The sequence below is a fragment of the Coregonus clupeaformis genome, chromosome 7 (genome assembly GCF_020615455.1).
Source record: "Coregonus clupeaformis isolate EN_2021a chromosome 7, ASM2061545v1, whole genome shotgun sequence".
NCBI classification, from domain to species: Eukaryota; Metazoa; Chordata; class Actinopteri; order Salmoniformes; family Salmonidae; genus Coregonus; species Coregonus clupeaformis.
The window spans coordinates 33,662,747-33,805,867 of record NC_059198.1 but is presented as its reverse complement, the minus strand read 5'-3'; the positions used below and the strand labels follow the sequence as shown (position 1 = coordinate 33,805,867).

At 43.8% G+C, this 143,121-nt stretch overlaps 6 protein-coding genes across 9 annotated transcripts in view; all 6 read right to left on the bottom strand.

Moving 5' to 3' along the window:
- Positions 1 to 19,509, bottom strand: part of LOC121569783 (major vault protein) — a 23,345-nt gene extending 3,836 nt beyond the window's left edge. Inside the window, exons 1-13 of the mRNA XM_041880967.2 lie at positions 19,341 to 19,509; positions 12,039 to 12,208; positions 11,496 to 11,691; positions 11,044 to 11,167; positions 10,475 to 10,606; positions 10,218 to 10,312; positions 9,026 to 9,262; positions 8,720 to 8,845; positions 8,271 to 8,489; positions 1,083 to 1,318; positions 691 to 888; positions 388 to 532; positions 1 to 194 (exon numbers count right to left, since the gene is read on the bottom strand). The exon at positions 1 to 194 is cut by the window's left edge and continues 18 nt beyond it. Coding sequence (XP_041736901.1) covers positions 1 to 194; positions 388 to 532; positions 691 to 888; positions 1,083 to 1,318; positions 8,271 to 8,489; positions 8,720 to 8,845; positions 9,026 to 9,262; positions 10,218 to 10,312; positions 10,475 to 10,606; positions 11,044 to 11,167; positions 11,496 to 11,691; positions 12,039 to 12,208 — 2,072 coding nt within the window. The 5' untranslated portion in view covers positions 19,341 to 19,509. The remainder of the gene's footprint in view (positions 195 to 387; positions 533 to 690; positions 889 to 1,082; positions 1,319 to 8,270; positions 8,490 to 8,719; positions 8,846 to 9,025; positions 9,263 to 10,217; positions 10,313 to 10,474; positions 10,607 to 11,043; positions 11,168 to 11,495; positions 11,692 to 12,038; positions 12,209 to 19,340) is intronic.
- A 5,445-nt stretch (positions 19,510 to 24,954) lies between these two features.
- Positions 24,955 to 38,903, bottom strand: LOC121569782 (ceramide synthase-like). 3 transcript variants are annotated; one of them, XM_041880963.2, is made up of 7 exons: positions 38,244 to 38,903; positions 35,869 to 36,476; positions 35,553 to 35,636; positions 33,425 to 33,650; positions 32,879 to 32,974; positions 31,659 to 31,768; positions 24,955 to 27,842 (listed from the first exon to the last, which is right to left on the bottom strand). In XM_041880963.2, the coding sequence occupies exons 2-7, from the start codon at positions 35,991 to 35,993 to the stop codon at positions 27,566 to 27,568; spliced, it is 918 nt and encodes a 305-aa protein (XP_041736897.1). In that variant the 5' UTR covers positions 35,994 to 36,476; positions 38,244 to 38,903; the 3' UTR covers positions 24,955 to 27,565. The 3 variants fall into 3 exon arrangements, with proteins under 3 accessions (XP_041736897.1, XP_041736899.1, XP_041736900.1); XM_041880965.2 differs by having other exon boundaries at positions 35,869 to 36,473; XM_041880966.2 differs by having other exon boundaries at positions 35,869 to 36,043.
- Positions 38,904 to 41,374: 2,471 nt separating this feature from the next.
- LOC121569781 (serine/threonine-protein kinase NLK2) lies at positions 41,375 to 54,566 on the bottom strand. The gene is made up of 11 exons (XM_041880962.2): positions 52,971 to 54,566; positions 52,653 to 52,782; positions 52,069 to 52,124; positions 51,658 to 51,764; positions 51,293 to 51,378; positions 50,315 to 50,524; positions 49,928 to 50,029; positions 44,762 to 44,848; positions 44,363 to 44,561; positions 44,147 to 44,240; positions 41,375 to 44,027 (listed from the first exon to the last, which is right to left on the bottom strand). Exons 1-11 carry the CDS (start codon positions 53,282 to 53,284, stop codon positions 43,979 to 43,981), a joined length of 1,434 nt encoding a protein of 477 aa, XP_041736896.1. The 5' UTR covers positions 53,285 to 54,566; the 3' UTR covers positions 41,375 to 43,978.
- Positions 54,567 to 57,569: 3,003 nt separating this feature from the next.
- LOC121569778 (myc-associated zinc finger protein-like) lies at positions 57,570 to 68,645 on the bottom strand. The gene is made up of 7 exons (XM_041880960.2): positions 67,610 to 68,645; positions 67,135 to 67,285; positions 61,709 to 62,076; positions 61,277 to 61,545; positions 61,065 to 61,128; positions 59,199 to 59,370; positions 57,570 to 58,812 (listed from the first exon to the last, which is right to left on the bottom strand). The coding sequence occupies exons 1-7, from the start codon at positions 67,640 to 67,642 to the stop codon at positions 58,481 to 58,483; spliced, it is 1,389 nt and encodes a 462-aa protein (XP_041736894.1). The 5' UTR covers positions 67,643 to 68,645; the 3' UTR covers positions 57,570 to 58,480.
- Positions 68,646 to 75,456: 6,811 nt separating this feature from the next.
- LOC121569780 (CDP-diacylglycerol--inositol 3-phosphatidyltransferase) lies at positions 75,457 to 91,631 on the bottom strand. The gene is made up of 6 exons (XM_041880961.2): positions 91,426 to 91,631; positions 90,471 to 90,605; positions 81,169 to 81,322; positions 80,340 to 80,421; positions 77,882 to 77,963; positions 75,457 to 77,578 (listed from the first exon to the last, which is right to left on the bottom strand). Exons 1-6 carry the CDS (start codon positions 91,466 to 91,468, stop codon positions 77,433 to 77,435), a joined length of 642 nt encoding a protein of 213 aa, XP_041736895.1. The 5' UTR covers positions 91,469 to 91,631; the 3' UTR covers positions 75,457 to 77,432.
- Positions 91,632 to 97,999: 6,368 nt separating this feature from the next.
- LOC121569777 (serine/threonine-protein kinase TAO2) lies at positions 98,000 to 128,690 on the bottom strand. Of its 2 annotated transcripts, none has more exons than XM_041880958.2 (20): positions 128,232 to 128,690; positions 122,813 to 122,953; positions 122,543 to 122,614; positions 122,227 to 122,328; positions 122,101 to 122,146; positions 121,851 to 121,947; positions 119,167 to 119,280; positions 118,907 to 118,998; positions 118,337 to 118,430; positions 117,976 to 118,057; positions 117,663 to 117,830; positions 116,556 to 116,762; positions 116,244 to 116,372; positions 115,329 to 115,565; positions 115,035 to 115,163; positions 112,452 to 112,655; positions 104,638 to 104,877; positions 103,813 to 104,034; positions 103,281 to 103,463; positions 98,000 to 101,660 (listed from the first exon to the last, which is right to left on the bottom strand). In XM_041880958.2, the coding sequence occupies exons 2-20, from the start codon at positions 122,942 to 122,944 to the stop codon at positions 100,734 to 100,736; spliced, it is 3,477 nt and encodes a 1,158-aa protein (XP_041736892.2). In that variant the 5' UTR covers positions 122,945 to 122,953; positions 128,232 to 128,690; the 3' UTR covers positions 98,000 to 100,733. The 2 variants fall into 2 exon arrangements, with proteins under 2 accessions (XP_041736892.2, XP_041736893.2); XM_041880959.2 differs by having other exon boundaries at positions 103,822 to 104,034.
- Between the last annotated feature and the right edge of the window lie 14,431 nt (positions 128,691 to 143,121).

The window sequence follows — 143,121 nt, the reverse complement described above, 5'->3', positions numbered from 1 at the left end:
GAGTTGGTGGTGATCTCGATGGCCAGCTGGACACTCTTCTGCAGGGCGTCCCTGGTCCTCTGGTCCACCGGCTCTACTGACTGGATGTCCACACTGCTGATGACCAGACTGTTCTGGTGGAAGCGCAGGCTGGAACGCACTGCCAGCTTGTCATCAAAGCCAAACACAGAGGAGCAGATGATCCGGTTGGAGTTCTGTAGAGTGGAAGGGAGGGGGTTAAAGAGGTTAAATCATGGGGTGTTATTGAATCAATTGGCATACGCTTTCCAAAGCGGCGTATAGGCCTACCTAAACTACGGAAGCTAAGGGCTGGAGGCCGTGTAGAATTAAAAAGTATTTTAAAAAGCCATCAAAGTGCAGATTTAGATGATTGACGTGTGGACGGACCTTGTGAAAGTCGTCAAACTGCACAGAGGCGACGGCTCCTCTGACGCGGGAGGCGATGGCTTTACAGGCATCCCCCACAAAGTCAGGCACCGAGAACAGAGCCGCAGCCTGGGATGGGTCCGCAGGAGACTTCAGGTCAAAGTGCCTGAGAGGGAGAGCGAGAGATGAGGGAAGCGAGGTAGAGATATATTAAATACATCAGCTGGCCAACAGACACAGAGCACAGTGAGACAGACCAAATCGCAGAGGATCCTCAAACACACAAAACACACACACAGACCCCGCCCCCCCGTCCCACCCCACCAGTTGTAGCTGAGCTGCAGCTGCAGGCGTGCGTGGTCGGCCGTCTCTATGGTGATGATGTCAGTGAAGAAGTCCGGCCCCAGCAGCAGACACACGGCCTTGATGACGTTGGCCCTCTTAGGCTTGTCCCCCGACAGGGACAGCACGGTGAACTGCTCATCAGGACCCAACATTACCATCTCTGGCCCAAACACCACCCTGAGAGAAGGGGAGGGAGGGCGAAAGGGAAAAGTTAACACTAGGGGCCCAATGTTGCTCTGGTCAAAAGTAGTGCACTATATAGGGAATAGGGTGCCATTTGGGCTTCAGCCCTGGGCTAGTATAGGGGTTGTTTATGGACAGGGCCAGTGTCATTGTCCCTCCACGTCCGTCTGTCTGTCAGCCATGTTTACCTGGCCTTCTTCTCCCTATAGTCATAGACCTGCACGGCAGCGTTGTGGGGCACCCTGTAGGACACCACCTTGGTCTTGTCCCGGTCCTTCATCTCCGCTTCCTTGCTGCGGTCCGAGCGGTCAGCTAGGGGGTCCTTTGTGGAGGCCAGGAGGGTCTCAACGTTCTGAGGCAGATTCTTCGGCCACAGCTCCTCGTCCTGCGTCAGCATGTAGCTGTGGCCAATCACAGCACGGACCTAGAGCCAGGCAGCCAATAGGGGAGAGGGATGGTGAGAGATGGGTGGGGATTTAAGGCTGCTAAATAACAGGTGGATGGATTCCCTAGATCATTTGAATCAGGTGTTTTAGTGTACTTCCCAAATGGCCCCCCTACAGTACATGGTGCACTACTTTTGAGCAGAGTCCTGTGGGCCTTGGTCAATAGTGCACTATATCATAGGTGCCTGAGCAATGGAGCAGGTGCAATCCCACTTTTTTACCAAAAAAGTATCAGGATCCATTGGTAATGTCATTTTCAATGATTAGTAATGTTTTGAGCTAGTCTATATTAAAATACATATGCCTATTTTATATATAATAACTAAAGCTGCAATATGTAACTTTTTGGGCGACCCGACCAAATTCACATAGTAGTGGCATTTATCGATAGATCTGTCATTCTCACTGAAAGGAAGTCTAAGAAGCACTAGATCTGTTCTATGTGCGCTATTTCTACGCTTCCTGTTAAGTTTTTTTTTTGTGTGTCTTTGACTTTTGGTTTTGTACAACAGCTTCAAACAGATAAAAATATTTTTGGTTACTGAAAATATATTTCACAGTGGTTTAGGTGGTACAATAATGCTTGTTGTCACAAACAAAAATTAGGCGACCTATTAGAATTTTAGCAACCAGGAAATGGCGGACATATTTTTACATATTGCACTTTTAACATATTATTACATTTTGCACCCCCTCTCCCATCACCACGCAATTGTTTTGATTCAGTGCCATTAGAAAGCACTAGTTGCACCACTGGTGTTTAAAATTAAAATGGCACCTGCAAAATAAAATGATGTATCCATTTCTTTGTGCTGTTACATTTCTATTATTGTTTCATGTCCGATGCACTCAGGGTGTTATACATATCATTTGAGAGGTGTGCACTATTTCACTTTGCCTGTAAGAACCATGGTGAGCACGGGCATGTCTGATTAGGCTTCGCTGTATCGCAGCATCTGGGAGAATCTCAATCTCAGAGGGGAGGGACCTTTCACTTTCTCATCCAATGGGTTTTGAGAAGGAGAGAGGACGCGAGGAGTATGCAATTGAGATTCTCCCACTGACTCAAAGTAGCCTTCCATCAGCCTAGAAAAGATTGCACCTTTGCAGAAAACTGCATCTCCGGTAGCTCGCAATGAGTAGTTCGCAAGAAGATACTGAGAAATAATCAGTAGGCCTAATATTACATGATTAAATCTGTGAAAAGATTTCTCCCCAAGCTGTTTTGAGGCATTTAACACCATTGTGCATTTGCACCATATATTTTCCCAACATCAAAATTGGTTAAAATGTTAAAATGTTTTCATTCAGTTACAAAAGTAACAGTCCTGACTGAGCCCCATATGCGAGCGGACCGTGGCCGTTTCGCGGTTACAATTTAGCCAAGCTGTGTCTGTATGCGCAAAATGAGAAAGCACAGGATATTTGTACCTCGATAAAACAGCTCTGCTTGGTAAGTAATAATCGTCCAAATAAGCCATTTCTACCCTCGTTGCATCAAATACACTACATGACCAAAAGTATGTGGACACATGCTCGTCGAACATCTCATTCCAAAATCATGGGCATTAATATGGAGTTGGTCCCCCCCTTTGCTGCTATAACAGCCTCCACTTTTCTGGGAAGGCTTTCCACTAGATGTTGGAACATTGCTGCAGGGACTTGCTTCCATTCAGCCACAAGAGCATTAGTGAGGTTGGGCACTGATGTTCGGCGATTAGGCCTGGCTCGCAGTCGGCGTTCCAATTCATCCCAAAGGTGTTCGATGGGTTTGAGGTCAGTAAAGTTCTTCCACACCGATCTCGACAAACCATTTCTGTATGGACTTTCTTTGTGCACGGGGGCATTGTCATGCTGAAACAGGAAAGTGCCTTCCCCAAACTGTTGCCATAAAAGTTGGAAGCACAGAATAGTCTAGAATGACATTGTATGCTGTAGCGTTAAGATTTCCCTTTATGGCCTCCTGAGTGGCACAGCAGTCTAAGGCACTTCATCGCAGTGCTAGAGGCGTCACTACAGACCCGGGTTCGATCCCGAGCTGTATTACAACCGGCCATGATCGGAAGTCCCGTAGGGCGGCGCACAATTGGCCCAGCGTCGTCCGGGTTAGGGGAGGGTTTGGCTGGGGGGGCTTTACTTGGCTCATCGTGCTCTAGCGACTCCTTGTGGCGGGCCGGGCTCCTGCAGGCTGACCTCGTCAGTTGAACAGTGTTTCCTCCGACACATTGGTGCGGCTGGCTTCCAGGTTAAGCGGGCAGGTGTTAAGAAGTGCATTTTGGCGGGTCATGTCTCGGAGTACGCATGACTCGATCTTCGCCTCCCAAGCACGTTGGGGAGTTGCAGCGATGAGACAAGATCGAAATTGGGGAGAAAAAGTAACAAAAAATAAAGTAATAATAATAAATAAAAACTTCACTGGAACTAAGGGGCCTAGACCGAACCATGAAAAACAGCAGCAGACCATTATTCCTCCTCCACCAAACTTTACAGTTGGCACTATGCATTGGGGCAGGTAGTATTCTCCTGGCATCTGCCAAACCCAGATTTGTCCGTCGGACTGCCAGATGGTTAAGCGTGATTCATCACCCCAGAGAACACGTTTCCACTGCTCCAGAGTCTAATGGCGACGATGTTTACACCACTCCAGCCGACGCTTGGCATTGCGCATGGTGATCTTAGGCTTGTGTGCGGCTGCTCGGCCATGGAAACCCATTTCATGAAGCTCCCGACGAACAGCTCTTATGCTGACGGTGCCACGTTGAAAGTCACTTAGCTCTTCAGTAAGGCCATTCTACTGCCAATGTTTGTCTATGGGGAGATTGCATGGCGGTGTGCTCGATTTTATACACCTGTCAGCAACGGGTGTGGCTGAAATAGCCGAATCCACTCATTTGAAGGGGTGTCCACATACTTTTGTATATATGGTGTATGTATGCTGCCGAGACAAGTTTGAAACATTTTCATCGTGACACAGTGCTTCAAAAAAACAAAACAATGTCGGAGGTAGGGATGGGCAGACGTCTAAACTCGATCTTTAACCAGAGATAAAATATACATACACTACCGTTCAAAAGTTTGGGGTCACTAAGAAATGTCCTTGTTTTCAAAAGAAAACCATTTTTTGTAAATGGCTATTGTAGCTGGAAACGGCTACATGGAATATCTACATAGGCGTACAGAGGCCCATTATCAGCAACCATCAGTCCTGTGTTCCAATGGCACGTACAACTGGCCTTCTTGAGACTAGTTGAGTATCTGGAGCATCAGCAATTGTGGGTTCGATTACAGGCTCAAAATGGCCAGAAACAAATAACTTTCTTCTGAAACTCGTCAGTCTATTCTTGTTCTGAAAAATGAAGGCTATTCCATGTGAGAAATTGCCAAGAAACTGAAGATCTCGTACAACGCTGTATACTACTCCCTTCACAGAACAGCGCAAACTGGCTCTAACCAGAATAGAAAGAGGAGTCGGAGGCCCCGGTGCACAACTGAGCAAGAGGACAAATACATTAGAGTGTCTAGTTTGAGAAACAGGCGCCTCACAGGTCCTCAACTGGCAGCTTCATTAAATATTACCCGCAAAACACCAGACTCAACGTCAACAGTGAAGAGGCGACTCCGGGATGCTGATCTTCTAGGCAGAGTTGCAAAGAAAAAGCCATATCTCAGACTGCCCATCTTAATCTTTTATTTTTATTGGCCAGTCTGAGATATGGCTTTTTCTTTGCAACTCTGCCTAGAAGGTCAGCATCCCGGAGTCACCTCTTCACTGTTGACGTTGAGACTGGTGTTTGCTATTTAATGACACAACTGCTGAGGTTACTGCCTTTTTGAAGATTGTGTTCCACGATATAATATAACCAGTTGATATTACGGTTTCAATAAATTAATCTTAAAATTGCTGTTTTTGTATATATTTAATTGATTGAATATACTGTATATGGGGCAATTTAGCAATTAGGATTCGTTACCTGTAATGGTTATGATAAATTAGGCATTGTTGCGCACTGTTGCCATATACAGTGGGGAGAACAAGTATTTGATACACTGCCGATTCTGCAGGTTTTCCTACTTACAAAGCATGTATAGGTCTGTAATTTTTATCATAGGTACACTTCAACTGTGAGAGACGGAATCTAAAACAAAAATCCAGAAAATCACATTGTATGATTTTTAAGTAATTAATTAGCATTTTATTGCATCACATAAGTATTTGATCACCTACCAACCAGTAAGAATTCCGGCTCTCATAGACCTGTTCGTTTTTCTTTAAGAAGCCCTCCTGTTCTCCACTCATTACCTGTATTAACTGCACCTGTTTGAACTCGTTACCTGTATAAAAGGCACCTGTCCCGCTACAGCCCCGAAACCTGAAGGATCTGGAGAAGGTCTGTATGGAGGAGTGGGCCAAAATCCCTGCTGCAGTGTGTGCAAACCTGGTCAAGACCTACAGGAAATGTATGACCTCTGAAATTGCAAACAAAGGTTTCTGTACCAAATATTAAGTTCTGCTTTTCTGATGTGTCAAATGCTTATGTCATGAAATAAAATGCAAATTAATTACTTAAAAATCATACAATGTGATTTTCTGGATTTTTGTTTTAGATTCCGTCTCTCACAGTTGAAGTGTACCTATGATAAAAATTACAGACCTCTACATGCTTTGTAAGTAGGAAAACCTGCAAAATTGCCAGCGTATCAAATACTTGTTCTGCCCACTGTAGATATATGCACACATTTTTTCTGGCCTTGTGTTTAGAAATAAATACAAATAATTTGAGTACTCTGATATAATTTAATTGTGGCAGAACCTACAAAAAAATAAAAATAAATCTTAAGAAATGTAATTGAACCCTCACTTTTAGACAGTCAGGTGCCCATGCACTATATAGAGAATCAGCCAGCTCACACCAGATCCACCGCAATATTAGACGTTTCTCCAGAGGCCTCATTTATAATACATTTCTGCGTGCGCCATTTCTGAAAAATCTGCGCACATACAAAAATATTGAGATTTATAAACTTGACGTATACCATACTGTAAATATGCATGTTTCTCGTTATAAAATCAGACCTGTCGTAAAACTGTGAACAAGCATTAAAACTCTGCCTGGAAAACAACCTCCATTCAACCTTTGATGATGAAAATAACGCCCTTTATTTACTGTATAAATTGGAGCTATTGGAATTAGGCCACGGCAGTTTCTAAAAGAGCAATGGCAATTTTGATCACATTTCTGTAGCGGTGTGGGCAGAATGTTTTGATATTTTGCAGTGACTTTATCAAACTAAACATGCATTCTGCCTATAGCAAGTGCCTGTCTGTACATTCAGCAAGATGTATTGTATATTCGAAACAATTTAAAAGTAGGCTAAATGCAAAATAATAATTGTTGTTCAATATTTAGTTTATCAATAGATTATTAGGTTTCTAGGTCCTGCCATGGTATAGGCTCTGAGATGAATAGGCAATGATGCCGTGCTCCTATCGCACAACAATAGCCTATTCATAGGCCTACTGTCAAATATTTTACATAAGTTACCGGTATATTTACTGTGTTGGCAGAATGTTTCAATCTTTTGCAGTAATTTATTTAGGTTGGCATTTATTGAGATGGCTCATGTACTGGAAGCAGTTCTGCAGAATGGTCACTAGCTGGCAAAACCACAAAGTCATAACATCTGATTTTAAACCTAAATCTAACCTTAACCACACTGCTAACCCCTAATACCTTAAATTAATGAATTTTAAAGATATAGACAATTTAGACTATGTAGCTGACCCATTTAGCGGAAACCACTCAGTTCTGCTTCCAGGGCAAGACTCATGACCAAATGTCAACATGCATTAATTTATGCTGTATCTGACAGTGTCAAAATTGTTGTGGACCTGCCAGCAGAACGTTTGAATTCAACAATGTTTTGCATCGACTTTTCCCCAACATAAACATGGATTGCCCGCGAATTCTGAAACATTGTCTACGGCTGGCTACTCAAAAAAAATGCAATTACAGTAGCATACAGTAGGCCTACTTCAATGCAAAAGATAAACTGTTTACCTCTCAAATTTGACTGTATATTATAAACCGCGGTGCCCATGGGATTGCAACACTTGATAGCCTATATCTATTTGCTAGGTCCAATTAAGTGAGAGATGCGCATGGTAATTTGTTGTATGGCTACTTCGGGAATATGAACTCATGGCCAGAAAAGGTGAGGAATTTATTCTGCAATGGTTATGAAAATAAAATAAAATAGGAAAAAGATTCCTATGTCTTAATTATTTTAGATTTTATAAAATTTAAAAAAGGATTTTCGCTCTTCTCACCAACAGCAAATGGCTGAATTCTTGTTTACGTTTTCCTGCTTTTAATTTATCATATCCCCCATTTGCACAAAATAGCCTACTTACTTGTCAGCTTGCAATACAATAATTCAACCACTAGCAGATGTGCATACGCATGGTCTAAAGTTTGCAGGGAGGTGAGCACATTCTCAAGTCATGATTTTTTAAATAGAAATGCCAACTTTTGTGTGAAAACTGGAGCACGCACGTCGGGGTATATTTTGTATGTACGCACAGTTTAGAAATGAGGCCCCTGGTCCCCAAGACGTGGGGAGATACTGTCCACTAGGGGCAACGTGAGCGCCTATTACCATCAAGTTAATAGAGACCTACGCATGTGATCATAAACAAATGTAAGCAGATTTGAAATGATTATGTTTCAGTCAAATATTATATATATGTTTGGGCTTCTTGCGGCCAATTTGCAGTCTACTAATTATTTGTAATTATGTTCCGGCCTCCCCACCATCCGCACAAGAAAAAAAGAAATTGTCCCGCAGCTGAATCTAGTTGATTATCCTTGGAATAGGGTGCCATTTGGGACGTAGCCCCTGTGTTCAAACATTCAGCGGGGTAAAACTCACCTTTCCTGTCTTGATGTCTCGGACATAGATTCCTTCGTTCTCGTCCAATGGGATGGCCTGTCGCCGTAGCATCACCTCCACGGCAGCCGGGGGGACGTAGTCAATTGGTCCGCGCAGCATCCAGCGGTCACCGGGGCGACGTTGGACTCCACCCCTCCGGGAGCGCTTGGCCCTCTCCTCCTCCCCCCCCTCCTCCTCCTCCTCCTCCTCATCCTCCTGCTGGCAGAGAGGAGAGAAGGAGGGAGAGAGAGAAGGGACAGAGAGAGAATGAGGTAGAAAGTGAAGGGGAGAGAGAAGGAGAGGGAGGGAAAGAAAGAGTGAGAGAGTGTGAAAGGACAGAGAATTGAATGGATTTGTACAGTCCTGTTTAGGATCGTTGTATTTGTTTCCTCTCCCATCTGCATTTAAATTCTTCCACCCTTCCCTCTCCCTCCCACCTCTTTCCTCACCTCTTGTGTATCGTTGAAGGCCTCTACGGCCCTCAGCACCAGGCCCTCCTCCTCAGAGAGAATATAGACGTCCTGGATGTCCTCCTCTAAATGCTCCCCTGGCTGCAGAAAGAACGAACGCTCACCCTGGGAGGAGGAGAGGAGAGAGAGCAGTGTTAAATTAAAGCTAATTGGGGAAGTGACTAAAAGCTACAAAAACAATGAAGTCACTGAACTTCCTCACCAGTGTGTTAAACGGCAATGAGTGACTAAACAAACAATTGACCAAACAAAGGAGTGAAAGACAGAGCTCTCTTTCAGTCTCACCTTGACCACCCTCTTCTGACCCAGCTGTGGTTTACCGTCTGGTCCTACCGGGTCCAGGATCACACAGTACTGACGGCTGCTCAGCGTGGTCACGTTGACCACTCCCACCACTTCCTCGGCAACCGATGGAATGTGTGCCTCCCGCTCTGCCATAGTAACAAGCCACTCTTCCCCAGTGCGCCGGTCCCGCCCCACAGCGTCACGGAATGGCCGTAGTGCTCGCACGTGCAGTGCTTTCTGAGAGTGAGAGAGTGAGAGACCGCTTTCACATAGGATTTACTGTATTTTGCCTATAAAATAAAATGTTTATATGACCCTTACAAACAGGGCCATTTTTACCACATTCTTGCCTGCATACGTCTTTTATCCCTCCCGTGCGCATGCATGTGGTAGTAGTGGTGTGCAGTTGTGGGTGGGCATCTATTTTAATAGATCCATTGAGATTTTTATTTTTTATAAATAAATAAATAAATATATATATATATATATATACACAAAATATATTTTTTTAAATAAAATGTATTTTCAAAAGAATAGAAGAGCATTAATTAGGCCTATGTTACAGGTCAGTGCAGCCATGGCTGCGCCATTCAAATGAAATCAACAGTTTGTTATTTTGTTTATTAAAACAGACAAGACACCTATGCGATCAGTCAGACATATTTTATAGTAAGAATATAATGGAATACAATGCCTTCGGAAAGTATTCAGACCAATTGACTTTTTCCACATTTTGTTACGTTACAGCCTTATTCTAAAATTGATTAAATAAAAATAAACGTAGCATTGCGGCTACGTTTCATACTAAGCCACAGGCAGAACTTTACCGAAATTATTACTAGCAATACCTTTCAGATATAAAGAAAAGACGGGAAAATGTTGGAGGTATGGTAAAGCTGGCAGAAAAATGTCTTAGTATGAAAGGTAAAGTGAGGGAGAGAGAGAGAGGAGGGAGGGGGAGTGATAGATAAAGTGAGGGATAGAGAGGGGGGGAGAGAGAGAGGAGGGAGGGGGAGTGATAGATAAAGTGAGGGATAGAGAGGGGGGAGAGTGAGGGAGAGAGAGAGGAGGGAGGGGGAGTGATAGGTAAAGTGAGGGGGAGGGGGGGAGTGATAGGTAAAGCGAGGGTGGGAGAGAAGGAAGGAGGGGACGTGATCGATAAAGCGAGGGAGAGAGAGGAGGGAGGTGTTACCTTGTCAGTGAGGATGAAAGCGTTGACGATGTCGAGGACCTCCTCATGAGCCCCAGGTAGATACGCCCCCACCTTTCTCACCTGCCACTCCTCACCTGGAGACACACACACACACACACAGGGAATCACTCAGCTAAGTAGGCGTGTGTGCGCACCGAGTGCTGTATGTCTGTGTGTGTGATAGCGATACAACATCTGCTACTTATGTGTACATACATTATATGTACATTCAAAACAGTAAATACAGTTTGTCTCACCAGTGACCCTGCGGACTCCGCTCCTGTCCACTCCCTCTTTGCGTGCTCGGAGGCGGATGGCCTGGTTCTCTCTGATCACCGTGGCCTTGATGGTCTCCAGCACTGCCACCTCCTTCCTGGGGATGTATGTCCCTATGGGGGGGGGCAGAGGTTAGGGGTCGGGGGTTAGAGAAGCATTATTAGGTGATCAGGCTGTGTTTGAAATTGGTACTACATACTGTTTGGAATGTACTATGTTTCTTGCATACTACTTTCTTCTACTACTTGTTATTTTTTTATTTGACTTTAATTATATTGATATTTGTACTGCACTGTTGAGGGAGCTTGCAAGAAAGTATTTCACTGCACCTTTTATACCTGCTGTAAACTGTGTACGTGATGAATAAAATTGGATTTGACTTCAGCAAGTCAAATTAGAAACAAATTGAAAGAGCACTAGCCATCTTGTTAAAACAATGCTCTGATTTGGTCAAAAAATATATACACATTTATCAATATCAATATGACCCCTGTAAGGACCCAAGGAAAGTTGTAATGGATGTGTTAGGAGTTGGACCCAGAGAACTCACCTGGCCCTTCGAACAGCCACTCATCACCAGCCACCCTCTTCTCTCCTCCCACCTCCTCAAAGTCCAGCAGAGCCTGTAGGCGCAGAGCGGTGTCTGGGTAGACGATCTGCAGCGCTGTCACGTGCTGGGAGGGGGTGGGGAGAGAGAAAAAAAGAAGAAAAAAAAGAGAATTGCTTTAACTCTCCAAACGTCTAATGCTTAGGCTTTAACTCCGCAGGCTAACACAGTTGTGGCATGCAGGAGAACCGGGTAAGCACCCAGGTCCCAGACAGTTATATTATCTCTCCAAGTGAATGCCTGCGCTTTAGCTCAACGTGATTGTAATGGAGGTGGTTCAGTGAACCACACTTGTGTGCTGAGCAACCTCTGCTCTGAGACCTGAAGACTTGCATTAGCTCCCTGCACTGCTAATACCTAGGCTTTAGCGCTGACGCCTAACAGACAGACAGTACCTGCTGGATCTCCTCTCCGGGGTAGAGGGGGAAGGGGTCCTGGGTGAGCCGGATCTCCTGGTCGGCATGGCGAAGCTTAGCCTGTCCTGATTGGTCGAAGAGCACCTGTCCGTTGTCGTCGCGAGCGACGGGGTTGAGCACCACGCAGTAGTGGCGAGGAGGGACCATGGTCATTCGCACGGGGGAGAACAGCACTCTGGGAAGGAGGGTACAATACAGTCACCTAATGACTGACATACTAGTCTACACAGATACTGTACATACACACATACTGAGTGTAAACGTGTTTGTACAAGGCATATGTTGACTAACCTAAACCTGTAAAGAAACACCTAAAAGGTGCCATTAAAAACGTGATATTTGGCAACGTTCAAAGTGTGCTGTCAAACAGTGTGTGATGCTGTAACCACAGAGATAAAACGGCTTGTTTGGCATCAGGAGGCTTAGAAGAAACTGAAAACAACCAATCGCACCTGGAATTAGGAAATTACATGCAGACCTTATCAGATAAATGACCGATAACACACCACACACACTCCTCACCTCTCATTGTCCTGTCTGATGTAGGTGAGTGGTCCTATCTCCACACGGGCGATATTGGTGTTTTGGTCCAGGACATGGATGTAGTGGTGGGGTGGGATACGGATGATTGACGCATCCAACTGCCCCTCAAATTCCATCCCTCCTCTGCTCCCGCTATTCCTGGATATCATCTGGAACGGCCGGAGTGGAAAGGGTTAACAGTGATGTGAAACGTACCGAAATACAATGAATAGAGCTGACACAATTTCCTATTCTATCTGACAGATAATCATATTTCTATTCTACACGATACTTGTCTTTTTTTTTTTTTTTAAGTATTTATTTTATTTATAGGGGACAATGCACATTAATCAACATCAATTTTACAATAATGCAACATCCATGTAAATGTGCCGGGGTTTGCCAAAAGCTAATTTGCACCCGTAGTTAGGGCAGGTAAAGGCAATTACACAGCCACAATACAAAATACAAATACATTACATCCAATAATACAGGGGTGTCAAACTCATTTTAGCTCAGGGGCCACATGGAGGAAAATCTATTCCCAAGTGGGCCGGACCGGAAAAATCATGGTATATATAACTTAAAAACAACAACTTCAGATTGTTTTCTTTGTTTTAATACGATCAACATAAAACATAAAGCTGGAGCCTGAGGACAGTGTGTCCAAAATAGTACAAGCACAACATCACTTTTAATCATAAAACACGTCAAGTTTATTTGAAAATTCTAAAGAAAAAGAACACACAAACACACAATGCCTCAGTGATTAACAGAACTGTTTCACAGATCACAGAACTATATCAGGGTGTCATTTCTCAGGCAGAAATGTAGATAAAAATAATGAAATCCTGTTCCCCAAACAAGTGCAAGAACCACAGAGTCAAGAATAGGTTAAATATACAAATAAAATAAAAACAATTAAAAACAATAGCACATCAACATAAAAACATATAAACATAAAGCTGGAGCCTGAGGACAGTGTGTCCAAAAGCACAACATCACTATTAATCATAAAACACCTCAAGTTATTTGAAAGTTCTGAGGACAAAGAACACACAAACACACAATGCCTCAGTGATTGACAGAAGTATATCACAGATCACAGAACTATATCAGGGTGTCTCATGCAGCACTTTAAGTGGGGTTGCATAGTTTATTTGACTCCTGATACCTGGCATCTTTAGCTTTCACCAGCGCATCAATATCAGGCGTCACATCCTGAGTGGCAGCCAACTTCAGGATGTGATTCAAGTGCTTGTACGTGAGCCTTGAGCGCAGCTTTGTTTTATTCATGCTCATTACAGAGAAAACTTGCTCACAAAGATATGTGGTTCCAAACATGCACAACAGTTTTGCAGCGAGGGCTGTCAAGTTGGGGTAACCTGGCAAGAGATTCTGATAAAATATGTCCAAGCCAGCTGCGGCAAATTCGCCCTTCAAATCCGAGTCACACTGCAAGTCTATTATTTCAAGTTGGATGCTGACGGGCAGATCAGAGGGATTCACGGTGAATGGCGAGCAAAAAACGTTGAAGTCTTTCTCCAGTTCACCAAAAATCTGAAAGCGTTGCTCAAACTCCCGTAACAGTCCCGTTATTTTATCTTTGAACCGCTTCATGTCTGCCACATGTTGGGTCGCGCACACATTTTTCAGACAGGGGAAGTGAGCTGCATCACCACCGGCGAGTTGCGTCTCCCACAATGACAGCTTCAACTTGAAAGAACGTATGCTGTCATAATACTGCGTGACAACTTTGTTGCGCCCTTGCAGCTGTTTGTTCAAGTTATTCAGGTGCTCTGTAACATCCACCATAAATGCAAGGTCCTGCATCCATTCTGCGGAATAAAATTCTGACACTGGTTTGCCCTTTTCTTCCATGAACTGTTCAATTTCTTCTCGTAAATCAAAGAAACGCCTCAGCACAGCACCTCGGCTTAACCATCTTACCTCAGTGTGGTATGGCAGGCCATAGATGTGGTCTTTCTCTCTGAGAAGGCTGTCAAACTGATGGTGATTCAGGCTTTTGGATCGGATGAAATTAACAGTTTGGATGACCACCTTCATGACGTTATCCATCTTTAATGACTTGCAACACAAAGCCTCCTGGTGCAAAATACAGTGAAAAGTCAAAAAATCACGTCCTCCATTTGCAGATTGCACTTTCTCTCTGAACTTTGTCACAACGCCTGCTTTTTTCCCGATCATTGAGGGCGCACCATCTGTAGCCAGGCTGACAGCGCGGGACCAGTCCACTCCGACCCTGTCCAGCGCGCCGACGAATGCGGTAAAAATATCAGCTGCTGTCGTTGTATCTGTCATCGGCACCAACTCCACAAACTCCTCGGTGACGGTCAATGTGTCATCAACTCCGCGGATGAAAATGGCCAGTTGTGCAACATCTGTAATGTCCGTGCTTTCATCAATTGCAACCGAAAACGCAATAAATGACTTTACTTTTTGCTTCAACTGGCTGTCCAAATCCACTGAAAGATCAGAAATCCTGTCTGCAACTGTGTTTCTTGTCAGGCTGATATTTACAAAAGCCTGACGCTTTTCAGGGCACACAATCTCCGCTGCCTTCATCATGCATGTTTTTACAAATTCACCCTCACTAAATGGTTTTGAAGCCACTGCGATTTCATTAGCAATGAGGTAGCTAGCTTTCACTGCAGCGTCACTGATGTCTCGGCTGTGAGTAAACACAGACTGCTGTTTCTTCAGACCAGCCAACAGTTCATTCACCTTCTCTCTTCTCCGCTGTCCTTGAAAGTTGTCATATATGTCGGCATGAAGACTCACATAGTGGCGACGAAGGTTATATTCTTTCAGCACTGCAACATGCTGTGAACACACCAAACATACAGCTTTCCCATTCAATTCCGTGAATAAATAGGAGGATGACCATTTTTCTTGGAACACTCTGCACTCTGCGTCCACTTTTCTATTTTTTGACAGACATATTGGGGCAATGAGGGTGCCAAAGCACATAATGTTAAAAGTAGAAGCCGTAATAAATATCGCGGGCAAAACAAAGTAGCTCATCCGGACTGGCTGCACGTGCTTGACCTACTTGCTCTGCCCCGGTATAAACAGTTTGCTTGCTTAACACAATTGCTATTGCGCCATCCAGTGGATGCAATTGGAACAGCAGTTTATTTTATTGAAAAATTGCAGCACATTTTTATACTTTACAAAATCATCTCGCGGGCCGGATTAAACCCGTTTGCGGGCCTGATCCGTCCCGCGGGCCGGACGTTTGACACCCCTGGTCTAACCAGACACCTAGGTATTTGTAGTTGTCGACATATTCTAAGTCAGACCCGCCGAGAGTAGTGATTCTAGTCGGGCGTGCGGGTGCAAGCAGCGTTCGATTGAAGAGCATGCATTTAGTTTTACTAGCGTTTAAGAGCAGTTGGAGGCTACGGAAGGAGTGTTGTATGGCATTGAAGCTCGTTTGGAGGTTTGTTAACACAGTGTCCAATGAAGGGCCAGATGTATACAAAATGGTGTCGTCTGTGGATCAGAGTCACCAGCAGCAAGAGCGACATCATTGATATACACAGAGAATAGAGTCGGCCCGAGAATTGAACCCTGTGGCACCCCCATAGAGACTGCCAGAGGTCCAGACAACAGGCCCTCCGATTTGACACATTGAACTCTATCTGAGAAGTAGTTGGTGAACCAGGCGAGGCAGTCATTTGAGAAACAAGGCTATTTAGTCTGCCAATAGGAATGCGGTGATTGACAGAGTCGAAAGCCTTGGCCAGGTCGATGAAGATGGCTGCACAGTACTGTCTTTTATCGATCGTGGTTATAATATCATGGCAGAGAGGTGTTTCGTCTTGGCTTACGTTGAAATGTCCTGGTAAAAGAGGTATCCACTTTATCAATAGCTGACAGAAACGTTCTGTATCCAGACTCTAGATCTTCATTGCTTAACAGATCAGACCAGTCAATTTGACTTATAGCTGTATCGTAGTTACACTGCTCACTTTTCGGTCTTTTTTTTAATCATACTGTTGCACATTAATATGGTTCTTAAATCTCTTTTTAGTGAGCTTTCTAACCACCAATGCAATATTGTGGTCAGATATGCCAGTTAGTAAGTTGATGGACTTAGTTATTTGATCAGGTCGGTTAGTAAACACCAGATCAATTTGAGTCTGGGTTATCTGAAAAGTTCTGTAATGTTATGTCCTTCAGAACAGGCCCCTGAAGTAGCCTGCCCTACTGCCTAAAGGTGACACTGGCCATGTTCGAGAGCAACAAAACCGTGATGTATCATAAATCAATTGTGACGGACTGACCTACAAATAATATTGAGCAGTTATTTATGATGCAAGGTGATTTGTAGATCAGTCCGTCTCGACCCACCTTTAAAGTCGGCTGCAATGTCGAACATGCCCACTGACTGCACACTGACCTCCTGACTCATTGGGTGGATCTCAAGCTCATCCTCCTCCCCTGACTGTAGCCATCTTACCATAAGTGGAATGCACTGACTGCAAGTCCCTTTGGATGAGTCTGTTAAATATGTCCAAAATGTAAAATGTTTCTCCCATTGTTGCCTCTTTTCTTTCGGTGGTTCTGATCTGAAGGAGCTGTCCAGGTGAAAGCTGATCCCCCATTAGGACTCCATTATCTAGCTCTCCTCTCAAGCAGCTTCTCTCTCTGCCATTTTGTATTTTGAAACACTGGTGTAAGAAAATGAGCCAATAATCCTTTTGGCTTCAAGCCTACTCCTGGACTAAAAAGATGTCCAATAGAGAAGTGCCTTTCAGTCCAGGACTAGGTTTACTGTCATCTCTGCTCAGTGGTGTAAAGTACTTAAGTAAGAATACTTTAAAGTACTACTTAAGTCATTTTTGGGGGGGTATCTTTACTTTTACTTCACTACATTCCTATTGAAAATAATGTACTTTTTACACCATACATTTTCCCTGACACCCAAAAGTACATTTTGAATGCTTAGCATGACAGGAAAATTGTCCAATTCACGCACTTATGAAGAGAACATCCCTGGTCATCCCTACAGCCTCTGATCTGGCGGACTCACTAAACACACATGCTTTGTTTGTAAATGATGTCTGAGTGTGCCCCTAGCTATCCAAAAAATTAAATTAAATGGTGCCGTCTGGTTTGCTTAAGATACAGAATTTGAAATAATTTATACTTTTACACTTAAGTATATTTGAGCAATTACATTTACTTTTGATACTTAAGTATATTTAAAACCAAATACTTTTAGACTTTTACTCAAGTAGTATTTTACTGGTTGACTTTCACTTTTACATTAGTAATTTTTTATGAAGGTATCATTATTTTTACTCAAGTATGACAATTGGGTACTTTGTCCACCACTGTCTGCGTTAAGGGAACTATTCTTTATACTATCCTAGAGTGTACACTATAACTCAAGAGAAAAGATTCCCATTCGACAGTGTCCTTTAACAGACATCCTCAGTCATTTGTGGGAGAGCTCCTGAATGGTGAGAGTAAATACACCTGACAATGACACTACAGAACGACTGACGCAAACTGGTTGGACCAGGTAATAGGTATACAGGTGGGCTTGAGAGAACAAAAGTAATTACAACATGCCTCTCTATCCAAAGACACAACTATGGACACTCCCACCATGTACACACACACACACACACATCTGTCATTCACACAAATCTGAGCCAAACACATGACAAATCAGTCATACAGACACCTTTCGCAAACTAGCACACCCAATTCTATTGCTATTTCACTGTACATTCCAGTGCCTCCACCCACTCAAGAACTATTAAGCAAGAGGGACAGTACACATACCTCACTTACTATAGCTTGTATATTGAGCTCACGGATTTATAAGGTGTGCGCTGTGTCCTGTACTAGATGTGAAGGTACAGTACAGTAACCATTGTCACCCACACCATCTCACAGCAACAATCCCATCCATGACACCAATAGCACATATGGTACACAACAAAATGTCAAGCGCAAGTGTTGGTTCAGGAAAGGGGGGGACAGCAGTGGACGCATAAATTCTGGCCTAATGTCAATGGCCAAATTAAATCTACTTTCACCCGATTGTGTAAAACTGTGTGCTGCTATTTTGGCCAGGTCTTTCTTGTTAAAGGGATTTTTAATCCCAATGAGACTAACCTGGTAAAATAAAGGTAAAATAAATATGTCCTAGCTTAGGGGGATGTGGTTAAGTTAAGGAGGGTAAGATTTGTTTGTGCATTCTTGAGCGTAAGAGGTAGTGCTTTCTGTTGAAGTGGCTTTTAAAATCTGTTTCTAGAAAGGTGTGACATAAATTGCAATGATCAGTTTGCTCGCTTATGCTCTTAAACTCTCATCTGGTATGTGTGCAAAGTTTGTTGTCTCCACATCTACATGTTTTGCATTGATAATGCTGTGCTCGAGGCAGAAATGCAGATGTAAGTGTGCGTGTGTCTACAAAATATATCTCCCTTTTAAAAATCTATGCCTGCCATTCAACTTCCAAACTGCAGAAAGGTTTACACTTAGCCTGCCCTGTCGTACATTGAACACCACAGTGGAAATTAAAATGTTCCAGAAAGAGTCAAAGAGCATGACGTTAATCTCTGCTGTTTAGAGGGAGGGATGGAGACACCCTATTGATACAGCACTTACAATCAGTGGTGTAGGAGATATGTACATAGTATCGTTTCTTTATGGGGGGCAAAGTGCATCCGTTTTGCATTGAGTTCAGTGCCAGGTGATATGGGTGTTTCCCTTATAGAATTAGGAAATAGCACACAAAGCATTCTCGTAAGGCCTAGTTCCAATACTTTAACAGTACATTATTCAGTTCTCACTGATCTGAGCCCGGTTTCCCAAAAGCATCTTAACTTAGCCTTAAGATGCTTTTGGGAAATCGGGCCCTGTATATTATGTTTCCTGTTATTGCTTTGACCAGGAGGGATGACGAACTTTCATTTGGAAGTTAAGTTCTGTTCTAGGCTTTTTCTTAGCAACTTTTGAAATGTCTTGAGAGCAGGTTACAAAAGTAAAGGAACGTAAATGTAGGCCTAATGCATTGAACCAAGTTGATGTGTAAATGTTGTTGTTTTTTAAGTTGAAAGACAAATATGTGAACAATCTGTTTCACATCCACAAACAACCAACAGCCATACAAACGTTGCAATTTTTTGCAAGTAGAAGTTTTCTTATCCACTACCAGAGCTTTAAGGTAATCTACATGTATTAGGACTACTTTGTTACCACTATTGCACATGAGAATAGGCTACTAACTAGTCTAGAGTAGCTATGAGAGTTTCTTACCTTTGTTGAATAATTGAGCAGATCCTTCACTTCTCCTAGCTTGACAAAAGTCGGTGGTCAATGCGCTTCTTTTATTTTGCTTTTATATCGCCTCTGTGTTTTTATTGAGTTGGTGGGCGTACCTGGTTTGTCTATGCAGAAGAGTCGTCACTAGTTACCATAGCCACCAAGTCATAAACCTAGCCTATTTCTACAATTTGTTTTCTTTAAAATATTATTTTAAACCTAAACCTAATCCTAACCCTAACCTTAACCTTAACCACACTTCAAACCTTATGACCAATCCTAACCTTAAATTAAGACCAAAAAGCCAATTTTAACTTTGTGGCTGAGCTATCTAGTGGAAACCATGCGGAAGCAATCCCGGAAAAACGATTACAAGTCACGTGGTTTACTGGACGCCCGCTGTTATGTTGATATTCATAAATATAATATGCCATTTAGCAGACGCTTTTATCCAAAGCGACTTACAGTCATGTGTTCATACATTTTTACGTATGCATGGTCCCGGGGATCGAACCCACTACCCTGGCGTTACAAGCGCCATGCTCTACCAATTGAGCTACAGAGGACCACATAATATTCATAAATGTACTATATACGATTGACAGACAGTACGAACACCATTGTAGTATCTAGTTTATTTGCTCTAGGAGCCCATTGCCGCAGTACAACCAAAGATTTGTATAACTATTGGTGCGTTCAAGACAACTGGGAACTCAGAAAAATATTAAGTCAAATCATGACGTCATTGATCTTCAGGTCGGAGCTATAGAAAGAGGCCCGAGTTCCCGAGTTGGAATTCCGAGTTGAATGACCGTTCAAAAGATTATTCCCATTCGGAGCTCGTTTTGATCCGAGTTTCCAGTTGTTTTGAACGCAGCATAACCCCGTGGTAACTGCTGCATGGTTTACTACGTCTCAGTGAGGGATTTCCCCTAACGCACCACCCTTTTTAAATGCACCACAATCAACTCGAAATTTGCTGCAACTTCGAAATGGTTTGTTTTGTTTGATTTTGTTTGATTTAGGCTATTCGTTTTTATTTTTTTTCTCAAAACGTCTTAACCTTTCAGTCAATCTGCAAATCCGTGGCTCAAATGCACCAGATATACAGGTAAAAGTCAGTAAATTAGAATATTTTGAAAAACTTGATTTATTTCAGTAATTGCATTCAAAAGGTGTAACTTGTACATTATATTTATTCATTGCACACAGACTGATGCATTCAAATGTTTATTTCATTTAATTTTGATGATTTGAAGTGGCAACAAATGAAAATCCAAAATTCCGTGTGTCACAAAATTAGAATATTGTGTAATTTTTGAAGACACCTGGTGCCACAAACTAATCAGCTGATTAACTCAAAACACCTGCAAAGGGCTTTAAATGGTCTCTCAGTCCAGTTCTGAAGCCTACACAAACATGGGGAAGACTTCAGATTTGACAGCTGTCCAAAAGGCGACCATCGACACATTGCACAAGGAGGGAAAGACACAAAAGGTTATTGCAGAAGAGGCTGGCTGTTCTCAGAGCTCTGTGTCCAAACACATTAATAGAGAGGCAAAGGGAAGGAAAAACTGTGGTCAGAAAAAGTGTACAAGCGATAGGGATCACCGCGCCCTAGTCAAGATTGTGAAAAAAACCCATTCAAAAATGTGGGGGAGAATCACAAGGAGTGGACAGCTGCTGGAGTCAGGGCTTCAAGATCCACCACCAAGAGACGCTTGAAAGACATGGGTTTCAACTGCCGCATACCTCGTGTCAAGCCACTGTTGACCAAGAAACAGCGCGAAAAAGCGTCTCACCTGGGCTAAGGAAAAAAAGAGCTGGACTGCTGCTGAGTGGTCTAAAGTCATGTTTTCTGACGAAAGCAAATTTTGCATTTCCTTTGGAAATCGAGGTCCCAGAGTCTGGAGGAAGACAGGAGAGGCACAGGATCCACGTTGCCTGAAGTCTAGTGTAAAGTTTCCACCATCAGTGATGGTTTGGGGTGCCATGTCATCTGCTGGTGTCGGTCCACTCTGTTTCCCTGAGATCCAGGGTCAACTGCAGCCGTCTACCAGCAAGTTTTAGAGCACTTCATGCTTCCTGCTGCTGACCTGCTCTATGGAGATGGAGATTTCAGGTTCCAACAGGACTTGGCGCCTGCACACAGCGCAAAATCTACCCGTGCCTGGTTTACGGACCATGGTATTTCTGTTCTAAATTGGCCAGCCAACTCCCTGACCTTAGCCCCATAGAAAATCTGTGGGGTATTGTGAAAAGGAAGATGCAGAATGCCAGACCCAACAACGCAGAAGAGTTGAAGGCCACTATCAGAGCAACCTGGGCTCTCATAACACCTGAGCAGTGCCAGAAACTCATCGACTCCATGCCACGCCGCATTAATGCAGTAATTGAGGCAAAAGGAGCTCCAACCAAGTATTGAGTATTGTACATGCTCATATTTTTCATTTTCATACTTTTCAGTTGGCCAACATTTCTAAAAATCCCTTTTTTGTATTAGCCTTAAGTAATATTCTAATTTTGTGACACACGGAATTTTGGATTTTCATTTGTTGCCACTTCAAATCATCAAAATTAAATGAAATAAACATTTGAATGCATCAGTCTGTGTGCAATGAATAAATATAATGTACAAGTTACACCTTTTGAATGCAATTACTGAAATAAATCAAGTTTTTCAAAATATTCTAATTTACTGACTTTTACCTGTATATGCAATAAAAAGTAAATGTTATCAAAAAAGAAAGAGCTGATTAAAATTTTTTTTTTTGAAAAAAACTACAAATAACTAAATATGTACAAATTTACAGGACCTCTATGCTTAGGCTGCTACTAGGGCGCCACGGCAACTATAAAATGGTGTAATGATACCAATGATGTATATAAACCCTGGATTGTTTACGCTATGTTTTGGCCAATGAGAGCCTTTGAAGCTACCGGTCGGCCATATTGGCACTCAGAAAAGCAGTCCTCCATAGGAATAAATGGAATTATACAGTATTTTATGTAAGTGTTTCAAGGACAAAATCACATGTAGTTAAGTATTTTTGTTGTAGTGGGGACAGTAACATATATTTAAAAAAATTATACATACATTTTTTCAATTTTGTATTTGTATATTTAGCTCACATAATATAATGTAGAAGTACGCATGAAGTTGTCTGTAATATAATACACGTGACAAAAACAAATGTAGACATTAGTAAATGCATTTCTATAGCTTCCAAAATATTGTTTTACAACAATGGGATGGAGGTGCGGTAGCTTCAAAACAGCGCCCCCTGTCAGTCATCTAGTGTATATATAAACCATTGGATGATACATGTGTGATAATGGTGACTCATATCGTTTGTCCAGTGGATGTCTCCCCTAGCAAAGGGACACATTTCAAGGCCCACAATCCAGTTTGTTTAAATATCTGGCCTTTTCAGCAGCTTTCAGACTATTTATATAAGAAGCCAAGTATTGTGGTGGCAGCATCATGTTATGGGTATGCTTGTCATCGGCAGGGACTGGGGAGTTTGTCAGGATCAAAATAAATATGAAAGGAGCAAAGCCCAGGTAAAAGTTAGATGAAAACCTACCTCAGTCTTCTGAAAACCTAACCCAGGGATAGAGTTTTATTTTTCAGCGAGACAATTACAAAAATTGTAATGCCAAAGACACACCAAAATGGCTTTCCAAGAGGTGTTGAGCGTTCCTGAGTGGTCTAGTCTCAGTCCTGACTTAAGTCTGCTTAACAAATCTGAGACAAGGTTTAAATATCGCTGTCCATTAATGATCCCCAACCAAATTTACTGAGCCTGAGCAATTTTAACAAAAACGCTGGATATAAAATGCCCTAAAAGTTGTGCAAAGTTGTTAGAATCTTAATGAAAATAACTCACAGCTGTAATGGCTGCCAAAGGTTCTTCCACCAAGTACACAATTATGATATTTCATTTTTTTCTTCTTAATTTGGAAAATGTTTTATAACTTTCTTTCACTTTGGAAATGTGGAGTATGTTGTGTAGATCTGTAGGGGGGGGAAATATAATTTAATTGCTTATTAGATAGATTTTTAAGGCAGCAAAATTTGAAAAAAAGTTCAAGGGGGTGTACACTTTCTATAGGCACTCTACGCAATTCTCTATAAACTAATATACTGTATGTTATCATATTTCCATCTGCTAAAATGAATTAGTCTATGTTCAACTAAAATATATTATAAATATAATACAGTTTGCCTATAATATTTTTCATTTATAGAATTCCAGTCAAGTTTGGCAGTGTTTCACAACCAGCAGTAGTCCTACTTTGACCCTTGAGAAACAGAATTGCAGAGCCCTGGGTACCTATTCATTAAGCATCTCAGAGAAGGAGTGCTGAACTAAGATCAGTTTAGCTTTTTAGATAATAATGAATAAGATTCCATGGACGGGGGGGGGACTGATCCTAGATCAGCACTCCTACTCTAAGAAGCTTTATGAATGTGGGCCATGGACTGTAGGAAGGATACTCAAACAGCAGTCTTGAGAGAATTGATCAATGAATACCATTTAAAGTGAGATCATTGTTCAAAGTATAGTGAGTCTTGAATGAAATAAACAGACTCAACCAGGAATCATCTTTATGCACAAACAATGGGGAGGATTTTATTGGTCAATCTGTTGCATTTAAAACAAAACTTCACTCCAAGTTCTTCACCACGATGAGACTGGTGCTTGTTGTCAAAAGCAATTCAGTGGTGCTAGAATGGTAGAATTATGATGTCATGTTGGTAGTCAGAGCAGGAGAGGAGAGTATATGTCTGCCAACAGAACAGGTCTGCGTCCGAAATGGCACCCTAGTGTTCCCTACATACTGTAGTGTACTACTTTAACCAGGCCCTGGTCAAAAGTAGTGCACTATGTAGGGAACAGTGTGCCATTTCAGACACAGACAGGAGTTTACACAGTAGAGCCCACGGTTAGTCAGGCAGCAGTCAACAGACAGAACACAAGCCCATACGTACAGGATATATATCATCTATATATGTATTCATATGTACATTCAAACCTCTTCAATAAATAAAAGAGACACATTAAAATAAATTAATAAAAGAAACAAACAAACAATATGGAAGATGCAGTCAATTTTTAAAAATACTTTCCATGACAGAGGACACTTACTGAACTGTAGGAACTGGTAAAATGGATGATGTTTTCTTTTGGGAGTTAACACTTGTGAGCAAAATTGGTTGAAATACATTTTTTTTTTTGCTCATAGGGTTTAACATGAAGGCATCATTTATAATGGACTAGAGGGGGTCAGTTGCAACAGTAGTCACTAGAAGGAGATTACATTACAGTTTTGGCTTAAATCATCACCAACTTGTCTTTTAACTCCAACAACTATCTCACTCACTCAAAGCATATCTTCTGGAACTAAACTTTGCAATCGAGTGCAAGTGATATTTAGTGGCAGTTTCAGCGACCTCTTTCAGTCAGATGAGGAACAGAAAAAAAACAGCTCTGGTGTTGAAGACGCCTAAAAATAATAATTGGGCTCTATTCAATCTGTAAAGCTGAAGCATTACAGATTCCGCAATAGAAATGTAAAGGCAATTTCCGATTGAGCCGTCATATGCAGCGTTTACCGTGAATGCAGTCTCCGCTAAAGCGGGAACATTGCCTTTACATTTCAATCACGCTGTAAAGCTGACCTTCCGCGATGCGTATTGACTAGATACCCTAATCTTTGTTACAACTGACATTTGTGAACATATCATTCATTTTTGAGGAATGACATTTGATTTGTACGATCAACTCTACACTTTATATCCCTTGTCGGACGCTTAGGACTAATTTTTGGTATGCAAAAGAATGTTGATCATACAATTTCCCAATCAATGTACCTTTAATCAGTGCCTTTAAATCAGTTATAAAGCATGAATGAAAATAAAAAAATATCTATCGTAACAAAACATTTCAAAATGTTAAAATCGAGTAGCTGATTTGGTTCTGGGTGCGGAGATTAACAAGTCCTCAATAAGCCATTTTAAACAGTACCATAACTGACATTGTAAATAGTAAGTAAGTTAAGTGTTACAGTGTTCCCAGGTTAATATTGGCCAATGGTCAAAAAGCCATTCTCTCATTCCTATCATGCAGCTATACAGAAGAAAACAGCCTGATGCAATAAGTATAGTCCATTATACAGTAGTCCCTCTATCTGTTCACTTTTCTTCCATGTACCAGTAGAGATCTGGGACCAGGCTAGTAGAGTCCCACTGTCGACCTGCTCCAAGTCACAACCCATGGCAGTGGTCAAGTGTTCAAGGTCCGCTCACCTTGGGGTTGAGTTTCAAGGAGCACATTTCAACCCTCTTGACTTGCAGTTATGACACAACCTTAGATAGCTACATTGGCACCAAAACAAACACAAGTAAAAGAAACAAAAAAAAACAAAATAGTGGTTGAAATAGTGGCAACAAATTAGAACTTGGAGCCTGTGTTTGGCTGCATGTTACTACCCCCCATCATTCCCTTCTCTCAGTGCATTGTCAATGTGTTTCTTCTTCGGTCCTATCACACAAATCCCTCAGTGCATAAAGAGACTAGAGTACCTCAGTTGCCAGTACAGTGCAGTAATAGCACTAGTCAGCCAGTGCAATCCCTTTCAAATACCACCCATACGGTTGAACACACTGCAACAACTTACTCTCTCTAAATCCTTCATAATACTGCTTTAGATCATCTAGGAATCCCTTACATCATCAGACTCTAGAACGCCTGTACAACGCCTCTAGAATGCATCTAGATTCTAAGATGTGGTTACCCTGTTTAGTCTGCAGGAGACCATATTCCACAACAGCCTTCCCTAACATTTCAGTACCATGGTGATAATAGCAGTGTTCCTGATACACAGGTTCTGTGCACATTATCAGAGCGTTATATCATGTTGATGGGGTTTCTGAGACATTAAACACCTCTCCAGGCATTGTAAAGATCTGGTAAGCTGCACAGACCCACCCAGTGGTGTATTGAAGACTGCCTGCCAGCGTTACTCAACTTGGGTGGGTGACTGGGACAGCGTGGCTGCATTATTGTCCCATTTGAGTCTACTACTTCCCCCTTCTCTCCCTCCCTCTATTAATTAATCTCTCCAACATTCCATCTCTCTCTCCATCTCTGTCTACCCATACTAAGAAATCACAATACATAAATAAATAAAAAACTATCAACATGAATAAATAAATAAATGCTTTGAATGAGAACAATATAAAAACCTAAAATGACATTTACTCATCTACTATTATAAACTTGTCACATTTTGGGGTAAACCCCCTTCCCCTCCTCCCACATTAGTTCTCTCAAAGGAGAAAAGGGAGAGAAAGAGAGAATTTCAGAGGGGAGAGAAGGCAGAACAAAGCGATACCAGAGGCGCCGGTGCGTGTCCCTCTGTCCTTTCCCAAGACAAGACCCACTCAATTGATCCAGAGTGGATCATCTTGATGGACAAATAATACAGTACCAGATCACAAGTTGAAATACTGGTATTGTCTTTGTCCCCCTTTCTGCAGTCACCAAAATCAACTGTTCACCAAATACTAATTGACTACATATTTCTATACATTATGATATATTCATTTTGTATCCTTCCCTAAACTAGAACAGCAGTTGAATTTCTCTTTCAAGAGATGACAACTTTTTATCTATCCCTTTAACTCAGTCAAATAAGATCTATCGCTCTTGCTTAATCAGTCTGTATCCTTCTGTGCATCCCTCTATCACTATTGCTCTTCAATGTGTTATCTCTCATCCTTTCATTGTTTCGCTTTTCAATCCATACATTTTTTTTCCCATTCAGTTTGAAATCAGTGTGTACAACCACGTAATATTTAAATACTTGCCATTTCACAAGTCTTTCTCCTGTCTATGCTTTTATCTGTCTCTCTCCCTTATTCATTTCTTTCTTTCTTTCTTCACCCTCTCCTCTTTCCATCTGTCTCTCTCTTCTTCCAGAGGTCCATGTAACTCTAAAGGGGCGATGGAGGGAGGGAGAGAGTGGTAGAGGATGAGAAACAATTTTTCTCTCTCCCTCTCTTCTCTCTCCTAGGTTACAGTGTCATTGCAATACAGTACAATACATTCCCTTGACAGACCTCCGTCTTCCCTCCCCCGGCCTGGTCTGGCTGGCCCCATCCCCACAGTGATCTCTCTTCCTCTCTCTCCCTCCCTATTTCTTTCTCTTTCTCAGTGCGTGTCGGTCTCTCTGTCTGCCTGGTAGGGGACGGGACTGTAGCCGTTGGCTGGAGGAGGTAAAGGGTCTCCCTGGCCGGGGCAGCAGCCCCCATCAGGCTTGTTGAGGGGGGCCGGGGGTCGGGAGTCCGAGGCCCCGGTGAAGAGGCGGAAGGCGCCCCTGCAGATGAGGGTGAACCAGTAGACCTGTGGGGCCATGAGGCAGAAGGCCCCCACGTTGCACTGCCAGGGAGCCCCCAGGGGCACTGTGTAGAGGGGGATGGAGGCATACCTGCAACACAATGAGGAGGAGGGTGAGGAGTAAGGGGGAATGAGGGTTTATGTTCGCTTAATGATGCTAGCTAACAAGCTTACCCAGATGTTTTAAAACTTACTTAGCGCAAACTTGTTCATTTGAACAAGTTCTAAAACAAAACACCTTGGCTCAAGCTAGCTATCAGCAAGGATGTTGGTTTATGGCTAAAGACTTTAAACTGAACAATCTGATTTAATACAAATAATCAAGGAAGAATGCTTCCCTTACGGAAAAAACACATGAATTTCACATTGCGATCACGTCATTTTATGTTAATGTGATAACATGTAACAACATGTGATAACATGAAACTACACGAAACATGTGAAAATGTGTTTTTTTGGAACATTACCGTGACATTTCACATGTGAAAATGTGTCAAAACATGTATAAGTGAAATTTCACATGTGAAATCACTTGCAAACATGTTTTTGGAACACTTCACATGAGATCATGTTTTGACGTGCTCATGTTGTAACGTGTAGTTTCATGTTATCACATGTTGCTTTACATGTTGTCACATTACCTTCGCATAAGATCACAAGATCACATGTGAAACATGTGATCACGTGAAATTCAAGTTGTTTTTCCGTAAGGGACCATGTTAAGATGTTTGTAAGGCATTTGTTTTACCAGTCGTCAGGACGTCACGTGATGGTCCCAGATTGTCCCAAACCATCACACACCATTATAAGTAAAGAAATGGTATGGTGTATTTTAGTGGCTGACCCCATTTAGTCAACTAGTCGATAAGCTGCTGGTCGACCGAGATTTAATTAGTTGAGCAGTAGCTAAAAAATATATATATCATGGTGTACAAGGCACCTGTCTGATTCGCGCCTGTCTGAGTAGACTAATCCATTGTGGAGGCCTTAAAGACGATCACGCTAGACATGAGATCATGTTTTGACATGTGCTCACATGTTGTAACATGTCCATCACTCTAAGACATGTGCTACTGAAATTGTATATGGTTATATTACATAAGAACAATGGTGCAACACTAATACAAATTATATTATTTTATAACAAATACGCTTTCTCCCACGTTGGATAGTGGTCGCTGTCCACGGTTCTGAAACACATCAGTGCTGACTCCCGAGTGGCGCAGTGGTCTAAGGCACTGCATCGCAGTGCTAGCTGTGCCACAAGAGATCCTGGTTTGAGTCCAGGCTCTGTCGCAGCCGGCCGCAACCGGGAGACCCATGGGCGGCGCACAATTGGTCCAGCGTCATCCAAGGTAGGGGAGGGTTTGGCCTGCAGGGATGTGGGTTCGTTTCCCACGGGGGGCCAGTATGAAAAAAAATATATAAAAAAAATACGTATGCATTCACTAACTGTAAGTCACTCTGGATAAGAGTGTCTGCTAAATGACTAAAATGTAAAAATGTTGTTGAATTGGCACCTTTTCCTAGACCATGTTGCTATGCGCATAATAGCAAAGTTAACCAGCATATTGGTGTTCAGAACAATGCGGTGGAGGCAGCAGCAGAGTTAGGACATGAGAACAGCCCTTGCCTTAATTGTCTAAGAAAAGTGAGGAGAGAGGAAACTCCAACTTAATTAGGTCTATAATCAATAGCCTAACTGTTAAATGTGCCTTATAAATCATCAATATTCAGTACTCTCCGTCTTGGTCAAATAGCCCTTACACAGCCTGGAGGTGTGTTGGGTCATTGTCCTGTTAAAACAAGAAATTATAGTCCCACTTAGCCCAAACCAGATGGGATGGCGTATAGCTGCAGAATGCTGTGGTAGCCATGCTGGTTAAGTGTGCCTTGAATTCTAAATAAATCACAGACAGTGTCACCAGCAAAGCACCCCCACACCATAACACCTCCTCCTCCATGCTTTACGGTGGGAACTACACATGCAGAGATCATCCGTTCACCCACACTGCGTCTCACAAAGAAACAGAGGTTGGAACCAAAAATCTCAAATTTGGACTACAAACCAAAGGACAAATTTCCACCAGTCTAATGTCCATTGCTCATGTTTCAGATTGTCCCAAACCATCACACACCATTATAAGTAAAGAAATGGTATGGTGTATTTTAGTGGCTGACCCCATTTAGTCAACTAGTCGATAAGCTGTTGGTCGACCGAGATTTCATTAGTCATTGATGTCCAAAGTGTAGAAATATAGGTGAAATCAGTTATTGACACCGACGTAATGACGTAGCAGAAAAATTGGAATGCCATGAACCAAGAGGTTGTGAGTTCAAATCCCAGGTGAGGACACGTTGAATAATAATTACTGTATCAATAAACATACACAATGTAGTCCTGTACACTGAGTGTCCAAAACAGTAGGAACATCTGCTCTTTCCATGACAGACTGACCAGGGTGAATCAGGTGAAAGCTATGATCTCTTATTGATGTCACTTGTTAAATCCACTTCAATCACTATAGATGAAGGGGAGGATACAGGTTAAAGAAGGATTTTTAAGCCTTGAGATAGAGACATGGATTGTGTATGTGTGCCATTCAGAGGGTGAATGGGCAATAAACTGCAATGCTGCTGGGTTTTTCATGCATAACAGTTTCCTGTGTGTATCAAGAATGGTCCACCACCCAAAGGGAAGCATTGGAGTCAACATGGAACAGCATCCCTGTAGAACGCTTTCGACACCTTGTAGAGTCCATGCCCCAACACATTTAGTCTGTTCTGAGGACAAAAGGGGGTGCAACTTAATATTAGGAAGGTGTTCCTACTATTTTGTACACTCAGAGTATGTCAAAATGTGTCAAATATGTAAGTTGAAAACACTGTGTGTTAACAGCACTGTGTGTGTATCATAAGGACTCATGTTCCAAAAGTGCACGTTTTCATATGTGAAATGTCACGTGAAGTGTGGTCCTCTGTAGCTCAGCTGGTAGAGCACGGCGCTTGTAACGCCAAGGTAGTGGGTTCGATCCCCGGGACCACCCATACACAAAAATGTATGCACGCATGACTGTAAGTCGCTTTGGATAAAAGCGTCTGCTAAATGGCATATTATTATTATTATAAGTGTTCCAAATAACATGTTGTTACATGATTTCACGTGTCATTTTCCATGTGAAATCATGTGGTTTTCCCTAAGGTTTGATAGAACTAGATAACAAAAAAAATGGTGACGAGTAGCTAGATAGCTACATGCAAGCAAGGAAGATATTTTCAATCATTTTTTACATTTACATTTTAGTCATTTAGCAGACGCTCTTATCCAGAGCGACTTACAGGAGCAATTAGGGTTAAGTGCCTTGCTTAAGGGCACATCGACAGATTTTTCACCTAGTTGGCTCGGGGGTAGAACCAGCGACCTTTCAGTTACTGGCACAACGCTCTTACCCACTAAGCTACCTGCCGCCAATCAAAAAATGAGAAAGAATGTTGCTTATTTATGAATGATATTATCTGCTAGCTAAGTAGCAAGGTCAGAAGCCTGCAAACTTAAACGTGTAGCCTACCATCGTAGATCTTAAGAACGTGAGATAAAAAATGCATGGATGAAGTTGGGGACAGACAGACAGACAGACAGACTGATATAGACAGATAGACAGACAGACAGACAGACAAGCACACAGACAGACAGACTGATATAGACAGATAGACAGACAGACAGACAAGCACACAGACAGAAAGACACAGCTAGACAGAGACAGACAGACAAGCAGACAGACAGATAGAGACAGACAGACAGGCAGAGACAGACAGACAGAGACAAGTAGACAGACAAGTAGACAGACAGGCAGACAGACTGAGACAGACAGCCAGGCAGACAGACAGACAGTGTTCAGTATGTTACCTGCTGTAGGCGTAGTAGAGGTAGGGGAAGAGCAGAACTCGACAGATGAAGAAAATGACCAGCATGAGGGCGCCATTCACTTTATGAAGAAGAGTGTGCTGCTTCTTGTACTGAGGGGGACAAAGGGAGATCGAAAGAGAGAGAGGGCAGGAGCAAGGGAGGGAAAAAAACGAGAGCAGGGTGAAGGACAGAGAAGGAAAGCTTGGGTAAATGTTAACCCAAAATCACAGGAGACAAGAATGTTAACATGAAAGCTGGTAAGTGAGCACTTCAGAATCAGAAAGACTCAAGTTCTTAGACTGCTGCAAGGAGAGTAAGAGACTGAGGAAGAAAGGAAGGAAGAAGAGGTGCAGAGAGAGAAAGCAGGAGAAAAAAGAAAGAAAGAGCGAGAGGAGAGAGATGAGAGAAAAAGCAAGAGAAAGAGAGGGAAAGAGAGGGAAAGAGAGAGCAAGAGAGGGAAAGAGAGGGAAAGAGAGGGAAAGAGAGAGCGAGATAGAGAGAGAGAGAGGGAAAGAGAGAGCAAGAGAGGGAAAGAGAGAGAGAGCTAGAGAGAGAGAGGGAAAGAGAGAGAGAGATAGAGAGAGAGAGGGAAAGAGAGAGCAAGAGAGGGAAAGAGAGGGAAAGAGAGGGAAAGAAAGGGAAAGAGAGGGAAAGAGAGAGAGATAGCGAGAGAGAGGGAAAGAGAGAGCAAGAGAGAGAAAGAGAGAGAGAGATAGCGAGAGAGAGGGAAAGAGAGAGTGAGATAGAGAGAGAGAGGGAAAGAGAGAGCAAGAGAGGGAAAGAGAGGGAAAGAGAGGGAAAGAAAGGGAAAGAGAGAGAGATAGAGAGAGAGAGGGAAAGAGAGAGCAAGAGAGGGAAAGACAGAGAGAGATAGCGAGAGAGAGGGAAAGAGAGAGAGAGATAGAGAGAGAGAGGGAAAGAGAGAGCAAGAGAGGGAAAGAGAGGGAAAGAGAGGGAAAGAGAGGGAAAGAGGGAGAGAGAGATAGAGAGAGAGGGGAAAGAGAGAGCAAGAGAGGGAAAGAGAGAGAGATAGAGAGAGAGGGAAAGAGAGAGAGAGAGAGAGAGAGAAAAGAGAGAGCAAGAGAGGGAAAGAGAGAGAGATAGAGAGAGAGAGGGAAAGAGAGAGCAAGAGAGGGAAAGAGAGAAGAAAAATAGGAAGAGAGGGAGAGCGAGAGGGCCATGATAGGAGGAGAAGAGGTAAAGGAGTGAGTGAGTATTACTTGGATGAGGATTTTCCCCAGGCAGACGGACGGAGTGCTGAGTTCAGCCATGAACATGACACCCTGGAAGTAATCCCCCTTTCCCTGCCTCCAGAACTAACAGAAAGAGTGAGAGAGAGAGAGAGAGAGAGAGAGAGAGAGAGAGAGAGAGAGAGAGAGAGAGAGAGAGAGAGAGAGAGAGAGAGAGAGAGAGAGAGAGAGAGAGAGAGAGAGAGAGAGAGAGAGAGAGAGAGAGAGAAGAAAAATAGGAAGAGAGGGAGAGCGAGAGGGCCATGATATGGCCGATAAAGTATATAGACAGGCCACTGAAAGAAAAGCTCACAAACACGCACACCTTATCTCTCCTTAAAAACAAGTGTCCATAGAAGGGATGTTAACCAAACCAAATCACCATCTGATCATCTCTTTCTGTCAAGACTTTAAGGGTGTGTGTGTATCATTTATAATTTGTAATTTTTTCCTTTTTAGACATAAGACAGACCATAGCACAGTAGACTAACAAAATAGTTCGCTGGCACCACCCTAGTTACAGCGATAGATAGTTACCACGGAGACGGGGAAGCAGATGGTCACCATGACGACGTGGTGCAGCACCATGAGGAACTCTCGTCGCAGGTAGCTGGCCACTGCCGAGCCCATTGGCTTAGGCCTGCCGCCCTCCTCCTCGTGCCCTTTGACCTGCAGCTTGTGCCAGTAGCACAGGAACATGGCGTAGATGTCATACGCAAAGTAGGGCACCGCAAACAGGATATAGGTACTGGTAAGCCAATGTCTGGAGAGATGTGGGGCGCAAGAGGGGGGGAAGAGAGGGGGGGGTGAGCAACAGAGAAAGTGAGAAAGGTGAGAGCGTGAGAGAAAGCAAGAAAGAGTGAAAGAGAAGGGAAGGTGTAATAGTTTAAGTTCTATGTAACAATGTGTACCTACACTGTAACTACATGTACACTGTACCTGCCTATGTGACTACGATGTAAATACACGATTGCCTATTTCAGTGCGATGCATCCTGTGAGGCTCCAGCCTAGATGTCAGGGGGTTAAGTGACTGGCCAGGATGCACTGCTCTGGGGCACGAGCGTGATTTGGACGGGTTCGTGATTTGGTAGTCAAATAAGCCGGCACTCACACGAGCGCCTCCCGACTTTGACTGGCAAATGAGGGCAAGGGGAGGGAGGGCAGTATCTCTCTCTCTAGCTCCATCTCTCTCCCCCTCTCCTCTCCTCTCCCTTTCTCCTCTCCCTCTCTCTCCCCCCCCCCCCCTCTCTCCCCCCTCCTCCTAATTGATGGAGGGATGAGGGGGAAGAGGAGAGAGGGAGGGGGTTAAGAGGAGCACCTGTGTCACATTGTGAGTTATCTTAGGACGAGAATCACAGAGAATCACAGCATCTCGCTAGTCTAAAGTGTCTTCCTTTCTTCCTCCTCTCCTTTTCCTCTCCTCCTCTTCCTCCAACCAAAAACATGACACTTTCAGTGTGCATTGTATATAGTTTTGCTGTAGTCCACTGTTAACAAAGTTGCAGTTGTAAAACCAGTGGAGACATGTTTGAGTAGCTACTCCTACATTTCCATAGCAGCATGCTGCAGTCTAGGTTTATGGCTTCTGTGTGACTGCATTACAGATACTAAAATAGTGCTGCTGGCTTGGGGACAGACAGAGGTTAATTAGGTTGAAATACTAATTAGGTTAACAGGGACAAGGTGAGCAGGGAGATAATGACAGATTCTTACGTACACACATGCACACACACACACACACACTTTCATACTTTCTTTGGATTGAAAGTTAAACATACACAGCAAATTGGCCAGTGTTAACTTGTGTTGATTTTTCAATGTCACATTTTGAGTGTTGATTCAGGAGTTAAATTAACTCTGTAAGAGTGAAATTAACACTCATTGGTGTAAAATAACCCCAGTGTTGGGGTTAATAACCAGTGTTGAGTGTGATTGTGTCAATTTTACTCTGTGGAGAGTAAAACCTTCCCATTAAAATCAAGCCCATCATTATCAGATTTCCCAGCATGCTCTACTGCAGGTAGACATTTTTAGGATTGTTTTTAATATCTGTGTTTTTGCATGTACATTGACTGATTAATCTTATGCTACATAAGGATAAATAACATACATTATTCTAAACTAATCCAATCAGTTAGATTTATTGCACCATTTACTGAAATGGTTGTTCCAGTTAAAAATGGTCGCGAGAGAAACTCTGGGGGGGAAAATGCGCTTGATTCATAGAACCAGGGTTACGTGAGTAACCTCCGGTAGCTGCTAACTGCGGTTGTAATAAACAGAGCGGTTTCTGTTTTCTTCCTAGAAATGTTGCTCTAACTTTTAAACGGTTGAAGCTACCCCTGAAAACATAAGACTTTCAGAAACACATATGTGTCTTCTGTTTCCTTCAGAACAGAGTGGACAGGACCAGGCAGTAAATCAGACTGGTGAAAAAATAACATGATCAATGATGGTTATTTTCTACACAGAAGATCATACACAATTATTGCCTGATGTTTTCCTCAATGCAAATAGTCCGAGTGGCCATTTCATTAATTGTTCAGCAGACTTATGGCTTGGGGGTAGAAGCTGTTAAGGAGCCTCACTAAACACACACACACACACCTGAAACACAAAACTTTACAGCAACTACTACTGCATTATAATTATGTTGTACTTACTGATCCTCGATGATGTCCTCACAGGAGGATGCAATGATGTAGCCAGCTGAGGAAGCCATGATTGCTTGGATGGATGACACCAGCCTAGTGGGGAGAGAGGGGCCAGAGAGTGGGGTTTCAATTGATATATTCATACCCATAACAACTCCATAGAAAAATGTATTGACATTCAACAATGTAAGCCATAGCAGAATAGTATAAAATGTCAAGCAAAGCAGAATAGCATAGGTAAAGGTATGATAGGTAGGTATAGTCCTCACATTGACTCATGTATCTGACTTGTAAGTGTGTGTGTGTTTATGTGTTGTGTGTGTACCTGGCAGACACGATGGCGGCGTCTCCCTCGCTCAAGCCCAGGCCTGGGGCATGTTTCAGGCATCTCTTAGACAGTAGGAACAGGCCCGGGAAGAAGATGGAGCCAGCAGCCAGGATGCTCAGCATGGTCCCAGAGTGTGTGTCTCAACAGGTGCCTCACCACTGCCCTCAAACCACTTGACAAGTGGGAAAGGTTGAATGACTGATCTATGCAGGGTACTCTCAAAGCTATGGTAGCAGAGTTTGGAATTATCATTTACTGCTAGATGTTTGAAGGTATTGATAGGTATATCATTAGAATGTGTGTCAGCGTATAAGTATTGTCAATAGAACACTGGTACAGAATTGTTGTAATGTTATGCTAGTTATACTAATAGTAATGTTATGCTAGTGTTATGCTATGTTATGCTAATGCAATATGGGTGAAATGTTGTATTTGTTTTTAGTAGGCTAGTTTTGGGGATATTTTGGGTGGTAACAGTTCATGTTAATAAAATAGACACCCGAGGAAAGAGAGGGCTACGATAAAGCTGTGGGTGGTATGTTTGTTAACTCCCCAAACCTCCCTCCCAACCCCCTGCTCATAACCAGCAGATGCCTGGATGGCTTCTGGGTCCACACACACACACACACACACACACACACACACACACACACAGACAGACAGAACAAACAGAAGATGGGGTGGATGGGGAACAGAGGGAGAAAAAAATACAGAAAATCCATCAAATCAGTTTCACACACCTTGATTAAGAGCGCAGTAAATGTACAATAAATTATAGTTATCTGCACATATAAAACTGTTCAACTGTCAATGTATAGTTTCTACGAATGTCACATTTATTCAGTGTCATCATGCTGCCTTTAAAACATGATCAAAATCATATCCACTCAAGTAATTACCTTGTGTGTAGACAGACCCTACACTACACTCTAATCTCACAAATGCTGACAAATCCATTGACTACACTGTAGGCGTCATGTATTGTTGGCTGTCCCAGCTGTGCTACCTAACGCCATTGGGGAATGAATTAATTTAGGTTTTCCACTGTCATTGCGCTCTAGGTAAATGCATGTACTCACAGAGGGACTGGAGAGAGACAGGATGAATAGGTGGAGAGAGAGAGAGAAAGGTGGCTGAAACCAAAATAGATTTAGAAAGGGATTAGAAAAAGCAGGAGATTTAGACAGATTACAGCTGGGAGAGAAGGAATTAGTGAGAGAGAGAGAGGAAATGGGGTGACAGCTGACAAAGGGGAGTACCTACAGTACAGATGGGATATGATGAGGGGTATGAGGGGTGGTGGAGGGGGATGTTGTTGGGGAGGGGCCTATTGTTCCATCCTAGGCTATGTTGGACAATATGGGAAGGTGATGCACCATCACAACGTAACAGGTTCATCCCATAACCAACAAATGGGTGCACCTGCATGCGATTTTGATTGACGGGCTAAAGGCCTATCTGGACATAATATAAATACTTTTAAGATTTATCTTGGCTAGCTGTGTTTTTTTTGTTCAGCACAGCAGTGCATACGCTACACCTCCTGACTGTAGGCTACCAGCAATTTACAGGGGGGGATAAAAACCACTGGTCCCCTCCATAACCCCGTCCCATATGATGCCAAGCATATCTTGACGTTGCTATATCGTTAACTTAGCAGAAAACAAAGGCAACAACGTGGCTCAGACTCAATTGTCAAATACGCAATGCGCGTAAATAGCCTAAGTAACACGGTCCTCCTCTATTAAAAAATAACGGGACAAGTCTGTTTTGCACTAAATAGGAGTTATCACGACCCATTAAGTCAACTCAACAACAAAAAGCAACACATTATTTTGAAAATGGCAGACTTGTGCCGGTCTTGGCACGGCTCCAAATCTGTATAGGCTAACCTTTGTCATATGTTTGCTTGCTAGCTACTGTAGCCAACTGTAGGCCAGTGTAGACTACAAGCAGGACAAATCAATGTAACTATTTGAGTATGACTGCGAGCTCGCTATATTTGTATTCGATACATTTTTACCTGCAGTCGTTTCATGCACAAGAGTGATTGAAGCTTGTAACAGGTTGTGTGGCACGCGGTTTGTCTAGTAATAACACACGCAAGAGATAAATTGTATAGCCTGGTTTCAGTTTTTACAGACAATGCATGCTTGCTAACCACTCAACATGCGATGGGTGACAGATTATTCAGGCCTGTATAGGCTAAAGCGTGACTGTTTACGACACACACACAACATTTATTATAGACACATGGCGTATCTTGCCTAACCTCGGAGCAGGGATGGTGAGAATGAAGAAGAGTTGGGAGGTTTGGTGTTGGGGTATTAAAGGGAGAGTAAAAGAAGAAGATATGGATAGGCTAAATTTACAGTTGGGTGGTGCGGCGTCCCGTTCTGCGGCCCAGTCGGTCAGATCAAGGGGAAATCAGTGTGTTGGGTCCTGGTGGTAGCCTACACGTCGAGAATTGGTCCACATTATCTTTGTGTTTTGTCGTCTTATTCCGTATTCGGGATATCTGCAAGAAATCAGATTACTCGCGTCAAGCAAGACAAATGGATGTGTCTGTATGTCCTCCCGCTTCTGACGTGTGGTCTCGGTCTTGGTCCGAATCAGAATATGACTCCCGCCCCGATGTGCTGCGGTCCGATCGTTGCTTCAGCAATATTATTTCTGAGCGGCGAAATGCTGTTGAAGTCGATGGCTCGCTCGAGAGTGTTGTTTTGACTCATATTGCGAGGGCACTTCTCTTCTCGTCTTTGGCGGCCGTACTAGCCTACTGATATCTGAACCGTTATGCCATATCGACCGACCGACCCTATTGCTTGCCCGATAATATTCGATACATTCACTGTGAAGTCTTTAGCTGCATATTGTTTTAGGACCTGTCGCACTGGATCCGTTGTCGTATAACTAATTTCAGCAAACGTTAGTCTATCAAAAAAATCATAGTGTATCCATGACACAGTCCCGCTGTGGCTAAAGTGTAGCCATTAAGCCGGCTACATAGCCAGTTCGCTGCCACCTCTATCTCCGCCCCCTTGGTCCCCAGGTATGGTAGGCTAATATCCAAGTATAATGGACTGTGGCGGATGAGGTCGCCTCATAGGCTATTACTCCTAGGACTAGCTGTGCTGTGACAGCCTACAGCTGTCCCTGGACAATGTATTTTTTGTTTTTCAAGAAGGGCAACGGACTTTAATAATTGCCAGTCATTTTCAGATCAAGCTGGATAGGAAAAAGTCCTTCAGTTTTATTAGACATCAAACTGCAAGTTGTTAAACCCAAACCATGTGTTGAATTATTAACTTGACTATTTTGAGAATGAATGTAGCTATGCTCAAACTCAGATAAGACTGTAAAAGTTCCACACACAGTGGGGTCCGCTAAACAAGCCAGCTTAGAGTGCTTAAATAGGTATATAGGCCTACAGCTCACTAAACATGTCTGATCTTGGAAATTATTATGTTTAGCACATGGATAGAAAATATAGAAGCAATCTAATTTGCACAACCTCTGCAGTGTGGTCAACCTGAACCTGATAAGCTGTACAATAATGTGTGATAAATTGGGTAACACTTTACTGGAGGATAATACAGCTTGTCATGTGTATAAACGGATTATAATATCTCAGTATCATACAGCTGTGGAAACCACTGCACATTTTTCTTAAATCAGCATCTCTACATGTATGACAGCCATTCCATTCCAGTGTCTGTTGAATTCCAACACAGGCACACCTTATTCTACTGAATTAGATACTGATTAGGTGATCACATGAACCAAATCTTATTTAACGAGGAAAAGTATAAAAACCACTGCTGTGGTCATCACTATCCTCTTGCAATAGGACCAGCTGGATGGCAAAAAGAGTGCTAATAGCACCTCAAAAGTAATATTAATCAAAAAATAACTATTGACCATGCCAAAAGAGTTGAAAAAGAAAGTTTTGAGTGAGGAAAATAAGGGTTCAATTCTGGCTTTAATGGCATAGGGATACAGTGAGTGTCAGGTTGCTTCCATCCTTAACATTTCTAAGACAGCGGTTCATAAGAACAAGGTCAAGCAGCAGACATTGGGGACAACAAAGCTACAGACCGGCAGAGGGCGAAAACGACTCTCTACTGACCGGGATGACCGCTAACTCATTCAAATGTCACTCAACAACCGTAGGATGACATCAAGTGACCTACAAAAAGAATGGCAAACGGCAGCTGGGGTGAAGTGCACGGCGAGGACAGTTTGAAACAGGCTCCTAGGGGCAGGGCTGAAGTCGTGCAAAGCTAGAAAAAAGCCCTTCATCAATGATAAGCAAAGAAGAGCCAGGCTGAGGTTTGCAAAAGACCATAAGGATTGGACCGTAGAGGACTGGAGTAAGGTCATCTTCTCTGATGAGTCCCATTTTCAGCTTTGCCCAACACCTGGTCGTCTAATGGTTAGACAGAGACCTGGTGAGGCCTAGAAGCCACAGTGTCTTGCACCCACTGTGAAATTTGGTGGAGGATCGGTGATGATCTGGGGGTGCTTCAGCAAGGCTGGAATCGGGCAGATTGTGAAGGACGCATGAATCATGCCACGGTTGTCCTGGAAGAAAACTTGCTTCCTTTTGCGCTGACATTGTTCCCCGACTCTGAGGATTGGTTTTTCCAGCAGGACAATGCGCCATGCCACACAGCCAGGTCAATCAAGGTGTGGATGGAGGACCACCAGATCAAGACCCTGTCATGGCCAGCCCAATCTCCAGACCTGAACCCCATTGAAAACTTCTGGAATGTGATCAAGAGGAAGATGGATGGTCACAAGCCATCAAACAAAGCCGAGCTGCTTGAATTTTTGCACCAGGAGTGGCATAAAGTCACCCAACATCAATGTAAAAGACTGGTGGAGAGCATGCCAAGATGCATGAAAGCCGTGATTGAAAATCAGGGTTATTCCACCAAATATTGATTTCTGAACTCTTCCTAAGTTAAAACATTAGTATTGTGTTGTTTAAAAATGAACATGAACTTATTTTCTTTGCATTATTCGAGGTCTGACAACACTGCATCTTTTTTGTTATTTTGACCAGTTGTCATTTTCTGCAAATATATGCTCTAAATGACAATATTTTTATTTGGAATTTGGGACAAATGTTGTCAGTAGTTTATAGAATAAAACAAAAATGTTATTTTAACCCAAACACATACCTATAAATCGTAAAACCAGAGAAACTGATAATTTTGCAGTGGTCTCTTAATTTCTTTTCCGCAGCTGTATATAGGCTATAATGCAATAGGCATAATAACCAGTTATTGTCAGACACGTTGAAATTGCCATAGAGAAAGCTAACATTACAACCAAACTTTCTGAAAGCGAGAAAAAGTATACAACCAAAAAACAAAACATGGGGCAAAAATAACTAGTAATTTGAGGCAGCAGCCCTTAAGTCAACAACCTGATACAGTACAATGTAACTTCTCCCTTTGAGACCCCTCCCCATTGATAAGCAGACACCACACAGGAATATTATCCAGTGACTATCCATTTATTCATTCATTCACTCACTACTTTACTCTAGTCGTTTTCTTAAGAAATTCAAGTATTTGTTGGGAACACAAGTCAAAAGACTTTTCCTAAAACATGACAAAACAAAAACAAAAAAAACAGAATATTAACTTTTTCAAAACAGCAGTATTCAACATCGGTTTCATATTCAGAATATACAAAAACACAAGTATCACTTTTTTTCCCTCTTATCATCAGAAACATTTCTAACATCTACATGCCCAGGTGCAGTCTTCTCTCCCATGCCTATTGAGCTCATGAACAAAGGATACAGACTTGCTTCCTTTCCTGCAGTAGGGTTGCGTCCCAAATGGCACCCTATTCCCTATATAGTGCACTACTTTTGACCAGACCCTCAAAAGTAGTGCCCTACAAAGGGCATAGGGTGCCATTTGGGATGGATCCTAGATCTGAAGAGAACTGGACATGTGAAAGCAAATCCCCAACTGGGCTTCTCTCTACTACATTGCTTTAACCCGTCTTCTCTTCTCCTATCAGTGCCAATGAAGGAAAGAAGAGGAGGATGTCCTTATGGACAGTTTTAGTCTGTTTTCTTACTTATGGTGCCTTTGAGAATATGACCCTTCTATAAAGGCGAACATTGACGAAAGGACAGTGTGAAGGGGATAGAGAGGGTGTAAGGGAGAGAGACGGACCCTGGTGATCCCTTCTAAAACTCAGCCTGCTTGGGCTCTCTACTAATGACAATAGCAAAGTTGGGAAACCAAAAAATAACTTTTTAAATGAATCACATCACAAAACAGAGCTAAATAAAAACATAAAAATAATATTAATATTTCCTAAAATCTAATTAATTAACGTCATCACAAGGATTCAAATTGCACTGCATTCAAATCCAAAATCCGCTTCCTTTTTTTATCATAAATACACACATGCAGGTTTAAGTGAAACATTCTGGCAATCCCCATCACCCCCAAGCTTACACTTCCAATAGCACCATCAGATGGCAGGACAAGGGCCTGACCACTGCCATGACCGCAATGCCAACAAGCACAGTACAGCGTCTTCAGGAGCCTCATTTTAGTTAGTACTAGCTCCAGTCAGAGCTTCAGCGCACAGAGCTTTGCGATTCTTCTTTGTGGGAAAAAAAGTTGAGGCACACTGTTAATGGTGAATAATATCTGTGTGTATTTGTGTGGTCGGGTCCACAGTCTTTGCAATGGAACACCTGAACCGTGAACTAAATTGGAAATAAACCAACAACCAATAAAGGAAAACCAAAACAAGAAAACAAAATACAGCAGCATTTCACCAATACATTTCAACAAGCTGTTCTTCCTGTCATCTGTCCCTCTTCCTCCATCCCTCTCTCTCTCCAAGAGGGAGAAAGGAGGGAGGGAGTGACAGAGAGAGGTTAAGAAGGACAGTGTGATTTAGTACAAATGAACGACATCACGTTCCAGTACATAGTAGTTGAGTTGGGTCTATGTACACTTTACCCAGTAGACTCTCTCTGGGGTTCCCTTTTTGACTCCAACAGTTTGAGGTAATGAGATCATTGAAGCAGAAAACTGCACTTTCCCCTAAACTCTACACACAGACACACGTGAGCACACACACTGAAATGGCCGACTACAACTCAGTACATGGGCACAACACGTGCTTAAGCTCGAACCGCCACTCACAGAAAAGCTCAAAACACACAATAAATTAAAATATAAAATAATACGATTTTAAAAACATGGGCGAGGATCCATCTGCCTCGAGTCCCAGAAGCTCCTTCCCTGCCGTGGCCCCACCCAATCAAAGAACGCAGTTAATTTGTTGTCTTGGAAATGGTTTAGTGTTATGGACGAGGGCAGATTAGGAGGGAAAATTCAAGAGTAGCGTAGAGCAACGCTCAAGGCCAGAGCTTGCCTCGTAGCGCAGATCTAAGATCTGTCCAGTGAAACTATCAAACCAAATCAATAGAGTAAATGATAAAAGGTAGAGTCATCAATGTGACATTAACATGACTAAGTCACTGAGAGCACAGGTAAGAGAGTATGGTATTGCCAGGAGCACGTTGCTTAGACGCTTTTCATCATATTGCACGAGGCTGGAATGACTTCAAAATTAACAGAGCAGAACAATTTAACATAAATTAATAAAACAGCTATTCCTTTGTCTCCACCATCAACCAAGTTGGAGCACAACACAACCAACTTCAACTCTTCTAGTAATAAATGTTTCCAATAATTTCTCTTCTACCACTCTTCCTCTTTCTTTGTTCTTTTTTTGAATTCAGCAGCACGTTTTAGTTTTCAGCATTGGGGAAATGCCTATAGCTTTGGTGTCGTCAACTCTTCACCAGTGTCAATAGTCGTTTTCATAGTTGGAAATGTAGTTTTCATTGAAGGGAAATGTAGTCTTTGGTCAAATTGAGCATTTCCTCTGACAGACACTGTTCTTCTCTCAGAGGCTGGCGTACTGTTTCATTCACACCTCCCCTCCATCCAGAGAAACACAAACCTATCTCTATTATATTGACCAAAGCAAGTCTTGTTCTTTTTATCAAACTGAATTTCCCATGATTCCTCTTGTACATGAACTATACTCCCCTTCATCTCTCCTCCTTCCTGGAGACTTTGGAGGAATGCCATGCAGTAGACCTGAAAGATCGAGAAAGAGAGACAAAGAAAGAGAGATGTAGATAGTACATGGCAAAATAGTATTTTAAGCTGCATGTATGTTAGTTGTGTTCTTCCCTCCCTCCCTTGGTGTTCCTCACCTGATGAAGGTCTTGAAGGCGGCACTCTGGGGGTTGATGCACAGCGGCACTCGCTTCCCCTGCTGGTGCTCTGTTATGAAGCGATGGATGAGCTCTGAGAAAGCAGAGATTGCGAGATCGCAACAGGCCATCAATTTCAATAGCAAGCTGGGTTGGAAAAGAGAAGAGAATTGAAGAGAAAGAGGAGTTGAGGGAAGAGCACCAGATAGCTCCTACCTTTGCCCTGCCAGACAGAGAGCAGGCTGTTATCGTAGCTGTGGCTGAAGTTCCGGTCGGCGGGCGGTTCAAAGTCCCGCGTGTACACACGCCCGCTGGGCACCGAGTAGCAGCACTGGCACATGCACGTGTGGTAGCGCAGACGGCCCTCGTCCAGGTAGGGGTGGGAAAGGGCGTCGCTGCCCGAGATCCGTTTGGCCTGAGGTAGTCACACACACGGAGAGAAAGTTGGTCCCTCTCTAATCTTGTTTTTTCTCCCTTACTGTAGCTAGCTATGCATTTTCCTTCTCAGCGGTAGGTAGCTACATTTTCAGCTCTTGTTGCTTTAAACTACAACTTCCCTATACAAGAGAAAGCCGTTAGAATGACAATTCCCTATAGACTTCTGTCTGTACTCACCGGATCAAACACCAGCATACGACACAACAGGTGCACGGCCTCGTGGGTCGCCCCGTCCGACAGCATGTATAACACAGAGAGCGACGGCTGAGAGAGAAGGGGCGGGGGGGGAGAGACAGAGATTTTACATCATGAACTGCTGCACCTGGTTTTAGATAAGGATGGTGGGTGGGGTCTAGATTAGATAATAAAAAAATGTGGGGGTGTTCACGTTTTTTTTTAAAATCTTTTTTATTATTAACATAAACACAAACAATCACATTTGGCAACTCCTGGCTTCCACGCATAGCCTACTATCCAAGTACAAAAAAGCATAAGAAATTAATTTAATTAGCTTACACCATCACAATAAATCCATTATTTATTTTAGACAGGTCTAAAGAAACATGATATGAAGAAAATGTAGCCTATTTCAGAAGAACAGAATAGCATATTCTGAGTTGTCCTTACAGTTGAAGTCGGAAGTTTACATACACTTAGGTTGGAGTCATTAAAACTCGTTTTTCAACCACTCCACAAATTTATTTTTAACACACTATAGTTTTGGCAAGTCGGTTAGGACATCTACTTTGTGCATGACAAGTAATTTTTCCAACAATTGTTTACAGACAGATTATTTCACTGTATCACAATTCCAGTGTGTCAGAAGTTTACATACACTAAGCTGACTGTGCCTGTAAACAGCTTGGAAAATTCCAGAAAATGATGTCATGGCTTTAGAAGCTTCTGATAGGCTAATTGACATCATTTGAGTCAATTGGAGGTGTACCTGTGGATGTATTTCAAGGCCTACCTTCAAACTCAGTGCCTCTTTGCTTGACATCATGGGAAAATCTAAAGAAATCAGCCAAGACCTCAGACAAATAATTGTAGACCTCCACAAGTCTGGTTCATCCTTGGGAGCAATTTACAAACGCCTGAAAGTACCATGTTCATCTGTACAAACAATAGTACGCAAGTATAAACACCATGGGACCACGCAGCCGTCATACCGCTCAAGGAGACGCATTCTGTCTCCTAGAGATGAACGTACTCTGGTGCGAAAAGTGCAAATCAATCCCAGTACAGCAGCAAAGGACCTTGTGAAAATGCTGGAGGAAACAGGTACAAAAGTATCTATATCCACAGTAAAACGAGTCCTATATCGACATAACCTGAAAGGCCACTCAGCAAGGAAGAAGCCACTGCTCCAAAACCGCCATAAAAAAGCCAGACTACGGTTTGCAACTGCACATGGGGACAAAGATCTTACTTTTTGGAGAAATGTCCTCTGGTCTGATGAAACAAAAATAGAACTGTTTGGCCATAATGACCATCGTTATGTTTGGAGGAAAAAGGGGGTGCCTTGCAAGCCGAAGAACACCATCCCAACCGTAAAGCACGGGGTGGCAGCATCATGCTGTGGGGGTGCTTTGCTGCAGGGGGGACTGGTGCACTTCACAAAATAGATGGCATCATGAGGAAGGAAAATTATGTGGATATATTGAAGCAACATCTCAAGACATCAGTCAGGAAGTTAAAGCTTGGTCGCAAATGGGTCTTCCAAATGGACAATAACCCCAAGCATTCTTCCAAAGTTGTGGCAAAATGGCTTAAGGACAACAAAGTCAAGGTATTGGAGTGGCCATCACAAAGCCCTGACCTCAATCCTATAGAAAATGTGTGGGCAGAACTGAAAAAGCGTGTGCGAGCAAGGAGGCCTACAAACCTGACTCCGTTACACCAGCTCTGTCAGGAGGAATGGGCCAAAATTCACCCAACTTATTGTGGGAAGCTTGTGGAAGGCTACCCGAAACGTTTGACCCAAGTTAAACAATTTAAAGGCAATGCTACCAAATACTAATTGAGTGTATGTAAACTTCTGACCCACTGGGGATGTGATGAAAGAAATAAAAGCTGAAATAAAATCACTCTACTATTATTCTGACATATCACATTCTTAAAATAAAGTGGATGGTCCTAACTGACATAAGACAGGGAATTTTTACTAGGATTAAATGTCAGGAATAGTGAAAAACTGAGTTTAAATGTATTTGGCTAAGGTGTATGTAAACTTCTGACTTCAACTGTACCTACTCTAGGTTATACGTGCTCAGCCATGCATTGAACGGTCTTTTTTGCGAACAGTGATTGAGTTATATTATTAGCCTAAATTATGACACTTCAATCTACTCATCACATTACAAATAGTAGGCAATCTTACACAAGCCTGCAAATGCGATGAAGCAGCAGGTAGCTTAGTGGTTAAGAGCGTTGTGCCAGTAACCGAAAGGTCGCTTGTTCTAATCCCCGTGCCGACAAGGTGAAAAATCTGTCGATGTGCCCTTGAGCAAGGCACTTAACCCTAATTGCTCCTGTAAGTCGCTCTGGATAAGAGCGTCTGCTAAATGACACAAAAAAAAAAATTAGAAAAAAATACAGTGAGGGAAAAAAGTATTTGATCCCCTGCTGATTTTGTACGTTTGCCCACTGACAAAGACATGATCAGTCTATAATTTTAAATGGTAGGTTTATTTGAACAGTGAGAGACAGAATAACAACAAAAAAATCCAGAAAAATGCATGTTAAAAATGTTCTAAATTGATTTACATTTTAATGAGGGAAATAAGTATTTGACCCCTCTGCAAAACATGACTTAGTACTTTGTGATTGCCAACAAGGGTTTTTCCACCGATGTCAGACGTTTCTTGTAGTTGGCCACCAGGTTTGCACACATCTCAGGAGGGATTTTGTCCCACTCCGCTTTGCAGATCTTCTCCAAGTCATTAAGGTTTCGAGCCTGACGTTTGGCAACTCGAACCTTCAGCTCCCTCCACAGATTTTCTATGGGATTCAGGTCTGGAGACTGGCTAGGCCACTCCAGGACCTTAATGTGCTTCTTCTTGAGCCACTCCTTTGTTGCCTTGGCCGTGTGTTTTGGGTCATTGTCATGCTGGAATACCCATCCACGACCCATTTTCAATGCCCTGGCTGAGGGAAGGAGGTTCTCACCCAAGATTTGACGGTACATGGCCCCATCCATCGTCCCTTTGATGCGGTGAAGTTGTCCTGTCCCCTTAGCAGAAAAACACCCCAAAAGCATAATGTTTCCACTTCCATGTTTGACGGTGGGGATGGTGTTCTTGGGGTCATAGGCAGCATTCCTCCTCCTCCAAACACGGCGAGTTGAGGCCAAATTTTGGTCTCATCTGACCACAACACTTTCACCCAGTTCTCCTCTGAATCATTCAGATGTTCATTGGCAAACTTCAGACGGGCCTGTATATGTGCTTTCTTGAGCAGGGGGACCTTGCGGGCGCTGCAGGATTTCAGTCCTTCACGGCGTAGTGTGTTACCAATTGTTTTCTTGGTGACTATGGTCCCAGCTGCCTTGAGATCATTGACAAGATCCTCCCGTGTAGTTCTGGGCTGATTCCTCACCGTTCTCATGATCATTGCAACTCCGAGGTGAGATCTTGCATGGAGCCCCAGGCCGAGGGAGATTGACAGTTCTTTTGTGTTTCTTCCATTTGCGAATAATAGCACCAACTGTTGTCACCTTCTCACCAAGCTGCTTGGCGATGGTCTTGTAGCCTATTCCAGCCTTGTGTAGGTCTACAATAATGTACCTGACATCCTTGGAGAGCTCTTTGGTCTTGGCCATGGTGGAGAGTTTGGAATCTGATTGATTGATTGCGTCTGTGGACAGGTGTCTTTTATACAGGTAACAAACTGAGATTAGGAGCACTCCCTTTAAGAGTGTGCTCCTAATCTCAGCTCATTACCTGTATAAAAGACACCTGGGAGCCAGTAATCTTTCTGATTGAGAGGGGGTCAAATACTTATTTCCCTCATTAAAATGCAAATCAATTTATAACATTTTTGACATGTGTTTTTCTGGATTTTTTTGTTGTTATTCTGTCTCTCACTGTTCAAATAAACCTACCATTAAAATTATAGACTGATCATGTCTTTGTCAGTGGGCAAACGTACAAAATCAGCAGGGGATCAAATACAGTGAGGGGAAAAAAGTATATATTCATAAAGGTGCATATTTATGGTGAAAAGTATCTCCCCAAAGTTGAAACTCACACACCGTCTATGTATGCCTGGTAGGCTACACTGGTTGTAAAGTGGATTAATGTGCTTAACTTTAACAAGTGAGCAAGAAATATAGCAGCACAAGAAAGCTGGGATCCTCTTTTAAATAGTGGCCAGTCAAAACTGTTTACACACGCGACTGCGCAATGACTGGGCTTATAAGAACACGTTTCACTAGGCTATGTGCTCTCCAACCCTGTTCCAGGGGTCCTATGCCTAGGCTATAGGCTGCATTTGGAGTTATTTGGCCACTTTAGTTGTGATACAAACCTTATTAAACATATAGCCCTATGGACTAGGCTACATGGTTTGTGACTATGATGATCATGTACCTGTCAGAACAGGGGCAGAAAAAATTAATAATATGTCATCTTATGCACAAATAACGAATGGAGGACACTTTTCCTGCGGTTCATTTTCATACCAGCCAGGTAGGCTACTCCTTTTGTAAAGTGATGCAATGGGCTTAATATTAGGAAAGTTGAGAAATAAATAGTAGGCCTAGACTACAGAAATCTGATGGGATCCTCCCTCCTCGTTTTAACAGAGGCCTTCAAAAACTCTCACGCAATTGCATAGCCTATAAAAATGTCACGGGTTCTCATGAAGTGCTCGATTTGATTTTCAATTGCATTTGCATTGAGTGATTAAAGGGACAATAAGTACCAGGCCATTAGTGACTGGCAGTTAGCAAGTTTGGCAGCAAGTTTAACCATCAGCGGCATCAGAGCACAGTTTTGGAGAAGCCTAGTTACCGCGACTAAACGGTCACATGGAATTTGATTGCGGTCATGACTCGTGACCGCCGGTGTGGTGGTAACACGGTCACCGTAACAACCCTAGATGGAAGTAAGGTGTTTTTCATTTGTCTCATTTTATATCTCACCTGTGGTAAGTTGAAGGTGCCTACAGGGTAAAAATAGCCATTCAACCAGTTTTGAAAAGAGAAAACAGAACATTCTGCTCTATTGCACTCCATTGTAAAGTGCAAGGGTGTCAATATTTGACCACATCTGTCTCATAGTAATACAAAGGAAGGTCAGATCAGTTAGTGGGTAGTTCAGAGGTTCAGTGAGGAGGAAGTACCGGTTTGTGAGGTCCTCTCAGGATGTGAGCTCTGGCCCCCTCACAGGCAGATGCCATGGCAGAGAGAGGAGGGGTACCCAGCAGATCAGTGATCAGATCCAACTGAGGGAGAATATAGAGAGTGAGGAGATGGAGTGAGGGTGGAAGAGAGAGGATATTTAATTTTACAACAAACCTAAATAAATAAAAACCGACCATCCACAAGTGCCAAAAGTGTATGGAGCACAGATCTAGGATCAGTTAAGTTCAATAAATTATTTGATTATTAATTGTTAGATAAAATTACATTATTGCCCAGACAGATTACACCTTTAGATGGCTTTCCCTGCTTCTTCCTTCCTCCCTCCCAACCTGTTGAATATGGTTCTGTGCCTCCCGCCCGTCTACCTGTTGTATGGGGCTCTGGGCCTGGAACAGGATGCGTCGACCCAGTAGTTCAGCGAAGATGCAGCCCACCGACCAGACGTCTATGGCAGAGCCGTAATGGCGGCTGCCCATCAGCACCTCAGGAGCCCGGTAGTACTGAGTCACCACCTCCTGGGTCATGTGACGAGACGGGTCCGGCTCCTCCACACGTGCCAGCCCAAAGTCACAGATCTGAGAGCGAGGGGAGTGGAAGTGGGGGAATTTAGTTACATGATAATAACATACACTGAGTATACAAAACATTAAGAACACCTGCTCTTTCCATGACATAGAGTGACCAGGTGAATCCAGGTGAAACCTATGATCCTTTTTGATGTCACTTGTTAAATCCACTTCAATCAGTGTAGATGAAGGGGAGGATTTTTAAGCCTCGAGACAATTGAGACATGGATTGTGTATGTGTGCCATTCAGAGGTTGAATAATGGGCAAGACAAAATACTTAAGTGCCTTTGAACGGGGTATGGTAGTAAATGCCAGGCGCACCAGTTTGAGTGTGCCAATAACTGCAATCCGGATGGATTTTTCACGCTCAACAGTTTTCTGTGTGTATCAAGAATGGTCCACCACCCAAAGGACATCCAGCCAACTAGACAACTGGGAAGCATTGGAGTCAACATGGTCCAGCATCCCTGTGGAATGCTTTCGTCCATGCCCCGACAAATTGAGAAGGTTCTGAGGACAAAAGGTGGGGGTTGCAACTCAATATTAGGAAGGAGTTTGTAATGTTTGGTATACTCCGCGTAGGTTGATACGTGTAATTTTAGCATAATACACGTGTATGTTTGTCAAAAGGTGTATAGATTAAATTCTTCAGCCCATACTGACCTCTACTAAATTATTATTTTCTTTGTCAGCATCATGCTTTCTTGTCATGTCTTTTGAGGAAGTTCACACACAGATTCACACATGCGGACACAAACGTGTACACAGACAGTTACCTTGAGCAGGCAGTTGCTGTTGACTAACAGGTTCCCAGGTTTGATGTCCCTGTGCAGGATGCCAGCAGAATGCAAGTACTTCAGCCCTGAGAGAAGGAGAATCACTGTTACTCATAACAGTCCAAATACAGCCCCTAGCCAATTCCCCTTCAGTGTTTGAGTCAATGACAACATGAATCCGTCAATATGGCTCCATCACATGAAACAAGCTGGCTCCTTTAAACCTGCAAACCCAGAAAGGTTAGGGGGCAAACTCACAAATGGGTTGTTTTTGGGCTCAGGAGTCAACCTTTAACCTTGACTTCCAACTTCTTTTCAACCTTGAACTTTGCCCCTTTCCCTACTCCTCCCTCCGTCCCACTTACCTCTGAGGATCTGGTACAGGAACACCTTGATGTGGTCGGTGGTGAGGGGCTGGGGAGACACAATTACTTTGTGGAGGTCACTCTGCATCAGCTCAGTGATCACGTAGCTACGGTCAGGCATGGCCCGCGGTCAAGGAAACAACAGACGTCTATAGGATGTGGATGGACCACATAGAAGAAAGCATAATACATTTAACTTTAATAAAGATAGATGGAGTATCTATCTATCATAACACAAGACTATCACTAATGGTATCATCTCTGTTGAGGTTTATCTTGATTTAGATTGTACTATGTAGATTCAGACTACTTTGAAACTGGGACAGAGAAAGTGCAGGAGTGAACAATAGCTGACACAACTGTCATGTGTGCAAGTGTGTGTGTGCACATGAATGCGCATGTGAAGGATACATTTCCTCGAAGCAGTCGATCTGTGGAGGCTGCAGAATGTCCAGCGCTGACAACACCTGTAAACACACATCATCATCACCACCCTTCTCATTGTTTTAATGATTAGAGATCTAAAGGACAAAACAGACAGGCGAACGGTTAAAAGCAGTGAGTGGCCATCCTATCGCTTCTGACTTCAGAATATTGGCCGTCATTTGTGTTCATTTCCTGACGATTGTACATGTTGAATCGCCACCATTCGTCAACACTCAGCAAGTGATCTACCGTTCACAGTCAACGTTTGTTATGGCGCTTCTTGTCCTTAAGTGTCTAAACTATAACAAACCTCTAACTTCACAGTGATATTTGTAGAGCTAGCCTCTGTATGGAAGCATATCAATGAGCAGAGTGAAGATGCATTACTATGTCTTATGTTATGCCTATATTATGGATGTAATACTGTATGAAAACGTCTCAAATGGCACCCTACTCCTAGAGTAAGTCTACTATTTTTTACCAGAGTATAGGGAATAGGGTGCCATTTAGGACGCATCCTCTGTGTGTTGTGCAGTGCCATGTATAGATGTATTGCTATCCATTCTTACGTTGTCATGTTTGAAGAAGCAGAGCATCCTCAGTTCTCTGAAGACCCTCTTACAGGAGACCAGGTTCTGGAAGACATTGGGCATCTTCTTCAGGGCTACCTTACGCCCGTCACGAGGGTCTGTCACCGACCTGAAGGGACAAGATGAAGAGAGGGGTCTGTTAGCACTGGTCACCAATTGGGAGGGCACTTGCACCCACACACACAGTATGTCTATCTCATTCGCTTGTCAGATTCACACCCTTTTTGGAAAGGGAAAACACCATGCAAAAACTCATGGAAATCAGTCTTAATTCTTATTTGAAATGGCACAACTTACCAGACCACACCAAATGCGCCATAACCGATAGGTCGATCAGGCTCCATCTCAGCAGGGCTTGGCACTTCACTGGCAGGATTACTATGAGGCTGTGGTACAGCGGCTGCGCCACCGGTGCTTCCCCCAAGAGATGTCGGGTGTCGAGGCGTCCCCACCGGGGCAGTGGGTCCAGTTAGACTCGGTGTTGCAATGAGGCCCGTGGAAGTGGCTCCAGTTGAGGCGTTGACGCAAAAATACTTGTTATGGCCTAACTCAGATCCGGGGAACAGGTTACCACATACTGTCTGCTGCCGGCCTGTACCATGGAATGCCATTCTATTTCAAACCCCTATCAGAAGAGTTCGTTTGGGAGCTATGTCTAATACTGTATTCGCTTTGAGCGTTGCATGCATTACATATCCATGAACCGAGAGCTTGACTTCAATGTTCTATGCAGGCATGATTGTGACTATGTTCCTCGCTTGTAGAACATGCAACGGAGAATGTAAACAATGTCTGAATTGGCTAGCAGCTATCTTGCTAGCTATATAATAACAGGAGCAGTGTTGTTTAGCTTGCTATTAGACTCTTGTCGTGGAATCACCAGTATTGGCTTTAGTGAGGTAGGTCACGACAGAAAACTATAAGTATAGTTAGCAATGTGTTCAAAAACACTGTCGGGTCCAGAAATTCCTGAGTTATAGAGACACAAACGCTATCCAATTGCCCAGAGATCATATAATCAATACAAGTCTGGATGGGGAAAACAATGCCGGTCACTGTCAATACATTTGTACTTAATGTTATGTGGCCTAATTTTACGATGAGAAAGAGGTCTCCCCTTAGCTAACAATGCTATGTTACATTACCTGACTACCAGCTCGCGCTTACATTAGTTTGTTGCCCGGGCATAGCTAGCTACCTTTGTCTGGTTGATGTTAACTAACGAGCTAGCTAAACCGAAAAGAACACACAACTGTGTTTGCATATAGTTAGCTTAGTAATTACACTCGCTTATTATATAGCTAACCAGTTTCACTCTGTTGCAGAGGTAGCTAAATAAGGGTAGCAAACACCTGGTTCTTCCAGCTCGAGATGTCGGTCAATGAAATTCAGATTCGTAGAACGTTAGCTAGCTAGCATTAGCCCGAATGCTAACCAGCTGTTCCATGGCCCATATAGAAAGCCGGGTATTTAGCTAGCAGACTATCGTGACCTATATATTTGCTTTGAGCAAAAACACTTTCAGTAGACGAAACGATTCCTGGAAAATGAAACAAAAACCAACCAGCTCCCAACGTGGTTCGCAGCGCGAGGAAGTCCTCTTTTGATTTTACACAACGAAAGTCAGTTTTGCATCGCTAGCTACATAACGTTAGCCGGGGGTTGCCAGCTAGCTAAGTTGCTAACAAGCTAGCAATATCATACCCAATGCTTAAAAGGAAAAGTGCCAAGAGAGATTAAACCAGCTGCTATGTGATATATTCCATCGCTCTTCTCTATATCATCTGCTAAACATGTCTTCCGAATTATCCCTTTCTTTCTTGTAAATCAGCTGTTTGAAATAGTGGGATAGTGCGTGAGTAGGAGGAGTTGGGGGATGGATAGCAAAGCAGAGGAGAAAATGTGGGGGAGGGTTAGACCACTGGTGTAAACTATGCCATGGACAATAGATCAACGGCTCATATAATCTATATTTAGATTATCATAACTACATCTATATAGGAGGGGTCATTGAAATAATAATTTTAAAAAATTCCATTCAGAGAAATACTCATTTTCTATTCTACTGCATCTCCGATATCAGATGCTGTTCATATTCACAGATAAAGTGCATATACAGTTGAAGTCGTTTTTCAACAAACTATAGTTTTGGCAAGTCGGTTAGGACGTCTACTTTGTGCATGACACAAGTAATTTTTCCAACAATTGTTTACAGACAGATTATTTCACTTATAATTTCACTGTATCACAATTCCAGTGGGTCACAAGTTTACATACACTAAGTTGACTGTGCCTTTAAACAGCTTGGAGAATTCCAGAAAATGATGTCATGGCTTTAGAAGCTTCTGATAGGCTAATTGACATCATTTGAGTCAATTGGAGGTGTACCTGTGGATGTATTTCAAGGCCTACCTTCAAACTCAGTGCCTCTTTGCTTGACATCATGGGAAAATCAAAAGAAATCAGCCAAGACCTCAGAAAAAAAGTGTAGACCTCCACAAGTCTGGTTCAACCTTGGGAGCAGTTTCCAAATGCCTGAAGGTACCACGTTGATCTGTACAAACAATAGTACGCTGGAGGAGGGGGGTTCCACCTCTACGCAGACGACACCATTTTGTATACATCTGGCCCTTCATTGGACACTGTGTTAACAAACCTCCAAACGAGCTTCAATGCCATACAACACTCCTTCCGTAGCCTCCAACTGCTCTTAAACGCTAGTAAAACTAAATTCATGCTCTTCAATCGAACACTGCTTCCGCCCGCCCGACTAGAATCACTACTCTCGGCGGGTCTGACTTAGAATATGTGGACAACTACAAATACCTAGGTGTCTGGTTAGACCGTAAACTCTCCTTCCAGACTCACATTAAGCATCGCCAATCCAAAGTTAAATCTAGAATCGGCTTCCTATTTCGCAAAACAAAGCCTCCTTCACTCATGCTGCCAAACATGCCCTCGTAAAACTGACTATCCTACCGATCCTAGACTCCTGTGATGTCATTTACAAAATAGCCTCCAACCCTCTACTCAGCAAATTGGATGTAGTCTATCACAGTGCCATCCGTTTTGTTACCAAAGTCACCATACTACCCACCATTGTGACCTGTACGTTCTTGTTGGCTGGCCCTCACTACATATTCTTCGCCAATCCCACTGGCTCCAGGTCATCTATAAATCTCTGCTAGGCAAATCCCCGCCTTATCTTAGCTCATTGGTCACCATAGCAACACCCACCCGTAGTATGCGCTCCAGCAGGTGTATCTCACTGGTCATCCCCAAAGCCAACACCTCCTTTGGCCGCCATTCCTTCCAGTTCTCTGCTGCTAATGACTGGAATGAACTACAAACATCTCTGAAGCTGGAGACTCTTATCTCCCTCACGAACTTTAAGCATCAGTTGTCAGAGCAGCTTACCGATCACTGCACCTGTACACAGCCCATCTGTAATTAGCCCACCCAACTACCTTATCCCCATATTGTTATTTATTTTGCTGATTTGCACCCCAGTATCTCTATTTGCACATCATCTTCTGCACATCTATCACTCCAGTGTTAATACTAAATTGTAATTATTTTGCACTATGGCCTATTTATTGCCTTACCTCCATAACTTACTACATTTGCACACACTGTATATAGATTTTCTATTGTGTTATTGACTGTACGTTTTGTTTATCCCATGTGTAACTCTGTTGTTGTTGTTTTTAATCGCACTGCTTTGCTTTATCTTGGCCAGGTCGCAGTTGTAAATGAGAACTTGTTCTCAACTGGCCTACCTGGTTAAATAAAGGTTAAATAAAAAACAAATAAAAGTATAAACACCATGGGACCACGCAGCCGTCATACCGCTCAGGAAGGAGACGCGTTCTGTCTCCTAGAGATGAACATACTTTGGTGCGAAAAGTGCAAATCAATCCCAGAACAACAGCAAAGGACCTTGTGAAGATGCTGGAGGAAACAGGTACAAAAGTATCTATATCCACAGTAAAGCGAGTCCTATATCGACATAACCTGAAAGGCCGCTCAGCAAGGAAGAAGCCACTGCTCCACAACCGCCATAAAAAAGCCAGACTACAGTTTGCAACTGCACATGGGGACAAAGATCATACTTTTTGGAGAAATGTCCTCTGGTCTGATGAAACTAAAATAGAACTGTTTGGCCATAATGACCATCGTTATGCTTGGAGGAAAAAGGGGGATGCTTGCAAGCCGAAGAACACCATCCCAACTGTGAAGCACGGGGGTGGCAGCATCATGCTGTGGGGATGCTTTGCTGCAGGAGGGACTGGTGCACTTCACAAAATAGATGGCATCATGAGGAAGGAAAATTATGTGGATATATTGAAACAACATCTCAAGACATCAGTCAGGAAGTTAAAGCTTGGTCGCAAATGGCTCTTCCAAATGGACACTGACCCCAAGCATACTTCCAAAGTTGTGGCCCTGACCTCAATCCTATAGGAAATTTGTGGGCAGAACTGAAAAAGTGTGTGCGAGCAAGGAGGCCTACAAACCTGACTCAGTTACACCAGCTCTGTCAGGAGGAATGGGCCAAAATTCACCCAACTTATTGTGGGAAGCTTGTGGAAGGCTACCCGAAACGTTTGACCCAAGTTAAACCATTTAAAGGCAATGCTACCAAATACTAATTGAGTGTATGTAAACTTCTGACCCACTGGGAATGTGATGAAAGAAATAAAAGCTGAAATAAATAATTCTCTCTACTATTATTCTGACATTTCACATTCTTAAAATAAAGTGGTGATCCTAACTGACCTAAGACAGGGAATTGTTACTAGGATTAAATGTCAGGAATTGTGAAAAACTGAGTTTAAATGTATTTGGCTAAGGTGTATGTAAACTTCTGACTTCAACTGTAGGTTATACATACTACAGCTTTAATACAGTGACATTAACATAGGAGATTTTACACCAACAGATGAACAGTCAAGAATGCAGTCTCACAAAAATGTGTCACAAAAGTACAAATACTTTTCAGACCAATTCAACTTTGAGAGAATTTTAAAATCAGAGCATCCAGAATAATAACAACGAGATAATAGACAAAGAAAGACTAGCATTCAGTGTCCAAATATACAGACAAATAAATACCCATTTGATGCCATCTGTCTATAAGTCATAGGGTAAAGTTACATGGTGATGACATGTTTCTGGCAACAGTCCTTTCTTGGAGACAGTTCATCTTAAAAAGCTAAAAGCCAATGTAGGACCATAGCTCATACTGCGTCTGGGTGATCATATACTGAATAATTAATATTTCCAAGGAAAATAAATGGTGATACATTTGTAAAATCCCAAACATTGTTATGGGAGTTTGTGTTCTGTGTGAATGGAAATGTGGCATATTGCACTGGAAAACGTTCTCTTTCGTTCAGTAGGATTTAATACAAAAAAACAGGAGGATTCCATGGTCTCTCCTTTCCTTCTGTGTCCACCAATGGCAGTTGATAAAGTGACTGTTGCGTAAACAACAGCAACATGTTAAATAGGATCGAATACAAACGGGACCTGGTTTGCAGCATACTTGGCCTTCATAACATACAGACATCCACCAGAGGGTGAATGCCCCTATATGCTGATCCTGGGTCAGTTTTTCATTTTCCCCACTAATGGTTAAGGTTAGGATTGGGGGAGGGGAAGCTGATCCTACATCTGTACTTAGGGGAAACTTCACCAAAGAGCCAAATCCACTCCTCTCTCAACTGCTATGACTGCAGTCTCCACAGCCCCCCACTACCTCCATCCCCTCTCCCCCTTCCCCCTCCCTCCAATGGGCCTGGCTGCTAGCTGAGAGGCTGGGGGGCAATGCTGGAGCAGTCAGTGACCAGCAGGCCCACGGTTGAGCTGCCTGACAGAGACACGGCCACAGCCATGGTACCGGACCCCGCGGGGCTACTGCTGGGGCTGGGGGCGCCCTGGACCTGGAGGGCGGCATGGGTGCCCATGTGGCCCTGGAGCTGGGTGGGTGTCTTGCACTGCACCCCACACAGCTGGCACAGCAGCACCCCGCCGGCACCGGCCCCACCGAACATGCCCCGCATCCCGCCGCTCTCCTTCCACTCCTGGCCGTGGTGTTTCTGAGCGTGGACACGCAGGTAGGTGAGGGTGGTGAAGCCTGGAGGGAGACAAGGGAGAGAGGGAGGAGGAGAGAGGGAGGGAGAGCATTGAGAAATAAGAAAAGGTGAGGAACAAAAGATTAGGAACAAAAGAGAAGGACATATGAGTGATGAGGAAAGGGGAGGAATATCGGGGCCTCCTGTAGCTCAGTTGGTAGAGCATGGCGCTTGCAATGCCAGGGTTGTGGGTTCGATTCCCATGGGGGGCCAGTATGAAAAATGTATGCACTCACAAACTGTAAGTCGCTCTGGATAAGAGCGTCTGCTAAATGACTAAAATGTAAAACATGTAAATGAGAGAAGGATACCTGTGTAACCACCTCCGTTACACATGTATTCTCCTCTGCTGTCACAAACTTAAAAAAGCACACAGATGTCCACTCACTGCGGTTGCACAGGTGGCAGGCGTGGTGCTGTGATTGGTTGTGGACCCTCATGTGATCGGTGATGTAGGCGGCAGAGAGGAGCTTGCCACAGATGTGGCACGGCACTTTCTCCTCATGGCGAATCAGGTGGGCACGGAGACGGTCCCGCGTGGCGAAAGCAGACGTGCAGGTCTGTGTAGCACACGCGTGCACACACACAAAACCATTGTTGTATCTTGGACATTTTGACATTTTCTTCATCATTATATTTTAGTAGCTAGGCAGGTCAATGTCATTAAATTGCCTTTAAAACAATTTATACAGTGTATACAGAGAAGCAAGGGACATATGACAGAAAACAAGGTTGAAAATAGGGAGAAAAAACAAGGCAAGAGTTAATATGTTGTCTCCCACGAATGATGCAGTTTCGTGCAGATCGGTCATTAGGTGCCAGAGGAGTAAGTGTTTTTCACAAAATCCAAAATGGCAGAAAATCCATCATGGCTGACCTTATGGGTCCCTGAGGCAAATCTGTTCCTTGTGAGGAGGGACCTACAGTACCAGTCAAAAGTTTGGACACACCTACTCATTCAAGGGTTTTTCTTAATTTTTTACTATTTTCTACATTGTAGAATAATAGTGAAGACATCAAAACTATGAAATAACACATATGGAAACATGTATTAACCAAAAAAGTGTTAAACAAATCAAAATATATTTTAGATTTTAGATTCTTAAAAGTAGCCACCCTTTGCCTTGATGACAGCTTTGCACATTCTTGGCATTCTCTCAACCAGCTTCACCTGGAATGCTTCTTGAAGGAGTTCCCACATATGCTGAGCACTTGTTGGTTGCTTTTTCTTCACTCTGCGGTCCAACTCATCCCAAACCATCTCAATTGTTGATGTTGAGATGTGTCTGTTACTTGAACTCTGTGAAGCATTTATTTGGGCTGCAATTTCTGAGGCTGGTAACTCTAATGAACTTATCCTCTGCAGCAGAGGTAACTCTGGGTCTACCTTTCCTGTGGCGGTCCTCATGAGAGCCAGTTTCATCATAACGCTTGATGGTTTTTGCGACTGCGCTTGAAGAAACTTTCAAAGTTCTTGAAATGTTCCGTATTGACTGACCTTCATGTCTTAAAGTAATGATGGACTGTCGTTTCTCTTTGCTGATTTGAGCTGTTCTTGCCATAATATGGACTTGGTCTTTTACCAAATAGGGCTATCTTCTGTATACCAACCCTACCTTGTCACAACACAACTGATTGGCTCAAACGCATTAAGGAAAGAAATTCCACAAATTAACTTTTAACAAGGCACACCTGTTAATTGAAATGCATTCCAGGTGACTACATCATGAAGCTGGTTGAGAGAATGTCAAGAGTGTGCAAAGCTGTCATCAAGGCAAAGGGTGGCTACTTTGAAGAATCTCAAATATAAAATATATGTTGATTTGTTTAACACTTTTTTGGTTACTACCTATTTCCATATGTGTTATTTCATAGTTTTGATGTCTTCACTATTATTCTACAATGTAGAAAATAGTAAAAATAAAGAAAACCCCTGGAATGAGTAGGTGTGTCCAAACTTTTGACTGGTACTGTATGTACCGAACTTCATGACTTCAGGTCAAACGGGTTGAGGGGCGTGACCTTTCAAAGTTAGCATTTTAATCGCTTGTTATAGTGCCACCATCTGGCCAATCAGTGTAATTGTGTAAATCACTGATCTTTATGGCAAGACCCATCTGAGATATTGCATGTGACTTATTAACTAACAGACGAATGGACCGAGACAGATTCATCGTGGGGGTCAAAAAGACATGCAGAGAGTAGAAAAAGAGAGAGCGAAAGAGTTAAAGTGAGTTAGAAAGAAGAGGATTACCGGGCACTTGAAGGGTCTCTCAGTTGAGTGCACCTGTCTGACGTGACTGTTGAGGTGGTCGGGTCTGGAACAGACAGGAGAAGGGATTAAGACCCTGCGCGTGTCATATTGGTCATTTCTCGTCGATAGTGCTACCCTTGCACTACAGAGATCATGTGTGCATGTACATATATGTGCATGTGTGTATACCCCCCAGTCATCCCCCTTCTCACCGTGAGAAGCCCTTGGCGCAGTGGGGGCAGACGTAAGGTTTCTCCACCCCTCCCTGGTGTGAGCGTACATGGTAGCTCATGCGGTCTTTCCTCTTGAAGCGCTGCTGGCAGATGGGGCAGTGGTAGGGCTTCTCGTCCGAGTGGGAAAGCCGGTGGCGGTTCAGGTGGTACACGTCTCGGAAGGCCTTCCCACAGGCCTCACACGCATGGTTCTTCCTCACCTGGTTGGGACTCGGGTTGGGGTTGGGTTGAGGCCCCGGGTTCTGGCTCTAGGTTTGATGAGAAGGAAGGGACAGTTGGCTGGTGCTGGCTGTGGAGTCAGTATAGCTACTCTGGCTACATTGCGAAATAATGTAGGCGAGGAGAGAGAGAACGGCAAAGGGAGCAGCAAATGATTCTTCAATAATAATGACAAAACAGGCACCAACCAACCTGTACCATTGTCCCGGAAACCACAACTGCAGCTTGGAGCACCTGGGGCACAGCCATGGTGACGGTCGCTGGGGCGATGGACACCGCAACAGGTTGGCCCTCCTGGTTTCCAAGTGGGGAGGGTTGGGGGAGGGATTCTGCGGGAGGAGGATGAAAGGGCAGAGAGAAGTGGAGGAGGGAGAGAGGGATTGTTTGCCGTCCTCCTCCTCCTCCCTTGCTCCCATCCTCCCTCTCTCTGGTTGCTCTGTCCTTCATTTTGATGCCAGTGTGCACCGACTGATGGCGCCGGAGGTTGTAGTTGTTCTTAAACTGCTTGTTACATGTGTCGCAGATGTGTGTCGGCCGGCCAGGCTTGGAGACGGCCTTCACTAAAGGAGAAAGGGAAAAGAAAGAGAGAGGAAAGAGAGAGGGGAAAGGGAAAGAAGAAAAACAAAAGTGTGCGATAAGGTAACTCCTGAAAGGGAACTAAGGGTAGAGTTTGTGGGTTGGATTCCTACATGGGCCCCACATACTGAATAAGTAACCTATTGGGCCCCTCTACATTTGTATACAGTAAGTTGTTTAGGATGAAAGCGTCTGATGAATGACCACTCAGCTAGCACATTTGATTCCTTGGAAGTTGTGGGAACATAGGTTTTTGGTTTCCCATTGGTTCTGGGAATGAAGACATACGTTTCCTGACATTCAAAATGGAAAGCTTTTTTAAATGTTCTGAGAACAGAAGTGAAAATGTACATTGCAAGGAGGTTCTGAGAACATTTTACTATGGTTACCTGAAGGTTTTCCTGGAAGGTTTTATTAACGTTCTGAGAAGGGAAATTATAGGTAATTTGATGGTAATTAAATAACGTTCTGAGAACATGTTTTAATAAAACTTTTAATAACACTGCTAACTTAGTTTGGGTTAACTGTTTTGAAATCGAAGCACAGATAGGACAAATGGAAGTAAAGTTGCTTAGGCAATAATTACGCAAACACATTTATTTTTGATTGTGGCACAGTGTCAGTGAGGTTCGAACCTATGATCTTCTGTTCTTTATCTATAGAATTAGTCTACTGCGCCACCAGGATGGACCTAAAATGCCAATTTTTCTACACATTTTTAGTCTACTCAAACAGACCTCATTTAAAAGGAAACAAGTACTCATTAAGATCAGGTGTGGCCAATTGGTGGGTGCAGCCAACACACCTAGAACACATTTAATAAGATTGAGGATAGAGAGAGTTTTATTGATGCTGAGAACGGAATGTATATGTTTTTAAATAACATTCTTAGAACGTTCTCTGAACGTTACTAAAGTTTTCTTATGTTTTTTATGGAAAGTTTTCTTAACATTCTAGGAACAATTTGAGAAAATGACTTTAAATAGAACCATAAGGAAACCTGTAGGAAACGTTATGCAGAAGTACTGAAGTACTAAAAAATGGTCAATGTCAAACCAGTTGGAGAACGTTCCTAGAACATTACCAAATTTGTAATTAAATGTAACTATGTTGGAACTTTTAGTAAACGTTCTGTTAAAGTCAGGGGCATGACCCCCCCCCACATTCTGAAATTGCATTTTTGTCCCCCCCCAGTTTTATCGTTGCACTGTGATACCAAAAACGGCGTTGGTGTAGTTTAGGACCATGCGGACGCCTTAGAGTGGTCAGTTAGGCTGTTTGGAGTTTTCAGACAGCTGGATTTAGGACCACGCGGACACCAGAGAGCGGGCAGACAGGCTGTGTGAAGGCAAAGCTTCTGAAAGGCTGGCAGGACCAGCACAGGAGAGTTGAACAGAGGCAGCTGCTCTCAGTGTGTATGTGTTGAGTTCTTTCTCCGAGTTGTAAAAGCAAGCAGAGCAGAAACTGGCTACTCTTTAGTTGACTGATATAGCTTTTCAAAGTAACTGCTGTTTGACTTAACAGAAAAAAATCTAAACTAGTGTTTATTCCCAGTGCTGAGCTAGTAGTGTAACTGACATATAACGTTAGCTAATGTTTTATCCCCTCTAGACTGAGGTGAGCGAATTAGCTAGCTAGTTGCTACCACAGTCAGTTCAGCTCTAGCCTGTAGCTATCTGTCAGATAGCGATATGAGGTGGCTATTATTACTATCTAACAGCTGATTGTATGGAAATGTTTGTAGCCTTTTTGTCCTGTTTCAACAGAAGTAAATGAACTTAGCTAGCTTTCGCCAGTTGATGTACCATCAGAGAGAGAGAGCTGGCCAAAAGTAGGTATTATTTATGCCTCATTCACATAAGACCTGAATCAAACGATGAAACCAGCGGCCAAATGTTTGAAGACCGATAATTCTGACGTTTTATTTGTGGAATGTGAGTTTTTATTTGAGTCAGTACAGCAATGTAATGTTATTGATTTGTCAGTTTCCCTAGCTAATTCTCTACTTTTAAAACTGACAGAGTAATAAAGAGCTCTACAGGCTTCACTATCATGGTGCACCATCAGTACACAACACTATGATCATCATGTCTTAGCAGGATCAGATGGTGACAGGTGTCCCAGTAGGGTCAGACAGCCAGGGAAGACCAGTCTACGGAGCTCCGGTGAATTTTGCAGTATATTAGCAATATCAGTGAATTATACAAAGTTCCATCTTGAGTTGATAGGTAGACCTACAGTAGCTACTGGACAGCATCTTATGATTAAGGTTACAGTCTGGGATCTGGGAATAATGGTCATTTCAATTATTGAACCATTGATTCTATTCTTGGATAATATAATGTATAAATATACACCAAGGTAATTCTTTGTCATGCCTCATCTTAGGAGGATCAGATAGTGGGAAGGGAAGACCAGTCTGTGACGGAGCCGAGGTGAATTTATCTCTGTGCAGCAAACACTGGACAAGCCCGATGCTTCAAAGATTGAAACTATTTTAAGGCAGTCTGACAAACCTCCAAAGTTGATTTCCAAACTGTAACAAGGGTTGATAGAGGCTTTTCCCGATGACACAAAGCATGTAAAACAAAAATGTGAGGAAGACCTGGTAGAAGATATTGATTATGATGAATGGATACAGATCTGTTTGAATGCCCATACATGTTAATTTAATTTTAGACATAAATTACTGCAGTTTAAGACCACCCATAGAACATACTATATGCCAGTGTAACTGAATAACATGCACTCAGAAATGTTATTCCTTTGCTGAATGTGTAAAATACAAAAGGGGACATATTTGAATATGTTATGGTCTTGTGGCTGAACTCTGGCAGAGTATGTCTTTTATCTCAGCATGTGTACAGATTATCCCTTCTCCTTGTTTTTATTTGCTTGTAAATGTTGATACTGGAGACTGTTATCAAATGAAACTGTGTAGCTCAGTTGGTAGAGCATGGCGCTTACAACGCCAGGGTTGTGGGTTCGTTTTCCACGGGGGGCCAGTATGAAAAATGTATGCACTCACTAACTGTAAGTCGCTCTGGATAAGAGCGTCTGCTAAATGACTAAAATGTCAAATGTAACTAAGCATCTAAGAAATGCATTGCCATTAATTGGAAGGTTGGTTATCATTTAGCAGACGCTCTTATCCAGAGTGACTTAAAAATTGGTGCATTCAACTTATGATAGCACTTTTTTATTTTTATGGGGGGTGGGGGAAGAAGGATTACTTTATACTATTCCAGGTATTCCTTAAAGTGGTAGGGTTTCAAGTGTCTCCGGAAGGTGGTCAGTGACTCCGCTGTCCTGGCGTCATGGGGGCGCTTGTTCCACCATTGGGCTGCCAGAGCACAATCGATGGCAGTTATGTATCACTAGATTTAATTTATTACAAGATTAAGGGAATACTGGACAACTTTCATAAGGTCTGCATGCCTTATATGGAATGCAGTATGACAAAAGGAGTCTGTATTTAAAACATAGATACCTATTTAGGCAATCCCTAGCTGCTGGGCTGCTCAGTCCTGGCCCTGGGGGTCTACCGTCCTGTGGGTTGTCAATCTGGCCTTGGCATAACACACCCAAAACCAATAATGAATGTTTCACTAAGATCCTAAAGCTGAGTGGGGTGTGTTGGGTTGGGGCGCTGCAGGGTGGTGGACCTCTAGGGACAGGACAGGGTGACCCAGCTATATTGTGTGCAAGTAAAAAAAGCTCTACAGTATTATTAGGCCTATGAGATGAATTATATGGATGATGTGCTGTTTTTGTGTGTTAATGTGTAGTTGTATGTGTGTTTTTTGTTGTTGTTTTTTCCAAACCTTTCCCTTGGGAAGAAAAAGAAAAGTGGGGAAAAAATTGTTTTGGGAGAGAGTTGAGGTATTGACTACACTGGTGGGGGTCAGGCGTGCAGGTGGCTCGGGCTGGCTGGGCGGTCTGGCTGAAATTTGATATAGAGGATGTCTTAATAAAGACAATCAAAAGTCTTTGTACTTGTTGATTAAAGGTGCAACACAATATTGATTATTTAATTACCTTTGATCTAGTTCACTTAAACATATTTAACAATGATCTCTTACCTAGCTTGATGACTGGGGGCATTTTTGCTTACTTTTTGTTGTTCTAAATAGAGACGTCTAGAAGCGCCATGGGTCATATTGGAGTGTGTTGAAATGCAGCAAATTAGCTTTAGATGCCCCCCCAAAATATGGGGGAGGACCCCCAGACCCCCCGCCAGGTTATGTGCTAGCTGGGCAGAAACTATGATGTAGCATTGTTGCACAGCTCTCACCATCACAGATGTAGACGATTCACTCATTATTTTTCAATTACATTTTTTTGTCTTTTTATCTCTCTCACAACCTCTCTTTAGTCCTCCTCTCCCTCTCTCTCCACCCCTCTCTCCCTCTCTGTCTGTCACAAACATATGCAACAGACACAGGGAGTGTGAAAAGGACATTGTTTCCTGAGGTAAGAAATCCCATGGTTCAGGGTGGGGCTGAAGAGATATTGGATTGTGTGTGTGTGTTTTCAGCTTTGATATGTAAAGAGAGGACATCAAGGTGCTTCCACTTAGTCTGCAGCAGCTGTTACTCTTGACAACAAGAAAACTTCTCTCTGCCCCTCCACCCCCCTCCTATCCAGTAGTTTATTTGGGATTCCATATGTGTTTATTGAATTTGAATAATATTGAATAAACATAGTGGTCCTCTGTGGCTCAGTCAGTAGAGCATGGCGCTTGCAATGCCAGGATTCGATTTCCGCTGGGACCACGCATACAAAAATGTATTTATGTCATTTTGGTTAAAAGTGTCTTATAAATGGCATATATTATTATTCTAATATTATTATTATAGACTATTTAGAATTGATCAATTGAGTAAATTGTACCTGATCCTGGCTGCGTCTCAAATGGCACCCGTCACCCTATTCCATACTCAGTGCACTACTTTTGACCAGAGCTGTATGGCTGCTGGTCAAAAGTAGTGTACTATATAAGGAAAAGGGTACCTTTTGGGACATAAGACCTGCATGCTCACCAGGTAAAGGCTCTTCATTCAGGGCAGCTGTGTCCACTGTGGATGGGGGCGGGGCTATGTGCTCTGTAGGGGGGCTCTGGGCGGAGCCAGTCATGTCCGGAAGCAGCTCTGATTGGAGGGCTGTCTCAGACTGGTTCTGTGAGGGCGGAGTCTGGGGAAATGAAAGCAAGAATTAGCTGCTGAGGACTTGAAATACACATCAATGGGGGATCATGCCACCTTTGACCCCAGTCACCACACACACAAGCTCTCACTCTTGTCCTCATAAGCAGTACTACAACAAATCTGTAAGGGGCATAGTTGGCAAACTGTCAGCTTAAGACTTATATGACATCACAAACATAAGAAGCATGTGTATGATCCCAGGATCCCAAGTGCATTCACTTCAGCATCCATAGCACTCTGATGAGTGAGACACTAAACACCATTTGTATCTTTATTTCTCTGACAAACACACACACACACACAAACTTACCTGAAACAGAAAATTACTCCAAGAAGAATCCATTTTGAAGCAAGATGATGTCAGATACTTTTAGGCCAGGAGTCAAAACTGTAGAAATATATATCCGCCTGAGACTCTGGGGGCCAACCAACCATAGGCTGGGGCCAACTGATGAATCACTCCACCTGCTGTAATGTCTGTAGCATACCTAGTTCCTCTCTGCAGTTTAAAATATCAAAGGTGAATATTTCTGTGTGAAAGTTTAAATCGTGGTGCATTCAATAACATAAATTATTATTGAAGATGAATGATCAATTTTGAAAGGCTATCAGTTATATGACAATAATATATGACAGTAATGATAATGTTAGACTAAAATGTTGTTATATGGTGTGGGACGAAAGGATGCAACATTATATTATAACTAAAATGCGACAAAATGGTTGATGCATGCTTCTAATGATGCATTTACAATGCAATTTACATTGTATATTTATATTATAGCCTAAGAAAAAAACCTATTCTCAAATTCATGCAAAATTAGGTTATTACAAATAACGAAAAAATATAAAAAGTAATAATAATAAGTCAGCAGTTGTTTATGAATGCGTGTAGGAAGAGTAATTTATTTCGATAGCTTCGAGAGGCCAAAGCGGTGGTGGATTCCAAAGCCTCGGTGTTGCGTAAAATCGTGTCCCTAGCTAGAGAGTCCCTGATCCGCCGCAATCCAAAGCTTCGCCTCGGCTTTTCAAACGAGAGGATGACATCTTTTTTTTTTTTCTATTTCTCTCTCTCCCTCCCACCCTCGCTGTCTTTCTTCCTTTTATTTTTTTAAAAATATCTTCTCTTCTCCCCTCTCTATCTATCCCCCGCCGCCGTGTCCCCTGTTTAAAGGGAAAGTATTTTGTGTAGCCTCCTCTCTGTTCCCGTCTTCTCCGTGGCGTGCATCCGACTTCTTGCCCCCGCCAGTTCGGCCGACAGAAATACCTATTTATCAAAAGCTAGTAATGCAATAAAATTGCGTAACATTGCCCAACTCCAAACATATATCACAACATCCTTATAGTGAGATAATATTGAGAATACCCAACTGGCTGACATCAATAGAAACGCATGAGAGCAATAAAACAATATCACACTTCTTAAAGGTAAATATACACGCTGCAGGTGCAACAGCTTCATAGCAATAGGAATATACATCCAAATGACAACAATGTTTTGTTTTCAATAGATTGTTAAGGCTAGAATGCAGCACAGTGAGGTAGGCTAATGCTCCAGAGATACTGGACTCCTTACTCCTATCTGCATCTCTGTCTGTAAAATAATGTTGCTGCTAAAACTGACTATTGTAGGAGAGTTACAATGGTTATTCCATCAAACTTCAAATTATTAGAACAGTACACAACGCAGAACAGAACATCCAGGTTAATGGTCAGTGGCCCAAACCCGCGAACAGGAATATGCCAAGTTCAGACAGAAGTGGGAATCAGAACGCTATGATCGCCAGGAACTTTACTTTTGGTTTATATTTTCATTTGTTGCGCTACTAGTACTACCGATTGATGTTTAGGAGGCAGCTACAGTAGCTGGAAGATATTATCTTCTGTTTTTATTTAATTGAATGTATTTTATTTCATCTGGGTGCTTACATCACCTGCTAGCAAGCACCCTGTTACTGCTCGTAGCTCCTGTCCTTGAAAACACAGAGAGAAAGAACAACTTGTCAGATGGTGCATTGAAGACTGATGTGTTCCTGTCTTGTATTTTCATAATTTCATTGCAGAGCTACAGAAAAGCCCTAAAAGACAGCCATGGTGTCGCTCTTCATTTCTTGGTGGTTCTGTGATAAATACACTGAGTGTACAAAACATTATGAACAGACTGACCAGGTGAAAGCTATGATCCCTTATTGATGTCACTTATTCAATCGAGTTCAATCAGTGGATTTTTAAGCCTTGAGACAATTGAGACATGGATTGTGTATGGGTGCCATTCAGAGGTTGAATAATGGGCAAGACAAAATATTTAAGTGCCTTTGAACGGTGTATGGTAGTAAGTGCCAGGCGCACCAGTTTGTGTCAAGAACTGCAACGCTGCTGGGTTTTTCATGCTCAACAGTTTCCAGTGTGTATCAAGAATGGTCCACCATCCAAAGGACATCCAGCCAACTTGACACAACTGTAGGAAGCATTGGAGTCTCCTGTAAGTCGCTCTGGATAAGAGCGTCTGCTAAATGACTAAAATGTAAATGTAAAATGAGTCAACATGGGCCAGCATCCCTGTGGAACGCTGTCCTACACGTCGACCCAGAGCATCCCAAACGTGCTCAATTGGTAAGAAGTCTGGTGAGTATGCAGGCCATGAAAGAACTGGGATGATTTCAGCTTCCAGGAATTGTGTACAGATCCTAGCGACATGGGGCCGTGCATTATCATGCTGAAACATGAGGTGATGGCGGTGGATGAATGGCACGACAATGGGCCTCAGGATCTCGTCACGGTATCTCTGTGCATTCAAATTACAATTGTGTTCTTTTTCCGTAGTTTATGCCTGCCCATACCATAACCCCACCGCCACCATGGGGAACTCAGCATACCGCTTGCCCACACGACGACATACACGTGTTCTGCGGTTGTGAGGCCGGTTGGACATACTGCCAAATTCTCAAAAACAACGTTGGAGGCGACTTGTTGTAGAGAAATTAACATTACATTCTCTGGTAACAGCTCTGGTGGGCCTTCCTGCAGTCAGCATGCCAATTGCACACTCCCTCAAAACTTGAGACATCTGTGGCATTGTGTTGTGTGACAAAACTGCACATTTTAAAGTGGCCTTTTATTGTCCCCAGCACAAGGTGCATTGGTGTAATGATCATGCTGTTTAATCAGCTTCATGATATGCCACACCTGTCAGGTGGGTGGATTATTTTAGCAAAGGAGAAATGCTCACTAACAGGGATGTAAACAAATTTGTGCAAAATTTGAGACAAATACGCTTTTTGTGCATATAGAACATTTCTGGGATTTTTTATTTCAACTCATGAAACACGGGACCAACACTTTACATGTTGTGTTTGTATTTTTGTTCAGTGTAGTTAGCTAGCCAAAGCCTGAACCAGTATCTTGGTAGAGGAGATGCCCATAAAGCTACCATTTACTGCCGTTATGCCCGGTATGTACAGTGGGGGAAAAAAGTATTTAGTCAGCCACCAATTGTGCAAGTTCTCCCACTTAAAAAGATGAGAGAGGCCTGTAATTTTCATCATAGGTACACGTCAACTATGACAGACAAATTGAGATTTTTTTTCTCCAGAAAATCACTTTGTAGGATTTTTTATGAATTTATTTGCAAATTATGGTGTAAATTAAGTATTTGGTCACCTACAAACAAGCAAGATTTCTGGCTCTCACAGACCTGTAACTTCTTCTTTAAGAGGCTCCTCTGTCCTCCACTCGTTACCTGTATTAATGGCACCTGTTTGAACTTGTTATCAGTATAAAAGACACCTGTCCACAACTTCAAACAGTCACACTCCAAACTCCACTATGGCCAAGACCAAAGAGCTGTCAAAGGACACCAGAAACAAAATTGTAGACCTGCACCAGGCTGTGAAGACTGAATCTGCAATAGGTAAGCAGCTTGGTTTGAATAAATCAACTGTGGGAGCAATTATTAGGAAATGGAAGACATACAAGACCACTGATAATCTCCCTCGATCTGGGGCTCCACGCAAGATCTCACCCCGTGGGGTCAAAATGATCACAAGAACAGTGAGCAAAAATCCCAGAACCACACAGGGGGACCTAGTGAATGACCTGCAGAGAGCTGGGACCAAAGTAACAAAGCCTACCATCAGTAACACACTACGCCGCCAGGGACTCAAATCCTGCAGTGCCAGACGTGTCCCCCTGCTTAAGCCAGTACATGTCCAGGCCCGTCTGAAGTTTGCTAGAGTGCATTTGGATGATCCAGAAGAGGATTGGGAGAATGTCATATGGTCAGATGAAACCAAAATAGAACTTTTTGGTAAAAACTCAACTCGTCGTGTTTGGAGGACAAAGAATGCTGAGTTGCATCCAAAGAACACCATACCTACTGTGAAGCATGGGGGTGGAAACATCATGCTTTGGGGCTGTTTTTCTGCAAAGGGACCAGGACGACTGATCCGTGTAAAGGAAAGAATGAATGGGGCCATGTATCGTGCAATTTTGAGTGAAAACCTCCTTCCATCAGCAAGGGCATTGAAGATGAAACGTGGCTGGGTCTTTCAGCATGACAATGATCCCAAACACACCGCCCGGGCAACGAAGGAGTGGCTTCGTAAGAAGCATTTCAAGGTCCTGGAGTGGCCTAGCCAGTCTCCAGATCTCAACCCCATATAATATTTTTGGAGGGAGTTGAAAGTCTGTGTTGCCCAGCGACAGCCCCAAAACATCACTGCTCTAGAGGAGATCTGCATGGAGGAATGTGCCAAAATACCAGCAACAGTGTGTGAAAACCTTGTGAAGACTTACAGAAAACGTTTGACCTGTGTCATTGCCAACACAGGGTATATAACAAAGTATTGAGAAACTTTTGTTATTGACCAAATACTTATTTTCCTCCATAATTTGCAAATAAATTCATAAGAAATCCTACAATGTGATTTTCAGGATTTTTTTTCTCATTTTGTCTGTCATAGTTGACGTGTACCTATGATGAAAATTACAGGCCTATCTCATCTTTTTAAGTGGGAGAACTTGCACAATTGGTGGCTGACTAAATACTTTTTTTCCCCACTGTACTTCCAAAAAACGATAAAATACAAATTTACAAGCAACCACATTATTTATTTTTTACTGTGCGTAAGAGGCACCTCTTCTGTGTTACTAACGTACGTACAGTTGATTACTATAGGCCCTTGGGCAAATGTTTAATTTAGTAAAAGGCTGATCTCTATGGCAAGACACATCATTCACCCAAGTTTTTTCCAAATTGGGCCAGTGGTATCTGAGATATCGCGTGGTTAGCTAGACTCATACCTGAGAAGTTCTTCCAAATTTCATCACTGAGTCAAACAGATATAAACATGTGCCCGTTATAGCGCCACCTTGTGGTCGATATTAATGTTCTGGCATATGTGGAGTCTCGACAGTGTTTGCAACGTGTACCAAATTTTGTTACAATACGAATATCCTTGACTGATTTATAAGCTTATATTTATGTGCCAGACCACACCCACGTGAATGTTTATTGGTCAACAGTCTGGAAAATATTGGGTTGAGAGACCTTAGTCCATAGATGCCACATATCAAGTTTCGTGCAGATCGGTCATTCTGTGCCAGATGAGTAGCGTTTAAGAGTTATACATTTTAGAGTAAGGCTGTAACTTAACAAAATGTGGAAAAATCTGGCCAATCAGTGTAATTTTGTAAATGCTGGATCTCTATGGCATGCCGCCTCATTCACCAAAGTTTCGTCAAAATCAGGCCCGTGGGGTCTGAGATATCGCGTGTGACGTAAGTATGTACAGTCATGGTCCAAAGTTGAGAATGACACAAATACTAATTTTCACAAAGTCTGCTGCCTCAGTTTTGATGATGGCAATTAGCATATACTCCAGAATGTCATGAAGAGTGATCAGATTAATTGCAATTAATTGCAAAGTCCCTCTTTGCCATGAAAATGAACTTAATCCCCCAAAAACATTTCCACTGCATTTCAGCCCTGCCACAAAAGGACCAGCTGCCATCATGTCAGTGATTCTCTCGTTAACACAGGTGAGAGTGTTGACGAGGACAAGGCTGGAGATCACTCTGTCATGCTGATTGAGTTAGAATAACAGACTGGAAGCTTTAAAAGGAGGGTGGTGCTTGAAATCATTGTTCTTCCTCTGTTAACCATGGTTACCTGCAAGGAAACACGTGCCATCATCATTGCTTTGCACAAAAAGGGCTTCACAGGCAAGGATGTTGCTGATAGTAAGATTGCACCTAAATCAACAATTTTTCGGATCATGAAGAACTTCAAGGAGAGAGGTTCAATTGTTGTGAAGAAGGCGTCAGGGTGCCCAAGAAAGTCCAGCAAGCGCCAGGACCGGGGCACCAGCTGCGGGATCGGGGCACCACCAGTGCAGAGCTTGCTCAGGAATGGCAGCAGGCAGGTGTGAGTGCGTCTGCACGCACAGTGAGGCGAATACTTTTGGAGGATGGCCTGGTGTCAAGAAGGGCAGCGAGGAAGCCATATTCTGCAAAAGGTACAGGGATTGGACTGCTGAGGACTGGGGTAAAGTCATTTTCTCTGATGAATCCCCTTTCCGATTGTTTGGGGCATCCGGAAAACACCTTGTCCGGAGAAGACAAGGTGAGTGCTACCATCAGTCCTGTGTCATGCCAACAGTAAAGCATCCTGAGACCATTCATGTGTGGGGTTGCTTCTCAGCCAAGGGAGTGGGCTCACTCACAATTTTGCCTAAGAACACAGCCATGAATAAAGACTGGTACCAACACATCCTCCGAGAGCAACTTCTCCCAACCATCCAAGAACAGTTTGGTGACGACCAATGCCTTTTCCAGCATGATGGAGCACCTTGCCATAAGGCAAAAGTGATAACTAAGTGGCTCGGGGAACAAAACATCGAAATGTTGGGTCCATGGCCAGGAAACTCCCCAGACCTTAATCCCATTGAGAACTTGTGGTCAATCCTTAAGAGGCGGGTGGACAAACAAAAACCCACAAATTCTGACAAACTCCAAGCATTGATTATGCAATAATGGGCTGCCATCAGTCAGGATGTGGCCCAGAAGTTAATTGACAGCATGCCAGGGCGGATTGCAGAGGTCTTGAAAAAGAAGGGTCAACACTGCAAATATTGACTCTTTGCATAAACTTAATGTAATTGTCAATAAAAGCCTTTGACACTTATGGAATGCTTGTAATTATACTTCAGTATACCATAGAGAAACTTAACTCCTGAGTGGCGCAGTGGTCTAAGGCACTGCATCGCAGTGCTAACTGTGCCACTAGATCCTGGTTCAAATCCAGGCTCTGTCGCAGCCGGCCGCGACCGGGAGACTCATGGGCGGCGCACAATTGGCCCAGCGTTGTCCAGGGTAGGGGAGGGAATGGCTGGCAGGGATGTAGCTCAGTTGATAGAGCATGGCGTTTGCAACGCCAGGGTTGTGGGTTCGTTTCCCACGGGGGGCCAGTATAAAAAAAAAAAATATGTATTCACTAACTGTAAGTCGCTCTGGATAAGAGCGTCTGCTAAATGACTGTAATGTAAATGTAATAGTAACATCTGACAAAAAGATCTCATAACACTGAAGCAGCGAACTTTGTGAAGACCAATACTTGTGTCATTCTCAAAACTTTTGACCACGACTGTACGCACGGAGACAGATATACAGTCCTCTCCCAGATTTCATCGTGGAGGACAATGACGACGTTGCTAATGACACAAGTTGTCTTGAAAGCAGCATCAGAAGTAAGAGTAAAATTCTGCATACGTTTTTAGCGTATAAATTCCTATTGGTTGATTCTGATACTTTCCAAGTGGGAAACTCGGACCTAATCATTCTACAGCATAAAATAAGGAATTAGAATATTTTCATAGGATCTCGATAAGTCCCTCCTATTAACCCATGCCGCTGGATTGCACAATAACGACTCTGGACCTCTACTTTGACAGCACTATGTAGAAACTCAATGGATACTGTACAAGGTGTGGCCACGCATTTGTGCCAGTCGGCATGGGTTCGAGTCCGCCGGCCCACTGCCCTTTAGCTCGCCCTCGTAAAGTTTCTCTTTACGAAATGCCTAAAAAATAAATATAAAAAAAAGACACTGTACAAGAACAAGAAGCCATGCAAATAACTGAAGATCCTGGCACAGGAGAGTAAACTGGTTGGTTCAAAGATGTCTTTATTGCCTTTTCATCTATTACCGTTGACAAATAAATTCTCCACAACGTCTGCAAGCTGGAGGCACTGCATGGAAATGAAACCTAAACACCTTACGGTTCTTACACTGACACCCACAATGAATTCTCATATATAATCATATATCTTACGACTTACACAGCTTGTGTTTTAACTCCTCCCTCTCACCTTTTAAATGATCAAAATTATACAGTACATTCTCCCAAACGTGTTGTTGAAGTAAAATGAACTAGGGATCTTTGATGCCATCTGGCTGATAGCTACATCACAACACTCCAAATATAGTTTCTAGTAGTTGACAATAAACAGATCAGCCACAGTATATAAATACACAAGGTCACATAGTGATGATAGAAAAGCTCTTTGAATAATATTCATAATAACAATAAAAACACAATACTCAGGTGGTCTTCACTTGAGCTCAAGAATGTGCCAAATAGATATGAATGCATGTCTGTAAGCAAGTGCGTGAGTATGTGTGTGTGTGGCAAGTGCATACACACACACACACACACACACACACACACACACACACACGTCTAAGAAAGTGTGTGTGTCTTCCCCATCCAATCATCACTGCAACCTAAAGGCCCAACACCACCTCTACAGTCACCATTACCCAGGGGCGCAACTTTCGTTTTCCATTCATATTGTTATTAAACACTCCAAACAGCCTACCCGACCACTTGGAGGCGTCCGCATGGTCCTATAGCACACCGATTATAAAACTAGGGGGGGACAAAAATGCAATTTCAGAACGTGGGGGGGGGACATACCCCGTCCCCAGTGAAAGTTGCGCCCCTGCCACTGGTTGCAACTAAGCACTGGTTCAGGGTCAGATATGTTATCCTCCTGATGGTCAAGGTTAAGAGTATTGTTGGGTAATCTGATCCTAGATCTGTGGCCGGGGCAACTTCTACCTCGATCTATTACCACAGTAAAAAAAAGAAGTAATAATAGAAACAAAAAGGTAAAGTCAAGCTGTAAAGACTCAATCGTCAAAATAACAAGTGAACTGATGGCGACCCTACATCTCTAGTGCAACTATTTCAAAATCATTACTGATGATAGCGATAGATAATAAAAACCACCACAATAATTTAAATATTAATAGGAACAGCAATAATAGTGGCTTGGACGTTACCACTTAGTAGGATTCATAACAGAAGGTTTAAGTTGCTACAATCTTCTAACTAAAATAGCCATCATCAGTGTGCTTTTTAAAAAGGTCCCCTGATTCCTCTTAACCTCCATCTGTGTTTTGGGCTACATTACACAATAATATTTGTTCCCGCACCTTCTCCTTCAACTCTATTCAACAAACACAGCAACTCTGACTCTGCTTTCTGGCTTTGTCCCAATCCTCTCAAATATCCACATTTCCTTGCTTAATTTCATTCTCTCCTGCCTAACGTTTTTTTCCAATGATTTCCCCACTATTTCAAGTCCTTTGCTATCAGTGCTGTGACTAAGACAGTGGGTTATTTGAGACTTTTGGGTGCATCTCAATAGTCTAAAGTGGCTTCCTCTCCTCTTCTCCTTTCCTTTCTCTCATCTGATGTGAGAGAACTGGATGGGTAAGCAGTATTGACTAGTAGGCATCCACTATACTATTCTCACCAATCCCTTGTTTTCAGATCTGTGCAGATGGAAGGAAAGGACATGAGGAAAGGAAGCCATTTTAGACTATTGAGATGCACCCATCTACAGCCTCCTACACCCTCTCTCTCTCCCTCTTCTTTGCCTAATCCTAACTCGACCTCTAGCCCCTAGGCACTCAAGTAGATCTGAGAGGATTGGGTCGGTGTAAACGTAGGACAACAGCCCTACCTAGCCTATCAGAGGACAAGGTGGATTTGCTACCAAATTGTTACACCCATCCTCTCAGATCTACACACGTACCAAGGGATTAAGAGGTCCCCCCTCTCCTTCTCTCACTCGGCCTTGCTCCTCTCCCTCTCACGGTCGGACATGTCGATGGCAGCCATGTTCCTGGAGGCGGTGATCAGGTGCAGAACGCTGATGGCAGACTTCAGCACACACACCACGGCACAGACACCAAGCAGCCACTGCAGCCACACTGGAGAGAGAGAGAGGGAGAAGAGAAAATAAGAAGTCCATTGTTTCCACATTTCCCCTTCCTAATGCGTAGGCCCCGCTGTACAGATCAGCTATTTAGCATAGGATTACTATGCTTTTGTGAGTGAATATAAGCCAACGTATTTAGACAGAGGAAAGAAGGGAGGGATATTACAGAGGGAGATTGAGAGAGATTTGAAGAGCGGGAGAGAAAGGAGAATGAAGGATATGCAAAGGGAGAAAAGAGAGCAGGAGAAACTAAGAAAAGAAGGGGGGGGGGGGAGAGTAGAGTGAAGAGACTCACCATTGGGTTCCTCAATGTAGTAGGAGACGTAGAGCAGGCAGAAGAAGAGCTCGTTCCCCATACACATGACAAACAGCACCGGCTATGGAAGACAGCAGTTACAGTTGAAGTCAGAAGTTTACATACACCTTAGCCAAATACATTTAAACTCAATTTTTCACAATTCCTGACATTTAGTCCTAGTAAGAATTCCCTGTCTTAGGTCAGTTAGGATCAGCATTTTATTTTAAGAATGTGAAATGTCAGAATAATAGTAGAGAGAATGATTTATTTCAGCTTTTATTTCATTCATCACATTCCCAGTGGGTCAGAAGTTAACATACACTCAATTAGTATTTGGTAGCATTGCCTTTAAATTGTTTAACTTGGGTCAAACGTTTCAGGTAGCCTTCCACAAGCTTCCCACAATAAATTGGGTGAATTTTGGCCCATTCCTCCTGACAGAGCAGGTGTAACTGAGTCAGGTTTGTAAGCCTCCTTGCTCGCACACGCTTTTTCAGTTCTGCCCACACATTTTCTATAGGATTGAGGTCAGGGCTTTGTGATGGCCACTCCAATACCTTGACTTAAGCCATTTTGCCACAACTTTGGAAGTATGCTTGGGGTCATTGTCCATTTGGAAGACCCATTTGCGACCAAGCTTTAACTTCCTGACTGATGTCTTGAGATGCTGCTTCAATATATCCACATAATTTTCCTTCCTCATGATGCCATCTATTTTGTGAAGTGCACCAGTCTCTCCTGCAGCAAAGCACCCCCACAGCATGATGCTGCCACCCCCATGCTTCACGGTTGGGATGGTGTTCTTCGGCTTGCAAGCATCCCCCTTTTTCCTCCAAACATAACGATGGTCATTATGGCCAAACAGTTCTATTTTTGTTTCATCAGACCAGCGGACATTTCTCCAAAAAGTACGATCTTTGTCCCCATGTGCAGTTGCAAACCGTAGTCTGGCTTTTTTATGGCGATTTTGGAGCAGTGGCTTGTTCCTTGCTGAGCGGCTTTTCAGGTTATGTCAATATATGACTCGTTTTACTGTGGATATATATACTTTTGTATCTGTTTCCTCCAGCATCTTCACAAGGTCCTTTGCTGTTGTTCTGGGATTGATTTGCACTTTTCGCACCAAAGTATGTTCATCTCTAGGAGACAGAACGCGTCTCCTTCCTGAGCGGTATGGCGGCTGCGTGGTCCCATGGTGTTTATACTTGCGTACTATTGTTTGTACAGATGAACATCGTACCATCAGGCGTTTGCAAATTGCTCCCAAGGATGAACCAGACTTGTGGAGGTCTACAATTCTGCGTAGAGGTGTCTGAGGTCTTGGCTGATTTCTTTAGATTTTCCCATGATGTCAAGCAAAGGCAGCATGAGTGAAGGAGGCTTTGTTGCGAAATAGGAAGCCGATCCTAGATTTAACTTTGGATTGGCGATGCTTAATGTGAGTCTGGAAGGAGAGTTTACGGTCTAACCAGACACCTAGGTATTTGTAGTTGTCCACATATTCTAAGTCAGACCCGCCGAGAGTAGTGATTCTAGTCGGGCGGGCGGGTGCAAGCAGTGTTCGATTGAAGAGCATGCATTTAGTTTTACTAGCGTTTAAGAGCAGTTGGAGGCTACGGAAGGAGTTTTGTATGGCATTGAAGCTCTTTTGGAGGTTTGTTAACACAGTGTCCAATGAAGGGCCAGATGTATACAAAATGGTGTCGTCTGCGTAGAGGTGTCTGAGGTCTTGGCTGATTTCTTTTGATTTTCCCATGATGTCAAGCAAAGAGGCACTGAGTTTGAAGGTAGGCCTTGAAATACATCCACAGCTACACCTCCAATTGACTCAAATGATGTCAATTAGCCTATCAGAAGCTTCTAAAGCCATGACATCATTTTCTGGAATTTTCCAAGCTGTTTAAAGGCACAGTCAACTTAGTGTATGTAAACTTCTGACCCACTGGAATTGTGATACAGTGAATTGTAAGTGAAATGATCTGTCTGTAAACAATTGTTGGAAAAATTACTTGTGTCATGCACAAAGTAGATGTCCTAACCGACTTGCCAAAACTATAGTTTGTTAACAAGAAATTTGTGGAGTGGTTGAAAAGTGAGTTTTAATGACTCCAACCTAAGTGTATGTAAACATCCGACTTCAACTGTAGATCAGCCTGTTGGCGTGTGTGTGATAGAGAAAGTATGTAATAAGCATGTGTGCATGGGCGCACGCTAGCGGTTAAGAGCATTTGGCCAGTAACTGGTTCCAATCCCCGAGCTGACTAGGTGAAAAATCTGTTGATGTGTCCTCGAGCAAGACACTTAACCCAAATTGCTCCTGTAAGTCACTCTGGATACGAGCATCTGCTAAATGACTGAAATGTTAATGTAAATGTAAAGTGCAAAAGGAAGAGTGTTTTTGTTGGTGTGTGTGTGTGTATTACCATGTTGGTGTGTTTGTGACTGTATTTCTTACCCGGGAAGTGTAGTAGAGGCGAAGGATGGGGTTTCCAGATAGATCAATGGCCTTGTGGCTGGTGGATCCCTTCATCATTGAGCTGAGAGAGAGAGAGAGCGAGAGAGCGAGAACGAGAGAGAGAGAACGAGAGAGAGAGAGAGAGAACGAGAGAGAGAGAGAACGAGAGAACGAGAGAACGAGAACGAGAGAGAGAGAACGAGAGAGAGAGAGAGAGAGAGAAAGAGAGAGAACGAGAGAGAGAGAACGAGAGAGAGAGAACGAGAGAGAGAGAACGAGAGAGAGAGAACGAGAGAGAGAGAGAGAGAGAGAGAGAGAGAACGTGAGAGAGAGAAGGAGCGAGGGAGGGAGAGACAGAATGAGAGGGAGAGAGGTTTAACCTTTAATTCAGTACAAGGACATTACACCACCAGTGTCATCACCATTACACATGCATGTGATGCCCCTGGGTGCATCTCAGTAGTCTAAAAACAGCCTTTTCTCCATCCACATTGAAAAAAAAACACACGCTAAAGCAATTTGTGGGTGCCTACTACTGGGAATCTGCTGTCACGTGTCCATTCCTTTCAAATCAGTGCAAATGAAGGAGAGGATTGAGATGCACCCAATGCCTGTTAGCCACACTGACCTAGATAAATCTGATGGATGTACATCAACGAATTATACACACTTGGCTGTGAAAGGGGTGAAGAGCCCCAATAGAACTCAAAGAAATCGGCGAAAAAAACAGACACTTAATGGACACAAACATTCACTGAATCCATTATAATTTGTGTAAATCGTATGTAATGTACAGTTCATGGTTCTCCTAGGCTCTTATGTTATGTACCTGTGCAGGTGCAGCCAGTGGCTGGAGATGTCCAGGCTCATGCTGATCTGGAAGAGGAAGGTGTAGGAGGGGTAAAGCAGAGCTAGGTTGACCAGGAGACACATGGTGGCACAGCGGTCTGTCAACATGTCCAACATCGCACCAAACTTAGTGCCTACAGGACAGGGGAGAGATAGGGAGAGGTTATTTGTGTATAGTAAATATATTTATACAAATTATTACCCAAATTTATTTCTGCAAATTATGTGAAAAGGAATTAGAGAACACTGTGCAGGACCTTTAACCACTGGCTGGCGAAGCTCCAAATAGCTTAGACATTTGCAAACTGTACGACTCAGTGTATGGAAAATGTGATGTCCTGCTGTGTGTTTTACCAATGACAGCGAGAACACAATCCTTTTACTCCCAATCCATAGACTCCTAAATTCATCACGATACAGTATTCAATATGTCTGTCTAGGCTTGGGTGATGTACCTTTAAGACCGTATACTGGAATTTTTTACGTTTGCCCACTGACAAAGAAATTATCAGTCTATAATTTTAATGGTAGGTTTATTTGAACAGTGAGAGACAGAATAACAACAAAGAAATCCAGAAAAACGCATGTCAGAAATGTTATAAATTGATTTGCATTTTAAATGAGGGAAATAAGTATTTGACCCCCTCTCAATCAGAAAGATTTCTGGCTCCCAGGTGTCTTTTATACAGGTAACGAGCTGAGATTAGGAGCACAAGGGAGTGCTCCTAATCTCAGTTTGTTACCTGTATAAAAGACACCTGTCGACAGAAGCAATCAATTAATTAGATTCCAAACTCTCCACCATGGCCAAGACCAAAGAGCTCTCCAAGGATGTCAGGGACAAGATTGTAGACCTACACAAGGCTGGAATGGGCTACAAGACCATCGCCAAGCAGCTTGGTGAGAAGGTGACAACAGTTGGTGCGATTATTCACATATGGAAGAAACACAAAAGAACTGTCAATCTCCCTCGGCCTGGGGCTCCATGCAAGATCTCACCTCGGAGTTGCAATGATCATGAGAACGTTGAGGAATCAGCCCAGAACTACACGGGAGGATCTTGTCAATGATCTCAAGGCAACTAGGACCATAGTCACCAATAAAACAATTGGTAACACACTACGCCGTGAAGGACTGAAATCCTGCAGCGCCCGCTAGGTCCCCCTGCTCAAGAAAGCACATATACAGGCCCATCTGAAGTTTGCCAATGAACATCTGAATGATTCAGAGGAGAACTGGGTGAAAGTGTTGTGGTCAGATGAGACCAAAATCGAGCTCTTTGGCATCAACTCAACTCGCCGTGTTTGGAAGAGGAGGAATGCTCCCTATGACCCCAAGAACACCATCCCCACCGTCAAACATAGAGGTTGAAACATTATGCTTTGGGGGTGTTTTTCTGCTAAGGGGACAGGACAACTTCACCGCATCAAAGGGACGATGGACGGGGCCATGTACCGTCAAATCTTGGGTGAGAACCTCCTTCCCTCAGCCAGGGCATTGAAAATGGGTTGTGGATGGGTATTCCAGCATGACAATGACCCAAAACACACGGCCAAGGCAACAAAGGAGTGGCTCAAGAAGAAGCACATTAAGGTCCTGGAGTGGCGTAGCCAGTCTCCAGACCTTAATCCCATAGAAAATCTGTGGAGGGAGCTGAAGGTTCGAGTTGCCAAACGTCAGGCTCAAAACCTTAATGACTTGGAGAAGATCTGCAAAGAGGAGTGGGACAAAATCCCTCCTGAGATGTGTGCAAACCTGGTGGACAACTACAAGAAACATCTGACCTCTGTGATTGCCAACAAGGGTTTTGCCACCAAGTACTAAGTCATGTTTTGCAGAGGGGTCAAATACTTATTTCCCTCATTAAAATGCAAATCAATTTATAACATTTTTGACATGCGTTTTTTTTCTGGATTTTTTTGTTGTTATTCTGTCTCTCACTGTTCAAATAAACCTACCATTAAAATTATAGACAGATCATGTCTTTGTCAGTGGGCAAACGTACAAAATCAGCAGGGGATAAAATACTTTTTTCCCCTCACTGTATACAGTTGAAGTTTACATACACCTTAGCCAAATACATTTAAACTCAGTTTTTCACAATTCCTGACATTTAATCCTAGTAAAAATTCCCTGTCTTAGGTCAGTTAGGATCACCACTTTATTTTAAGAACGTGAAATGTCAGAATAATAGTAGAGAGAATGACTTATTTCAGCTTTTATTTCTTTCATCACATTCCCAGTGGGTCAGAAGTGTACATTCACTCAATTAGTATTTGGTAGCATTGCCTTTAAATTGTTTAACTTGGGTGAAACGTTTCGGGTAGCCTTCCACAAGCTTCCCACAATAAGTTGGGTGAATTTTGGCCCATTCCTCCTGACAGAGCTGGTGTAACCGAGTCAGGTTTGTAGGCCTCCTTGCTCGCACACACTTTTTCAGTTCTGCCCACAAATTTCCTATAGAATTGAGTTCAGGGCTTTGTGATGGCCACTCCAATACCTAGACTTTGTTGTCCTTAAGCCATTTTGCCACAACTTGGGGTCATTGTCCGTTTGGAAGACCCATTTGCAACCAAGCTTTAACTTCCTGACTGATGTCTTGAGATGTTGCTTCAAAATATCCACATAATTTTCCTTCCTCGTGATGCCATCTATTTTGTGAAATGCACCAGTCCCTCCTGCAGCAAAGCTCCCCCACAGCATGATGCTGCCACCCCTGTGCTTCACGGTTGGGATGGTGTTCTTCGGCTTGCAAGGCACCCCCTTTTTCCTCCAAACATAACGATGGTCATTATGGCCAAATAGTTATATTTTTGTTTCATCAGACCAGAGGACATTTCTCCAAAAAGTACAATCTTTGTCCCCATGTGCAGTTGCAAACCGTAGTCTGACTTCTCTATGGCGGTTTTGGAGCATTGGCTTCTTCCTTGCTGAGCAGCTTTTCAGGTTATGTCGATATAGGACTTGTTTTACTGTGGATATAGATACTTTTGTATCTGTTTCCTCCAGCATCTTCACAAGGTCCTTTGCTGTTGTTCTGGGATTGATTTGCACTTTTCGCTCCAAAGTACGTTCATCTCTAGGAGACAGAACGCGTTTCCTTCCTGAGCGGTATGACGGCTGCGTGGTCCCATGGTGTTTATACTTGCGTACTTTTGTTTGTACAGATGAACGTGGTACCTTCAGGCGTTTGGAAATTGCTCCCAAGGATGAACCAGACTTGTGGAGGTCTACCATTTTTTTTCTGAGGTCTTTTGATTTTCCCATGATGTCAAGCAAAGAGGTACTGAGTTTGAAGGTAGGCCTTGAAATACATCCACAGGTACACCTCCAATTGACTCAAATTATGTCAATTAGCCTATCAGAAGCTTCTAAAGTCATTACATCATTTCCTGGAATTTTCCAAGCTGTTTAAAGGCATAGTCAAGTTAGTATATGTAAACTTCTGACCCACTGGAATTATGATACAGTGAATTGTAAGTGAAATAATCTGTCTGTAAACAATTGTTGGAAAATTTACTTGTCATGCACAAAGTAGATGTCCTAACCGACTTGCCAAAACTATAGTTTGTTAAAAATAAATTTGTGGAGTGGTTGAAAAGCGAGTTTTAATGAAACCAACCTAAGTGTATGTAAACTTCCGACTTCAACGGGAGCTGCGGGGGTGCGTGCTACGCCACTGCTTATAACAATAAGTATAACTATAAGAAATCTAAGATGTGTCAAATAAATTATATCCAGCTATGCATTTGGTTTGCTTACTTTCTTAAGTGGCTAAATGTCAAGACCAAGCTTCATCGTTACAGCAGAGACATTCAATCCACACCTGGATCAAGGTCCCTGTTGCCTAAATAGTTTTGTGTGTAAAATACCGTATACCCCGGTATGGTACAGAAACGGTATGACTGTATGCAATTCTGGATACTGCCCAACCTTATGTCTGTCGGCTGCAGACCACTGGAGGGTCCCACTTGTCACTAAGATAAATATAGATAGACTTTCACCTTTCCACTCTGTCTATTCTGACATACCTTCGCTTTCATACTCCTGTTTCATGCATGTTTAAAACACTCACACGATCGTTTGATATCCATTTATGCCTTTTTTTATATATATTGTTGATAATTGGAAATTGATCAACGACAGGCCTATCATCTGCTGCCATAGCCGTGATTACAAACACCTGCAAGTGTCCAATGGAAACCTGCTTGTGACCTGCAGTGTTTGACATGAAACCCTGATTAAGACAGCTTAGCTGTCGAAACGTTGATGAATAAATTATTGCATCAAACGACTAGTGTGCAGCTTTTCCTTTTCTTTTGGACCTATTCCTTACCAGTATTATGAAACCTTACAGTTGCAACCAGCAAGTATTTTAGCCAATACACAACAGATACATCAGCATCAGACAAGGACTTTCAACCTCCAATATTGAAATTTGTGCAGCTAATGAGCTCCGGTTCATGACCATGCCATTACTTTATAACAGAATAGAATTGACACAGGAGAGAGAAACGTTCTAGCTGTTATTCTCCAGGATTGCCTGAAAGCCGGACACAGATTTAGACTTGAGTTCAACAGCTGTGGGAATGGGGCAGGGACTGTCATACTCCGGGCAAGATGTGGTCCAAACTGTACAAGAGGGCCCTATATGACAAGGGTCTACCTGAAGTGAGCATCAACAGCACCCACTACTCTGGGCTGAACTCCACTGCAGTCCTCCAGGACCGCTCCTCCAGTATGATGGAGCATGTTGCCGACCAGGCCCTCCGTCTATGTGGAGAGGCTGAGCATTGCTCTGGGGGGCTTGACCAGTATGCCGGCCGTGGGGCAGATAGCCCTGGTCATCTTCAAGGTATTAGAGGTGATCCTCATAGCCAACAAGGAGGTACCGTTGGACACGGGGGACATGCTGCGTCCGGTGTTTGCCGAGGAGAAGGCCTCGGCGGTGCGAAACTGGATGGATGAGTATCTGAAGCTTGTGCAGATGGATCTGGAGACCAAGCTGCTCCTCCTTGAGAACACCAAGCGTGTGGAGGGTCAGCTCAGCTCAGCTTTAACCTGACCGCACTAATGAATGCCATATCTAAGAGACGACAAGATGTCCTCCCACTCCATGATGCACTGGGTCAACGGAGCTGCCTTCCACTCCCAGATGCTGATCCAGCAGGCTTGACTGGAGACGGGCCACAAGACGGCCAGAGCCAGGGCCGAAGTAGACATCTACCTACCTGTGTGTTATTGGATGCTAGCATGCTAGTTAGCTATGGCGTCATAGTTAGCTAGCTGAATAAAGTAAGTTGAGTCTATTCCTTGAAACATTGAACCGCTGTAGTTTACAGCAATTCTAATTTCTAAAGTGGAAGTTGGGAGAGTTTTATTCGGGTGGTTCAGTGAAACAATTATAGTTTCTGAGGTGGAAGTTGGGAGAGTTATATTTTTTTGGTGAGGGAGGCCCTGCTCTCTCCTTTCCCAGATGTTTAGTTCATTTCGATCTCCTCTGCATTATTGTAGCCATCTGCTACAGCCTGTCAACTATGCCTCTGCCTATCCCTGTTCTCTCCTCTCCGCACAGGCTACACAAACGCCTCACACCGCGTGGCTGCTGCCTCTCTAACCTGGTGGTCCCTGCACGCACCACACACCTGGAGTTCCAGGTCTCAGGCAGCCTCTGGAACTGCCGTTCTGCTGCCAACAAGGCTGACTTCATCCCAGCCTATGCTACCCTCCAGTCCCTCGACTTCCTGGCGCTGACGGAAACATGGATTACCACTGAAAACACTGCTACTCCTACTGCTCTCTCCTCGTCTGACCATGTGTTCTCGCATACCCCGAGAGCATCTGGTCAGAGGGGTGGTGCACAGGAATCCTCATCTCTCCCAAGTGGTCATTCTCAATTTTTCCCCTAACCCATCTGTCTATCTCCTCATTTGAATTCCACGCTGTCACAGTCACTAGCCCATTTAAGCTTAATATCCTTGTCATCTATCGCCCTCCAGGTTCCCTTGGAGAGTTCATCAATGAGCTTGACGTCTTGATAAGTTCCTTTCCTGAGGATGGCTCACCCTTCACAGTTTTGGGGGATTTCAACCTCCCTACGTCTACATTTGACTCATTTCTCTCTGTCTCCTTCTTTCCACTCCTCTCCTCTTTTGACCTCACCCTCTCACCATCCCCCCCTACTCACAAGGCAGGCAATACGCTTGACTTCATCTTTACTAGATGTTGCTCTTCTACTAACCTCACTGCAACTCCCCTCCATGTCTCCGACCACTACTTTGTATCCTTTTCTCTCTCGCTCTCCTCCAACACTACTCACTCTGCCCCCTACACAGATGGTAACGCGCCGCCGCAACCTTTGCTCTCTCTCTCCCACTACTCTCTCCTCTTCCATCCTATCATCTCTTCCCTCTGCTCAATCCTTCTCCCTCCAATCTCCTGATTCTGCCTCCTCAACCCTCCTCTCCTCCCCTTTCTGCATCCTTTGACTCCCCTGTGTCCCCTATCCTCCCGGCCGGCTCGGTCCTCCCCTCCAGCTCTGTGGCTTGATGACTCATTGCGAGCTCACAGAACAGAGCTCCGGGCAGCTGAGCGGAAATGGAAGAAAACTAAACTCCCTGCCGACCTGGCATCTTTTCACTCCCTCCTCTACATTTTCTTCATCTGTTTCTGCTGCTAAGGCCACATTCTACCACTCTAAATTCCAAGTATCTGCCTCTAACCCTAGGAAGCTCTTTGCCACATTCTCCTCACTGCTGAATCCTCCCCCCCCTCCTCCCTCTCTGTGGCTGACTTCGTCAACCACTTTGAAAAGAAGGTTGACGACATCCGATCCTCGTTTGTTAAGTCTAATGACACTGCTGGTCCTGCTCACACTGCCCTACCCTATGCTTTGACTTCTTTCTCCCCTCTCTCTCCAGATAAAATCTTGCGACTAGTGACTGCAGGCCGCCCAACAACCTGCCCGCTTGACCCCATCCCCTCCTCTCTTCTCCAGACCATCTCCGGTGACCTTCTCCCCTACCTCACCTCACTGATCAACTCATCCTTGACTGCTGGCTATGTCCCTTCCGTCTTCAAGAGAGCGAGAGTTGCACCCCTTCTCAAAAAACAACACTCGATACCACTGATGTCAACAACTACAGACCAGTATCCCTTCTTTCTTTTCTTTCCAAAACTATTGAGCGTGCCGTCTTTAGCCAACTCTCTTGCTATCTCTCTCAGAATGACCTTCTTGATCCAAACCAGTCAGGTTTCAGGACTGGTCATTCAACTGAGACTGCTCTTCTCTGTGTCACGGAGGCTCTCCGCACTGCTAAAGCTAACTCTCTCTCCTCTGCTCTTGTCCTTCTAGACCTGTCTGCTGCCTTTGATACTGTGAACCATCAGATCCTCCTCTCCACCCTCTCCGAGCTGGGCATCTCCGGCGCGGCTCACTCCTGGATTGCGTCCCTACCTGACCGGTCGCTCCTACCAAGTGGCGTGGCGAGAAGCTGTCTCCGCACCACGTGCTCTCACCACTGGTGTCCCCCAGGGCTCAGTTCCTAGGCCCTCTCCTTTTCTCCCTATACACCAAGTCACTTGGCTCTGTCATATCCTCACATGGCCTCTCCTATCATTGCTACGCTGACGATACACAACTAATCTTCTCCTTTCCCCCTTCTGATAACCAGGTGGCGAATCGCATCTCTGCATGTCTGGCAGACATATCAGTATGGATGACGGATCACCACCTCAAGCTGAACCCTGGCAAGACGGAGCTGCTCTTCCTCCCGGGGAAGGACTGCCCGTTCCATGATCTCGCCATCACAGTTGACAACTCCGTTGTGTCCTCCTCCCAGAGTGCGAAGAGCCTTGGCGTGACCCTGGACAACACCCTGTCGTTCTCCCGCTAACATCAAGGCGGTGACCTGATCCTGCAGGTTCATGCTCTACAACATTCGGAGAGTACGACCCTGCCTTACACAGGAAGCGGCACAGGTCCTAATCCAGGCACTTGTCATCTCCCGTCTGGATTACTGCAACTCGCTGTTGGCTGGGCTCCCTGCCTGTGCCATTAAACCCCTACAACTCATCCAGAATGCCGCAGCCCGTCTGGTGTTCAACCTTCCCAAGTTCTCTCACGTCACCCCCTCCTCCGCACACTCCACTGGCTTCCAGTTGAAGCTCGCATCCGTTACAAGACCATGGTGCTTGCCTATGGAGCAGTGAGGGGAACGGCACCTCCGTACCTTCAGGCTCTGATCAGTCCCTACACCCAAACGAGGGCATTGCGTTCATCCACCTCTGGCCTGCTGGCTCCCTTCCTCTGCGGAAGCATAGTTCCCGCTCAGCCCAGTCAAAACTGTTCGCTGCTCTGGCACCCCAATGGTGGAACAAGCTCCCTCACGACGCCAGGACTGCGGAGTCACTCACCACCTTCCGGAGACATTTGAAACCCCACCTCTTTAAGGAATACCTGGGATAGGTTAAAGTAATCCTTCTACCCCCCAAAAAAAAAATGTATTGTAAAGTGGTTATCCCACTGGCTATAGGGTGAATGCACCAATTTGTAAGTTGCTCTGGATAAGAGCGTCTGCTAAATGACGTAAATGTAAATGTAAATGTAAGGATCCACAGAAGCTGATGGAGTACAAGGTCTACCTGGAATCTAAACTCCATTTGGATGTTGAGTCGACTATGATTGGTACTTACTGCTGGGTTCAATACATAGAGCAGAATAAGTGGAGTAGTAATTCTGTTGATTTTCATAGCCGTGATCTGAAGTACTGTCAAGTAAAGGATTTTGGTCGCCAATTTTCACAACAAACAACGACATCAACGGGGCTAAGACGTACTTCACAGACATCCAGAACAATATGGACGCTTTTACAATCCAACATGGAACTTTCATTGTACCCACCTAATACTAAGTTTGTTGGAAAAAAGTGTTCTCCTGTCTCATGTCATGGTGACTTTTTGATATGGACCTAGGTAGGGATTAGCTGCTTGTGCACACAGACAGGCTCGACACGCACGAACACACACGATCCATCTTCCCTGTGATGACCAATTTCCACATTTCTAATTTCTGTAATTATAATTTTTTATGTAAAAAAATATTATGGATAACATGGAGCGCAGCCCGTCCTTATCATTTCATCATTTCACTTATAAGTATTTTTGATATTAGCACAACGCTCAATACCTCCGACTCTGAGACCAGAGATTCTGAATAAATCTATCATGGGTTGAATCTATCACAGGGTAAAAACGACATATGAATTGTAGTAATAGTGGTACCTTGGTTGAGGGCGCGGGCGGCGTGCCCATCAAAGGCATCCAGGAGGGCACTGAGCAGGTAGAAGAACACAGCTGGTACTGGACAGCATGGCATCAGGTAGAAGGCAAGCAGAGCCAGCACGATGCGGGCATAGCCTAACAGAGAGGATAGGATCAGATGAGAGAGAGGAGAGAAGAGGGGGAGATGGGAGAGAGGAGGGGAAAGGAGAGGAGGGCCAAGGGATGGGTGAAGAGAGGTGGTGGTGATAAAAACATACTTTTCAGATGGCTTGATTTCGCAAGCCCAATGTGACAACACACTGAGCCATAGCTAGACAAGATACCTTTCAAGAGATGCCTTCGCCCTCTCTGAGAAAAGGTCTCCAGGCATTCTAGAAAGCTACATAATCTTAAAGAATTTCTGGAAGCTCTACAGAAAACATTCCCATCCTAAGATAGTAATATGAGTCATAAGAAGCCTAGACCTGACAGGACTGATATGTAGAGGCCCCCATCCGATTTGGGTTTAAATTATATATTTTAAATCGCGTTTTAGCGCTTGTTTTCCTTGCGTGCCAGAGGGGCGAGATGTTTACTTTTCCAACTTTTGGTTCCATTTTGCCAGTCAAGCTCAATCAAGCCCAGATAAAGTATTTGAAATGAATTCAAATAGTATTTAACCTACCCTGGTCTGGCACCCAATACAATCCTTATGATGATACAGGTGGCTGGCACTGGCTCCCTCACTACACTACTAGTCATCTCTATATAGCTACTTGTATCGTGAATATAATAGCCAATTCAATTCATGATGGCAATACTGGCTATTATCAAAACAGACAGACAAAATTATACTACGATTGACTAGGCTGATTACACCTACTGTAGCTAGCTAGCTGCTAATTTGCTAAAGTAATCTAGTACATTTTAGACAGTTTTCATTTAATTGGAACCATCCATGTGAACAGAAACTCACCGATCAAATTCGGAACGAAAAGGAATATGTTTTCCTCGGCCATTACAGTGGTCTTCAGGGGTTTTCGATAGAGGTTAACGTATTTTCGACAAACGACAATATTTGTCTTATTCCACTCGTGTAGCTTTAGCTACCCTTCTGATTTGTTCGAATGTAGATTATTTTTTTCTGACAGAATACTGTGCGACGTCAGACTTCCGGTGAAACGCACAACTAGGCACCTCCCCTTTAATTGTATATCATCCCAAATGGCACCATATTCCCCTATATAGTGCACTACATTTGACCAGAGCGCTATGGGCCTTGGGTCAAAAGTAGTGCACTAAATAGGGAATAAGGTACCATTTGGGACATTAATTCGGTCTTCATCATCAAGGACAGGGGACAAGAAATCAAGCTATTTTTGGTTTATGAGGGCACATCGTATGCATGCATGAGTGTCCTACTTGCTGTTACTGTATGAATTATCCATGTACATACGGTAAATGACTGCAAACTCAATTTGCACTGCAAATAACAGCTGGCAATGACCATGTTCTCAGTCAAAATAGGTAAGCAAATTAACACTCTTGGCTATTTCAGGGCTTTAAAGGATTCTTGTAAATCTCTACAATGTGTGGCCCTATACCCCTGGCCTATAATACGATTTGGTCTGTCAGTGGCCTGTACACTTGTGCCTGAAATCAATTACTGTACTAGTTGTAAAAACGGAAAGGATCTGGATGACCTCTATTAAACACTATGTACTGACTCAGGGACATGTGAAGGACCACAGGGATGTCCGGCAAGAACAGAGCCAAAGGATGTCTGGGCAAAGGGGTTTTATTGTCACCAAAACACACTCCCAGTGGTGTAGTGGAGGGTATACACCGTATACCCACTTATTTTTCAGTGGGCATTGCCTATACTCACTTAATGTCTCCTGAGTGGCGCAGTGGTCTAAGGCACTGCATCGCAGTGCTAACTGTGCTACTAGAGATCCTGGTTCGAATCCAGGCTCTGTCGCAGCCGGCCGCGACCGGGAGACTCATGGGCGGCGCACAAGTGGCCCAGCGTCGTCCAGGGTAGGGGAGGGAATGGCCGGTAGGGATGTAGCTCAGTTGATAGAGCATGGCGTTTGCAACGCCAGGGTTGTGGGTTCGATTCCCACGGGGGGGCAGTATAAAAAAAAATATGTATTCACTAACTGTAAGTCGCTCTGGATAAGAGCGTCTGCTAAATGACTAAAATGTGTAATGTAAATGTTAATCAAAGTAGTGTAGTGGAGGTATATGCCGTATCAATTAATAGGGCTGATGGAACAGATCGGAATGTTTCTTTTCAAATGTATATAAATGATAATTTCTTCACATTTTAGGCGCAGCAGTAGGCCTACGCCTACGCGTGAATGTTCCAAAATGCAATTTGCGGGAAAAACATAGTTCTAAAATGCGCACCGCACATACAAGCGGTTTCATGGCCAGAGATGGAAATATCCGTTAGAAAGAGGGGGGATTTAAAGATTCAACAAATATCATGGGTTGCTAATATGATTAGGATAATGCCTTTGGCTGCTAGACAATGAAATAACGTTGAAAGACAACCAATAGAACAGGAAACGCATATTAATAAGTCTTTATAAAAATAATTGCCTCCATGTTTCTAAGGTTGGATTTGGCTATAGGCTACTTTGAAGCAAGGTAAGACATGCCTCATAATAAGAAGTAAAACGTCCAGGTTTCAAACAATTAAGGAACAGCCTTGGAACAGAAAAAATATAGCGATGCTAATGATAACATTCTTCTGGTAGATGGAAAGAAAAAACTTTCTCTATTAAATGTTAACTAGCTACAAAGTACTAATATCATGATTATTTGCGTCAATCCAGTGGCCATTTATTTAGCAAACAATAGTGCCTGCACAAAATGTCTTAGATTTTTCCCAGAGCTCAAAAGTGGTCTCCTGATGTGGTTTAAGCATTGTTATGGACTACACACAATACCCCATAATTACAAAGCAAAAACAGGTTTAAAAATAAATAATAATAATATCGGAAATATCACATTTACATAAGTATTCAGATCCTTTACTCAGCACTTTGTTGAAGCACCTTTGGCAGCAATTACAGCCTTGAGTCTTCTTGGATATGACACTACAAGCTTAGCACACCTGTATTTGGGGAGTTTCTCCCATTCTTCTCTGCAGATCCTCTCAAGCTCTGCCAGGTTGGATGGGGAGCGTCACTGCACAGCTATTTTTAGGTCTCTCCAGAGATGTTCAATCGGGTTCAAGTCCGGGCTCAGGCTGGGCCACTCCAGAACATTCAGAGACTTGTCCCGAAGCCACTACAGTGTTGTCTTGGCTGTGTGCTTAGGGTCGGTGTCCTGTTGGAAGGTGAACCTTCGCCCCAGTCTGAAGTCCTGAGCACTCTGGAGCAGGTTTTCATCAAGGATCTCTCTGTACTTTGCTCTGTTCATCTTTCCCTCACTTCTGACTAGTCTCCCAGTCCCTGCCGTTGAAAAACATACCCACAGCATGATGCTGCCACCACCATGCTTCACCGTAGGGATGGTGCCAGGTTTCCTCCAGATGTGACACTTGGCGTTCAGGCCAAAGAGTTCAATCTTGGTTTCAGCAGACCAGAGAATCTTGTTTCTCATGGTCAGAGTCCTTTAGGTGCCTTTTGGCAAACTCGAAGTGAGCTGTCATGTTCCTTTTACTGAGAAGTGGCTTCCGTCTGGCTCTTCTACCATAAAGGCCTGATTGGTGGAGTGCTACAGAGATGGTTGTCCTTCTGGAAGTTTCTCCCATCTCCACAGAGGAACTCTGGAGCTCTGTCAGAATGACCATTGGGTTCTTGGTCACCTCCCTGACCAAGGCCCTTCTCCACCGATTGCTCAGTTTGGCCAGGCAGCCAGCTCTAGGAAGAGTCTTGGTGGTTCCAGACTTCTTCCATTTAAGAATGGTGGAGGCCACTGTGTTCTTGGGGACCTTCAATGCTGCAGAAATGTTTTGGTATCCTTCCCCAGATCTGTGCCTCGACACAATCCTGTCTCGGAGCTGTTTTGCAGACAATTCCTTCGACCTCATGGCTTGGTTTTTGCTCTGACATGCACTGTCAATTGTGGAACCTTATATAGACAAGTGTGTGCCTTTCCAAATCATGTCCAGTCAATTGAATTTACCACAGGTGGACTCAAATCAAGTTGTAGAAACATCTCAAGGATGATCAATGGAAACAGGATGCACCTGAGCTCAATTTCGAATCTCATAGCAAAGTGTCTGAATACTTATGTAACTAAGGTATTTCCATTTATTTTTATAAATGTGCAAACATTTCTAAAGACCTGTTTTCGCTTTGTCATTATGGGGTATTGTGTGTGGATTGATGAGGGACATTATTTATTTAATCCATTTTAGAATAAACCTGTAATGTAACAAAATGTGGAAAAAGTCAAGGGGTCTGAATACTTTCCGAATGCACTGTACAATGTTGTTGTTTTTCTCTTAAAATAAAGCATGACTTTGAGAACGAAAACCTGAAAAATTGGGGAAAATCTGAAACCTGTGAATTTCTAACTCAGTTTATCAGTTTAATAGTAGGCCTACAATTAGCCTACTGCACAGCACAGCTTGGGTTGGCCTGACTGTGAAAGACCAATATCAGAGTGTATGTCACTGTTTCTCAGAATATTTCACACAGGGCGGCTTTCCTTTTGCCGGGCGGGCAGTTTGGATTTTTCCTTGTGCAAAATTAGAGTATACCCACTTCTCCAGGCACCACTACACACTCCGGTTCACTTTGGGTACTTTTTCAACAGGGTGTGTGGTTTCTAGGAGGAAAGAGAAATGGAAATAGAATTAACCGTGCAAAGTTACACACAAAAGGCTATTCAAGGCAATTAGGCCAATACATAATTGCACAATTTAAGCTATATACAGTAAATAATGTTCTCAATTCCACACTATGAAGATAAACATGCATAAAGCTAAACATGCATAATATTGCTTGTGCCTGAATCACATACAGTGTGTTGGGTTTGCGCCAGACATAGCATTTTCCTTGATGGCCAAAAAGCTAAATTTTAGTCTCATATGACCAGAGTACCTTCTTCCATATGTTTGGGGAGTCTCCCACATGCCTTTTGACAAACACCAAACGTGTTGGCTTATTTTCTTCTTTAAGCAATTGCTTTTTTCTGGCCACTCTTCCGTAAAGCCCAGCTCTGTGGAGTGTATGGCTTAAAGTGGTCCTATGGACAGATACTCCAATCTCAGCTGTGGAGCTTTGCAGCTCCTTCAGGGTTATCTTTGGTCTCTTTGTTGCCTCTGATTAATGCCCTCCTTGCCTGGTCCGTGAGTTTTGGTGGGCGGCCCTCTCTTGGCAGGTTTGTTGTGGTGCCATATTCTTTCCATTTTTTAATAATGGATTTAATGGTGCTCCGTGGGATGTTCAAAGTTTCTGATATTTTTTTATAACCCAACCCTGATCCGTACTTCTCCACAACTTTGTCCCTGACCTGTTTGGAGAGTTCCTTGGTCTTCATGGTGCCGCTTGCTTGATGGTGCCCTTTGCTTAGTGGTGTTGCAGACTCTGGGGCCTTTCAGAACAGGTGTATAGATACTGAGATCATGTGATAATTAGATTGCACACAGGTGGACTTTACTAATTATGCGACTTCTGAAGGTAATTGGTTGCACCAGATCTTATTAAAGGGGCTTCATAGCAAAGGGGGTGAATACATATGCACGCACCACTTTTCCTTAATTTTTTTAACAAGTTTTTTTTCATTTAACTTCACCAATTTGGACTATTTTGTGTATGTCCATTACATGAAATCCAAATAAAAATCAATTTAAATTACAGGCTGTAATGCAACAAAATAGGAAAAGCGCCAAGAGGGATGAATACTTTTGCAAGGCACTGTATCAATGAACATTGACGCCTAAATAGTAAGCAGGACCAGGTAGAACTTGAAGCTAGCGTTAGCCATGTCAGGTATGCTAGAAGGCTAGGATAAAGCACTGGGCCTGGGAATGACCAACATGTGGGAAAGGCACTGTCACCGTAGCATACAATTATACCAGTAAAATATTAACCATCTGCACAATAAGGACTGTAATGAGAGACAATGGCATCAGACTGTAAGGCCCCTGTGTAGCCAAAGCATTAGCAGAGGGCTACAAACACACTGCCCTTTCCCACCTGGACAAAAGGAACACCTATGTGAGAATGCTGTTCATTGACTACAGCTCAGCATTCAACACCATAGTGCCCACAAAACTCATCATTAAACTAAGGACCCTGGGACTAAACACCTCCCTCTGCAACTGGATCCTGGACTTCCTGACGGGCCGCCCCCAGGTGGAAAGGGTAGGCAACAACACATCTGCCACGCTGATCCTCAACACTGGGGCCCCTCAGGGGTGCGTGCTTAGTCCCCTCCTGTACTCCCTGTTCACCCACAACTGCGTGGCCAAGCACATCTCCAACACCATCATTAAGTTTGCTGACGACACAACAGTGGTAGGCCTGATCACCGACAACGATGAGACAGCCTATAGGGAGGAGGTCAGAGACCTGGCAGTGTAACTTAACATTAAATTATCTGGCAACAGCTCTGGTGGACATTCCTGCAGTCAGCATGCCAATTACATGCTCCTGCAAAACTTGAGACATCTGTGGCATTAAAATGCACATTTTTAAGTGGCCTTTTATTGTCCCCAGCACAAGGTGCATCTGTGTAATGATCACTGTTTAATCAGCTTCTTGATATGCCACACCTGTCAGGTGGATGGATTATCTTGGCAAAGGAGAAACGCTCACTAATAGGAATGTAAACACATTTCTGCACAACATGAGAGAAATAAGCTTTTTGTGCATCTGGCAAATGTCTGGGATTTTTTATTTCAGCTCATGAAACATGGGACCAACACTTTACATGTTGCGTTTATATTTTTGTTCAGTGTAATTAGTCTAGCATGCAAATGCACATGAATGAGTACAAACATCAACCCCTGCAAACTCCACTATCAACTCTCAAATAGAGCTACTTACATTATTTTATGCCCACACGTCTTCGTTGCTAGCTCTGCTCCCATGTGTCCATTTCAATCTCTTTATCAGATTAGCCACGCCCAGTAGGCGGGCACCAGCAAGGTAATTAAGAGGACACATGGGAGCAGCGATTGGTACGTTGGCTGGTCAATCGTGGTCTGTAAGAGCCTTTTTAACACTCCTGGCCTTCTTGAACTGATAAATCAATTTGGTCCAGGAGTAGGCTGAATGAAACCAACCCTTCTTCTGGTCGTATTCATAAAGAATCTCATGAGTGCTGATCTAGAATCAGTTACACGTTTTAGATCATAATGAATAAGATTAGATGGACAGGGGGGACCTGATCCTAGATCAGCACTCCTATGGGCCCTGGAGTGGTTTTCACCAAGTCAAATTCCTTTTAAAGGATGCACAAAATATAATCTTTACCTTACATCTTTCATGGTTAGTTATACCAACTAATGTAGTTTGTGGGCATTGTTTTGAACTCATACACAATCCAACCAAGTTCGTACAAATGAAGACAGCCTCAAGAAGTCATTTTTCCTTTTTTTTTATTTTTCAAAATTTCTTGTTTCTGTACAACAAAATCTGTAGCAGACTTCCGCTCCACTTTGCATTGAACCTGAACGTAACTTGGCCTCTCTCTGTACAACAGTCCTATATCCGACCACACACACATCCATTCCTCCTCTTTCTATCAGATTCTCTCTCATCCATTATCACCGTTGCCCTGCCCCACCAACTGAGGTGTCTCAATAGTCTTGAGTCCCCTCCTCATCTCTCCTTTGTTTGCAATGACGCGAAAGGACAGGTTAAAGTGAATTTCCAACATGCAGTCCTTTCACTTGTGCTGTGTTTTCTATATGCCGGTGAAGGGGATGAAACAAGGAAAAGGAACTACTTGACTATTGAGACCCACCCCTCTAAGTGTACATCAGCACTACAAGTGGGCAGCGACATCACACATTCTCTGTCCTGTCCGCTCTGTCTCCATGCCCTAGTCTAACAATCACAGCCTCTGAAAACGAATCCAGCATGTTCCGTAGTGAACGACATGTAAACTGAAGTAAACCACCCCAGATGTGTCTTGAGGTAACAGAGGTTAGAGTATTGAAATGCACCACTGGAGACCAATGTTTCCCACCCCATCATTTTGTTGTAATGTTGGTGCTGTTGAGAGTTGGCAGTGTGAGTTTAGGAGCCAATGGTAGATGATTCTCTACACAAGAGATCCTGGGCTCGGTTAGAATACTTTAAAATGGCTCATTGCTTTCTCTTACTCGACTGCTGATTGACTAATGATGAGTGGGAAGGTGAAAGCATAAGAGTGGGACACTTCGCTTCAATCCAATCCTGTTCTATCCAGAAATATCTTCCAGAAAGGAAGGCGCGAAGAAAGGAAGGACAAAATGTAATATTCACACAGACCCCAAGCTATTTATAATGTATGCACTTGCTTGTTCTTGGCTGTTTATATATATATTTTTAAAGACCAAATAAATTAAACCAACAAAATCAGAGTATTTTTGGTGGAGTGTAGTAGTGTATAGGATGTGTACTGTAGTGTACAATCAGCAAGCTTGGCTGGTCTGTATCAACATGAACCACAAGAAGAGTGAGGTACAATATGGCACAAAACGTGCTGGATTACAGAGGCTGACTTTAGGAGACACTGTATGGTAAGTCTAGAATTCAATATATTCCTACATACAGCTAAAAACATGAACGGCCCCGTCCACATTTAATACTGGCTCTATAACCCTACGACCTTTTGTGGCAATGCACTGCCCGGTAGACTCCGACCCTGAGACCATAGAGGGAATGCTTGGGGAAAGGTAGTCTTTTCTTCTCTTAAAAAAAAAGAATAAAAAGAATAGATTTTTTCCATAGCGCTCCATCACAGTAACATTGCTCTTACTCCCCACCTAGTGGTCAAAATTGGCAATTAAAACATTTTAAAAATCTTTTTTTTTTTTAAACAAAATTAGTGTACAACAAACATTACAACTGCTGTAGTAGTAATAATAATAATAGCAACCATATCTATTTTTCCTCAAAACTATTTTCCAATTTCTATAACTTGGCAAAATTATCATTATTATTCTACCAGCGTTTCAGAGTTAGTGCTTTTATGTACACTTTATAAGTACAATGTAGGACAAAGGTGTTGGACAGTGAACAATCTTCAATTTTACTGTCAAACTTCTGACAGGTATATACTTATATGCATTTCTATAAACATGTATGAATACAAATACTTCTGTACATCACTTTCATGCATTGAACTGTAAAAACTGTTTTATGCACATCTACACACACCTACCAGGCTGTGTGTCCAGGAATGGGTCAAGGGTGAAAAAACTAAGCGAGCATTCAGCGCTGTACACACACACACTTTCAGAATGTTCACTGGGAAATTATTGCTCGGCAGTGGCAGAGTTGTCTTGGGTCAGCCGAGCCACCGGATGGCAGTGTTACATTTGTCATATATTTGAAAATCCTATTACCAAAAACCCCCAACTGTTTCTGTTGTTGCCTCTTGTGGTTCAGCTCCTTGCTTCACCACAAATGTACAGTATATGACACATCATTAACTAGTATGCTTCACGTCTTAGTTTCTGCATTATTTACATAGTTTACACCATTTTAAAGCACCCTCTTCCAATTGAGTTTTATCTCCACATCCATTCGTCTCTCTAAGTTTGATGTCAGCAAAGACACCTACTACTGTTAAAACTCCCCTTTAAAACGGCTGTTTCCTCCCACTTGTATCCCTCCTGTCTGTCTGTGCAGACATTGTAATACTCTATGATGTCGGTCTACTCTAAGCAGCTAGTCTGCGCTACTGACCCCTACTGGTGGCCAGCTGTGTCTGACCTCATTGTTAATAGCCCCGCCCCCTCCCTAATATAAACCCCTCCCCTGAATTCGTGAGAGAGATGACCTCATCCCAATAATAAGAACCCCCTTGAACAATAGGAAGGGTGGACCTGCTTTGGCTCCACCCTTTGTGGTGGTAAACCTGTTTTAGCACCACCCCCTTCATGAACAAACACTCTTGTAGAAGAGGGGGCGGGGACATTCAAACCCCCCCCACTACTCAATGCATCAGCAGTGAGTAGAGGCATATCTCAAACGACACCCTATTCCCCATACGAGGGTTAGGGTGTCGTTTCAGACGCAGCCTCTGAGAAGGGGCAGGCTTGGTTTGTTCTCTCACCCCGCCCCTTTAAGACTGAGGGGTGGAGCCCATCATTGCCCTTCCCCTTTAAGAGTAGGAGAGGTGGGAGCCGTTGGAGATGTGTGAGGTGACCGAGGTGCTCCGGCTAAGACCCCCGTCGCCCCCACCTGCCCCGCCGGGCCCCCCTGAGGCCGTCCTCCTCAGGGGCTGGGGGCTGTTCCTCAGGGCCATCAGGCTGGGGCCCCTGGCCACCAGACCCCCGTAGCCCCCTCCCTGGGAAGACGAGGAGGAGGAGGAGGAGGGTGGGGAGGAGGAGTAGAGGGAGATGGGTGGTGGGGGAGGCGGAGGTGGCAGGAGAGCCAGGGACTGGGCTGAGGCGTGTTGGGAGAGGTGGTGGTGATGATGAACTCCTCCCCCGTGGTGGTGGTGGTGTCCTCCTCCTCCCCCCCACTCTCTCTCCCTGTCCCTCTCCCTCTCGCGGTCCTCACGCTCGCGGCTCTCTCGGTACAGGTGTGGCGTACTCTGGTGGTGGTGGTGGTGGTAGTGCTGGGGGAGGTAGTGTTGTTGCTGCTGGTGATGGTGATGGTGGGAGGACGAGGAAGAGGAGGAAGACGAGGAGTTGGAGGAGTGGCCTCTACCACTCATGTTCATCTCACTATCCCTCCCCAGGCCGTGAGACGAAGTGATCGACTCGGCACGGCTGAACTCTCCACCGCTGCAGCTGTTCTGGCTACGCCACGAAGGGGGCGCCACCGAGTTCTGCACGCCGTGGCTCCAGTGGCTCCCGGAGCGAGGGACAGGGCGGGAGGGCCAGCCCCCGGGGCCAGAGGAGGGGCTGGGATTGGGGTAGCCCTGGTTGAAGGCCTCAGCGGGGATGCCCGTCAGAGCCATGTTGCTGAAGCCAAGACGCATGCTCTCCGAGTCAAATGACTCGATCTCCCGGGCCTGGCGTTCCAGTAGAGTACGGATACGCTCTGAACGCTCGTTCTGCAGAGACAGCATCTCTTCCTCAATCTAAGGGAGAGAGAGAGAGAGGAGAAGGAGAGAGACAGAGAGAGAGGGGGAGAGAAGGAGAGAAAAATGCAATAAGACTACAAACTGGTTGTGTCCCAATAATCTTTTAAGTGGCCTATCCTTTTTGGTGTCATGTACACTACCGGCCAAAAGTTTTAGAACACCTACTCATTCAAGGGGTTTTCTTTATTTTTCCTATTTTCTACATTGTAGAATAATAGCTAAGACATCAAAACTTTGAAATAACACATATGGAATCATGTAGTAACCAAAAAAGTGTTTTTGGTTAAATATTTAATATTTGAGATTCTTCATATAGCCACCCTTTCCCTTGATGACAGCTTTGCACACTCTTGGCATTCTCTCAACCAGCTTCATGAGGTAGTCACCTGGAATGCATTTCAATTAACAGGTGTGCCTTAAAAAATAAATAATGCTTTGAGCCAATCAGTTGTGTTGTGACAAGGTAGGGGGGGGTATACAGAAGATAACCCTTTTTGGTAAAAGACCAAGTCCATATTATGGCAAGAACAGCTCAAATAAGCAAAGAGAAATGACAGCCCATCATTACTTTAAGACATGAAGGTCAGTCAATACGGAACATTTCAAGAACTTTGAAAGTTTCTTCAAGTGCAGTTGAAAAACAATCAAGCGCTATGATGAAACTGGCTCTCATGAGGACCGCCACAGGAATGGAAGACCCAGATTTACCTCTGCTGCAGAGGATAAGTTCATTAGAGTTACCAGCCTCAGAAATTGCAGCCCAAATAAACGCTTCAGAGTTCAAGTAAGAGACACATCTCAACATCAACTGTTCAGAGGGGACTGCGTGAATCAGGCCTTCATGGTCGAATTGCTGCAAAGAAACCACTACTAAAGGACACCAATAAGAAGAAGAGACTTGCTTGGGTCAAGAAACACAAGAATGGACATTAGATCTGTGGAAATCTGTCCTTTGGTCTGATGAGTCCAAATTGGAGATTTTTGGATCCAACCGTCGTGTCTTTGTGAGACGCGGTGTGGGTGAACGGATGATCTCCGCATGTGTATTTCCCACCGTAAAGCATGGAGGAGGAGGTGTTATGGTGTGGGGGTGATTTGTGTGATTTATTTAGAATTCAAGGCACACTTAACCAGCATGGCTAGCACGGCATTCTGCAGTGATACGGGCTTAGTGGGACTATCATGTTTTTCAACAGGACAATGACCCAACACACCTTCAGGCTGTGTAAGGGCTATTTTACCAAGAAGGAGATGGAGTGCTGCATCAGATGACCTGGCCTCCACAATCCGCCGACCTCAACCAAATTGAGATGGTTTGGGATGAGTTGGACCGCAGAGTGAAGGAAAAGCAGCCAACAAGTGCTCAGCATATGTGAGAACTCCTTCAAGACTGTTGGAAAAGCATTCCAGGTGAAGCTGGTTGAGAAAATGCCAAGAGTGTGCAAAGCTGTCATAAAGGCAAAGGGTGGCTATTTGAAGAATCTCAAATATAAAATATATTTTGATTTGTTTAACACTTTAACACCCTTCCACACACACACACACACCCCCTCCACACACACACACACATAATCCCTTCAGACAACCCTCCACCCCCTCTCTCCGTCTCGCTCTCACCCTCTGTTCCAGCAGGGCCCTGCGGATGGACACCCTTTGCTCCAGGTCCTTGGCCTCTCTCTCGTGCTGGGAGTCTGTGTGGATCTTGATCTTGCTCTGGTAAGCGTTTAGCAGCTCCAACTCCTGCTGCAGCTGCATTCGCAGCACCTGGTACTCTGCTTCCTGGGTCTCATCCAATCGCAGCTAGAGGAGGAAGAGTGGGAGGGCTGGACGTCAGTAGAGCACACCCTGGCCTAATGGACGGTTTGGGGATGTCTACCACTCAAAATGTGGGATTTGTAGTCCTAATTTGTAATTTTAGTAGTTCTAGAGCTTAGCATGGACGTAGTCTGTTTGTTGAACTGAAATTTGTTGGAATACATTTTTGGTGTAGCTGGTTTAATATGTATGTGTGTGTGTAGTTGATGTATAGTTGGTGTTATCTGCAGTGTGTGCGTGTCTTTGTGTGGGTCTGCGTGTGTGTATAGTTGTTTTGTAGTATAGCGTCGTCGTAGTTGTCAGGTGTAGGAGAGGTGCACGGTAGGGTCCTTGCCTTACTCACAGCCTGTGTGGACAGCATGTCGTTGATGGAGTGGTCGTACTGCTCGGCCAGGATGGCCAGTTTCCTGGTCTGCTCCTCCTTCAGCCTCTTGAGCACCGCTTTGTGGTCGGCCTTGGGAGTGCTCTCCAACAGGTGGTTCCTCAGGGCCTTGTACTGACGCGTCTGGATCTTACACGTGTCCTGGAACTGACGCTTGATCTGGAGCTCCTTGGACTGGGATAGGGGAGAAAGGAGAGAGGGAATGAGGGAGAGAGGGAATGAGGGGGAGGGAGGGAATGAGAGGGGGAATGAGGGAAAGGGGGGGGTGAGGCAGGGAGGAGGAATGAGGGAAGGAGGGAGAGGGGGAAGTGAGGGAAGGAAGGAGAGGGGGGTGAGGGAAGGAAGGAGAGGGGGAGTGAGGGAAGGCGAGGGGGAGTGAGGGAGGATGGCGAGGGGGAGTGAGGGAAGGAAGGCGAGGGGGGAGTGAGGGAAGGAAGGAGAGGGGGGAGTGAGGGAAGGAAGGAGAGGGGGGAGTGAGGGAAGGAAGGAGAGGGGGCAGTGAGGGAAGGAAGGAGAGGGGGGAGTGAGGGAAGGAAGGAGAGGGGGGGAGTGAGCAGAATGGGTTCGGGGTCAAAAAGAATACCCCTTGATCCCCAATTCCCTTCTAGCGCCCCACATAGGCTACATCCGATTGTCCACCCTTGTCCCTAAGTGTGCACACTTTGGGGAGACGGTGGAGAACAGGGATGCAAGCCAGATTAGCCCACTAGCTCCCGCTTCCCTTTCTCTGTTCCTCCACCACAGCCCAAAGTTCATCGTATACTATCCTATCCTTACCTTGAGGCTCTTGGGCTGCTGGCGGACCTCCACGGTGTGTTTCTGCCGGAGCTCCTGCTCCCTCCTCTTGTTGTACTCCATCTGGTTGGTGAGCTCCGTCTGGTGCTGCGTGCGGATCAGGTCGGCCCGCGTACGCTGCACCGCCCCCAGCTGACGGAACTCCAGTTCCTGGGTGGACTCGTGGTGCCTCAGCAGCATGGCACACTCCAGGTCCCTCTGGGTCTGCTTCTTGTTCAGGTCCTGGAGGGAGGGGAGGAGGGAGAGAGAGTGGGAAGGACAGAAAGAGTTGGGGAGAGAGAAAGAAACAGGAGAGAGAGAAGGTAGGAAACGTGTCAACTAAGTTAAGTAGCTCTCATATATATATATATACATACACATATATATACACATATATATATATACATACACATATATATATATATATATATATATATATATATATATATATATATATATATATATATATATGTGTATGTATATATATATACACACACACACACACACACACACACACACACACACACACACACACACACACACACACACACACACACACACACACACACACACACACACACACACACACACACACACACACACATACACACATACACACATACATACATATATATATATATATATATATATATATATATATATATATATATATATATATATATATATATATATATATATATACATATATATATATATATATATATATACACATACATATACATACATATATATATACATATATACACACATATATATACATATATATATATATATATATATATATAAACACACACACTACCAGTCAAAAGTTTGGACACACCTACTCATTCAAGGGTTTGTCTTTATTTTTACTATTTTTTACATTGTAGAATAATAGTGAAGACATCAAAACTATGAAATCACACATATGGACTCATATAGTAACCAAAGAAGTGTTAAACAAATCAAAATATAATTTGATATTTGAGATTCTTCAAATAGCCACCATTTGCCTTGATGACAGCTTTGCACACTCGGCATTCTCGCAACCAGCTTCATGAGGTAGTCACCTGGAATGCATTTCAATTAACAGGTGTGCCTTCTTAAAAGTTAATTTGTGGAATTTCTTTCCTTCTTAATGTGTTTGAGCCAATCAGTTGTGTCGTGACAAGGAAGGGCCCGAGTGGCGCAGTGGTCTAAGGCACTGCATCGCAGTGCTAGCTGTGCCACTAGAGATCCTGGTTCGAATCCAGGCTCTGTCGTGGGCCGGCCGCGACCGGGAGACCCATGGGGCGGCGCACAATTAGCCCAGCATCGTCCAGGGTAGGGGAGGGAATGGCCGGCAGGGATGTAGCTCAGTTGGTAGAGCATGGCGGTTGTGGGTTCGATTCCCACGGGGGGCCAGTATGAAAAAAATAAAAAGAATGTATGCACTCACTAACTGTAAGTTGCTCTGGATAAGAGTGTCTGCTAAATGACTAAAATGTAATGTAAATGTAGGGGGGTATACAGAAGAGAGCCCTATTTGGTAAAAGACCAAGTCGATATTATGGTAAGAACAGCTCAAATAAGCAAAGAGAAACGACAGTCCATCATTACTTTAAGACATGAAGGTCAGTCAATACGGAACATTTCAAGAACTTTAAAAGTTTCTTAAAGTGCAGTCGCAAAATCCATCAAGCGCTATGATGAAACTGGCTCTCATGAAGACCGCCACAGGAAAGGAAGACCCAGAGTTACCTCTGCTGCAGAGGATAAGTTAATTAGTTACCAGCCTCAGAAATTGCAGCCCAAATAAATGCTTCACAGAGTTCAAGTAACAGACACATCTCAACATCAACTGTTTTTAAGGAGACTGTGTGAATCAGGCCTTCATGGTCGAATTGCTGCAAAGAAACCACTACTAAAGGACACCAATAAGAAGAAGAGAGCAATGGACATTAGACCGGTGGAAATGTATCCTTTGGTCTGGTGTCCAAATTTGAGATTTTTGCTTCCAACGGCCGTGTCTTTGTGATACGCGGTGTGGGTGAACGGATGATCTCCGCATGTGTATTTCCTACCGTAAAGCATGGAGGAGGTGGTGTTATGGTGCTTTGCTGGTGACACTGTCTGTGATTTAACCAGCATGGCAACCACAGCATTGGGCTTAGTGGGAATACATTTACATTTTAGTCATTTAGCAGACACTCTTATCCAGAGCGACTTACAGGAGCAATTAGGGTTAAGTACCTTGCTCAAGGGCACAGACAGATTTTTCACCTAGTCGGCTCAGGGATTAGAACCAGCGACCTAACGCTCTTAACCACTAAGCTACCTGCCGCCCTGTTTTTCAACAGGACAATGACCCAACACACCTCCAGGCTGTGTAAGAAGGAGAGTGATGGAATGCTGCATCAGATGGCCTGGCCTCCACAATCCCCCGACCTCAACCCAATTGAGATGGTTTGGGTTGAGTCGGACGGCAGAGTGAAGGAAAAGCAGCCAACAAGTGCTCAGCATATGTGGGAACTCCTTCAAGACTGTTGGAAAAGCATTCCAGGTGAAGTTGGTTGAGATAATGCCAAGAATGTGCAAAGCTGTCATCAAGGCAAAGGGTGGCAATTTGAAGAATCTCAATTATTCTACAATGTAGAAAATAGTACAAATAAAGAAAAACCCCTTGAATGAGTAGGTGTCCAAACTGTTGACTGGTACTGTATATAAAAATGTGCTTAACAAGTCACATAATAAGTTGCATGGACTCACTCTGTGTGCAATAATAGTGTTTAACATGATTTTTGAATGACTACCACATCTCTGTACCCCACACATACAAATATCTGTAAGGTCGTCAGTCGAGCAGTGAATTTCAAACAGATTCAACCACAAAGACCAGAGAGGCTTCCTAATGGCTCGCAAAGAAGGTCACCTATTAGTAGATGGGTAAAAAAAGCAAACATTGAATATCCCTAGCAGCTTAAAGTTATCCTCTTTCTCTCTGGTTTTATTTAAAGCTACAATATGTAACTTCTTGGGTGCCTGACCAAATTCACATAGAAATGTGGTATAGATCTGTCACTCATTGAAAGCAAGTCTAAGAAGCGGTAGATCTGTTCTGTGTGCCATTTCTATGCTTCCCGTTCTTAAAAGTTTTGTTTTTGAGTCTTTTACTTTCGGTTCTGTACACTTGTTTCAAACAACTGAAAATACTATATTTTTGGTTATAGAAAATATATTTCACAGCGGTTTAGATGGTACAATGGATTCTCTACACTGAGCACTTGTTTTATCACATACACTGAAATGGCGGAGCGATTCCTGCATATTTCACCTTTAAATTACACCACTTCCCCCAGTCCTTTATAGCCTATAATCTAATTAGGCTACAACACAGAAAACAATATGTTTTGTGATAAATGCACTGCAAAAAAAATTACGTTTGGGATTTTTCTTAATGTTAAGGATCACAATTTCGTTATAAACTTTTATACGGAAGGTATTCAGACCCCTTGACTTTTTCCACATTTTGTTATGTTACAGCCTTATTCTAAAATGGATTCAATAAAACTATTTCCTTAGCAATCTACACACAATACCCCATAATGGCAACGCGAATACAGGTTTTTAGAAAGTTTTGCAAATGTATTAAAAATAAAAACACAGAAATACCTTATTTACATAAGTATTCACACCCTTTGCTATGAGACTCAAAATTTAGCTCCGGTGCATCCTGTTTCCATTGATCATCCTTGAGATGTTTCTACAACTTGATTGGAGTCAATTCAATTGATTGGACATGATTTGGAAAGGCACACACCTGTCTATGTAAGGTCCCACAGTTGACAGTGCATGTCAGAGCAAAAACCAAGCCATGAGGTCGAAGGAATTGTCCGTAGAGCTCCGAGACAGGATTGTGTCGAGTCACAGATCTGGGGAAGGGTACCAAAACATCTCTGCAGCATTGAAGGTCCCCAAGAACACAGTGGCCTCCATCATTCTTAAATGGAAGAAGTTTGGAACCACCAAGACTCTTCCTAGAGCTGGCCACCTAGCCAAACTGAGCAATCGGGGGAGAAGGGCCTTGGTCAGGGAGGTGTCCTTCCAGAAGGACAACCATCTCTGCAGCACTCCACCAATTAGGCCTTTATGGTAGAGTGGCCAGATGGAAGCCACTCCTCAGTAAAAGGCACATGACAGCCCGCTTGGAGTTTGCCAAAAGGCACCTAAAGGACTCTCAGACCATGAGAAACAAGATTCTCTGGTCTAATGAAACCAAGATTGAACTCTTTGGCCTGAATGCCAAGCGTCACATCTGGAGGAAACCTGGCACCATCCCTACGGTGAAGCATGGTGGTGGCAGCATCATGCTGTGGGGATGTTTTTCAGCGGCAGGGACTGGGAGACTAGCCAGGATCGAGGCAAAGATGAACGGAGCAAAGTACAGAGCGATCCTTGATGAAAACCTGCTCCACAGCACTCAGGACCTCAGACTGGGGCAAAGGTTCACCTTCCAACAGGACAATGACCCTAAGCACACAGCCAAGACAACGCAGGAGTGGCTTCGGGACACGTCTCTGAATGTCCTTGAGTAGCCCAGCCAGAGCCCGGACTTGAACACGATCAAACATCTCTGGAGAGACCTGAAAATAGTTGTGCAGCGACGCTCCCCATCCAACCTGACAGAGCTTGAGAGGATCTGCAGAGAATGGGAGAAACTCCCCAAATACATGTGTTCCAAGCTTGTAGTGGCATACCCAAGAAGGCTCGAGGCTGTAATCGCTGCCAAAGGTGCTTCAACAAAGTACTGAGTAAAGGGTCTGATTACTTATGTAAATATGATATTTCAGTTTTGTATTTTTTATAAATTAGCAAAAAAAAATTAAAAACAGTTTTTGCTTTGTCATCATGGGGTATTGTGTATAGATTGATGAGGGGAAAAAAACAATTTAGAATGAGGCTGTAACCTAACAAAATGTAGAAAAAGTCAAGGTCCCTGAATACTTTCCGAAGGCACTGTATATATAAAACAAGGAAATAGAACAGAAGTGTCTAGGGCGTAAGGTGTAGGGGTGGATTGGGCGAGGCTTAACCTCGTCCCCAGGCTCGAATTGCTGGCGCATAGAGCCTGGTAACAGTGTGGGACTGTTTGGAATTTAGGGGGTGTGGATTTACTGAATGACATGCTAATTAGGCTTAGGCGGTATACCGTATCTCTGGGTATTTGGAAATAGCCACGGGATGGTTTTTCAATAGTGTCAAAACTGTTGAAACTATTTCAATACATTTTTATATTTGTAGCTATAATGAACAAGAACGCAACATGTAAAGTGTTAGTCTCATGTTTCATGAGCTGAAATAAAAGACCACAGAAATGTTCCATACGCACAAAAAGCTTATTTCTCAAAAATGTTGTGCACAAACTTGTTTACATCCCTGTTAGTGAGCATTACTCCTTTGCCAACATAATCCATCCACCTGACAGGTGTCGCATATCAAGAAGCTGATTAAGCAGCATGATCATTACACAGGTGCACCTTGTGCTGGGGATAATAAAAGGCCACTCTAAAAAGTGCAGTTTTGTCACACAACACAATGCCACAGATGTCTCAAGTTTTGAGGGAGCGTGCAATTGGCATGCTGACTGCAGGAATGTCCACCAGAGCTGTTGCCAGATAATTTTATGTTCATTTCTCTACCATAAAGTCGTTTCAGAGAATTTGGCACAGGAGACCAGCCACCTGGACAGCTGATGAAACTGAGGAGTATTTCTGTCTGTAATAAAGCCCTTTGTGGGAAAAACTAATTCCGATTGGATGGGCCTGGCTCCCCAGTGGGTGGGCATGGCTCCCAAGTGGGTGGGTCTATGCCCTCCCAGGCCCACCCATGGCTGCGCCTCTGCCAAGTCATGTGAAATCCATAGATTAGGGCATAATAAATGTATTTCAATTGACTGATTTCCTTATATGAACTGTAACTCAGTAAAGTTGTTTAAATTGTTGCATGTTGCGTTTATATTTTTGTTCAGTATACTTTAAGTAAATACTTGCAGTCAACTTGTGCAATACGTTAAGATATAAAGCAGATCGCGTTCTTAATTTCACCTGTCACATTATGAAGCTTACCGTAGATCTCCAGAACAGTTGTGCCAGTCACGTGTTTGTTTGTAAATAGCACAACGAGAGAAAGCGGGATCAGGTGAGTCCAGCTGCGTATTGACAGGGGTGGCGTTCTATATCAAAAGTAAGTTTTTTTTTCTTCTTCAATAGATTGATCAGGAACATTCAACTATAGTTTTCCTTCACAGAAAATACATTAGCACAACACATTCAGCAAAAATTTGCTTAATTGTCATCAGTGGTAGCCATACAAGTAAATGAGCTTACAATGAATAAGGTATATTTTACAAAAACTATGCATGGCCATCCTATTTCTAATGTTTATCATAGAAAGAATGTAGCCAGCTACATTTCCTTATGTTTTACTTAAAGTTAATATTTCACCAGAGAAAAGTAGGCTGCCTACACCGAGAAAAGTAGCAGAGAAAAGTAGCTCCACATCAGTCATTGCACTGTCTGCTGATAGAATGCCTTTTCGTGAACTCATCTGAGTGATGAAGTGCAACTGAAGCCGAGCAAAAATTACAATAAGAAGCATTTTAGATCTGCAGTTTCAAAATGCAGCAAGCTTTTTCTCGTTAACGCGACCCCTAAGTTAAACTCGCTAGCTATCTAAGTGGCTGAATTAATAAGGTCACGTGGCAGCATAGTGTTATCTTTCTGCCGTGTTTTGTACAGCTGCTAACTCTTCCCTCCTTGCGTTTTTTTCTCCTCTCTGTTCTCAGCTCCTCCCCCATCTTCTCCAAGCAGAGCCAGCAGGCCTGTTTCCCTAGCAACTCCAGACTCCACACAGACACAGTGTGTACACGCGCTGCTTCAAAGCTAGTACTGTTCTTCCTTCAGACAAGCATGCTTCAAAACTTTGTGCATTTGCACGTCTCTCATTCACATTCGCTTGTAAATGTCCAAACTTAACAAAAATGACATTCGGTAGCGCATACCTATACATGTATAACTTTATGTCCTGGATTGCCTGTCTTTGCAATTCATTTATTTTCATTTGCGCTCATTAGCATATTTAGCAAGCAGCCTCCATGGAAATTTGCTATTACTTGTACACATTTTGTTAGTATTCTAGTAATAGACACCCAATGGGCTTTTGTGTTTTTTGGCGCCCCCTTGTGCACTAAGCCAGTAATACCGTAAATCCCGGGATGAGAGAAGGATGGTATGACGATATGAAAATATGGATAACGCCCAAACCTAATCAATTCAAATTCTGAGCAAATCACACGACTATGACGTGTGGCTCTAAATCGAGCCAACAGTTGTATTAGATGTGACTTTGAAAAATTGCGATAAATCACCAATCAAAATAAATGTTCTATCACATTAGCCATAGTATTTTTGGGAAGCCCAATTGATTCTGATTTGAGGCATATAAAGTTTATATGTAAAAAACATTTCTAAGATGCGTACTATCAGATTTTCCAAACTCACTTCTTTGTTTAAATAACTTCTGCTTGAAGTCCATAATGTTGGGGGGAGGTTCTAAGGGTTATGCTAGATTGTGATGGACAGAGATCTGCCAATTAAAACCGGCGGCTGTTTTTCCGCTCCTGCCATAAGCTTCCATTCAACTTGATTTAAGTTAAGTTCTGAGGCGCTGTGAAACCAGATGGTTTGACAGAGAGAGAGCCGGCTGGTGGACGAGACTAGACCTCCCTGAGCAGGTCAATCTCCCCCTGTAATATACCTATACTATAGGTCCTACAATACCTCTCTGAGCAGGTCTTGTTCCAGGTTGTGTCGGGCCAGAAGCATCTTCCTCTTGTACTGGCGACACTGCAGCTCGTAGTACTGCCTCTGTCTCCTCAGCAGCCCCGCCTCCTCCTCCGCCTGCAGCTGCTGCAGACACTCCTTCTGACGCACCAGCCATTCCTGCTTCTCCCGCTTAGGGGTCGACTGGTTCTCATTCAGTTCCTAGTAGAAACACAGGGGGAAGGGTTAGAGGGTGACACCAGCCACTCATTACAACACAGGGGGAAGGGTTAAAAAGGTAGGGATGTGACAAATGGCTCATAAAATTCCACATCAATGCAGAGTAATGGTCCTATTACGTATGTATGAACGCTAAGGGCCCGGGCAATTAAGTTATATGTACCGCAGTCATATACCCTTGAGAGCGCCTTGGCTACAGCATGTTTGTCTGTCTGTAAGGGTACAGTCGTGGTCAAAAGTTTTGAGAATGACACAAATATTAATTTTCACAAAGTCTGCTGCTTCAGTTTTTATGATGGCAATTTGCATATACTCCAGAATGTTATGAAGAGTGCTCAGATGAATTGCAATTAATTGCAAAGTCCCTCTTTACCATGAAAATGAACTTAATCCCCAAAAAACATGTCCACTGCATTTCAGCCCTGCCACAAAAGGACCAGCTGACATGTCAGTGATTCTCTCGTTAACACAGGTGAGTGTTGACGAGGACAAGGCTGGAGATCACTCTCATGCTGATTGAGTTAGAATAACAGACTGGAAGCTTTAAAAAGGAGGGTGGTGCTTGAAATCATTGTTCTTCCTCTGTTAACCATGGTTACCTGCAAGGAAACACGTGCCGACATCATTGCTTTGCACAAAAAGGGGTTCACAGGCAAGGATATTGCTGTTAGTAAGATTGCACCTAAATCAACCATTTATCAGATCATCAAGAACTTCAAGGAGAGAGGTTCAATTGTTGTGAAGAAGGTTTCAGGGTGCTCAAGAAAGTCCAGCAAGCGCCAGGACCGTCTCCTAAAGTTGATTCAGCTGCAGGATCGGGGCACCACCAGTGCAGAGCTTGCTCAGGAATGGCAGCAGGCAGGTGTGAGTGCGTCTGCACGCACAGAGAGGCGAAGACTTTTGGAGGATGGCCTGGTGTCAAGAAGGGCAGCGAGGAAGCCACTTCTCTCCAGGAAAAATATCAGGGACAGACTGATATTCTGCAAAAGGTACAGGGATTGGACTGCTGAGGACTGGGGTAAAGTCATTTTCTCTGATGAATCCCCTTTCCGATTGTTTGGGGCATCCGGAAAAAAGCTTATCCGGAGAAGACAAGGTGAGCGCTACCATCAGCCCTGTGTCATGCCAACAGTAAAGCATCCTGAGACCATTCATGTGTGGGGTTGCTTCTCAGCCAAGGGAGTGGGCTCACTCACAATTTTGCCTAAGAACACAGCCATGAATAAAGAATGGTACCAACACATCCTCCGAGAGCAACTTCTCCCAACCATCCAAGAACAGTTTGGTGACGAACAATGCCTTTTCCAGCATGATGGAGCACCTTGCCATAAGGCAAAAGTGATAACTAAGTGGCTCGGGGAACAAAACATCGACATTTTGGGTCCATGCCCAGGAAACTCCCCAGACCTTAATCCCATTGAAAACTTGTGGTCAATCCTCAAGAGGCGGGTTGACAAACAAAAACCCACAAATTCTAACAAACTCCAAGCATTGATTATGCAAGAATGGGCTGCCATCCGTCAGGATGTGGCCCAGAAGTTAATTGACAGCGTGCCAGGGCGGATTGCAGAGGTCTTGAAAAAGAAGGGTCAACACTGCAAATATTGAATCTCATTGTCAATAAAATCCTTTGACACTTATGGAATGCTTGTAATTATACTTCAGTTTACCATAGTAACATCTGACAAAAATATCTAAAAACACTGAAGCAGCAAACTTTGTGAAGACCAATACTTGTGTCATTCTCAAAACTTTTCACCACGACTGTACACAACGGCTTTTTAAATGCCGACACAAAACCTTCTCTGGAGATAGTTTTTCGAAGTGCCACTGAACAGACATTTTACTTGTCTGTAAAGGAATGCCGCTTCTGAAGCGGAACTAACGTCCATCACTAGGCGACCAGAACTGTCAATCAAATCATCTCGAGCTGCCTGCATCTTCCATAGCAAGCTAGCGAGGGATGGAGAGAGAGGAGAGGGGCACAGTATAGGGATGGAGAGAGAGGGGAGGGGCACAGTATAGGGATGGAGAGAGAGGGGAGGGGCACAGTATAGGGATAGAGAGAGAGGGGAGGGGCACAGTATAGGGATGGAGAGAGAGGGGAGGGGCACAGTATAGGGATGGAGAGAGAGGGGTCCTAAAATGTAAATGAGGGGTCCTAAGAGAGGGGTCCTAAAATGTAAATGTAAATATATAGGGATGGAGAGAGCGGGGAGGGGCACAGTATAGGGATGGGGAGAGAGGGGAGGGGCACAGTATAGGGATGGAGAGAGAGGGGAGGCTACTACCTCGTGTGGTTGGAATAAGGTAGTCGTGTGGTTGGAATAAGGTAGTCGTGTGGTTGGAATAAGGTTGTACCTCTTTGAGCTGGTCCTTGCGCTGGCGGTACTGGCGTTTCTGAGACTCCAGTAGACTGGTCAGCTCTTTCTTCTGCTGGCTCAGGATATGCTGCTGGAACTTCTTCTCCTCAGCTAGGGCTGCCTTGGTCTGGAGAGAGAGGGGGGGGATGAAGGGTGAAGACTAACACATTTTGTTCCTCTTTCCACAGTCCTCCTTCCCTATTTCTTGCCCGGTTTGACCCCCTCTCCTCCGAAGCTCTGGTTCTCCACCCCTCCATACCTCCTCCTTTTCTCCAGTCCCGCCATCCCTCACCTCCTTCTCCAGGATGGCCTGGTGTTTCTTGCCCAGTTTGTCCCCCTCCCCTCCGAAGCTGTTCCTCTGGTTCTCCAGCTCTTTGTCTAGTCTCAGCTGGTGCTCGTCCATCTCAGCCTTCAGCTTGTTCTCCAGGCCCATCAACTGTTTCTGGTGCTGCCTCCTCATCCTCTTATAGCCGGACATCTGCTCCCTCAGCGCTGAGCCCTGCTCGTGTTCCTGGATCTGACGAGTCACCTGGAGAGAGAGAGAGGGAAGAGAGAGTGAGGAGGAGAGAGAGAGGGAGGGAAGAGAGAGAGAGGGAGAGAGAGAGAGAGAGAGAGGGAAGAGAGAGAGAGAGAGAGAGAGAGAGAGAGAGAGAGAGAGAGAGAGCGGGAAGAGAGAGCGGGAAGAGAGAGAGAGAGAGCGGGAAGAGAGAGAGAGAACGGGAAGAGAGAGAGAGGGAAGAGAGAGAGAGGGAAGAGAGAGAGAGGGAAGAGAGAGAGAGGGAAGAGGGAGTGAGGAGGAGAGAGAGAGAGAGGGGAGGGGAGGAAAGAGAGAGGGAATGTGTCTTAATAGTATCTGAAAGTTTTCGATTGAGCCTGCCTGGAGAAACAGATGGGTGGTGTCAATCAGACCTAGGTTCAAATAGTATCTGAAATCTTTGAGCGTTTGATTGAGTCTGTCTGGAGAGACAGATGGGCGTGGTTTCCAGTTGTGGGACTGTTCCATTGGATCGCAGGCTAACTCAATCAAGCTCAGGCAAAGTAATTGTAAGAAAACAAACAAGCGTTCATAGTAGTATGAGAGAAGGGTTAGGGGGTTGTGTTAGCAGTCGTATCAGAGAAAGAGATGTTTGGGGGTTAGCGTTTGCGGTCATGTCAGAGAGAGTGGTTAGCGGTTGGGTCAGAGTGAGGGGTTTGGGGATGTGCTCACCAGGGAGGCCGTGCGGATGGTGGCGAAGTGGTCCCGGTTGCGGTAGTAGGCCCTGCGGCGGGCGGCTGACGAGGGCTGCTGCTGGTCCATCTCTGGCTGGTATGGGTCATCATAGATATTATCCTGACCCTGGGGGAGGGGGACAAGGAGAGAGAGAGACAATTCAGAAGGAGAGGGAAGTTTAATTAATGTCCACAAACACAGACAATTGCACAAACCTGACATATTTACCACATACATACACACACCACCATCTTCTCTCTCTCTAGCGCACACGCCACACACACACACACACACCTCTCTCAGACTTACAGTAGGGCGGTGTATAATGGAGGAGTTTGAGGTGACTGTGTGCTCTCCCTCGGTCATCATGGCCATCTCGTTGCTGTCGTCGGAGCCGTCTGCCAGGCTGTTGACCGAGGAGCTCTGGGAGCTGGCGGAGATGGACATACTGGGCACAGACTGGGAACTCTCCATGCTGCCCACAGTGCCCGTACGCAGCAGGTACTGCTCCGCCTCCTGGGTGAGAGGGAGGGAGAGAGGAAAAAGAGAGACGTTATACACAGGCAGGGAGAGAGACACACAGGCAGAGACAGAAAGTTAACATAAGATACATTGCCTTCAAAAAGTATTCACACCCCTAGACTTTTCCCAAATGTTGTTGTGTTACACCCTGCCTTTAAAAATGGATTACATTGAGATTGTGTCACTGGCCTACACACAATAACCCATAATATCAAAGTGAAATCGTTTAGACATTTTTACAAATTGATTAAAAATGAAAAGCTGAAATGTCATGAGTCAATAAGTATTCAACCCCTTTGTTATGGCAAGCCTAAATAAGTTCAGGAGTACATATGTGCTTAACAAGTCATATAAGTTGCATGGATTCACTGTGTGCAATTATAGTGTTTAACATTATTTTTGAATGACTACCTCATCTCTGTACACACATACAATTACTGGACGTCCCTCAGTTGAGCAGTGAATTTCAAACACAGATTCAACCACAAAGACCAAGGAAGATTTCAAATGCTTTGCAAAGAAGGGCACCTATTGTTAGATGGGTAAAAATAAAAAAAAGCAGACATTGAATATCCCTTTGAGCATTGTGAAGTTATTAATTACACTTTGGATGGTGTATCAATACACCCTGTCACTACAAAGATACAGGCGTCTTTCCTAACTCAGTTGCCGGAGAGGAAGGAAACCGCTCAGGGATTTCTCCATGAGGCCAATGGTGACTTTAAAACAGTTAGAATTTAAATGGCTGTGGTAGGAGAAAACGGAGGATGGATCAACAACATTGTAGTTACTCCACACTACTAAACGAAATGACAGAGTGGAAAGTATTCCTCCCCACCCTACAACCAGAGGAGGTCCATTATGGGCCTTACTAACATGGGGGGGAGCCCCTACCTCCTCCTCCTCTCCTCCCTCTGGGGTGGGTCCGTTTTGGGCTTCATGGAAGAGGATCTTCTTCATCTTCCTGTACTGCAGGTTGTCCAGCTCCCGCACTGCGTCCTTGGTCCTCGCTATGAGGTCCATCACCGCCGTCAGGGGACGCTCACGACACAGAAACCGGTGCTACAGACGGTGGAAGGAAGGGAAGGAAGGGAAGAAAGGGGGGGTGGGGGAAGAGGGAGTGCAAAGAGTTAGAGAGAGAAATTGAGGAAGAGAGGAGGAACGAGGAAGAGGTGTGTGTGTGTGTGTGTGTGTGTTGCACTCTTACATTGAGCAACACATCAGAGATAGGCCTGTCCTGTGGAATCTTCTGCAGACAGGAGTCCACAAAGTTACGGAAATAATCAGACCTGCGGCGCGAGAGAGAAGAGAGTACAGTCAGAGAGAAAACAGAGAAAGAGAGAGAGCTGGTGAGCGAGCGAAAGAGAGAGTTAAGAGACAAACGAGACAGTGATGTAAAGGACAGATCAAGAAAAAAGGAGTTAAGCAAGAGAGTGGGTTAGGTGAATGACAGACTGATAAGTGAGTGGAGAGATGTGCATGAGGGAGAAAGAGGGAGAAGGAGATAAAAGAAAAATGGACAGACAAGGAGAGATTGTGCATGATAAGAGGGGGAGAGTGATGCTCACCAGTGATTGGACGCTAGGATGGGGCTCTCGTTCTGGGCGATGTGGTATAAGGCACTCATTGCATTCATATTGAACAGAGGAGGCTTTCTCTCCGCTAAAGAGAGACAACGGAGGGAGAGAGAGAGAGAGAGAGAGAGAGGGTAGAAAAAGAAGAGGAGAGAGAGATCAAGTGAGAGAAGGAAAGGGAGATAGAGAGAGGGAGAAAGTGACCAAGCGATAGAGAGAGAGAAGGGAGAGAGGACATGTTAGCTAACAGCCAAAGCAGCTTAGCGCTGAGTCTTTTAAATCCCAGTAACAATGTCGGGACAAACAGACACAACATAGACTATTCCCAACTCCCAGGGGTTAGGGATTTGGTCAGACCACTTAGACAGGGGTCACTCTGAGGGCCTGGGTTCAAAGTTCACTGTGGAGCCATTTGCCAAGACGCCTTCATATCTCCTATATTATACTACATTGATAGTTTTAACTTCTGAAATCTATCTCTTTCTTGATGTAGTGTCAAAGGGCGGCATTCCCTCTCTACAGTACCATGGAGACTGAATAGTTTGTTGCCGTGGCGATGCCTACCCAGCTCTATACAGGTGATGCCCAGAGACCAGACGTCCACCTTGCCATCGTACTGACCCTCGTCCATCGCTAGGATCACCTCCGGAGCCATCCTGGAAAAAGAGTGAACCATCCCTTTAAAATCAGCCACTGGTTAAAAAGAGTGAACCATCCCTTGTGTGTAGGGCAGGGGGTGGGGGAGGATTTGTAGATTCACGGGAGAGGACCGCAAGTACTTTGGCCCTCAAGGAATTGAACAGTCCACAGTTCTAGCTCCTCACCAGTAGGGGGTTCCTACAAAGGAGTTGGCGGGGGCAACAATGGAGGCAGAGCCAAAGTCTCCCAGCTTCACCTGGCCAGGCTCTGTCAGGAGGATGTTCCCTGCCTTCACGTCCCTGAGAGGAGAGGAGCAATGTTAACACAAAGTTACAGAAAAAAATGTTGACAATGTTAACACAACGGTAACACATTGTTAACGTTGACAGTGCAGAGATAACGACGTTGAACATTTAATTTAATGCAGGGGTGGGCTAACTTTTTGGCTCAAGGGCCACATCGGGATTTAGAAATTCAACGGAGGGCCGCACAGATTTTTTTGGGACCGATTTTTTTGTCAAAATCAATTTGCGGGCCAGTTATTTGAAAATATATATACACACACTACCGGTCAAAAAGTTTTAGAACACCTACTCATTCAAGGGTTTTTCTTTGTATTACAGGTGCATTTCAATTAACAGGTGTGCCTTCTTAAAAGTTAATTTGTGGAATTTCTTTCCTTAATGCGTTTGAGCCAATCAGTTGTGTTGTGACAAGGTAGGGGGGGTATACAGAAGATAGCCTATTTGGTAAAAGACCAAGTCCATATTATGGCAACAACAGCTCAAATAAGCAAAGAGAAACGACAGTCCATTATTACTTTAAGACATGAAGTTCAGTCAATACGGAACATTTCAAGAAGTTTGAACGTTTCTTCAAGTGCAGTCGCAAAAAACATCAGCGCTATGATGAAACTGGCTCTCATGAGGACCACCGCAGGAAAGGAAGACCCAGAGTTACCTCTGCTGCAGAGGATAAATTCATTAGTTACCAGCCTCAGAAATTGCAGCCCAAATAAATTATTCACAGAGTTCAAGTAACAGACACATCTCAACATTAACTGTTCAGAGGAGACCGTGTGAATCAGGCCTTCATGGTCAAATTGTTGCAAAGAAACCACTACTAAAGGACACCAATAAGAAGAAGAGACTTGCTTGGGCCAAGAAACACGAGCAATGGACATTAGACCGGTGGAAATGTGTCCTTTGGTCTGGAGTCCAAATCTGAGATTTTTGGTTCCAACCGCTGTGTCTTTGTGAGACGCGTGTGGGTGAACGGATGATCGCCGCATGTGTATTTCCCACCTTAAAGCATGGAGGAGGAGGTGTTATGGTGTGTGGGTGCTTTGCTGGTGACACCGTCTGTGATTTATTTAGAATTCAAGGCACACTTAACCAGCATGGCTACCACAGATTTTTCTGCAGCAATACGCCATCCCATCTGGTTATTTGAAGAATCTCAAATATATTTAGATTTGTTTAACACTTTTTTGGTTACTACATGATTCCATATGTGTTATATCATAGTTTTGATGTCTTCACTATTATTCTACAATGTAGAAAATAGTAAAAATAAAGAAAAACCCTTGCATGAGTAGGTGTTCTAAAACTTTTGACCGGTAGTGTATGTCCATTATAATTTCTGCATACTTTCTATACAATTGTAGACGTTCAATAGTGGCCTGGAGTGTTTTCTTAACCCATGATCATTTCCACCACCTAAAAAAGTAATATATAACCCTGATTTAACCCTAAACCAGGAAAGACCCTTAAGGCTAGAAACCTCTTTTGCGAGGGTGACATACCCTATATAGCATTTATAGTATAGAAGATGCCAGGATCCGGTTTCCCAAAAGCATCTTAAGGCTATAAGTTCATCGTTAGAACCTTCATAGGAGCATCGTTAAAATCGGCAAGCGATCGTTATTAACGTTGTACTTGAAAACGCTCGTAATCTAACGCCTACCTCAGACCAGCTAATTGTGTCATTACATGCTGTTTTGCACTCCCGAATCACTTAATACTCCGCTAAAAAGAATCACATGGTTTACCCGTCTCTCTGTGACCGCGAAAACTTCAGAACAATGTTGACTACAAATAAAGTTGCCAATGTCTTTGCAATTGATACAAACAAGCAAAGTATAAAAAGATGCTTCAGATGAAAACCGAGATGACTGCACAAAAATATAAACAGTAAGCGATAGGCCTTTTTTCAATCATATTGAAATACATTTCATGTTCAATCAATTGAGAGTTTTATTTTTCTACTTGTAGGCTACTGTCTATAACTTGTCTCAAAATATTGCATGATGTGCCAAATCCGTGATTTATAGCATTTTTATTGGGCAAACATTAGAATAAGCTGCCTCAATATTTGCAGCCGTAGGTGGTAATATCTCTCTCTCTCTGATTGCGTCAGTATTGTGAAATAATTAATGTTAAGGAAATATTTGAATGGAGAAAGCTGATCCGAGAGCAGCGCTCCTTTTCTTTCGATCCTATCAGTGATGACACACGCTCCAACGAAAACGCATGTTACATCTTCGGCCGTTGTAGGAAAGATGCAAGGTTAAAACACTCGTAGGCCTGAGTTCCATCGCTATCGGGAATATGGGCCCAGGCTATTAAGGCCACAATGGAATGATTATCCAAACAATGGAATGATTATTGAAACGCTTGATGAGAGACTGAAAGACATAGCAGTGAAAACAGAACTGGAATTGAACGGCCAGAATTGCTCTAAGACACTGCACAGTGACAGCGTATGGACAATACAGTGGCATAGACCAAGAGGTTGCAGTAGATGTAAAAAAAACAACAACAACAAAAACAAGTGTCTGCTAAATGGCATATCTTTTTTATAACATTACCTGTGGATCATGTTGTGGGAGTGAAGATAGGCCAAGCCGAGCAGTGCACCATGGGTAATTGCAGCTATTTCTACCTCCTGTAGTGGCTTCTTGTGAACTACAGAGAGAGTTAGAGAAAAAGAAAGAGAGAGAGCAAGACAGAGAGCAAGAGAGAGAGCAAGGGCAAGAGAGAGAGTCTAGTTATATACAGAGCTTCAAAAACATGCTAAATGCCCTTAAAACTCAAAAGTTGTTTCCCTGGTGTACTAACCTTCTAGAAGATCGGAGGCTGAGCCTAAACAGTACTCCATCACCAGCTGAGGGAGAGAGGGGGGACGGACTATTAGTACAGACACTCAAATAGTGTACTGGGGGCACACACACTGCTAATACTGACCCATGCCGTGTGCTCTCTGAGGTAGCATCCTCTGTACTCGATGGTGTTGGGATGACGGAGCTTCTGGAGGAACTTCACCTCCTTGATGATATCCTGCCATTTCTGAGGAGAACGAGAGAGAGCAGGGGTTAATACTAAACACCAGGCCACAGGGAATCATGAAAATAGACAAAAAGTAGATTGTTTAGGGACAAGTCTAAGCCATTCTTGAATTGCCTATGTAAGGGTTCTCTGACTCTGGTCCTGAGTGTGCAGGCTTTTGTTCCAGCCAAGCACTAACACATCCGTTTCTATTCATCAACTTGCATTGGCTCACCTCGTTGGACTGCTTGCCAGTGTAGGACATCTTCTTGATGGCCACCACCTCGTTGTTGCGCACATCTCGAGCCTGTCGGACACAGCATCGAGAAGGACAGTCACGCACACACACTCCATTCAAACCTTCAAATACTGAAAACAATAACAAGAGGTTCTGGCTCATACAAACTCTCAAAACACCTTGTCACACACGTTGATAAGGAAAGCAAACACACACAAACACTTTCTTAATCAAAACTCCCCTCCCCCCAATATTAGGTTCCCTTACGAAGTAGACCGCCCCGAAGCTGCCGTGGCCGATCTCTCTGAGGTCAGCGAAAAGCTTCTCGGGGTCATCTCTGTAGAAGAGCTCAGCCACATCCGGGTCCTTTAGATTGCCCGCCCGCACACTCGAGGGCATAGCCAGGGCCTGGTGGACAGAGGGAGAAAATTAGGAGGGAAAGAGAGAGGAGACAAGGGAGATAGAGGGAGAGGAAACAGAGAGAGGGAAAGGGTGTGGAGAAGAGATGGGATAGAGAAGAGAGGGTGAGGAGAAGAGAGGGTGTGGAGAAACAGATGGGATAGAGAAGAGAGGGTGAGGAGAAGAGAGGGTGTGGAGAAACAGATGGGATAGAGAAGAGAGGGTGAGGAGAAGAGAGGGTGTGGAGAAACAGATGGGATAGAGAAGAGAGGGTGAGGAGAAGAGAGGGTGTGGAGAAACAGATGGGATAGAGAAGAGAGGGTGAGGAGAAGAGGGGGTGTGGAGAAACAGATGGGATACAGAGGAGAGGGTGAGGAGAAGAGAGGGTGTGGAGAAGAGAGGGTGAGGAGAAGAGAGGGTGAGGAGAAGAGAGGGTGAGGAGAAGAGAGGGTGTGGAGAAGAGAGGGTGTGGAGAAGAGAGGGTGAGGAGAAGAGAGGGTGAGGAGAAGAGAGGGTGAGGAGAAGAGAGGGTGAGGAGAAACAGATGGGATAGAGAAGAGAGGGTGAGGAGAAGAGAGGGTGAGGAGAAGAGAGGGTGTGGAGAAGAGAGGGTGTGGAGAAGAGAGGGTGTGGAGAAGAGAGGGTGAGGAGAAAAGAGGGTGAGGAGAAACAGATGGGGTAGAGAAGAGAGGGTGAGGAGAAGAGAGGGTGTGGAGAAGAGAGGGTGTGGAGAAGAGAGGGTGAGGAGAAGAGAGGGTGTGGAGAAGAGAGGGTGTGGAGAAGTGAGGGTGAGGAGAAACAGATGGGATAGAGAAGAAGAGAGAAAGGTGGATATGGTGGGAAAATAAAGCGAGAGGGACAGAACAGAGTGGAAGAGAAAATAAGCGAGACAAGGTAGAGAGAGAGTCGGGGAATAGAGGCAGAGAGAGAGTCGGGGAATAGAGGTAGAGAGAGACAGGAGTAAAGAAGGAAATAGATAGGTAGAGAACAAGTGCGGAGAGAGGAGAGAAACCGAAAGAGAGAGGTTAGTTCTCACAACGTACACTTAATAACAAACCCATATAAAAAATGTATAACTCGTCTCAACCTCGGCAGAGAGAGCTAGCGTCCATATCATGGTGATGGATACACAAACTTTCACTACAGCTCGCCATGGCATGTGCACACACACTATATAAAACACAGTCACTCTGTCTAAGTGTAAATCAAAGTGCTGTGAGAGAGAAGACATGGTTTACTTACAGTGGGGAAAAAAAGTATTTAGTCAGCCACCAATTGTGCAAGTTCTCCCACTTAAAAAGATGAGAGAGGCCTGTAATTTTCATCATAGGTACACGTCAACTATGACAGACAAATTGAGGAAAAAAATTCCAGAAAATCACATAGTAGGATTTTTAATGAATTTATTTGCAAATTATGGTGGAAAATAAGTATTTGGTCACCTACAAACAAGCAAGATTTCTGGCTCTCACAGACCTGTAACTTCTTCTTTAAGAGGCTCCTCTGTCCTCCACTCGTTACCTGTATTAATGGCACCTGTTTGAACTTGTTATCAGTATAAAAGACACCTGCCCACAAGCTCAAACAGTCACACTCCAAACTCCACTATGGTCAAGACCAAAGAGCTGTCAAAGGACACCAGAAACAAAATTGTAGACATGCACCAGGCTGGGAAGACTGAATCTGCAATAGGTAAGCAGCTTGGTTTGAAGAAATCAACTGTGGGAGCAATTATTAGGAAATGGAAGGCATACAAGACCACTGATAATCTCCCTCGATCTGGGGCTCCACGAAAGATCTCACCCCGTGGGGTCAAAATGATCACAAGACCGGTGAGCAAAAATCCCAGAACCACACAGGGGGACCTAGTGAATGACCTGCAGAGAGCTGGGACCAAAGTAACAAAGCCTACCATCAGTAACACACTACGCCGCCAGGGACTTAAATCCTGCAGTGCCAGACGTGTCCCCCTGCTTAAGCCAGTACATGTCCAGGCCCGTGCTAGAGTGCATTTGGATGATCCAGAAGAGGATTGGGAGAATGTCATATGGTCAGATGAAACCAAAATAGAACTTTTTGGTAAAAACTCAACTCGTCGTGTTTGGAGGACAAAGAATGCTGAGTTGCATCCAAAGAACACCATACCTACTGTGAAGCATGGGGGTGGAAACATCATGCTTTGGGGCTGTTTTTCTGCAAAGGGACCAGGACGACTGATTCGTGTAAAGGAAAGAATGAATGGGGCCATGTATCGTGAGATTTTGAGTGAAAACCTCCTTCCATCAGCAAGGGCATTGAAGATGAAACGTGGCTGGGTCTTTCAGTATGACAATGATCCCAAACACACCGCCCGGGCAACGAAGGAGTGGCTTCGTAAGAAGCATTTCAAGGTCCTGGAATGGCCTAGCCAGTCTCCAGATCTCAACCCCATAGAAAATCTTTGGAGGGAGTTGAAAGTCCATGTTGGCCAGCGACAGCCCCCAAAACATCACTGCTCTAGAGGAGATCTGCATGGAGGAATGGGCCAAAATACCAGCAACAGTGTGTGAAAACCTTGTGAAGACGTACAGAAAACGTTTGACCTGTGTCATTGCCAACAAAGGGTATATAACAAAGTATTGAGAAACTTTTGTTATTGACCAAATACTTATTTTCCACCATAATTTGCAAATAAATTCATTAAAAATCATACAATGTGATTTTCTGGATTTTTTTTCCTCATTTTGTCTGTCATAGTTGACGTGTACCTATGATGAAAATTACAGGCCTCTCTCATCTTTTTAAGTGGGAGAACTTGCACAATTGGTGGCTGACTAAATACTTTTTTTCCCCACTGTATAACAACTTAAAAAAGGTGCTACACATAGGATTGTATTTTTATTTTTGCATTGTAATTTCAGAAAATGCCCATAATATATCTGCAGTGATTGTGGACTGATAGTGTTTCACAGTATTACTTACACGCCAGTGTTGTGATTGGCTGGAATACTTGCCTATTGATTTCTCCCTCCGGAGCGGCATCTGTTGTCAAACTGGGAAAGCTGGTCTGACTTTGTGGCTGTGTTATCTAGTGGAAATCGCTCTAATTTCCTGGTTGATAAAATTCTACACTGTTCGCTCAATTTAAGTTTATGTGAAAAAACTAACAATGAATAGTGCAGGGAATCATTGTACCATATAAAATCGCTGTGAAGTATGTAAAGTAAGCAACAACATATGATTTTTTAAATTGTTTATTAAAGTTTACGCGTTTTTAGATAATTGAAGTGAATGGTTAAAACATGTAATATATATATTTTAAATAAATATTAAATAGTTTGATAACCATGTTTGTAAGCTTTTAAATGACAGCAAATTCAACTGTTCATCTTTTCCAGTGATGAAGACATGGATGTCTCATGGTATGGGGTATGCAAAATGGGTCAACTTTGAGCACCTTTATCTCCTGAATGTTTTGGCATTCAGGTCCAACAAGTCACTTTCTGACCAAATCTTCCACGGGCAAACATGTTTTGTTTAAATCAAAAAGGGATGCTGTCAAAAAGTGATTGAATTCAAATGGATTTACCCGGCACCAATATTTCCCATTCATATAAGATTGATGTCTGGCCTGCAGATTTCTAATAGATTTGCAAATAGGCTACATCATATGGTGTGGAATATCATGACATGTAGCCTAACCACCTGACAAATGAAGATTTTGGAGGTGAACTATCCCGTTAAAAACAGCCAAGTCCCTATTTGCCTAGGGGCCTATTCTAACACTCTTCAAATGCATCCTCCTTTCTCCCTCCCCTTCCTTGAAATAATCACTGATCTCACATGGTTGCATAGGTGCGGGCATGGCCTTCCACCGTGATGATTTCTCCAGTCATGTCATGTGAGATCAGTGATTAGCCTACTTCAAGGAATAAAGAAAGGATAAATGCCTAAGTCTAGGTCTTGGTTGGTTTTGAGTGTGAACGCTGGAGAGGAAAGAGCAGAGCTAACGTAACCAGCTCCAGTGATTCAGTCTGGAGTGAATGCATCAAGACATCGCCCCAGGGCCTCCACTGGGCTTGGGATGCTCTCTTTAAACAAACCCTTTACAATAATGTGTGTGAGAGACAAGTGTATGTGAGAGTGCAAGAGTGTGTGTAGGGGGGGGGTGAAAAGGACAAGCCATGTCTGTACATTATATGGACTGTATGGTCTTTATAGAAATCCAGTGAACCAAACCCATGACTTTAGGGTCAAATATTCAATATGCTACGCTCTGTTACACAATAACAGTCTATTGGTGCTCAATTCAAGACTCATGTTAGCACAGAAGACCTACATCTTGATCTAGTTATCTGCGATGTCATCAGTGGCTGCACTGAGCATATCACCAATAGGTGTTGTCAAGTAATAAACACTAGGGAGATATTGCCGCTGACGTGGATTTATGGCCTATATTTTTGGTTTGAAGTTGATCCAATTCTCCAATGTTGCACTAATTTCCATTCCCTATTTTTCCCTGTTTTGTTCCTGTATGTATTCACCCTTTTTACAGTGTGATGTGAATCGTAGTAAAGTAGGTAGCTAGCAGCTGAACTGTGGGTAAGTTAACGTGGGGGACTGTGCATTCAAATAAGGGAATTGCTCATGACAGCACAAACATGATCTGATCTAGCCATGTAGCTAGACAAACTAGTTATGGAAGAAGGAATCGGGTCATGGAATGCTTGGCTACAATAAAACCATAATGTGTAATTCATTCTATGTCTATGTCATCATGCCATGTAATGAGTCTTGTGTGACAGACGGGGTTCGAACCCGGGTTTCGCACTAGGTTGAAGATGGGATATATTTTCAACCTAAGTCTCGCCTCGCCATGCATGAGTCTCACTCACTTTCAACTTTGTTAACTACACGTGTACAAGTCAGTGTATGCTCAAATAAGTGTGGTCACTGAGATAACTATCTAGCTAGTTATCCACATCAGACTGTCATAGTTAGGATGATACATAATATTTTGGGCTCAGGCATGTCACTGTCAGCTGACTTAAGTTTAGCATGATGGCTAATTAGCCATCTATGGATGTCTGCAAACACCATACGGTCGTTAGTTTAGTAAGCTAGTTAGCTGTGCCTTGCCAGCAATGTCAGTTAGCTGGTTAGCTAGCTAGCTGGCCAGTCAATTGATATGTAACCTATTCTGATGCTAAATACACGCTAAGGCCAGATTCGCAAACTGGCTAACTAGCGCTACACTGGCCGGCTAGCTAGCTAGCCATCATTGTTGACAATAAATTGCAACACTTACCACGGCTTGTTATGATCCCGCTCTAGCTACAGAAAAAAATAAAAAATAAAATCCCTGTAGCTAGTAGCGGTGGTCTCTTCAATGGGGCGTCTCAAATCGACGTACGATGCATTGTCATCGATTTCATTCTCACAGACATCCGACGATGTATTTGATTTGTTCTCAATTTCCTAGGCTAGCTAGCTTAGCTAGCTGTCTGACTAGCTACTTAATCCGTCCCGAACTGGTTAGCCACTAGCTGGCTGGCTAGCTACTAGCTAACGTTAGCTGAGTACGGGGTGCGGCTGGTCTTCTTCCACCTCGCCTGCTCCCCTTCCATTCATATCGTATTGTATCGCTACATCCGTCTTTCCGTCAAGTTTCTACAATTTCTAATATGCTTCTCCCCCGTCAGTGTTTTTCTGTCTCACACCTTTTTTTTGTTCAGAAAAAGAAACAAGATGGTTGTGAGTGGGGCGGGAGCCATGCGAAAACCGGAAGTAACGCCCATTGGTGTCAAAGATTTTTATAAGTACATCTCATTGTTCTATCTGTGTGGGTGTCTTCTTCTTCTTCTTCTTGTCCGTTTCTGGCACACTAGACGCTGTAATGCGTATTGCTGCCTTTTTCAGGCTGGAGAGTGAAATACACACTTAAATATCTAGCAGGTGGACTAAAGAAACCACAACAACTTGCTATTTCGCTCTGCCTGTCATTTGAGGCCAAAATAGTTACAAGCAAAAATGTGGTTACACGTTACACTCAACTCAGTCAGCTCACCAAAGAATATCCTCCAATCCTCCTATCCTCACCATACTGTCTGCAATATAACACAACATACTTCACAGTCTCTACCTCCCCACATTCCTCACACTTCCCATCTTGTTTTTTCCCCACTAGCAATAACCCACGTCCCAATCCACAATGCCCCAACCTCAGCCTTGTCAACAGAACCACATTCCTCCTTTCCCTCCCAAGATACCTTCTGCCCTTCCTCACAGAATTCTGGATAGAGAAAAACTACCTACCCTGCTCCTCTCTTGCCCACTCACGTTGACACTCCTGGGTCAACCCCTTTGATATGATGCTCCTACATTCCATCCCCCCTAACGGGACCACCACATCTACCTCCTCGCTCTTCAAAGCAGCCTTCGCCACCATGAGCTGGGACCAACAGAAAACCTACCTTACACCCTTTCTGCCCAACCCTATAAAGAGTCATCAACAGCTATATTATCAGGTCCGGGCGGCAGGTAGCTTAGTGGTTAAGAGCGTTGTGCCAGTAACCGAAAGTTCGCTGGTTCTAATCCCCGAGCTGACTAGGTGACAAATCTGTTGATGTGCCCTTGAGCAAGGCACTTAACCCTAATTGCTCATGTAAGTCGCTCTGGATAAGAGTGTCTGCTAAAAAAAATAAAAAAATAACCTACCTTACACCCTTTCTGCCCAACCCTATAAAGAGTCATCAACAGCTATATTATCTGGGCGTGCCTTTGACTTCCCTTCTCTCAGCGCAACCAGACTATCAGCAGAGTCTGAACACAAAATTACCCTTTTAGGCCCCACTTCTTCCACCCATACCAATGCCTACACTAGTGCTAGCATTTCAGCAGAGAAGACTGACACTCCATCAGACAGCCGCCTCCCCTAGTGTATCCAAAACCGGGGAACATGCATCCCAAACCCTGCTCTCCCACTGCCTGGATCCTTTGATAAATCTGTGAAAATACACAAGTAGGGACCCCAGGCCCACCGCAGATGGGCCTCAACCACCAGAGAAGGCTCTCCGCAGTCCTCAGCCCTTATTACATAAAGAATGGTCATGTCAACATCAGGCTCTGGCAACAGCCATCGAGGAACACACGGCCAGCAGACAGGGGCCCCCATTTCCAGACCTCCCATTCCCAACTCCTCCCCCCATTCTTACACTTAGGTCGCATAGCTTGGCCTACCTCTTCTCACTCCAATTCCCTCTCCTCCCCATTCCCATGCTTCTCCCAACAGACACCTTGCAGGGTGAGATGATTAATGCCCCCCGCAATTTCTAACCATAGCGCAAGGCCAGCTTAGCTCATCGCAGCCATGCGCACAGGCAAGGGCGCTGAGGTTATGTTGTGGGGCATTTCGAACTACTCCTATCTCTGCATTGTTGGTTGAAATGGAGGAGGTTCCGTTGAGGAGCAGTGTTTCTCCTCACCACACCACTGCGTCGGACATGGGTTATATGCATTTTGATTTGAAGGCCGCCTTACTCTGTGGTTCAAGTTGTATCATGTCTGTAACTTCCCCTCTTACTGGGCGAGTTCATTTTGCATGGCCCAGATGGGTGGAGATTTCATTTAAGGCCAATGGAATGGCCGACGCAGCGGTGTGGTGAGGAGAAACACTGCTCTACGTTTTCAATGTATACGTCTATGCAACTTTTCTGACGGACATCGCAACACAATGCTAGGTCCTCCCCCAACACACTCCTCCCATTGAGTTGCTGTGTCTTTTACGCATCCCTGTCTGATTTGAAGGCCCCCTTAGTCCTCAAATCAACAATGTAATACTTGTTACATGTTAACTCTCTTGCTCTTTCATTCACACTCAGTACGTTTATCACAGGAGGCTGCTGAGGGGAGAATGGCTCATAATAATGTCTGGAACGGCGCTAATGGAATGGCATCAAGCACCTGGAAACGATGTGTTTGATGTATTTGATACCATTCCACTGATTCCGCTCCAGTCATTACCACAAGCCCATTCTCCCCAATTTTAGGTGCCACCAACCTCCTGTGGCGTCTATTCATCCCTCTCCAGGTGCTAAAGAGAGAATAATCCAAGGACCTCCAGAGCCTTCTGGCCAACTACCTACAATCTCTCCAGAGCACAGAGAACTAGGCTCCGCTCGTAATAGTATACTTATAGAACCTTCATTATTGCTGTCCGTATGTCTTTGATATAGCATATAATCAAGGGTCACTGGTTGGATTCACTGTACTTCAAAATGTATGCCCTCTCCTCCCTCAGTCTCCCAGACTTTAATAAAAAAACTAACATGAGTCTTTCCCCCTGTCCCTAGGTTAGTCTGCTGGGCCATGGAGCTCTAGAGCAGCACATAAAAAAAAAAACATGGCACCCTGTTATCAGCAGGCCGTTCCCTGAGGAAGGTATTAACGGTCATGGCTTTCAATTGCCAAATTAGGGGGGTGACGAAATGCAATAAAGCTGTGTATGAACTACGCATGTTCTTTAAAAAAAGAGGTTACAAAATATTAACTCATAGCCTGTTGGTCTTCACATTTTTACTAACTACTATGGTAACTTAAACATGCAGACTGTATCAGACACAGTTTATGATTCAACAGTTCTAAAAATCTATTCAAGTCTCATGTCCGGGGTGAATACATTTTTATTGATGTATATCAGACACATCACACAGGTGTATCAACTAAAATATATAGTATCTCAAAGACCAGATTGAACAATAGGACAATAGACAAGTGAATATTAAGTCAGTTCTTGCATTTGTATCTGTTTGTATGAATGAGTGGTTACAAGATATGCAGACCTTCCAAACACAGAGACAGAAGGGTGTTCTACACTATTTAACAAAAGCTAAAAGTCCCAAGTTGTTATGACGAGTTTTTCTGGTATCGAGTACTTCAGGATGTAAGAGAATAGTTAAATGCATTCTTAGTACTATTAATTTAGATAAATCCAAATCAATTATGGACACAGCTGACCAACCCCTTCCTTCCCCGGCACTTAAATCTTCTGGCGTCTCTTCATTATGTTCTTCAGACAGCTTTATAGTTCAAAATGAATTGCCCATGACAATGTCCCAACTTCAATGTCTCATCCGAGTCACCGCTATCTCTACACCCCATTCTGTCTTGTCCATTTGCCAACCAGTATACCAACAACATGAGAAATGTTGTATTTAAACAGACCTCTCTCCATCCTCACTCCTCGTGGACTCCTGTCACACTTCTGTGAGAAAAGCATGAGATAAAAGACAGTTGATAGCTTCGATTGGATGTTGTACACCGGTTGCAGGTAGAAGTGGTGCTGTACAGGAATGTCTTCAACGCCTCTGATGTTGATATTCAGCCGGTTCAGAGTTTTTTTAGGCCAAATTATCCATGATATGCATCAAGACACCATCTGTATTTACCTCAAGAGAAGACAGAACATAACAGTTTAGTAGAGTTCATTTCTAATCCAAGAAATCCATATAAGCATTGACCATATTATATGTTTCACCAATTATTCTTAATACCAATTTCTAATATACTCCCCAATTTCTGTTAGGGAAACCCTCCACAGACAGAGAAATGAATGGTGTGAAAGTCAGGTGATTCTTGAAATTCTGGAAGATCTTGAAGTTCTTGGAGGTCTGTCCCTCCGCCGAGGGAATCAGCCAGAGCACGTAGCTCATCATTAGCATTCCCCTTGACATCATCTCCCATCACCTGATTCTTGTCAGCTCCAGCGTCCTCAGCTCCCTCATCTCTAGGTCGTCGGTTTCCACGTAGTACTTTGTTGCAGTGGTTTAGATGATACCAGATCGATCTCCCCTCTCTCCGTACATCTGTTGGTGTAGCCTGGGTGACAATGTATGGTCTCTTTAGCTCTGAACCTTCTTCCGTCACTAGGTTCTAGGATCATGCAGAGTCTTTCTCCATTTATCAACATCGCTTTGTGGAGTGTGTCCTTCTGGCAGCGTACCAATAGGGAAGTTGAGAGTCCCTGCTGCAAAGACACACAGACAATTACAGACACAAAATAAAACAAAGCTACGCAGTGGCGGTGCCATCTTCCTCCTCTGGGTTTGAACACTCCTACAGTGGGACACATGTATCTAGGTGTCTCTCACTGCTACTTTCCCCTCCATCGAGGTAGCCAGCAACACCTAGTACTAACCTCTCCACCTAGAGTCTGTCCAGCTCTTACTTCTGTAATCCTTTACTCCAGTCTCCAGGGCGCAGAAAATGCCCAGATTCTCCTGTTAGGTTGGGCAGAGTTTCCTTCACCCATGGGAAGAAAGTCTTAAGAACATTGTTAGGTGATACACAGTATGCTACTGTACCATGTCATCTCCTCAGTCAGGAGAAGCCTATGAGATTAGGAAGTGCACATCCTTACAGCTCGTTGCAGTCCACTAGTTTCAGACACAGGCCTCCTCTACACCCTGCCTCCTACCACAAATACACTTGCACATAAACATTTGATCTAACCCATAACACATTAATTACTACTGCTCATATTCTTAATACAATTTGCATATTTACCAAAAAGGCCCCAGGATACCAGTAATTCCCCCTTTTGTACAAAACTCACATCGTGATTCATGCATTCAAAAAACAAAACAACAACATTGCGTGTTAAACCAAAATAATAAATGAAATTAAAATGACAACCTTAACTTAATTGTATCCCATAAGGTAATTAAATAATAGTAAAATTGACTAGCGACATGTATCCCTCATTCAGGGATAGCACTCGCTCTCTGTCCTTGTCACGGTCCGAATCATATATATATAGGACTATTGCCAAATTATAAACTTCTTCATAATTGTGATTATTATAAATGACCCTCAAGTCGGTATAATAAATTACCTTAAATTCCTCATCCTATGTCTCTCGGTTTTCCAGTGTGGGTGATCAAATCACACTAGAAAGTCAGGACAGAGGTCAGAGGTCATTCAAACCCTTCAAAGAAGTGTTTAATTCTATAGTATAGACTAATCATTAACAACAGTCAAAACATTTCATAAATGTTGTATCCCAAGTGTACAGTAAGTCCTCATTACATTTCTTCTCAAAAGAAATCACGTTTACCCAAAACTCACTCAGAAAACAAACACTTCAGAAGATTCCGTGTGTGCCCCTTTAAGACTTATCATCTCTAACCCGTGAAAACCCCCTAAAATAAAAATCCAATATAAACATCATAATAGGTGGGTTGTGTGTGGTTATTTGAAAAAATCATATAGTAAAACAACAAACAAAAATGGCCAGGCCTTATTTAATTTGGTAGCTCCTGCTTACGACCTAACTATAAGACTGCTACATTTTACTAACTGCTCCCCCTAGCCCACAGACTTTGGAAACATTCCAATGAGAGATAAGGAAATCCCCATTTTCCTGGAAGAGAAAGTATACGTTTAATTAACATTCAGTTATAATCAGCAATTCAAAAATAGTAATTACACACAAAACATGATGCAGATATACACTGTCCTACCTCACATCAATAATAGTTTGTTTCAATCTAATTCCTCATAACTACTCCAGAAGAAGATTACATAAAATCTCTCAAAAGATGAAAACCACTCAAGGTTCTCTGAGTTTACAATTAGTATTTTTAATTGATTACCCTTTAGACCTCATTCTCTGTAATTCTCACAATGATTATTCAACCCCAAAAATGGCTCCATTTGATCCCATATCAAATTATCATGGTATCTTTACTGGATCACTTTCCACTGACATAGTAAATATCTGTTTCCCCTTAGATTGTTCCTATCACCCCTCTAAATGTAATATTTTAGACATTCGCAAATATAATCAATTACTACACGTAAATAATCAGTGATATTCGATCCCAAGCGTTTTTAAAAAGTTGTTTGAGATGTTATCTCCTACGTCTTCCTTAACATACCAATCCTATAAGAAATAATTATACTCAACACACATCAGATAATACCACGTTTCATTGATTTGACTCCACCTTCTAATATAAACCAATAACCCCTTTCCGGTAATGTAATCATCTCAACTTGTTGCATTGATGTATTAAAATATAAACCTATTGTTTAATAAATCCACAACTTACAAAAAATGTGTACTTCCCCATCAGCGTAATAGTAAAAACTACCTCCCATTGTTCAACGTACCAGAAACGGATCGTTTTTATAATTAATTAACTGTCTGCACAACTCACTGGTGTTCCGCAAACTATAGAATTGAATAATAATAATAAATAAAAAATTGTCAAAGAACGTTTCCTATTCAACTATTCAGATATCTGCTTCACATTACCCTCTGCGTCCTTTACATCCCGAGCACGACTCTCTTTCACCCGCTGACTAAATCATGGCATTAGTAAATTCTATCCACAAACCACTACTACCTAATAACATATTTGCATTCACATTACTAGAAAGCATTATTTTAATACCGGTCTACTCTGTCACGTTCGTTCATGAACGGGTCAGACCAAGGCGCAGCGTGATATGCATACATGTTTATTTGAACCGAATAAACAACTACAAAACAACAACCGAAACGTGAAGTCCAAGGTACACAAACAACATACCTCAACACGGAACAAGATCCCACAACCCACTAGTGCCAATAGGCTGCCTAAGTATGGTCCCCAATCAGAGACAACGAGCGACAGCTGCCTCTGATTGGGAACCACACCGGCCAACATAAAAATACCCATACAAGAACCTATAACATAGAACAACACAACATAGAAAATCACACCCTGACTCAACAAATAAGAGTCCCCAGAGTCAGGGCGTGACATACTCAAACAATCCAATTCGACATTTCTCATTTCCCAATTAACCTACTTTCATTTTAACCTGGGAAACCCTCTACAATCTCTCCTATCCACTACCTCTTTCTTTCCATCTAACGTTACTTTACTAGGTGACAAATTATTTTTAAATTGTAGTCAAAACAAACAAAACATATATTCACAGGGAGGCCACTTTAATTACTATATTATCCTAGCCGCCATGGGTAGGTAGGACAATCCTTTTCGTATAATCTTATCAATTCAACCTGTGATCTGGGTCAACAGCATCAATGTAACAGTTTGCTTCCTTCCCTACATGAGCTTGAACCAGGGACCCTCTGCACACATCAACAACAGTCACCCTCGAAGCACCGTTACCCATCGGTCCACAAAAGGTGCGTCCCTTGCAAAGCAAGGTAAACAACTACTTCAAGGTCTCAGAGTGAGTTACTTCACCAATCGAAACGCTACTAGTTGGCACCACTAAGTAGCTAGCCATTTCACACTGGTTACACTCACCCCCCTTTGACTTCCTTCTTTTCCGCAGCCACCAGTGATCCCAATACACCAAACTTAACCATTATGTCCCTTACAGCTCTCTCACGTTCAGCGAGCCCCAGTTGCTAACTCCCGCAGACCAACACCTGGAAACTCTTCAGACAACAAATAAAAACCATTCTCAAACAGCGTACTGCATTTACCTCTATCGTAGGGTTAAAAACTAACTTGACAACTTTCACAATCCTAGATTGCTGTAGTAACTTCATGTTTGATTCAGTTTCCCTGTTAGGATATTGGGTCAGTAATATTTCTCTAGTGATCTCAGCTAAAAGTTTCTATATTCCTCAGTTAATGTTATCTTTCATACTCTGCTTCCTTCCAACACTGCTTCATTATCCTTGGTGTTTTTAAAGCTCTTTTTATTCAATTATTTCCCTTGCTTCACTTCCCATTAAGATAACACACTCGCTTCGCTGTGCTTTGGCAATATACTATTATTTCCCCCTGTTATCAACTAAGATAATAGCCACAGCTCTTATGAAACCACCAATCCGCCATTATTAGAAGTCAGCAGGTCTAGGTAACTGTCCTTTATGATTAGGCTACAGGTAACAAACCAAACACTTGCTGTAGTTGACAAGCATATATTCAATTTGTATCTATAGTATTAATATCAAATGTATTGCTGCGTACCGCTGTGCGTACAGAGTCAATGTTAAATGATGTAAATGTAAAATGTGCAGGGGTACAGGTTATATGGTGATGTGATTTGAAGGAGTCAGGCGCAGGAGGGTAAATCACAGAATAACAGGTTTATTCTGGTGACACAGCGTTACGCAGCAATGCGTCAAACACTCCAGTGCGGAAATATACAGCGCACTGGAAACAACAAGGCACACTGGTGAATATCCCGGCGATACAAAATACATATTGTCCCCTTGTTCAATGCTCGGTAATCAATGTGCGGGCGCAGACCTCCGTCTTTCTTCTTCACAAAAAATAAACTTGAGGAGGCGGGCGAAGTGGAGGGTCGTATGAACCCCTGGTGCAGGGACTCGGAGACGTATGTCTCCATTGCCTCCGTTTCAGCCTGCGACAGGGGATATACATGACTCCTGGGAGGCACAGCATCTACTCGTAGGTTTATCGCGCAATCTCCCCGCCCCGATGGGGTGGTAATTTGGTCGCCTGCGTTTTGGAAAAAGCATGCGCCAAATAGAGGTATTTGGGGGGGATGCGCACGGTGGAGGAAGTGTCTGGACTTTCCACTGTGGTTGCACCAACGGAAACAGCTAGGCACCTACCCTGACACTCTCGCAACCACCCTGTGAGAACCCTCTGCGGCCATGAAAAGGTGGGGTTGTGTAGTGCTAACCAGGGAAGACCCAACACAACAGGGAAATCGGGGGACAAAATAATACAAAATGTGACATGCTCTCTATGGGTCCTTTGGGTAACCATTGTGACTGGTGCTGTAACTTCCCTGATGAACCCTGACTCTAATGGTCGACTGTCAAGTGCTTTGATGGGCAGTGGAGTGGATAGGGGAATCAATGGAATACCTAGACTTAGAGCTAACGACCTGTCCATAAAGTTCCCAGCTGCGCCTAAATCGACCAGCGCCTTACACTGGGAAACTACGGGGTAGTCAGGGAAGGTGACGTGTATGGTGCAGTGTGCAGCAGAGGGCTCTGACCGAGTGTGGGTTTGCACTACCTGGGGTGATGCGAGAGTGCCCTGCCTGCCGCCTCCAGACCTGGAAGAACCCTGACGACAGCATGCAGTAGAATGTCCTCTTCTGCTACAAGAGTGACACTGAAGCTGTCCTCCTCCGTTCTTCCGGATCGCTGCCCCACCCAGCTCCATCGGAACGGACTCCGAGTTGGGGGGGTGAACTGGGCTGGCCACTCCCAGGACGTCCTCTAGCAGCCAGCAGATTGTCCAACCGGATTGCCATGTCCACCAGCTGGTCGAAGGTTAACATGGCATCCCGGCAGGCTAGCTCCCTTCGGACGTCCGGAATCCGTCGATCAGGGCCAGCTTGTTCCACCCGGACCCAGCCGCTAGGGTCCGAAACTCCAGGGTGAAGTCCTGTGCGGTCCTCATCCCCTGCCTCAGTTGGACCAGACGCTCGCCCGCCTCTCGTCCTTCGGGTGGGTGGTCGAAGACTGCCCGGAAGAGGCGAGCGAACTCCCCGTAGTTGTCCAACGCGGTTCCTCCTTCTCTCCAGACTGCGTTGGCCCACTCCAGCGCTAACCCAGAGAGGCAGGAGACGAAGGCGGACACCTTCTCCCGCTACGATGGAGCCGGGCTGATGTTCACGAAGTAGAGGTCCAGCTGCAGGAGGAATCCCTGGCAGCGGGCAGCCGTCCCATCAAACTCCCTAGGTCGGGATAGATTAATCCCTCGGGGTGCTGGAGTGTGGGTTGCCGGATCCGGTCGCTCAGCTGGTCCCGACGGGTCGGGTCCTCTCCTCTTCAGGCATTGGACGACCTGGAGATCCATCGCTTCTCCCAAGCTGGCTAGCATCCTGGAATGCTTGTGGACCCGTGCCACGACTCCATGCATGGGCTCTTCTCCTGTTGACTCCATGGCGGGTGTGTGATTCTGTGGTGATGTGATTTAAAGGAGTCAGGCGAAGGAGGGTAAATCACAGAATAACAGGTTTATTCAGTTGACACAGCGGTACGCAGCAATGCGTCAAACATTCCAGTGCGGTAATATACAGCGCACTGGAAACAACAAGGCCCACGGGTGAATATCCCGGTGATACAAAATACAAGCGCTCCACCGAGCTAAACTAACCTCCACAATAAACAATCACACACAAAGACAAGGGGGCAGAGGGAACACTTATACAGGTACTGATGAGGGGAATTGAAACCAGGTGTGTGTAATAAACAATACAAAACAAATGGAATGATGAGATGAGGAGCGGCAGTGGCTAGAAGACCGGTGACGATGAACGCCGAAGCCTGCCCGAACAAGGAGAGGAGGCAGCTTCGGAGGAAGTCGTGACAGGTTAGTTGAGGGAATATGTACATGTAGGTAGGGGTTAAGTGACTATGTATAGATAATAAACAGCGAATAGCAGCAATGTAAAACAAAAAAAGGGGAGGGGGGTCATTTGATTAATTGTTCTGCAGTCTTATGGCTTGGGGGTAGAAGTTGTTAAGGAGTTGTTACAGGAGGGGGTCGCAGTTCCGGAGCGACCCATTAGGTGTCATCCTCTGACAACCTTAGGCACCTCCTTACTCACAGTCTGGACTAATCATCATCCTATTGGTGTCACCTGTTCACCTGTGTATTTATGCCCTCACTTCCCTGTGTTCCCTTGCTCAGTTTTCTCTGCTAGTTTCTCTATGCTCAGCAGTACAAATCAATGTCTGATCGGAGAAGTATGTACAGGTACTCGAGAAGTGTTCTCCCTGTTTCTTTATTATTTCAGTCATAGTTACTATTTCATATTTTGGCTGTCAGCCTGTTTATGGAGACTTATTTGCTGCACCTTTCTTTTATCGTGTTAAGTCTGTTGTTTTGTATCCTGTCTTTGGGACCACCAGTAAAGATCCTTGTTTCACCATCTCTACCTACTGCCTACTGTCTATCCTGCACCGCACCTGGGTCACACCTCACACCAACCCTTACAGGAGTCTTTTGGACCTAGACTTGGCGCTCCGGTACCGCTTGCCGTGCGGTAGCAGAGAAAACAGTCTATGACTTGGGTGGCTGGAGTCTTTTACAATTTTTTGGCCTTCCTCTGACACCGCCTAGTATAGAGGTCCTGGATGGCAAGAAGCTTGGTCCCAGTGATGTACTGGGCCGTACACACTACCATCTGTAGCGCCTTACGGTCAGATGCCGAGCAGTTGCCATACCAGGTGGTGATGCAACCGGTCAGGATGCTATCAATAGTGCAGCTGTAGAACTTTGAGGACCCATGCCAAATCTTTTCAGTCTCCTGAGGGGGAATAGGTGTTGTCGTGCCCTCTTCATGACTGTCTTGGTGTGTTTGGACCATGATAGTTTGTTGGTGATGTGGACACCAAGGAACTTGAAGCTCTCGACCCACTCCACTACAGCTCTGTCGATGTGAATGGGGGCGTGTTTGGCCCTCCTTTTCCTGTAGTCCACGATCAGCTCCTTTGTCTTGCTCACATTGAGAGGTTGTTGTCCTGGCACCACACTGCCAGGTCTCTGACCTCCTCCCTATAGGCTGTCTCATCGTTGTCGGTGATCAGGCCTTCCACCGTTGTGTCGTCAGCACACAATGGTGTTAGAGTCGTGCTTGGCCACGCAGTCATCGGTGAAAAGGGAGTACAGGAGGGGACGCAGCACACACCCATGAGGGGCCCCCGTGTTGAGGATCAGTGTGGCAGATGTGTTGTTGCCTACCTTACCACCTGGCGGGGCCCGTCAGGAAGTCCAGGATCCAGTTGCAGAGGGAGGTGTTTAGTCCCAGGGTCCTTAGCTTAGTGATGAGCTTTGTGGTCACTATTGTGTTGAACGCTGAGCTGTAGTCAATGAACAGTATTCTCACATAGTTGTTCCTTTTGTCCAGGTGGGAAAGGGCAGTGTGGAGTGCAATTGAGATTGTGTCATCTGTGGATCTGTTGGGGTGGTATGCAAATTGGAGTGGGTCTAGCGTTTCTGGGATGATGGCGTTGATGTGAGCCATGACCAGCCTTTCAAGCACTTCATGGCTACAGACGAGAGTGCTACGGGGCGGTAGTCATTTAGGCAGGTTCCCTTGGCATTCTTGGGCACATGGGACTATGGTGGTCTGCTTGAAACATGAAGGTTTACAGACAATCAAGACACTTGCCAGTTGGTCCACGCATGCTCTGAGTACACGTCCTGGTAATCTGTCAGAACCAGTGGGGGGACACTAGTGACTCATAGTTCAGATGTGAGCGGTGAGTGTTCAGGCAGAATAGTTTTTAAAAAAATAAAAAAATAAAAAATGTAGGGGGTAGATCAGCTTTAATATTTCAGATAGATTGTAACTTCCATCAATGTAATTGTCTGCATCACTTCCAATCCCCTATATATATTGTATTTTTTATTCTCACAAATATATATATATATATATATATATATATATATATATATATATATATATATATATATATATATAACAGTGGGGGAAAAAAGTATTTAGTCAGCCACCAATTGTGCAAGTTCTCCCACTTAAAAAGATGAGAGAGGCCTGTAATTTTCATCATAGGTACACGTCAACTATGACAGACAAAATGAGAAAACAAAATCTAGAAAATCACATTGTAGGATTTTTAATGAATGTATTTGCAAATTATGGTGGAAAATAAGTATTTGGTCAATAACAAAAGTTTCTCAATACTTTGTTATATACCCTTTGTTGGCAATGACACAGGTCAAACGTTTTCTGTAAGTCTTCACAAGGTTTTCACACACTGTTGCTGGTATTTTGGCCCATTCCTCCATGCAGATCTCCTCTAGAGCAGTGATGTTTTGGGGCTGTCGCTGGGCAACACGGACTTTCAACTCCCCTCCAAAGATTTTCTATGGGGTTGAGATCTGGAGACTGGCTAGGCCACTCCAGGACCTTGAAATGCTTCTTACGAAGCCACTCCTTCGTTGCCCGGGCGGTGTGTTTGGGATCATTGTCATGCTGAAAGACCCAGCCACGTTTCATCTTCAATGCCCTTGCTGATGGAAGGAGGTTTTCACTCAAAATCTCACGATACATGGCCCCATTCATTCTTTCCTTTACACGGATCAGTCGTCCTGGTCCCTTTGCAGAAAAACAGCCCCAAAGCATGATGTTTCCACCCCCATGCTTCACAGTAGGTATGGTGTTCTTTGGATGCAACTCAGCATTCTTTGTCCTCCAAACACGACGAGTTGAGTTTTTACCAAAAAGTTCTATTTTGGTTTCATCTGACCATATGACATTCTCCCAATCCTCTTCTGGATCATCCAAATGCACTCTAGCAAACTTCAGACGGGCCTGGACATGTACTGGCTTAAGCAGGGGGACACGTCTGGCACTGCAGGATTTGAGTCCCTGGCGGCGTAGTGTGTTACTGATGGTAGGCTTTGTTACTTTGGTCCAAGCTCTCTGCAGGTCATTCACTAGGTCCCCCGTGTGGTTCTGGGATTTTTGCTCACCGTTCTTGTGATCATTTTGACCCTACGGGGTGAGATCTTGCGTGGAGCCCCAGATCGAGAGAGATTATCAGTGGTCTTGTATGTCTTCCATTTCCTAATAATTGCTCCCACAGTTGATTTCTTCAAACCAAGCTGCTTACCTATTGCGGATTGAGTCTTCCCAGCCTGGTGCAGGTCTACAATTTTGTTTCTGGTGTCCTTTGACAGCTCTTTGGTCTTGGCCATAGTGGAGTTTGGAGTGTGACTGTTTGAGGTTGTGGACAGGTGTCTTTTATACTGATAACAAGTTCAAACAGGTGCCATTAATACAGGTAACGTGTGGAGGACAGAGGAGCCTCTTAAAGAAGAAGTTACAGGTCTGTGAGAGCCAGAAATCTTGCTTGTTTGTAGGTGACCAAATACTTATTTTCCACCATAATTTGCAAATACATTCATAAAAATCCTACAATGTGATTTTCTGGAAAATGAATTCTCAATTTGTCTGTCATAGTTGACGTGTACCTATGATGAAAATTACAGGCCTCTCTCATCTTTTTAAGTGGGAGAACTTGCACAATTGGTGGCTGACTAAATACTTTTTTTCCCCACTGTATTTTGCTAAGGTGTATGTAAACTTCCGACTTCAAATGCATATGTAGGCCTATTTGTATTTACATTAGTGCCTTCAGAAAGTATTCACACCTCTTTACTTATTCCACATTTTGTTGTGTTACAGCCTGAATAAAACATTTATTAAATCAAGAT

What these genes read in the sequence shown, in the direction of transcription:
- LOC121569780 (XM_041880961.2), bottom strand. Translation starts at nt 91,468, where the DNA reads ATGGCCGAGGAAAACATATTCCTTTTCGTTCCGAATTTGATCG. An exon ending in CACTGGCTGCACCTGCACAG is followed by an intron (nt 80,422 to 81,168) that starts GTACATAACATA and finishes TCTCTCTCTCAG; the next exon opens with CTCAATGATGAAGGGATCCA. An exon ending in CTACATTGAGGAACCCAATG is followed by an intron (nt 77,579 to 77,881) that starts GTGAGTCTCTTC and finishes CTCTCTCTCCAG; the next exon opens with TGTGGCTGCAGTGGCTGCTT.
- LOC121569781 (XM_041880962.2), bottom strand. Translation starts at nt 53,284, where the DNA reads ATGGCATTCCATGGTACAGGCCGGCAGCAGACAGTATGTGGTAACCTG. An exon ending in GGCGCATTTGGTGTGGTCTG is followed by an intron (nt 52,783 to 52,970) that starts GTAAGTTGTGCC and finishes TTGTCCCTTCAG; the next exon opens with GTCGGTGACAGACCCTCGTG. An exon ending in TGAGAGGACCTCACAAACCG is followed by an intron (nt 44,849 to 49,927) that starts GTACTTCCTCCT and finishes CTTCTCTCTCAG; the next exon opens with CCGTCGCTCTCTGTGTTATA.
- LOC121569777 (XM_041880958.2), bottom strand. Translation starts at nt 122,944, where the DNA reads ATGCCCTCGAGTGTGCGGGCGGGCAATCTAAAGGACCCGGATGTGGCT. An exon ending in TCAGAGAGCACACGGCATGG is followed by an intron (nt 122,147 to 122,226) that starts GTCAGTATTAGC and finishes TCTCTCCCTCAG; the next exon opens with CTGGTGATGGAGTACTGTTT. An exon ending in CCATTATACACCGCCCTACT is followed by an intron (nt 116,373 to 116,555) that starts GTAAGTCTGAGA and finishes CCCCTCCCCCAG; the next exon opens with GGTCAGGATAATATCTATGA.
- LOC121569782 (XM_041880963.2), bottom strand. Translation starts at nt 35,993, where the DNA reads ATGCTGAGCATCCTGGCTGCTGGCTCCATCTTCTTCCCGGGCCTGTTC. An exon ending in TCTGCTTCCCCGTCTCCGTG is followed by an intron (nt 32,975 to 33,424) that starts GTAACTATCTAT and finishes TCTTTCTGTTAG; the next exon opens with TTCTGGAGGCAGGGAAAGGG. An exon ending in CTCTACTACGCCTACAGCAG is followed by an intron (nt 27,843 to 31,658) that starts GTAACATACTGA and finishes ATTGTGTTGCAG; the next exon opens with GTATGCCTCCATCCCCCTCT.
- LOC121569778 (XM_041880960.2), bottom strand. Translation starts at nt 67,642, where the DNA reads ATGGATTCTTCTTGGAGTAATTTTCTGTTTCAG. An exon ending in TGCGCCAAGGGCTTCTCACG is followed by an intron (nt 61,129 to 61,276) that starts GTGAGAAGGGGG and finishes TGTCTGTTCCAG; the next exon opens with ACCCGACCACCTCAACAGTC. An exon ending in CTGCCACCTGTGCAACCGCA is followed by an intron (nt 58,813 to 59,198) that starts GTGAGTGGACAT and finishes GTCTCCCTCCAG; the next exon opens with GCTTCACCACCCTCACCTAC.